This window comes from Microcebus murinus, chromosome 22, assembly GCF_040939455.1.
Source record: "Microcebus murinus isolate Inina chromosome 22, M.murinus_Inina_mat1.0, whole genome shotgun sequence".
NCBI lineage: Eukaryota > Metazoa > Chordata > Mammalia > Primates > Cheirogaleidae > Microcebus > Microcebus murinus.
Window position 1 is genome coordinate 22500161 of NC_134125.1, and position 144179 is coordinate 22644339.

Below are 144179 nucleotides of genomic sequence, written 5' to 3' on the forward strand. Positions count from 1 at the left end.
CTGTGGGCATCTGGCTTTTTAAACTTAGGACCCTCATCTGACAACTGACTGTAAACCCGTGCAGACTCGGGAAGGTGGTGGCGAGGTGCTGCTCTTTTCTTTCAAGCCTGTCTTCCTCACTGGCCTCATCTTACCCATGGCCAGGTGTCTGGCCAGCTTTCTCCTTTCTCTGGGGTTCTGATTAGAAGGCCCCTTTTAGTGACCAGACCCTGGTTTTGATTGGCACCAAGAAAGAGGCCAAAAGGATCTTACCAGGGAGCAGTGGCCCAACAGCTCTGGCCAGCCATGTGTCGGCAGGTGGTGCATCCCACTGTGTCCTCCTTACAGCACCCATTCGGGGAAGATTGAAGAGACCCAGGAGGAAGAGAGATGGTAAAAGGAACTCAGGCAGCCTGAGGACAACCGCGGTAGGGGATTTCTTATGGATGACATGCTTTTTTAAATGTTTATTTGTAGCTCCGGCTGGTCCCTCCCTAAATATTGGAAACCCCTACTCCCATGCCTGCATGTTCCCGGAGTGTCCCTCACTCGCACCTTACTTGGCCCATTCCTCCTTTTCTTTCAGGGCTCTGCTCAAAACGGAGCTTTCCCAGACCCTCCTCTAACCTCCTCCCATCTCCAGGTCAAATTCCTTGCTAGACATTTGGAGCACCGGTACTTCCCCTTCAAATCCCCTATCACCATGGTAATTTTATAGGTGCTTGTCTCGTCTTTGATGCCGATCTGTCTCTGCCACTGGGCAGGAAGCCCTGTGAGGGCAAGAGCCACATGAGTCTCGCTCATAGCTGTACATGCAGGATGAACATATGCAACTCGGCACATAGAAGCTGCTCTGTTGCTGCAAGAATGAATGAATGAATGAATGAATGAATGAATTTTCTGGCTTCTCCCTGGTCACCATCCTTCTCTCTCTTTGCCCATTTATGTTCTGCTTTCCTAAAAAGATCAAAGGGTGGCCCTGTCCCTCCTGTGAGGTCCTTCAGGACTTCTAGTCCTCTCTTCTGCTCACTTTTTGGGTTTGTTCATTTCCATAAACTTCATTTTCTATGCCTTGTACTGTTGGGACTTGGCATGGGCTGGCTGTCTGCAGCTGTGGGTTCGGGGCTGAGTTTTTGTTGTGAATGGGCTCACATCCAGACTAGACCAGAAGCTCCCCAAATGCAGGGACTCTTCCTGGCACATAGCCAAGTGAAAAAGCTCCGCTGCATGCAGGTATGAACGAGCATGGACAAAAGGTCAGTTGCTCCAAGCTGCAACTGACAGCAGAGCTCTAAGTCTTGGGAGGCATCCACAACAGAGAACCCCTGATGCCAGGTTCCCCAGAAAAGGAGCTCCTGCTCCCTCTGGGCAGAACATTAGGCTGGACCCTGGATGTAGCCGTGTACAGTTAACATTCCCGGGGATGCGTGGGGCACATGGGGGAGACCTGCGTGGCTGCTGTCCAAGTGACGATTCTCTGACAGCAGCCTCAGTGGGAAGAACAGGTGCTGATGAGGGAGGAGGGAGGCAGCTCTCTGAGGCAGCGAAGTGCAAATTCTCAGGCCGCTGGAATGTGGGCAGGGGATGGTTGTCTAGCAGTGGGCAAGGAGGGCCTGAGGCAGAACAGAGTCCTGGCAGGGTTTGTGCGGTTCTTCCTCCTCCCTGCACCTCCGCATCAGAGCAGGGCTTTCCTCTTGGCCTCCAGGGCCAGCTGGGGACGGACACAGTGCTCCTGGGGGCAGTAGGCTGTACAGGGGAGTCAGGAACGTGTGTGTGGGTAGCCATCCTGTGGCCGGGAGATTAGAATTGTGCTGATTTTTTTTTTTTCCAGCAACACCCAGCAACTTTCTGTCCTTACAAGAATGTTCTATGCAGAGACCAAGAACTTGGCTGGCTCTTCAGAGAATTGCCACACCTATTTTACACATGGAGAAGCCCAGTCTACAAAGGGCCTGGGACAGGTCCAAGGGCAGGTGGCAGGTGACCTGCAGCCTTTAGGCTCCGGGCCCCAGGTGAACTGTTCCTTCGATGGAGCCACTCCCACTCTGCCCTGTGGCCCCATGGCAGGTAGGCGTGGCGGCCGGGCCACAGCGGGCCTTTGTGCCAGGAGGGCACCACCCCCTGGCCTGCCACTCCCCGCTCCCAGCACAGCCCTTACCTGCCGTCAGCGCTCCTCCAACGCGACAGTTCTGCGAGCTCCTCATTCAGCGCTGCGCGCCCGGAGCTGCTCCCCGACGTGCGGCGCAGCGCAGCGCACGAGCGCCCGCGCTACTGCCCCGAGGCCCCAACGTTGCGGTCCCCTCCCGGGCTGACCATTAACCAGGAGGCCGTATAAGGAACGAGTGGCCCGGGCGTGCAGGAGGGACACGTCGCCGCCATGGACAGCAGCACCTGGAGCCCCGCGGCCACCACGACCGCCGCGCCCCTCGCGCCCCACGAGCGCATCCGCAATGCGGCCGACATCTCTGTCATCGTCATCTACTTCGTGGTGGTGATGGCCGTCGGGCTGTGGGTACGTGGGGGTCCTGGGGGCCGGGGCCACCGGGAGGGCAGAGCCGGGCCACAGAGGAGCCGCGGCACAGCCTCTCCGTGCTGCAAGGGCGCGTAGGCTTTGGAGTCTCCGGGCAGGGGGAGCGGAAAAGACTTGAAGCGCTTGAGAGCAGTTCGGGACACAGTGGGAGGTGAGCCGGGCAGGCGAGGGTGAGCAGAAGTGGGAAGGGAGCCCAGGGGAGCCTGCCGGCAAGGGCAGAGGAGGATGGGGGCCTGCGAGCACAGAAGGAAGGTAGGGGCTGGAGGGCGTGGCGGAGAGTGCGAGAGAGGGGCGGGGAAGGGGCAGCCTGGAGCGCAGGAAGGGCCCCAGGGCTGGGGAGATGAGCCTCAAGGAGGTGCCTAACGTCTTACCTGTCGGTCATCCAGTTCCCATAAGAGAGAGTGTGTAGAGCGGGAAAGCCACAGCCTCTGCCAGCCCCAGAGTCCCCGGGACAATCCATGGGGAAGGTGCTGACTGCTGTCCCCATCCTGGGAAAGGCTAACCCCGAGCCCTTGAGCCTGCAAATCCCAGGGGCTGGAGCAAATTAGAGATGGGGAAGATGAGAGGAAGAGGAGGAGGAGGAGGAAGAGGAGGAAGAGGAAGAGGAGGAGGAGGAGGAGGAGGAGGAGGAGGAGGAGGAGGAGGAGGAGGAGGAGGAGGAGGAGGAGGAGGAGGAGGAGGAGGAGGAGGAGGAGGAGGAGGAAGAAGAAGAGCTGGGTGACCTGGCACTGGAGAGAGGGAAGTGTGTCTTTCTCCTTAGGGACTCTGGGGACACACCAAACCAGAGAAACTTGTTCTCTGCAGCCTGAAACTTGGAAATTTTACTTATGACAGACTCTGGCACGCCCAACAACTAGAGGAAGAGGGCTTTTGTTTTGTTTTTGCCTTGGTCCAGGCTGTGTGTAGTGCAGTGCTATGATCATAGCTGTCTGCAGCCTGGATCTCCCCGGCTCCAGGGATCCCAGGGGGAGGTGTTTTGAAAGTGTACAGATATTCCAGCCACTCTCAGGGATTTTGTCATGGGGCGGGATCGGGTGACAGAACCAGGAGATTGCTGTGCCAGCAGGTGGTTGTGTTGAGCTCTTTTGACTTAGAGGAGGGGAGGATGGGTATTAACCCTTCTGTGGACACAGCTTTTTTTAAAAAAGTAAGAGAAATTTTTTTTAAAGGAATTGTAGAAGCCAGATGTAGCAGAAAGCCTCTTTGAGTGTCACATGGGGTCAGTGTGGCTGACTTTTCCTCAGTGCTCTTGGCTTCCCAGACATAGTGGAGTGTCCAACCAGGAGCCAGGATACTCAAGTTTAGTATTGGCTTTCACATGGTTTCGGCCATGCGATGTTGTTTGAGCCATGTCAACCTCCTTTTACTGAGTGTGAAATAGCTACAGTCTTATCTATTTTCCCAAGGTGGTTGTGAGCATCTACAACTCTAGAATTAGTTTTTAAAATATTATTATCATTTGCCTTCCAGGTTATGATCCAGACCTTGAACGATTTTTGTTCTTTTGAGTAAAATGGGCAAAAATGGGCAGTGTATCTTCACAAAAGCCACAAGACAGGGAGGGCATGAGTGCTAATCACCATTTTACAGAAGTGGCGATTGAAGCCTCATGTGGCTGTCATTTGCCTAAGATTGCAACAGACGTAATTGTTCCTGGAACTCAAGTCTCTTGAATGCTGGATTTTCCACGGTACCAGGCACTGTGCCTCTGTCCCTGCCTTCCTCCCCCACCCACCCCAGCATGTAAGTGCTGGAGCCAAGGTGTGAGGCCATCACTTGCTAGCCATACCTTACTGCCTGTTTCCTGCACGGTCCCTGATAATCTCCATTCTCTGAACCAATCTCATGTTAGCCTTGCCAGTGCTGTCAGTGTTTATACTTTTTTTTTTTTTAATGGTGTTTACACTTTTTAAGTATCTGTGAATCAGTATCATTTGTCTTGTTAAATGCTACTTAATGAGCCTGATAGTATTTGTCTACGTTTAATCTTCCCCCATTAGGCAGTGCCTCTGGACCTGGCTTATTTAACGTGCTGGATTCCGTCCAATTTGTTCTCCCCTTTTTACTATTGAAGGGTCAAGAGTGGCTTGATTCAGGGGTGGAAATTCTGACTCCTGCATGGTCTCTGGCTGCACAGAGAACAGTCCAGGCCCATTGTGCTTCCTTAGCTTAGAAAAGACCCCCACCTCTTCCAGCCAATGTCCCTCTGTCCCATCTCTGTCTCTTCCAACTTTATTTTGGTTCTATTTTACCCTCCTCCAACTTTGCCTCTTCCAATCACATTTGGGCTCTGGGTTGTTACCTCTCCAGTGTTTGTTTTCATTTTTCTTTCACTACCCTCCAACTTGTTCACTGGGAGAGTGATATCCTTTTAAGCTGGATGTCCAGCCATATTCTTGCTGGAAGATTTCATTATCCTGCACCCCCCTTAAGCCAGGGTTTGTTAAACTAGCGCCCACGGGCCAAATCTGATTCGTTGCCTATTTTTATATGGCCCACATGCTATGAATGTTTTTTTCCACTTTGAAAGGGTTGTGGAAACAAAATGTAACAAAGCAAAATTCAAGGAGTTTGCAGCAAAGGCCTAATGTAGCCCATGAAGCCTAAAGTATTTACCACCAGGCTCTTTTTCTTTACAGAAAACACCTGCTGACCCCTGTCTTATGCAGTCATTTGAACTGATAGAAGTCATTTATTACCTGAGTTGGAATGGCCCTTGGGGGAGCCCAGACCTTTCTGTTTCATAGATGAGGGTGGGAGAGAGTGACCTGAAGTCATTCAGATGAGTTGGTACCAGAGCTGGGACTAGAACCTAACTCGTACGATGCCGAAGCCAATGTTCTTTCTGCTAGTCTGCCTCTCCCCTCCCCAAGATACTGTCCTTGCTGGGAATACTCTCTCCATGGTCCTTAACCACTGTATTGCTGTGACAGTGTTCTGGTGGCAATGAATTCCTTCTTTCCTCATGCATTTTCATGAATTGAGAGCCTAAAGTTTATTGACTTCCACCCTTTTCATACTATGCTGAGGTCTCTTCTGTAGATCAGTTGATAAAATCCTCTTGACAAGTTGGCAACAGTCTTCACTTGAATAGTTCCAGCAGACACTCTGTTGAGTGACCCCATTTCCATGTCTGGGCAGCCCTGGTGGAGGAGAAGTTCTTCCTGGTAGCTGGCTCAGACCTGGCATCCTGGAGCTTCTCCCATTTTGTCTGGTCGTGCCTACGAGATCAGGGGACAAACATTCTAGAGAGGGAAAGTCCTGGTGTGGACACGTCTCTCTTCACCTTTTGTCTATTTCCAACATCTTTCTTGAATTATTCCAGCCCCTGCCTCTAGTCCCTTCCCTCATATTCCTCTAAGCTCTTCATTCCTGAGACCAACTGGGAAATGTTTGTGTCTGGGCCCCAAACTCACTTTTCCTGTCCCTCCATCCATGCCTGCGGAGACATCAACCTTCTTCAACTTGAGAATGATCTTCAGAATGGCCTTTCCCTGGGCGACTGGCAGACCCTGAGTTCTTGGGATTTATTTCTATTTCAGCCCTAGCTACCTCCTCTGCTGCTTAGGTCTGTTGATTCCCTTGCTATTCCCGGGAAAACCACTATGGAGTCTTCCAGAATATGTCCTGTGGGAGGGAGTATGACCCTGCTTGGAGTCCAAAAAGACCTGAGCTTGGGCACACAGGGGCGCTCAACAAATTTATGTTGATTGATGCACGAGGGGCCCTGCTTCCTAAAGGACTAAGAGGGCCCGGGGCCAGGGGCAGGAGCACCGTCCCCATTTTGTCCTGGAGGACTGGGCCCGAGCCTCAGCTGGATCAGGAATAAGCTAAAGGCTGAGAGGCAACATTCCAAGGGAGCAGTGAGAGGGGCTGGTGGTCATGAATTGAAGATACGTGTCATTTTTCCTCTCATGAACCTTCGGTGGCTCCCTATTGCCTGTGGAATAATGCCTATGCTTTTTAGCCTGGCATTCGAGAGCCTGAGTTCTGGCCCACTTCTCACCACTGTTGCCATTCACACGTCTCAGCCAGGTTCACCAGAAACCACTGTTTGTCATTCCTGCCTTCCCCACACTGGGCGCGGTTCCTTCTCCGGCTCACGGATTTGCTATTCCTGCACTATGAAATGTCCCTGTCTTTTTTCTCTAATAAAACCCCACTCTTTCTTCAGATTTGCTGAAATGCTACCCCTCTGTGAAGCCTTTCCTGACTCCCCAGTCAGAAGGAACCCCTCCTTCCTCTGCACTTAGCGCTGCAGTCACACTATATTGAAAAGCTATGATTCCAGCAAGCTCCTACCTACATCCGCAGACAGGAAAGATTTGAACAGAGTTGGAACGTCCGGTCTTTTACGTAATATTTAGTACAATCACTTTGCATTCTTAGAGCATTTAAAAATTTTGTTTTGGTAATAGCTTTATTGAGATATAGTTCACATACCGTATGTACCTTTTAAAACTATGATATTTTATTAGGCACCTCTGTATGCTTGTGAAAAAGGCATAAAAAACTCTATTTCCCCCTGTTTAACAGACAAACAAATGGATCCAGGTGCAGTGACTGGCCGGAAGCCACCCTGTAAGCTAATTACAGAGCTAGCCCAGGACAAGGTGTTTAAGCCTTCTGAGTCTCATTTTCCCTGTTTGTCAAATGCAGGTCCCTGCCTCCTTCATCTCAGTATGTTTGAGCCTCTGCGGGAAGAAGGAATGTGAAAAGTATTTCAGGAAGTGGAGTGGGTAGAAGAAGGTGTCCTGTAGGGGGAGGAATGTCCTTTAGGCTGGCAAGACCACTCTTATTTTTCTCTATTAAATTTTTGACCCTTTTGTCCTCAGGCTATGTTTTCTACCAATCGTGGGACCGTTGGAGGCTTCTTCTTGGCCGGCCGAAGTATGGTGTGGTGGCCGGTAAGTTTTCTCTGAAATAGTATTTGATTAAGATAATCTCTTTCAGAACCCATTTTCTTCTTGGCTTTGGGTGGTGGTAATTCTTCCTCTCCACCTAGATCCTTGACAATGAGTCTCATGCTCACCGGTTCTCCTGGGCACCCTTAATCTCTTATGGTCGGGGAAGAGCCTTTAAATAAATAATGCTTGGATTCCTTGAAAGGATAAATAGAAGAAAAGACTGCACAAGGTGGGCAGTGTGGAGAAACAAAAAGAGCGCACAGACCGAGGTAAGCTTGAGCCAATCTGAGCTAACATTTCTGTATCTATGAAATAGGGGTGATAATATTTACCTTCCAGGAGTGTTATTAAAAGTGGTGACCTCTTATGGGGTGGAAACTCAATAAATAGTACCCCTTTTGTTACTTTTTCCTACTTTAGGTACCATAGAAGAGAGATTTTTATCTGTCCTATTTCCAGAGCCTAACACAGTGCCTGGCATATGGGAGGCCCTCAATGAATGCTGAATGGATAGAGGGAGAGCCCCCTACTATTCCAATGACAGTTTTCCTCTGGATGAGGTTTCCTCATCTCTTGGTGAATTTTGTATTTTGTGTATTTAAGAGGCATTTTCCCTGATGCTTGAACATGGGTGGGACTGTCCCAATCAGAGGACATCATGGGTGGAGGAGAAACCAGGAGGTGCCCTCCATCATCTCAGCCTAGGGCTCTCGCTGGTTTATCAGTTCAACTCGATGACCATTTTGATCCAGTGTTTTCACTCAAGGGAGAGTAAGTGAGAACATGGGTTGAACAAACTGGCCAAGTCTTGCAATCCCTTGGTCTTAAGATATGAGTAAGGTTGGCTGGAGAAAAAGGAGAGTAATGCTGAGTATATACAATAAGAAGGGAGTGGCAGCTGTGGGTTGGTTGCAGGAAGAGAAACAAGAAAGTAAAGACTGTCCCTGTCATGATCTGTACAGCACAGAGAGACTTTACCAGGAAATTATGCCACATCTTGCAGTTGGCATTTGATCAGCTATTTTGGGATGGATTTTAATAACTGGCATCGTCACAGTTGCTTGGGTTATCCCTGAAGTCATTTCTATTTTAAAAAAATTAAAAAATTTTTTTGACAACTAAAACTTATATACATTTACAGTGTGCAACAGACGTGTTTTGATATATGTATACATTGTGAAATAATTAAATTAATTAACTTATCCATCACCTCACAGACTTCACTTATTTTTTTGTGGTGAGAATATTTAAGACCTAGTCTCTTTGCAATTCTCAAGTATACATTATTAACCATGGTCACCATGCTGTATAACAGATCTCCAGAACTTATTTGACCTAACTGAAACTTTGTACCTTTAACCAACATCTTCCCATCTGCCCCACTTTTTCTGCCTGAGCCCCTGGAAACCATCCTTCTACTCTCTGCTTCCATTATTTTGCCTTATTTATTTATTTTGTTGAGACTGAGACGTTGCCCCGGCTAGAGTGCCGTGGTGTCAGCCTAGCTCACAGCAACTTCAAACTCCTGGGCTCAAGCGATCCTCCTGCCTCAGCCTCCTGAGTGGCTGGGACTACAGGCATGCGCCAACACATCCAGCTAATTTTTTTTTTTTCTGTATTTAGTTGCCCAGCTAGTTTTTTTCTATTTTTGGTAGAGACTGGGGCTGGCTCTTGCGCAGGCTGGTCTCGAACTCCTGACCTCAAGTGATTCTCCTGCCTCCCAGAATGCTGGGATTACAGACATGAGCCACCATGCCTGGCCTATATTTTGCCTTTTTTAGATTCCACATATAAGTGAGCCCATGAAGTTATTTATATTTTATTCTTAAGGTGGCCGAGAATACCTGGCACAGATGCTGCCTTCTGTGGTGGATCCCTCATGGTGGTTTCTCCTGTCACTTGGGTGGGTACAGGCACATACATTCTGATGTGTCCTTGCAGTTTTTTTTTTTTTTTGAGACAGAGTCTCACTTTGTTGCCCAGGCTAGAGTGAGTGCTATGGCGTCAGCCTAGCTTACAGCAACCTCAAACTCCTGGGCTCAAGCAATCATTCTGCCTCAGCCTCCCGAGTAGCTGGGACTACAGGCATGCGCCACCATGCCCGGCTAATTTTTTGTATATATATTTTTAGTTGGTCAATTAATTTCTTTCTATTTTCAGTAGAGATGGGGTCTTGCTCAGGCTGGTTTCGAACTCCCAACCTCGAGCAATCTGCCCGCCTCGTCTTCCCAGAATGCTAGGATTACAGGCATGAGCCACCTCGCCCGGTCTCCTTTCAGTTTTGTGGCAGGGCTTTTTGTCTTCCCATGCTTTGGACTTTTGTGCCTTCCCAAAAGCTGGTGTCAAAGAGGCAGCTCTGATCCAAAGTTCAACACAAGGCTGGGTGAGTCCCTCTGTGCTGTGCAATATAGTAGCCACTAGCCACACTGGCTGTTTAAACCAAAATTAAAATTAGGTAAAATGAAAAATTTCTTTCCTCGGTCACATAGCCATAGTCCAAGTGCACAGTAGCCGTATGTGGATGGTGGCGCCTGTGTCGGATAGTGCAGACCTAGAACAGTTCCATGTTCCATCTGATAGCGCCACTCTGTAGATTTCTATAGGTTGGCATGAAATCTTAGTGGACTTGAGATTTGCTGAGAGCACTGAACAGGACTTTGAAGTTTATTTGATTATTTTGAAAACAGTGGACACTTACCCCATCTAATGCTTTGGTGCCAGCTAACTTCTCACACAGCCCCATTTTCTTCTCCCTACTCCCCATCATGGGAAACTTACTACATTTAAGACAAACCATTCCATTTTCAGACAGCTATTTTTCCTTTTGCTGACTGTAATCAAGAGGAAAATTTTTAGGGCTGACATATTTATTGGGTGAAAGACCTCAGCTTCCAATTTCTGGGTCTTGGAGAAGCCAAGGAGTAGGTGAGGCATGTGGCAGAACCACCTCTAGGAGATATGCATTTTAAGCTAGGCCTGGGATCACGTCATATCTTTCTTTATTTTTTTTTTTTGAGACAGGGCCTCACTCTGTTGCCTGGGCTAGAGTGCAGTGGCGTCAGCCTAGCTCACTGCAACCTCAGACTCCTGGGCTCAAGCGATCCTCTTGCCTCAGCCTCCTGAGTAGCTGGGACTACAGGCACGCACCACTATGCCTGGGGATAATTTTCCTATTTTTAGTAGAGGTGGGGTCTCGCTCTTGCTGGGAGTGGTCTTGAACTCCTGATCTCAAGCAATCCTCCAACCTCAGCCTCCCAAAGTGCTAGGATTGCAGGGATGAGCCACCGCACCCAGCCGGGAACACATCATATCTTAACCAGAGATGTTGCCTTTCTTCCTGGTAGTGCCCTGGCTTGGTTGATGAAAGGAATTAACCTCGCCCAAAGCAAGTAGGGTTCAGGGGTTTATGTGGGGCTTTCTGCGGGTGTTGTTTTCCTTATGCAGGCAGGTCTCAGTATCAGATTTTCTAATCAACAGAGAAAAATGGCGACATTTTTTCTTTTGTGCAGAAGTCACTGCTTCCTTGACGAGGCTGACATTCAACCCTTCTTCCTCCAACCGTAGTGTCCATCAGGGTTTTAGGAGATTACGTTAATGGCTTCTAAACCTGCTCCTGTGTCAGAATCACAGGAGGTAATGCATGTACAGCACTCAGCGCTGTGCCTGGCGAGTGGTCAATAAATTGGAGTGTTAAGAAATGGGAGGAGGGTCTGGAGTGCCAAAGGCAGCCCCGGGTGGCATCGGTCTGGCACACAGTACTTAGTAGTGCTCGGTGAATGGAAGCATTTACTTAGCTACTGCTGCTCATTCCCTTGCACTTAACTTTCAGGTTGACCCTGTGATCAAATGAACATGCTATATATGTGTATTTATTTATACTTCTGTAAATCATCAATTCCAGCTACATACGGACCACATTTTAACATCTCTGAAGTAGAGCCGTGTCTTATATTCAGTTAGTAGCATGCCACAGGTTCAGTGGAAGTGCTTTTCTTTCTTCGTGCTACGTGATATGGCTTATGACAGTTGGTGCCTTAGATTCACTAAAGTATGGTTATATCCTAAAGCAATGGTTTTTTTTTTTTTATAGAGAAAGGAAATAGACATAAAGCAATGGTTTTTAAACTATGTTTACTGCAGCATTTTAGCTCTGCAGAAATGCTTTTGGGGCTGCTCTACACTCTGCTCCCTTGCCCCCCGGCAATCCAACTTTTCTTTATTTTATATAAGCACGATCTTCTAGAATTTTGTTTGAAAACAAGTTTCTGCTGACTTACAAAGTTTAAAAACTGCTAATTCACAGGGACAATTGGCTTGATGATTTCCATTATAAGATTTAAAATGGTTTTAAAACACCATAGCCATACACACCCGAGAGAAGGAATTAAAGGAAAACCATGGAATGTGAGAAAAATCTAAGTGCTGTCCTCCAAAATTAAAAAATATTTGAAACTGCATCAAACCTAGACTTCTAAATTTCCTTTTGAAGTAAAATGCAAAGTTGACTTAGCCTGTCCTTGGTCCATAAGTCCATAACCAGAATGTCAGTTCTCAAATGTGCCGGCTCAAGGGGGCCGGCATCGCGGGGCCAGAGGTTGTCCAGTGCTGACATCTCTCTCGGCCTGCTGGCTGCAGCAGAAACCCTCCAACGCAGCCCTTTGCCCCTTCTGTCTGCCCAGCTGCTTCGTGCCGTGGGAGGAGTGGGCAGCAGAGAAGCTTTGGGAAGAGAGTCCCGGGGGATTTTAGGAAGGGAGGACTCGTGTTGATCTGGGTTGATATACTCGAGGTAGGGAGGGCTTGGGTTGTCACCCACGAGAAAGCAGGAGGAAATCACAGCTCATAAAGTCGGAGAGGAGGTTGGACAGAGGAGAGCCTGGCTCAGGGCATTCCTGGGGCTCAGGAGTGGTTATGACCTGTAACGGGCGAAGATCCAGGAACTCTGGGAAAAGATCCCATTCTGGAAAAGTTAATGAGGCCCAGAGAGAGAGAAATGGTTTGTGCCTCGGTTTGCAGATCCAAGTGAGGGACAATCAGAGGGAGGGAACAAGGACTCTGGAGCTGAAATTACAGGAGGAATTGGCTTGCAAAGGGAGCCAGGCGGGAAGGTCCCCAGAAGCCTGAGTCATGCTTGAGGCAAGACAAGGCTGAAGACTCAGCTGAGGAACCTGAAACTGTGGAGCTGTGCCTTGCATAATTGTGGGCCGGGTGGTAGCCCGGGATTCCCTTTTTATGAGGCACCATGATTTGGCACCTTTAACTAGCAGCTGCCTGTGCGCTGTGTGGTGATGATTTCTTGGGGATGTGGGTGATGGGAGGGTGGGAAGGCCGTGAAGTTCATGTGCTAAACTTTGAAGGGGAAGTCCCCACTCTGGCTAGTGGCAGCAGAAATTACTCAGAGAAGTGGGGTCCCAGCTACACAGCCCAGTGGAGGACCCTTGTTTTGGAGGAGAGTTTGATCACGCATACCAATGCCGTTGGCAGAACCAGCTCCGTGGGAGCCGCAGGGTACGGCCACGGGCCAAGGCAGGCACGGGCCAACCTTTTGACAGCCGCCTTCGACTCAGAAGTACGCATTCCAGCAGGCAGGGAGTGGGAACCACACAAGGAGCCAGAGGATTGGGCTCTGTCCCGGCTTTGTGACATTGAGCAATTCATTAATCTCTGAGTCTCCGAGAGTCTCCTCTGTAATGTGAGACAGTCAGATCAGGAATCGCAAAGGCTCTTCCACAACTAAAATTCTAAGTTTCCACATCACAGTGGAGGGAGCAAGCACAGGAAATGAGGGTGGGCACTTTAGTCACGCCATTGCTAGTGAGCGCCGTGGAGATGGAATGGCCGTGCACCTCTCAGCAGCTCGAGTTCCTTTCCTTGCCTTACTAGTGGAGACTCATCAGAAAGCGTAATCTCAGTGCTTTAGGACAAAGGTTGACAAACTTTTTCTGTAAAGGGTCAGATAATAAATATTTTTTCTGCTTTGCCACTATGCGAACTCTTGTAACAATTTCTCCAGTAAGCTGGTGTAGCATGAAAGCATCCACAGAAAATACGTATAGGAGTGGATATGTCTGTGTTCCAATAAAACTTTATTTACAAAAACAAGTAGAGGGCCAGATTTGTTGTTTTGAGGACACACACCCCCACAGTCTTGGAACAGTGCTGGGCACACGCTAAACTCTCAGGCTTAGCTCTTGTTCTTCTTTTCAGCTGAAACCATTTGGAGGATTTATATCAGATTGCTTATCTGATTGTATCCTCAGTGATCTAGTACAGCGAGGATGATGATTAACCCCATGGGTTGCCCAAGTTTACACAAGATAAGGACAGCGCTAGGGCTCCCACTGATCTTCTGGTGATTCACGTCTCTTTCTCTTTGTCCTTTGAGATGGAAATTTATGAGGCCAATGGGTATCATCTAAAAGTTAATCTGAAAACCAAGAAATTCTTTCATGCAGGGCTGACCAGAGACCCCATTAGCAATTTCCTTTGAAGAAAGAGGACAGCTTCTCAAACTTTTAAAACCCTCCTGAGTAAAATATATCTGATTTTTTTCTTTAAGTCTCTAGAGCCTAATGATCAGATCAAAGTTCAGACAGTTATGATGTCCCTGGCGCGGCCAGGGGGCGTCCTGGAAAAACCTGCCAGGCTGAAGACATAGGTGGGAGCTCATGGATCAGAGAGGAAGAAAGGGAACCAGGCAAGGGGATGTGGAGAGGCAGAGAGGCACGGAGGGAGGACCCTTGGGAAGAGGTGAGAAGACAAGGACTTGGCTCTTTGTAAGCTGGGGGAAGTGATCCCTGCCTTTGTGACCCCCAAGTCCAAGTCCTGCTCTCTCTGCTCTGGTTGCTTTCTCCCTGCATGTAGCTGTCTGTGTCCTTATGTGTCCCAGTGTCCTGTGAAGAGGACAGAGACTGTATTTTTCTTAATCTTTGTTGTTTTTTTAAATTATCCTTCACAACACCTAGTCCAAGGCCTTACACTGGAAGTAGGCACTTAACAAATACGAACTGAATTAAAGAAAAGCAAAGGAGGAGAGGGACGTGTTGCCAGACCCTCATGCTGGTTCCCCTGGGTGGTATCACTGGAGACACCTAAATCTGCATTCTGCTCTCTGGTGCAGGAGCCATGCAGTGGAGACAATTCCGGAAGTTAGGAGGGTGCTGGCTCTAAGTCAAAGCCTGCTTCCTTTCTTTCCTCTTCCTGGTACTTTTTTTTTTTTGAGACAGCTTTGCTTTTGTTGCCTGGCCTAGAGTACAGTGGTGTCATTGTAGCTCACAGCAACTTCCAACTCCTGGGCTTAAGCAATCCTCCTGCCTCAGCCTCCTGAGTAGCTGGGACTACAGGCTCACACCATCATGTCCGGCTACTTTTTCTATTTTTAGTGGAGACAGGGTCTTGCTCTTGCTAAGGCTGGTCTCGAACTCCTGAGCTCAAGCAATTCTCCAGTCTTGGCCTCCCAGAGTACTGGGATTACAGGCATGAGCCACCATGCCTAGTCCTTCCTGTTACTCTTCTTGTCTTTTTCCTCCACTTTCTCCTCCTCCTTATTCTTCTTCTATTCCTTCCCTTTACCTCCCCTCTTCCTTCTCTCTCTCTTCTTTTGGTGGAGCCACTTATCTCCCATGCTTCATGGCTTAGTCTCTCCTCTGAGGAGCTTCTCTGATTACTGCATGGCCACTCACTGTCCATGTAGTCTCTGTGTTTCTAGACATCAGTGGACTGATGTGTAGCCAAGTTCCTGTCGTCTAGCTAGTACCTGAGCTCCTGGCTTCTCCTTTCCCACTGGCTGCTTTCCCAGCATGTCTAACAGATTAGCATTGCTATAGACAGAGAAAAGAAACAAGTAAATTGTCATCAATATTTCTAGCTGGCTGAATTTCGAAGAGTCAGAAGATTGCCGAAACTATCAGCTAAAATAAAGTCTTTGGGCTATTCCTGTTAGAAAAATATCTGGGATTAAATAAATTAATACATGTAGATTTCCCAGGGCAGTATATGGTTAGTATTAATCAAGGGTTGGCTACTATAACTGTCATTATTATTATTGTATTTCATCTCCAGATCCTCCTCCATAAATTGTGAATTCATTTGTCCATTTATGTATTTGTCCACTTATGCATTACTATTCTTTCAGTCCATGACTATGTGTTTGCTGACGACCTACCATGTGCCAGAGTCTGCGTAAGGTGCTGGCATATCCCTGGGTGTATGTGCGTGTGTCACTCACGTTCTTACAACGAACATGTGAAGTTACAAGTAGTGGTTAAGTGTTCGGTAGCAAATCTATTTGCGTCAAGGAGGGGGTGGGTGAGTGGGAAGGAGCAGGGTCTTCCTTAACCTACACAGGAGGTCAGGGAGGGCCTTCCTGAGGATTGGGTATTTAGGCTGAGACCTAAAGGATCAGAGGGAGCCAGCCGTGTGAAGACTGACTGGGGCATGAGCAATCCAAGCAGAAGGAACAGAATGGTCAAAGGCCCTGGGGTAGGAAGGAACTTGGGGTATTTGAGGGACTGAAAAGGAGTCATTATGGGGGAGAGACAGTACAATTAGATCAGGCCCTTCTGGTGAGGGACCCTGAGTTGTCGGGTCCATCTGGATTGGGGGGTCACCAGCCTTCTTGACCTCTAAATGCCAACGGAAGACCTCATCTGCCTGTTGTACCAAAAACCGGTGGGAGGATGTCAGCGTTGGTAGTGGTGTCCTAGTTTCCTGCCCCTTTGGCTCTCTGGGCGAGGAGAGTTGTTCAGGAAGGTAATGAGTGAAAGACGACCATTGTCTGTGGGGATATGAGCTGACAGAGCAAACAGAGATTATGACAACTCTGGAGCAAGGCCCATGTCTAAATATTTACCAGAGTCTCAGGAATAAAATATTCGGAATATATGAGCCGCACCTTATTTTCTGTCTCAATCCAGGAAGTGTGATTCTTGGGAGATGGCAAGGGTCAAAGGTTAAACCTTTCATAACTTTCCCTTGCGAAAAGAGAGCTCACTGAGGGAGACGCTCATCGCAAGACCAGTTCCTGAGAGGGGAGGGAGAAATCTGAAATAAAACACGCTATAGACCGGCACACGCGGTTCCTGAGTTTACAGTGGGGCGGTGGGAGGGTCTCACCCCACTGTGCCCCTCACTCCGGGAAGTTCAGGAGAGAATGTCTGGGCAGGAAGGAGGAGGCCAGTGCGGGGCCGCGGCCTCTCCCTGTCTTCCTGGGACTTCAGTCGCCTTTGGCTCTGGGACCTTGGGCAAGTCTCTTCTCTCCTCTGATCTTTAATCTTCTCATCTGTAAATGAAGATGACAGTCATACCAACCTCGAGAGGCTGTTGAGGGCAGTAAATAAGACAAAGTGAAAAAGTTATCCTTCCTCTCTCCCTTTTATTTCATTTTATTTTTTTTTTTTGAGACGGAGTCTCACTCTGTTGCCCGGGCTAGAGTGATGAGTGCCGTGGCGTCAGCCTCGCTCACAGCAACCTCAAACTCCTGGGCTCAAGTGATCCTCCTGCTACAGCCTCCTAAGTAGTTGGAACTACAGGCAGAGCTACCATGCCAGCTAATTTTTTTTTGTTGTTTCTATTTTTAGTTGCCCAGCTAATTTTTCCTTTTTTGGTAGAGACGGGGTCTCACTCTTGCTCGGGCTGGTTTCGAACTCCTGATCTTGAGCGATCCTCCTGCCTTGGCCTCCCAGAGTGCTAGGATTACAGGTGTGAGCCACTGGGCCCAGCCTCCCTTTCTTAATTTCCCAGGATTGGGCTCCCAAAGTGTGATGCCCAGATAAGCAGCATCAACAAGACCTGGGATCTTGTTAGGAATAAACATTTTCTTGGTTTATAATTTTATAATTTTGAATTTTCATGAATTCCAATCATTAGTGTGGATTATTCTTCAATAGACGGAATAGGATTTTTTTTTTTTTTGAGACAGAGTGTTGCTCTGTTGCCCAGGCTAGAGTGTAGTGGCATCATCATAGCTCACAGCAACTTTAAACTCCAGGGCTCAAGTGATCCTCCCACCTCAGCCTCCTGAGTAGCTGGGACTACAGATGTGCATCAACATGCCCACCTACTTTTCAAAAATTCTTTGTAGAGTTGGGGTCCCCCTATGTTGCTCAGGTTGGTCTCGAACTCCCAGCCTCTAGTGATACATCTGCCTTGGCTTCCCAAAATGCTGGGATTACAAGTGTGAGCCACCACGCCCAGCCTGCTTTCTTAAAATATCAGAATTACAGAAATGAAGATTAATGGTTGCCAGTGGTTAAGAATGGGGAATGTGGGGTGGGGGTGATGTCAGGGTGGCCATGAAAGGGTAACATGAGAGACCGAGGGGTCCCTGTTGATGGAGACAGAGCAGAGATTGAACTGTTCTATATTCTGACTATGTTAACATCCTGGTTGTGATATTTTATTACAGTTTTGCAAAATGTACCACTGCAAAAAACTGGGTAAAATGTACCTGGATTTCTTCACCTTGTTTTCTTTCCCTTTCTTTCTTTCTTTCTTTCTTTCTTTCTTTCTTTCTTTCTTTCTTTCTTTCTTTCTTTCTTTCTTTCTTTCTCTCTCTCTCTCTCTCTCTCTCTCTCTCTCTCTCTCTCTCTTTCTTTCTTTCCTTTGTTTTTCTTTCTTTCTTTCTTTCTTTCTTTCTTTCTTTCTTTCTTTCTTTCTTTCTTTCTTTCTTTCTTTCTTTCTTTCTCTGTCTCTCTCTCTTTCTTTCTTTCCTTTGTTTTTCTTTCTTTCTTTCTCTCTCTCTCTTTCTCTTTCTTTTTTGAGATAGTCTCACTCTGTTGCTCTGGGTAGAGTGCAGTGGTATCATCACAGCTCACTGCAACCTCAAACTCCCAGGCTCAAATGATCCTCCTGCCTCAGCCTCCTGCGTAGCTGGGACTACAGGTGAGATCCCCAACTAATTTTTTTGTTTTTAGTAGAGACGGGGTCTCTCTCTTGCTTACACTGGTCTCAACTTCCTGGGCTCAAGGGATCCTCTCGTCTTAGCCTCCCAGAGTGAAGGATTTTTTTTTAAATTTCAAAATATTAAGGGGATACAAATGTTTTTGTTACATGAGTAGCTTTTATTAAAAAAAAAATAAATGCAAAATTTCCAGACCCAACCCAGACCTACTGAATCAGAAACTTTAGGGGATAGGGTCCAGTAATTTAAAAAAAAACAACAAAAACAAGTTCTCAAGGTGATTCTCATTAGGGTTACCAGATTTAACAAGTAAAAATACAGGATGCCCAGTTAAGTATGAATTCCAGATAAACAATAAATGCTTTTAAAAAAGTCTGTCCCATGCAATATTTGGGACATACTTAACACAACAAATGCATTCATTATTTATCTGGAATGCAGATTTAACTGTGTATGTTATATTCCGATGTATGTGAAAGAGTAAGGACCACTGTCAAATAATATCCCAATGGAGGCGTGCCTAGCACAGCTTGGAGAATGGATGGAGAAGAGACCCTGGGATCTGCTTATATCCCTTAAAGAGGATGACAGGAGCAGGGAGCATGAGGCCATCTCCAGAGTTCTGGACATTCTGGGTAGTCTATGGTTCATTAACAAAGAGAGAAGTTTCCTGAAATTAGCTGAGTGCAATTTCCATTTGAGCAATGACGATCTTGCACCCTCAAAGAGAAACCACCCCTCTTGTTCCTTTCAAGAGATTCAGGGCACTCCGTGAAAACATGGGCTGTGTAAGAGCGTTATCCATATTTCTTCAGAATAGGATGCAAAACCTTCTTAAATGTCTCTCTCATTTGTAACCTCATTTAAGCCTGAGAATGCCTTTGTAGGGTAGGCTAAAAGGGATTCCTCTCCTCAGTTTATTGTGGAGGAAACTGAGGCTCAGCGCAGTAAGGTGACCGGCTCAGGATCACATGGTTTGTTATGGCAGAGCCAAGAGGAGAGCCAGGTTGGGAGGCTCCCAGGGTGCTCAGAAGGAGGGGAAGGAGGAGATGCTCATGCCATTTAATTGTGTTTTCAAACATGATTATTGATTCAGGGTACTTTTCCCCAAAATCATTGGCTGTGTCTGATGGTGAAGCTCGTTGTCCATTTCCTCTGGCAATGCTTGACTCCCGGGTTAGTGGTCCCGAGTGTGCACTTGCTATTTTACTTTCCTTAGGGTGTGGCAGTAAAGATGAAATTAATGTGTAGACTTTCTTCCTCTGGGCTATAATTTTGTTTTCATTTGAAAATAACGAGGAAATGTAATCATTTCCAAGGTAATTCCAGCTTTAACATCCTATGAACTGGGTTAAGATGTCAATTTCGTATTTCTTGCCACACAAATCATAATTGCAGTTAGCATTTAGTGATTTTTTATGTCTTTTTCTACATCACCCCACACAAACACATAACGTACTGCCTGCCTTGTTCTCAGTGCTCAGGCCCTGCCCGTGAATCTGAGACAGCTCTGGAATTGCTGTCCTTTATTCTTTTTTTTTTTTTTTTTGAGACAGTGTCTCACTCTGTTGCCCGGGCTAGAATGCCATGGCATCAGCCTAGCTCACAGCAACCTCAAACTCCTGGGCTCAAGTGATCCTCCTGCCTCAGCCTCCCAGGTACCTGGGACTATAGGTACGTGCCACCATGCCTGGCTAATTTTTTCTATTTTTAGTTCTTTGGCTAATTTCTTTCTATTTGTAGCAGAGATGGCGTCTCGCTCTTGCTCAGGCTGGTCTCGAACTCCTGAGCTCAAGCAATCCTCCCGCCTTAGCCTCCCAGAGTGCTAGGATTACAGGTGTGAGCCACTGCGCCTGGCCTATTCTTAAAAGTTTTAAGGGATTGTGTTCTGATTATAAAATCATACAAACTCATTGTGAAAAAATTGGAAAAGTATTTAAAAAGTAAAAAAGAAATACTCTCATTGTTTTCTTTTCCAAAGATAACCACTGTTAAATTTGGATTTATTTATGAATACATACACACACACACACACACACACACCTATGCATATATTTAAACATTTTAGAGATCATTTGTATATAGGTTTATATGGTTCTTGTTGTTTTACATTTTATTGTGAGCATCTCCTCACGTCATAACAAGTTTTTCAAAGCTATAATTTTAATGGCTGCATAATATTCTATCATAGGGATGAAGCTTAATTTATGCAATTGTCTTCCTATTGTGGGGCACTTAGGTTGTTTCCAACTTTATTGTAAATAACGTGGCAATGAACATATTGATCAAATTCTTATGTCTAAGTCTTTGTTTGCATCTCTGATAATTTGCTTAAAACAGAGTCCCCCAAATAGAGTCATAAAGTGGAAGGAGATGAACTTTTAAATGATTTTGATGTATATTGACAGACTTGCTTGCCAGAAAGATTGTACCAATTTACATTTCTACCAGAAATATATGGGAGAGCCTATTTACTTGCCCAAACCAAGTATTTAAAATTAAAAAAAGTAATGTCTATTTGATGGACTAACTCACAAGGTCAGATCTTCCTTGTGGCCTTGTTCTTATGAACGCAAAGCTTATAGGTTGCCAGGTCGGCATCTAAGAGAGACACTTCATAGTCTCTAGGCACACTGGGCACACTAGAGACTATGAAGTGTCTCTCTTAGATGTGACCTGGTGTCCTTATGGGCCCTGCTGTCCTTATGGGCCTGTGTGGGGCCGGCAGCCAGGTTTATTGCCTCTTCCTCCGGGGAGATGGTGCTTGGCATGTCCCGGTGAAAAGTCCCCACTCCAAGCATCTAGTAGGATCAAATGAGACTCTGAGGCATTTGGTCACCATGGCTCCTGTGGTTTTCCTAAGAGAAGCATTCAAGGGTTTGATATCACTTACTCAGCAGACCTCTACTGAACCCTTGCCATGTACAAGAAAGGTCTTGTGCTAAGTGGAAGCAGAAATGCTCTTTGAGGCTGGAAGATATTTGGGGCACCACACTTGTACAGAAGCAGCCACCAACACAGGACCTGGCATGCACCAGGAGAGTGGAACAGATAGCACGCGGAGGAAGAGATTGGAGGAGGAAGATATTCAGAGACCCCATCTCTTAAAAAAAGTGTTTGCAGGGAGACATGATTTGCCAGATGTTTTCCATTGTGGTTGAGGTAGTTTTCTCTTTAGAGAAGACTCATGGGAAAACATCAAATTTTTGCCAAACCCTGGAGGGATTGAAGTGAAAGAAAACTTAAGTGGTAGAACCACTGTCTTGTGAAAGTAAACCAAATTGGTCCTATCAGCAATCTAAATTGCAATGGGAGGAAATCCATTCTTGTTAAATGTTACAATTATGTAGAAGCAAATTCTCAAACAGTGATGGGAATTAGCACTGGTCTAGATCCTCTCTACTGCCAAGGACCCATGGCTGAATGTCAGGTTTAAAAGAGGGGACGAGGGTAGATGATGTCAAGAAGGGAGCCCGCTTCACTCTGGACAGCTCCTGTCTCGAATAGCCTCTGCAGGCCTGAGCCTGCTTGGGGGACAGACATGGGACTGAGGGCAACAGAGAGCAACAAGGATGATGAGATTCAAGTCCAGGGTGAGTGAGGAGCAGACACATGAGAAGAGGAGGCTTAGCCTGGAGAATATTTAAGGGTGGGGGTACCACCCTTGTCCTCAGATATTGGAAGGGCTAGCTTTGACTTGTTTGGTATCCAGGCAGAAGTGGGACTGATGGGTAGATTTCAGGTCAAGGAAAAAAATGACTTTTTAGCAATTAGAGGTTTTCTACCATGGTTTCAGCTCTCCTGTAAGGTGAAAAGTTCTCTATCACCAGAGGTCTGCATTCAGGTGACTCTTGCTTGGGAGGGATTGCAGAGAGAACTTAAGCTGTCACATCTATGGACCCAGCCAGCTCTGGACGATTCTATGATTCTTTAATTTCTCTGTCTCCCCTCTTGCCAACCTTCTAGGATAGGAAATCTAGGCAGTCAAATGTGGTCATGAATTCCCTAAAGTCAAAAACATAGTATGTTTGTCTTCTGTGATGTGACATTATGCTCTCAAACCTGTTGGGTTTGGTCATACCTGGTTCATCTTGCACGTTGGCGGGAAAACTATCTCAATACTTTTGAGCACCATCATGGCATGAGGACGGCTTGGAAAGAAGTTAGTGAAAAGCAAGGCCACGCTGGAGAAATGTTAGATAAAGTTTAAAATCCTGAATTCAGAAGGAATGTGGGAGGAAACTACAGAGAAGGGCATGATGACTCATGTTACTGGGTCACTCCCGAGATGGGCCATGATTCCCAAATGGGCATGAGCGTGGGTGAGGAGTGGACAGAGAGAGTGTTTGGGAAATCAGTGTGCCGAAAGTTTTTTTTTTTTTTTTTAAGACAGGGTCTCACTCTGTCTCCCAGGCTGGAGTGCAGTGGCATCATCATAGCTCACAGCAACCTCAAACTCCTGGGCTCAAGTGATCCTCCTGCCTCAGCCTCCCAAGTAGTTTGGACTACACCTGGCTAATTTTTCTATTTTTGTGTAGAGACGGGGTCTTGCTCTTGCTCAGACTGTGTAAGCATTGTTGATGAGCTCCAGGAAGAGGAGGGCGGCGTGAGAACTGGCAGGGGACCATAGGTGTTAAAGTGATGGTGTCCGGCTTAGTCTACTCAAGCCACAATAATAAGATACCACAGACTGGATGTCTTACACATCAGAAATTAACTTTCTCACTGTTCTAGAAGTTAGAAGTCCAAGATCAAAGTGCTGTCAGGGTTGGTGTCTGGTGACGCCTCTCTTCCTGGCTTGTAGGCAGCTCCCTTCTCTAGGTGTCCTTGTATGGCATCTTCCCTGTGTGCGTTGGGGCACACAGAGAGATCTCTGGTGTCTCTTCTCATAAGGACAGCCATTCTATCAGATTGGAGCCCCCTCCTTAAGACCTCATTTAACCTCGTTATGTCCCTAAAGGCTCCATCTCCAAATATAGTCACATTGGGGTCTTGGGGGTACAACATATGAATTTTTTGGGGAGAACGCAGTTTAGTCTATAACAGTGTCCATTGTAGCTCTTGTGAATTGTCTTTGAAGACTAAGTAATTGTCCTGTTGGCAGGAGATGGGAAGGAAGGGACATTGATTGAAGGTCCACTGAGTGTCATTCCTTGCTGATCCGTAATCTCATCTGACTCCTCCGCAACACTATATGAGGGGACGTGGAGGCTCACAGATGTTGTGAGCACCCAGATAGTAAGAGGTCAAGAAAGCATTTGAACTTGAGCTTTTTTTTTAATGTAACAGTTTAAGTATCTTTATTGTTTATCATGTCAGATTTGCCCCTAATTTATTATATATTTCATATTCAGCCCTCAATATTACACTTTAGTTATATAGCCAGTAAAAAATAAGATAGTTGCAGCAAATAATGGAAGTAAAAAAAATTTCCTTTGTTCCTAAGTAAAAATGATTTAGTTCCAAAGCAGGTGGATAATGTAAAGGGAAGAGACCAGGTGCAGTGGCTCATGCCTGTAATCCTAACTCTTGGGAGGCCGAAGCAGGAGGATACCTTGAGGTTGGGAGTTCAAGACCAGACTGAGCAAGAGTGAGACCCTATCTGTACAAAAAATAGAAAAAATTAGCTAGGCATGGTGGCGCATGCCTGTAGTCCCAGCTACTTGGAAGCAGGAGGATTACTTAAGCCCAGGAGTTTGAGGTTGCTGTGAGCTGTGATGATGCCACTGCCCTCTAGCCGTTGTGACAGAGTGAGGCCAGTCTCAAAAAAAAAAAAAAAAAAAAAAAAAAAAAAAAAGGAACAATCAGGGAAGAAATTGATTATATCAAATCAAGAGACCATCCTTGGCAAATCTAGTTCCTTATTAACCAATCTTGATTTGCTCAGAGGAAGCTCAGTCTTTGTTACCAACATTGCTTGTTCCTAGATTAACTGAGTTTTTATATTGAGTTTTTACTTTTTTGCAGTTAGGTATATGGCATTATTTTCTTGCATACTACAATTCCACTGGGGGAAAATGATTAGAAAGTCCTTCGTCAAACTTGAGTTTTTAAGCTCACGCATGCTGTCTTTGCGCTGGAGGGAACTTCTCCTTGAAACCTTGCTGATTCCCATGACTATGTCTTTAAGTCTGGAGCTGTCAGGGAGACGGCTTGGCAGGCCTTTAGGGTGTCTGGGAGGGTCTCTGAATTCAGCAATGATTTGATCAGAGTTGTGCTTTGGGGAGGTAATTGACCGTGTGTGTTTGTGTGTGTGTGTGTGTGTATAACTGACAGGAGGGAGAGACCAGAGATCCTCTAGAAGCCTGTTGCATAGTCCTGTTGAGAGATAGTGACAGGCAGCACAAAGGTGATATAGAAAGTGCTAGAAGCCCATGACCCTGTGAAGGCAGAGTCAGAGTTTTGGTAAATGATTCAGTGGAGGTCGTGGGGTAAAGAGAGTGAGTCTAGAATGAGGCCCAGGTGGTACCCCTGAAAGAGAGGAACCAAACCTGAGCCCAGGACATTGTGGTACCCCAAGCTCTCCTGGCCCCATTCTAACCCCTTCTCAGATGGTGAGGGGGCGGAACCTCAGGACAGCCCGAGGTGGCTTTAGGTACGATGCCCCCTTTGAGGGGTGGGTACCTGAGAGGACTTATTGAATTTATGATTAAGCTAATGTAGTTAATCATTTCTGGTAATTATGTCCTTAACAGTACAGCATTAGGCTTAATAATTGATCAAGCAAGAGGTGATAAATGAAAAGATAATGGCTCAGGACAGGTAGGTCACTTGCAGAAGGAACATTTTGATTAAAAGTGGACTGTCACCTCACCAAGCTTTCAGCAGAAAGAGGTGGATGTCTCTAAACAACCTGCTTCCCCCTGGCTTCCCCTTCTTAATGAGTGGCATCCACCCAGTTACTCAAGTCCTAAATCTAGGAGTCTACCCTTGATTACCCTGTCCTTCATTTGCTACATCCAACCCATCAACTTTGTTTCTAAAACATTCTTCCAATCCCTACACTTGTCTTTGTTTCAACTGCTACCACCGAGTCCAAGCTGCTGTCCTTGTTCACCTAGATGCAGCCAACATGCCTTTCCTACTCCAAGAAGTTTTTTTTTTGAGACGGGGTCTCACTCTTGTCACCCAGGCTGGAGTACAGTGGCATCATCGTAGCTCACTGTAACCTCAAACTCCTGGGCTCAAGCAATCCTCCTGCCTCAGCTTCCTGAGTGGCTGGGACTACAGCCATGCACTACCGTTCCTGTCTAATTTTTCTATTTTTTTGTAGAGATGGGATCTTGCTCTTGCTCAGGCTGGTCTTGAACTCTTTGCCTCAAGCGATCCTCCGCAAGGCCTCCCAGAGTGCTAGGATTACAGGCATGAGCAGGAAGTCTTTGCTTTGTTGGAATGCTCTCCCTCTGATCCATTCCCCTTCCAGTCTTCCAGTCATGGGTATATCTGTCTTCTGTATGTTTAGACATACGAGTATCCTTGAAAAATTCCGTGTTTTGTGCATGTGTCTGTGTGGAATAGAAAAATAGAAATGCTATATGGATTTAGAGAATTATTAGTAGTATTATCTCTACTTGGGTATCCATGGAATCACATAATTTAACAGCTAGAAATCACTTGGAAATGACTGGCCCCACAACCCTCCTTATTTGACAAGGTGACTGAGGCCCAGAGTCTTCCTTTTAAATAATTCCTTTCAAGGACATTGTCAGTGTTTCCTGGGAACCTGTACTGGGCAGGACCCTAAGCCTGCAGATGGAGGATGGGGGGAGAAGGGTGGACTTCTGGACAGGGCCCCACAGGCTGTGGGATCTCCCATGTCTTCTTCACTATTGGGCACTGGGCTCCCCAAAGACTCGCAGATTATCCCATTTGGGGGTACAGCCCACTGCTCCTTCCCCAATCCTCTCCTTTTCACCTTTACTGTTTTCCCAGGTCCACTGTCCGCTTCTGAACCAGTGGTGCTCACGACCCCCAGCACAGTCGAGTGCCCACCCCCCTGCTCTTTCTTGTCCTTGTCTTGGCGGCTGCCTCTTCTCTCTGCGGCCCACCCCGCGTGTCCTGCTCGAGCACAGAGTCCTCACCTGACCTTGTCTTTGTGTTTCCAGATTGGAGCCTCTCTCTTCGCTAGTAACATCGGCAGTGGCCACTTTGTCGGGCTGGCCGGGACCGGAGCAGCTTCAGGCATCGCCATGGGGGGCTTTGAATGGAACGTGAGTCAGACTGGAGCCACGCACAGTGCCCTGCAGCGGGAAGGACCCTTAGCCCCAGCCAGTCTAGTCTGTGCTCTGCGAGTTCCAGGTGTTAGGGAACCTTGCAGGCCTCCCGGGGTGCAGATAGAGGAGGGGCGTGGCTTCAGGCTCCCAAGAGTCCTGCTCCCCTTCCTCCAGAGTAGCATGAGAACACTGCTGGTGGGATACCAATAAATATTTCTTCTTTTTCCTCTTGATGTTAAAGAGCCAAAGCCCCAGCACCCTTCCAGCCGTGTTAGAGGATTACCACCAGATTTCCATTATTATATTATCATCATCATCATCATTATGGCTCTTCAAATGGTATTTTACTCCTAGTAAACCAGGGAAGAGGCCAGGGTGAACTTGGCGTTCTGGCTGGGGCGCAGGCTGTGATGTTGGTGGGCAGCCCGGGCTCCCCTCCCACCGTCGCCCGACTGCCGCCTCCCCAGGCCGGGTGGGCAGCAAAGGGCTGCTCCAGTCTCTAAGGGCTCCCTAGCGAGTGTCCTCAGAGCCAAAGAAAGAAAATGCTGAGTGATTTTCCTGCAGCAGCCGAGGGACCCTTCAGAGGTAGGCAGAGATGGGTTAAGGTTCCTCCTGGTTTAAATCCACCTCTCGTTTTGGTTTCAGGCCCTGGTTTTGGTGGTTGTGCTGGGCTGGTTGTTTGTCCCCATCTACATTAAAGCCGGGGTGAGTATCTGCTCTGCTATTGCATTTCCCGAGAGCAAATATACCTGTGAGTTTGGTCCTCCTGGAGGCCAGAAGAGACTTTATGGGATAAATGGCAGAGAAAACCTGTGGATTGGCTTTTGCTCCCGGGTTATAAAATTCTTGGCTGCACACAGGGGCATTAAACAGATCCACTGGGCCTGGGTCTGATGGATCTCTTCAGTCCAGGCTCATGACTCTTTCCTCTAGGAAGTTCCCCAACCAACCTTGCTCTGTCCAGACCCCTCTGAAGCATCATGTCCCCTCACCCTGGGTGTGCACTTAATGCTGCACTGCCATGCATTTGCTCTTATGTATAACCAACTTTCTGTAGCCTCTGCCCCTAGAAAGGAAGCAGCTTGAGAAATAGAAGAACTGTATTTTCCCATCATTTACACACATCAGCAGCTCTTATTTGCTAAGCACACAGCTACTACTCAACTATTCAATGCATGCTTGGTCTCCTGACTGTGCCTCTCTGAAAATGTACACAGGGCAGTTTCAGTATCATCTGTTCTATGAGATCTAATGGACACCCACTCCATGTGAGTCCATACATTAGGAGCTAGTAGCAATATGGGGGAAAAAAACCCACAGAGCAGACTCTTCATTTTCTAGAGGCTCACAGATGGCTGGTAACACATATCTGGTCCCAAGAGACAACAGGCTCTGGGTTGAGGGAGCAAGATAGAAAGTGTGGTTGGAATTTGCAGAACGGAACTGGGAGAGCAGCTAGGCAGGCCTGCAGCCACAGTCCTTGGCACTGCCCGTGTGCAAAGCACGGTGAAGCCATATCTATCCTGGCCAACTTGTTGCATGCACTGGGAAGATGCCACTGTTATGATGTCTTGTTTGCAGTAGGTCTTCTGTATAGAAATATATATATGTATAGAGAGAGAGTCATCCCTCAGCATCCATGGAAATTGGTCCCAGGATCCCCCAAGGATACCAAAATCCAAGGATGCTCAAGTCCCTTACATAAAATGTTGTAGTATTTGCATATCACCTATGCACATCCTTCCATATACTTTAAATAATCTCTTGATTACTTGTAATACCTAATACTATGCAATTGCTATGTAATTAGTTTTTGTACTATATTCTTTTTAAATTTGTATTTTTAAAATTGTGGTATTGTTAATTTTTTTCTCCAAATATTTTCAATCTGTGAATGTGAAACCCACAGATAGGGGGTTGATTTTATATCTATATCTATATCTATATCTATATCTATATCTATATCTATCCCCTCCTCCTCCATGGCAAGGATCTGCCTCCTTAGTTATGCCCAGTCATGTGTTCATACAACAACTGGTGTTTCTTGGGCACGCTATGTGTGCTGAGATAACATCTAACTACCCCTACAGTGGTGGGGCATTCGGGATGGAAATGAGCAAATGGCTGGAGGTCAAGGGCCCTCTCCTACCTCGCAGACTTCTTTGGCCAACGAGGGCTCGGAATCCTTGACCACACTTCTGTGGCTCTGACACCAGGGTGGGTCCTACTGCTCTGCCTGCTCTGGGCTCTCTGAGCACTCTGGCTGGCCGGTGACCTCCCTCGCATCCCATGCAGGTGGTGACGATGCCACAGTACCTACGGAAGCGGTTTGGAGGCAAGCGGATCCAGGTCTACCTTTCCATTCTGTCCCTGCTGCTGTACATTTTTACCAAGATCTCGGTGAGTCTGCTGCCCCGGGGGCTGGGCCCCGGCTGTGTCAGAGGCTGCCCACTGTCACTCCCCAGCTGGTCATCAAGAGGCAGCTCTCTTGACTTGGTCCTTTAAATCTTCCTGCTCTTTGAGGTAAAGTCCTGTTTCACGCATTAAGGAGCCAATGGAGTTTAATGAAACTCCTTGTTCACGGTGGTGCAGGTTGAAAATAAACAGGTTTAAGAAGATTCAGGGAAAGCAGTTCTTAATGGAAGATTTAAAAAGAGTTAGGTTTGAAGCTTCCATATGATCTAGCAGTCCCACTTCTGGGTATATATCCAAAGGAATTGAAATTATCCAAAGGAATGGAAATCGGTATGTCAAAGAGATCTAAGCAACCCCCTGTTCATTGCAGCACTATTCACGATAGCCAAGACATGGACTCAATGGAAGTGTCCATCAATGGATGAATGCATAAAGAAAATGTGGTATATAGACACAATGGGATGCCATTCAACCTAAAAAAAAAAAAGGAAATTCTGTCATTTGTGACAACACAGATAAACCCGGAGAACATTAGGTTAAGTGATGTAAGCCAGGCACAGGAAGACCAATACTGCATGATCTCATTTGTATGTGGAATCTAAAAATGTTGAACTCATAGAAGCAGAGAGTGGAATGGTGGTCATGGGGGCTGGGGACAGGTGGGGAGTTGGGGAGACGTTGGTCGAAGGATACAAAGTTTCAGTTAGATAAGAGGAATAAGTTCAAAGGATCTATTGTGTGTCATGGTGACTACAGTTGATAACAATGTTAATAACAATGCAGTAATAACAATAATCATATTTTGGCAATTGCTAAAAAAGATTTTAAGTGTTTTCATCACAAAATGATAAGTATATGAGTTAATGCATGTGTTAATTAGCTCGATTAAGCCATCCCACAACGTGTACATATTGAACACATTGACTGCCACACTACAAAAAAATTTTTCCTTGGGGCCACGGTGTTTTATATATATATTATCTATATATAATATATATATTTTTATAGAATAAAAACTTTGAAAACAAAACAATCCTTTCTAATTGAATGAAAAATTTGTTATTTTTTTATTGTTTTCTGTGCATGAGTTATACAGAACTTGAAAAATAGTTCTTGCAGCTCCCAAGGTGAAGAGACATGTGAATTACATATACTTCATGAGGCCACAGCTCAAAACTAGTGTGAATTAAATGCAACTCATAGGGCAGTTAATGTGTTAAAAATATCATGTCATATATGATAAATATATACACTTTTTGTCAGTTATAAAGAAAGGAGAGTCAGCCATATCTAGGACTGAATCCAACCTTAGAGGCAGCCAGGAGCCTTGGTGCCTTGTGAGGGTCAAAATCTAACCCCAGGTGACATTTTGGATGCACTTAAACATGGGCAGTCAGTGCCAGCTCTGGAAGGGACCCCTGAGATTCTGTCTTAGGGACAGAGAAATGAAAACTCTGAGACGGAAAGTACTTCCCAGGCCTCTGATTCATAGTTCATTATCCTTTTCCATGCAGGAGGCTCCTGTATTTGCTTGAAATTGGCTCCTTGCGAACCCTCTGGGGGGTTTTTACTGTCTCTGAGCCCAACCACTGTGGCTGTCCCCTTACCATTTAGCCAGTTTGGAGCTGTAGGCCCCAGGGTTTTCTCCAGGATTGGCTGGCCACTGGGGTACCTTTGAAAGCTGGGCAGAGCTCTTGGCTGACCTCCTGGAACAGGTTTTACATTTCTTCTTTCTTCGCTTTTTCTTCCTTGAAAGCATTCAAGTCAATTCTTCTTGATGGTAAAAACAAAACAAAGCACCCCCCCATCCCCCCCAGAAAACCACTGAAGTTCTGAGATATGCTTCTGACAGCCCAAAAGATGGTGGGAAGAGAAAAGTTTGCTTAATGAGTTTTGGTTGGCATTTTTTCATTTTATTTTGTCCACAAGGTGATTGTTGGTCTAATAAAAGTTAAAGCAACAGCGAAGAGTGGAGAAAAAAAAAAAGAGAGAAAAATACATGAATAATAAGGAATAAGAGGAAGAAAATAGGGTTGTGATAAGAAAACCACCAAGGAGAATAATTACAGCAAGCTGGGCTCCTGGTCTGTTCCACGGCTCATTAGCAGGTGACCTGGGACAAATGGCATAAACTTTCTGGAACTTAGCTGTTTCTTCGTGATTCCTGCCTTGCCTAGCTCACTGGGTGTTGGTGAGGATCAAGTAAATTGGTTTATTATTAACATAGAGAATTATTGGGATGTGAGATATACTGATGATGAACATGACTAATTGAGAGCCCTTAACACTCTCTGTGAGGAGCTCTGGGTTTCGGCAGGGCAGAGAGAGAAGTGGCATTTTCTGAGATCTCAGAGGGAGTGGCTCCAGCCTTCCCGCTTAGCCAGCAGTTACAATGGGCTCATTGTTCTATCAAAAGGGTTATCTCATCGGCTATAGTCAGTTTTCCTCCCTTTTCTTGTCCTGTCTTATCCAGTACCAAAGACGAGATTAGACCAATCTCAGCATCTTACAAAAGATCTTCCCTGGGTGAGATCTGAGTTGGGTTGGATCTGAATTGAGCCTTCTACTCAGGCTAGGTAGGGTGCTGAAAACGCAGTCGTTAGTGCTTTTATTTTCTTGATTACTTAAAGCTGAGACAATAGCAATATAATATAATAACAATATAATAACACTTGTAGGGTTTTTTACTATGGAAAATTTCAAACATACATAAGCAGAGATAGAACAGTATAACAAGTACTTATGGACCTAATCCTGGTCACTTGGCTTTAACAATTACCAGCGTTTTGCCATTTTTGGTTCATCTATCCTCTTCTACTTTTTCTCAGCAGTATTTTAAATCAAATCCCAGATATCGTGTAATTATTTCACTTTAAATTCTTCAGAATGCACCTTTGACTTAAAAAAAAACAACCATTGTGCTATTATCAAATCTAACAAAATTCATGGTCATTTCTTAATTTAGGTAATTTAATACCTGGTCCATATGCAAATTTTCATGATTATCTCAAAAATGTTTTCTTACAGTTTGTTTGCATCAGGATCCAAATGAAATTTATACATTGCATTTGGTTGTTCTTTCTTGAAAGGAAATACATTAATATATGTATAGGTCTTCAAACTATCACAAATTTTTTTTTTCCCTCTTAATACCTTCTTGTCCTGGCTCACATGAACAAACTTTTTTTTTTGATTGGGTCATTTGTCTTTCTGTTGTTCAGTTGTAAAAATTCTTTATATATTCTGGATGCTAGACCCTTATCAGATATGTCTTGCAAATATTTTCTTACATTCTGTAGGTTGTCTTTTCACTTTCTTATTTATTATTATTATTTTTAGAGATGGGATCTTGCTCTTGCTCAGGCTGGTCTCTAACTCCTGAGCTCAAGTGATCCTTCCGCCTCAGCCTCACAGAGTGCTAGGATTACAGGCATGAGCCACCACACCCAGCCTGTCTTTTCATTTTCTTGATAGTGTCCCTTGATGAGTAAAGGTTTTAAATCTTGGTGAAGTTCAATTTATCTATTTTATCTTTTGTTGCTCATGGTTTTGGTATCATTTGTAAGAGTTCATTGCCAAGTCCAAGGTTATGAAAATGTATCCCCTGTTTTCTCTTTAGAGTGTTGTAGTTTTAGTTCTTACATTTGGGGCTTTGATCCATTTTGAGTTAATTTTTTTTTTTTTTTTTTTTTTTTTTGAGACAGAGTCTCGCTTTGTTGCCCAGGCTAGAATGAGTGCCATGGCATCAGCCTAGCTCACAGCAACCTCAAACTCCTGGGCTCAAGCGATCCTTCTGCCTCAGCCTCCCAAGTGGCTGGGACTACAGGCATGCGCCACCATGCCCGGCTAATTTTTTCTATATATATTATTTGGCCAATTAATTTCTTTCTATTTATAGTAGAGACGGGGTCTCACTCTTGCTCAGGCTGGTTTCGAACTCCTGACCTCGAGCAATCCGCCCGCCTCGGCCTCCCAGAGAGCTAGGATTACAGGCGTGAGCCACCGCGCCCGGCCCATTTTGAGTTAATTTTTGTGTATGGTGTGAGGTAGGGGTTCAACTTCATTCTTTTGCATGTGGATATCCAGTTCTTCCAACACCATTTATTGAAGAGACTATTGTTTGTTTCCTCATTGAATGGTATAGCTCATAAGTTTTTACAGAACTCAATGAAAGCATGCTATTATTGATAAGACTGATAGAGTTTTGCCTTGGAGTTGGGACTAACATTGAGCAACAGTGCTTCCTGTCTATGCAGATTCCTGATTCGTATGCTCCTGCCCTTGCTGGGTGCCTTTGTGCCTTTTCTACTAATGTCACAATTCTGCCTCCTTCACTTTCTCCTCTTCTCTTCAGGGTTCATTTTTAGTTACAAATGAAAAGCCTCAGCTTTTCCATCTTATTTTGTTAGACTGGTGTGCAGAGCCTGGACTGGGAAATGCTGGGAGGGCTGAAGGAATCAGACCTTGGTTTCCTGAGGGAGGGCAGGGCAGCAGTCTACTAAGACAGCAAAGAATGCAAGCAGGGTGGTGGGGAGGTCACCCTGCAAGGAGGGGGAGATTGGGGAGGGAGTCACTCCTTGATTCAGCTCCTCAGGTGGTACCTGTCTCATGTGCATGTAGAGAAGGGAACTGGGCTTCCCCTTCTCCTAGGCAAGCATTTTCCAAGTCCACAGTTCAAGCTGGTGAAAGTCTGTTGACTGTGGTTGCCATGGAAAGGGCACTCTTTGCCCTTGGAGCTGGTGTAGGGATGGTCATATAAATAAATTAAGTGCCCAACCTCTCTCCCTGCCTTCCCTGCCACCCCACCTATTTTTCAGGTTACTGATTAAACCTCCTTGTACTTGGGCGCCCCTAGCGAGCCGAGGGACAGCCTCCTTCAGCTCGGATACTGATGGGGCACACCCCCCAACAGTCAGCTTCTCCTAAATTTTGCTTCTGAACTGTACATGGCTGTAGGCTACTCCCTACCTGTGTGGTTTGGGGACTCCATACTGGAGGCTCTGACCTATGTCATACTTGTTCCAGCTGCTGACCGAGGTCAGTGAGCCCCTGACGAATGCACAAGAAGGGTGGTAGCTGCTCTTTATGTAGTGCCTGTCTCTTCATTAAGTCTCCAACAGGGGCTTTACATACACCCTCTCCAGTTCTCATCCCAGTACTGTGAGGGCAGAGATTTTTATTTTATTTTCTACTTCATGGAGGAGAAAACTGAGTCTCAGAGAAGTTAGGTAATTTGCCCCATATCACAGCTAATGCATGGCAAAGCCAGGATTGGAACCCGGCTCCCTCTAGTCCCAAAGTCTGCGTTCTTCTCTCAGTTCTGTACTGTGCTTGGATGAGAAGAAGGCATAGAATGACAGAATGAGATCGGTCCTCTAGTTCTGTGTCCTAAGCTCTCATTTTACAGCTGGGGAAACTGGGGTCCAGAGAGGGAAAGGGACTTTGTGGGGTTCAACAGGAGCCAGAACCATGACGAGAAGCAAGTTTTTTGACATTGAATCCAAACCTCCTAACATTATGTCTCTTCTGCCTTCTACGTCTTTCATTCCTCCAGTACAAGGTAGGTTAAAATTCAAGATTCTATGAGAAATTAAGAGCGCCAGTTTAAATGAACCTCACAATATAAATGAGTTGCTCAGAGTAGGATTTGAGAGGACTGTATGGAGAGGACATCATCTGCAGCACATCATGTGCACGAGGGATCTGAAGGAGGGACATCTAGGCGGAGGGTGGGCAGGGATGCAGACAGGCACGGCTTTGTTTTTGTAAATCCGTCTGGCTTCGGGTTCACTGTGGGTCATAGAGCATGAAATTTTCAAGAGAATTACAGTGATGTGAACTATACCTGCTAGGAGCTCACATCAAGATACACAGGAGTGCAGGGCTCATGGACAAAATAACTGGTAGTGAACAAAGTGCAGTAGTAAGGGATTTGCACTGCACACAAACCAAGACCAGTCAATTTTGTTCTGTCTGTGTGTGTGTGTGTAAAGGCATGGATGGGTTGCAATGGTGAGAAGAGAGGAAGGATGGCTTATGAGATCCATATCCAGACAGGGAACAGCCAGGAACCTGCCATGAAAGCTTGGGAAGGGTGTAGGGATCTGGGGGTGTGTATTTGATGGGAGAAGGCAACCACAGGCCATTGCAGGTGCAGGGCTTGGATGTGGCCCTGGCCATTGGGTGGCAGTGGTTCAGAGTCTTGGTTATGGCTATCACCTTGTGGTCACACCCTTTTGGGCTCTGAGACCCAGAATTTATGTTTCTCCACGAGCTCCTGGATTTATTGGTTTCCTTGGGCACCCTGCCTTATCAAGCTCCAAGAAGCATTCTGTTCTGTAAAATTTTCTGGTGTCGTGTGTCTTATTCAAATGTGCGCAATCACTTGAGATAAAGCCTCAGATTTTCTGAATGACACGCGATGGCTGAATGTCCGTGTCCCCATTCGTATTTCCTGGGGCTATTATCACAGATCACATTGGCAATAAACTTTTACAGCAACTCCACTGTCCATATTGGATCCTTGGGTGAACATAAGAGCTCTGGCTTTTCTTAAGGTTCGAAGGGCATTACTTTCGCAAATGGATCGAGAAATTTGAGTAATGGGACTTCTCCATCTGAAACCTCATTGCTAGGCAGGATTCACTGAGTGTTCAGATACATCTTGGGTAGGACCAGCATGGGTGGCAAACACAAAATCACAGGATCTCAAAACATCACTATCAGAGACTCAGTTACTCCCAGAGGTCTTCCAACTGGGGTCTGTATTTTTATTTTTCCTCCATGAGTCCCATGGACATTATTTAGCCAGACTTTCAAAGTGGTGAGAAAAAAGCCCCTGGGCTAAATCTAACCCATGATCTGTTTTTATAAATAAAGTTTTATTAGAACACAGCCAAACCCATTTGTTTATGTTGTCTGTAGTTGCTTTCATGCTTTAATTGCAGAGTTTGACCAACATGATAAATGCAAAGCATATTTACAACCTGCCCCTTTACAGAAAACATTTGCCAATCATTGGTCTAGAGGACCATCATTTTCTATTTCTCTTCAAGTTTGTTTTGCTTAGTAGTACTGGGGAAGTTTCCTTCCCTTCCTCCTTCTGTCCTTCCTTCCTTTTCCCCCTCCTCCTCCTTTACTCCTTCTTATTCTCTCTCTCATGCTCTCTCTCTCTCTCCCTTCCTTCCTCTCTGTCTGTCTCTCTCTTTCTCCCTCTCTCTTCCTTTCCCAAGGACCAGAGATGGCCTTATAGGATTTATAGTAGAGAGGACACTTTCCTCGCTATTCCCCTATTTTTATAAATGAAAAACTTAATGAAATCCTTTAAGCACAAAGAATAATATAGCAAACACCTTTACATCTACCACTCAAATTTTATAGATCAATTTATTATTTTTGAAAGAAATGAAGCATAACAGATATAAGTGAAGGCTCAGCTGTACTCCCTCCTGATTCTAGTTTCCCTCTTCCTAAAAGGTAAATGCTGTCTTGAGCTTGCCGTGTATTCTTCTAGTTTGTGCTTTTATATTTTTACTACATATATATGTATACCCTTATATCCATAAAGAATATATTGTGTTTTAAGATTTCTGTTCCCTCCACCTTTGAAACTGTAAGCAAAATGTAACAATGACATTAAAAAACCCCAAAAACTTGGTGTGTGTGGGAAGCCCCCATAATCCTATAACCCTAATACAAATATTTTCATATCTTGGTTTTGTCCTAATTGTGTGTATTCTTTTATAGAATTGCAATCAGAATATGCATACCATTTTATTGTCTTTCTTCCCACACTTGGCATCAAACTGCAAACATTTGTTCAGTTTCCATTTTTATAATTATTTTTAATAGTTTTTCTTTAAAAAGTAAATTAAAAATATTATTTTTGGTTAAAAGTGACCTTGTTCTATGCAGAAAATGTTCCAGAAAGGAGATTCTGTCCTTTCTTTTTTTTTTTTTGAGACAGAGTCTCACTTTGTTGCCCAGGCTAGAGTGAGTGCCGTGGCGTCAGCCTGGCTCACAGCAACCTCAATCTCCGGGGCTCAGCGATCCTACTGCCTCAGCCTCCCGAGTAGCTGGGACTACAGGCATGCACCACCATGCCCGGCTAATTTTTTGTATATATATTTTTGGTTGGTCAATTAATTTCTTTCTATTTTTGGTAGAGACGGGGTCTCGCTCAGGCTGGTTTCGAACTCCTGACCTTGAGCAATCCGCCCGCCTCAGCCTCCCAAAGTGCTAGGATTACAGGCGTGAGCCACCACGCCCGGCTTGTCCTTTCTTTTTCAATGTTGTTTTGGAGATCAAAATGGTGCATCATATGAAAGCCCTTGATAAATGGTAAAAGTTTGTGGATATGAAGGCAAAACCCCCTAGTAAGGCAGGAAACAGTTTGGGCAGCATAAGAGAACCAGAGATTATGTCAGAGCACCTGGGCTAACGTGGGTTTGCTGAGCTGGAGTCACCTGCCTGAGCTTAGCTAAGGTATCCCCAGGCACTCCTGCTGGCTTTTGGGGTTCCAAGGACAGAATTCATCTCTGAAGTCAGGAATGATTCATGGGAAGAAGAATGTGTCCTAGGTTTCTTCAATTCACTAGGGAGCTATTCTTAGAATTCCTTATCTGTGCTGTTAGAGGGAAAAAGAATATCATAAAAAGATTTCTAAGAGCTCAACACTTCTCAGAAGTCTTTATAGACTTCATTTATAGCATTATTGCAGGAGTTGCGTGTTACTTGTGACTAATGACAGTGAGAGAAATATTAATGAGGATATCGCAGTCTACCATGGCATGTTGTCATAAAGCATTAAAAATTAACTACTCTGGAAAATAAACCAACGCAGGGCATTTTAAAGGCAGTAGCAGCCTTGGAATCCTTTTATAGCTCATTTGTGCCTATTAGCTTATCCACCAAATCAAAAGTGTATGCATGTGGCAGAATTCCACTGTAATCAACAAATGGGGCCCCTTTAATTTAGGTAACGTTATGTGATTATCTAGAGGCATGGGAAGAGGGTGACTGGCATCATGAATATTCATCACACTTGCAAGCGGCCCAGTGTGCAGTGGCTGTTTTACGGTCAGCAGGCTGAATGTTAGCAGAGGCTCTTTTCTCTTCTTGGGCCATTGCAGAGGGCACAGTGCAGGGCCTGGGATGGGGAGGCTTTCTTCGCTGCAGGACTTTCCTGCTTCCAAGCATTGAGAATCACAAGCCCCTGGAGTCAGGACTTCCTGTTTAAAGATAAGGACACTGAGAAGTGGAGAGGTGAAATGTTTTGTCCAAGGCACTCAGGCCTCGAGTGGCAATAGTGGGACTCAAACTCAGGTGCTCTGACCACAGCCCTGGGGGGAGCGGGGATGTCTCTTTCTAAGCCACCTTCTCTCCTCTCACCTATTGGCCCTTAGGTCCCCTGGGATGGGGAATCTGCAGGGGAGGTCTGGGAGGACCAGAGCTAAGGCCCTGGGTCCTCAGAAGGCCCACCCTGGGGCAGGGGGCCAACTCACTCACCAGGGCTCATGTATTGGTACATAAGCATGGAGTTGATATTAGAAGAGCTCTCTGCTAACGGAGGGAGGGAATAGGAGGTTCTGTTGTGAGGGACAGGCAGGTGTGGTGGGGGACCTTAGCCACTGGAGGGCCCTGGGGAGCTACAATGGGGTGGGGAAGGGGAGATGAGATTACAGAGGAGATGCAAGAAATCCCAGGCCAACAGGGTTGGCCCATTCCCCACGGCTCTTTGCATGCTCAGAACTATATTAGGCTTTGTGCAATAAAACAGCTTGTGCATTCTATCTAGGGGAAGTCTAGCTTCTTCAGCACCTGGAGATTTGAAAACAAAAGATTCACAATGTTCATTCCTTAAAACTACCCTTTCTGGTAGTAGTATTATTTAATATATTGGAGATGACATGAAAGTTTATTTTAAAGTTTTAAACCAGTGCCCTCTGCTGGTTTTTGTTAGCAATTGCACCATCCATCCATCCAGGTAGAAAGTTCATTACTGGGTGGTTCAATGGGACAGGAAGGAGGAGAAAGAGGGGTGGTGGAAAAACTGTGTCAAGAACATAACTGGTGAATTTTCAAGAGTGAAGAGAGAACAATTCTGATAATTACATGAGATAATCTGGTACCAAGCCTGCCACGTAAGAGGTGCTTGGTGATGTTCTGGTTGTGTGTGAGTCAAGATGGACTCCATCCAGGCTGGGAGATAAAATTATGATTTTGCTGAAGTTTCTCTCCACTCCAGGGTGGAGGTATGGTTTGCCACTCATGGGGTCTCCAGCCCTCAGACTTGATTTTGGGAGTAGATGTGGTAAACCTGTGTACGATAGGTGTAAGTGATGGATTTTTATATCACCAGTCTATGGCTGGGTTGGGAGCAACCTCAAGGTGTTAATAGTTGTTCCTTGGCAAAAAGAGTTCTGTAGTCCATTCGCAGTACATGGTGTGTATTAAAGGCTCAGAGAAGTTGCATTGCAAAGAAACTGCCTTAACTTTGCTCAGTCTAGCATTTCACAGACCTTTTGGACTATGGAATACCTATTACCATCTTGAATAAAGCTTGCTTGGAAACTCAAGAATAGAGAGACCATGGACCCCGTGGCCAGCCGGCCACTCTCACTCCTAACTCTGCCTCTCTTCTCCTTCTAGGCAGACATCTTCTCCGGGGCCATATTCATCAATATGGCCTTGGGCCTGAATCTGTACCTGGCCATCTTTCTCTTACTAGTGATCACTGGCCTTTATACAATCACAGGTGAGTTCCTTCATATGAGCCAGCAGCTCAAGCTCAGCTCAGGGTTAGGTGTTTAGAGGAGAAAAGGAAGTAGGAGGCTCTGGAGGAGGAGAGCTTCACCCAGGGAGTGGCATTTTTGCTTGGTCCCCACTCACAGGCCCTGCAAGCTATGCGAGTGGTCTCAGAAAGCTCCAGCAGTGGCTTGACCAGCCAGGGCAACTTCTTACGGGAGCTCAGCGGAGCTTGGCCCTGCAGGTTGTGGAGATGACGTAACTAAGTTGGGAGGATCAGGGGAGAGCCGAGTGTGGGAATTAAGTGAGAGCTGGGGAATGGAGGCAGGATGGACACTGCATGGGGCGGAGGCAGTGTGCTTGGCTGGGGTTGGGCCCTAGGGCTTGATGGTTCAAATGAGGTCAAGTACATGGGCCGGACAGAGGCCTTGGCTTTGGTGTGTCAGGGACTGGGAACCACCGTAGGGAGGGAGAGAGGAAGTGACACATATGAAGAGGTTTTAGAGGAAGACTCAAAAGGTGACCAAAGAAGCTGGTGCGTGAATAACAATTGGGGACTCCTTTGCAGAGGTGTTACTCTGCCTAGCTGGGGGTGGGGGGATGGGATCAGCTGCTTAACTGGAGCCGCATAGCTTTGGGGACAAGAAATCACTTAGATGGTCTGAGAAAAGAGAGTGGACATAGAAGTAGCCCTTTGGGATGTGCCGATTTGGTAATGTCACCTGACACCTCTACGGTCAGCTCTTTGCTCTTCCCTCCTCCCATTTGTAGAAGATGCTTCCTCTTTATCACACGGGAGCCATCCCCTTGGAGCTGTCTCCTGCATAAAAGGGTCACATCAGGCTCTTCTCCTTCAAGTAGGGAGGAACATTCTCCTTTCCTCAGGGTCTTGCAAGCACTTCTCTAAAAAGTAGAGATGTACACTGAGTAGCAGAATACTTGAACAGGGTGAGCAAGGGAAGGAGGAAAAGGCAAGTGGGTGACTGAGGGGGTTCTCAGGAGGTGTGCAAGAGGGAGAGGGCAGACGGTGGGAAAGGAAGCAGGCAGACCGGTGGCTTTCTACGTGAAGTCAGATGTGTTGTCCTCTTGTCTACCTAGGGGGCCTGGCAGCTGTGATTTACACGGACACCTTGCAGACGGCGATCATGCTGGTGGGATCTTTTATTCTGACTGGATTTGGTAAGTGGGGCCAGGGCAGGCTGAGGTGGTGGGAGCAGAGGTAGAGGGCCTGTGCCTCTACCTCCAATTTTTGAAATTGGAGGAGCCCTCCCAATTTTTGGAATTTTGCTTGTCTGTGAAGTCCTTGATAGGAACCCTAGATCTGGGGGTACTTGTTATGGGAGGATGTAAAGTGCATTTTTGGTTTTTGGGTGCGCAAGGCCCTCTGCATGTCCTGCAAAGACTCTTTCCTGCTCTCTGCTCTTCTGTTTCCCAAGAACTTTTGTCTGATTTGTCCCAGCAGGCCCTGGGGGTCAGCAAGGCAGGGACTAGAGTGACTTACTCAAGGACACACAGTTGGGAGGTGGCAGAGTTCCAGATTTCTCACCCATTTTGTGTCTGTCTGACCACACTCCTGGAACCAGGGTGGTAGGTCTGTGTCCAGGGTCTCAAAGGCTAGGTCTGGGTCTGGGGTTCCAAAGGCCATGGTTGACTGCAAGGGGTGAGGGAAAAACAGTCTTTGCATATGGCGCAAAACCGAGGTCTTCCTTTTAATAATTAAAATACTTTCCCTTTTGTGAAGAAGTTTATGGTTAGAGCACTTTTACAAGCTATTGCTTTGGGTCCTCATATTAGCGCCTGCGAGGTTGATGATCCCATTCTATGGATGAGACAGCTGAGGCCCAGAATGGGAAAGTGGGGAGGGCTCCGTCTGTTGGTTGGGCCCTCTCTGTTTCTCAGGCATCCACAGAAAGAAACTTCTATTAATATAAAGTGTTGAGAGTTTCAGAATGTTTGTTTTTGTACCAATGTTTTCCAGCTTTTCACGAAGTGGGCGGGTATGAGGCCTTCATGGACAAGTACATGAAAGCCATTCCGAGCGTGGTTTCTGACGGCAATGTCACCGCCAAGCCAGAATGCTACACCCCGAGGGCCGACTCCTTCCACATCTTCCGAGACCCCATCACAGGAGACATCCCGTGGCCTGGGCTCATCTTTGGGCTGGCCATCCTGGCCCTGTGGTACTGGTGCACGGATCAGGTACCCACGCTGGATGTGCACGGTGGGCAGGGTCTTCCCCAGGGCGTGACGGGAACTCCCGTCTCTCTGTGGCTTGTGGGGTTAGGAAAAAGAGGGGAAGGCTCACGTGTGCTCTGTGGGTTGCTGCGCCCTAGCGACACGGCAGTGCCAGGCCAGGGACCCAGGATGGAGAAGCTGGGGTAGCAGGAGGTGTCATGGGTTCTCTGGCCCGCACCCCTTCCTCACTGGGCTTTTCCCAACAGGTCATTGTGCAGCGCTGCCTCTCAGCCAAGAACATGTCCCACGTGAAGGCCGGCTGCACCCTGTGTGGGTACCTGAAGCTGCTGCCCATGTTCCTCATGGTGATGCCGGGAATGATCAGCCGCATCCTGTACACAGGTAGTGGCTTCTGCTGGCCTCGCAGGCCACTCTCCCTTTCTCTGGCTTCGGTTACTTCTAAAGTTCTGGATTCTTGCTTTGCTTACCAAGCCTTACTGCTCCCTTATGAGACAGCGAGCAAATTGAAGGCACAGAACTCTTGGAGTTATCTTAAACTGGAAATTGTTTTGCCCTTTTCCCCCTAAATCTTCTAAAGTGATGACATGCCTCCAGGTCACTTCTTCCTACTAATTTTTGCTTGACTGTTGCTGAATCTCATGCCCCCTCCCTTTTCACCCTGAGAATTTCTTTGTTTTCTTTCCTCCCCTGCCCAGGAACTGTCTTTCCCGCTTCTCAGAGCTTGGGGGGATAACAGGCCCAGCAGGGCAGGGGCAGGGGTGGGAGGTCTCAGTGGAGAGCTGCACTCTTTGGGGAGCCATTTCAGGACATTGTGCAGCAATGTTCTATTTGAAGGCTTGTTTTCAGAAGGTGAATTTTGGAAATATTTTCCTAATGTTGTTGCCATGGTTGTTGACGTGGTTCTTCATCTCTCCCCAGAAAAAATTGCCTGCGTCCTTCCCTCGGAATGCGAGAAATACTGCGGCACCAGAGTTGGCTGCACCAACATTGCCTACCCAACTTTGGTGGTGGAGCTCATGCCTGATGGTGGGAGTCTTTCTTGGGAAGCTGGGGAGGTCTTTCTTGGGATGCGGGGGGGGGGTCTTTCTTGGGAGACTGGGGGGGTCTTTCTTGGGAGGTGGGGGGGGAGTGTCTTTCTTGGGAGGCCGAGGATGGTCTTTCTTGGGAGGCTGGGGGGTCTTTCTTGGGAGGCTGGGGGGGTCTTTCTTGGGAGGCTGAGGGGGGGGTCTTTCTTGGGAGGCTGGGGGGGTCTTTCTTGGGAGGCTGGGGGGTCTTTCTTGGGAGGCTGGGGTGGTCTTTCTTGGGAGACTGGGGGGGTCTTTCTTGGGAGGCTGGGGGGTCTTTCTTGGGAGACTGGGGGGTCTTTCTTGGGAGACTGGGGGGGTCTTTCTTGGGAGGCTGGGGGGTCTTTCTTGGGAGACTGGGGGAGTCTTTCTTGGGAGACTGGGGGGTCTTTCTTGGGAGGCTGTGGGGGTCTTTCTTGGGAGACTGGGGGGTCTTTCTTGGGAGACTGGGGGGGTCTTTCTTGGGAGGCTGGAGGGGTCTTTCTTGGGAGGCTGGGGGGGTCTTTCTTGGGAGGCTGGGGGGTCTTTCTTGGGAGGCTGGGGGAGTCTTTCTTGGGAGGCTGGGGGGGTCTTTCTTGGGAGGCTGGGGGGTCTTTCTTGGGAGGCTGGGGGGTCTTTCTTGGGAGGCTGGGGGGGTCTTTCTTGGGAGGCTGGGGGGTCTTTCTTGGGAGGCTGGGGGGGTCTTTCTTGGGAGGCCAGTTGGGTTTAGGCACCACCTAGATTTCTGTGGGCTTCTGGGGCAAAGCCATTCCTGAGCCTGAGGGCTGTGGGGGGGTCAGCAGGGAAAACTTCATTGCAGGTGTCCTCAGTTTTTGAACACACCTTCCCTCAGTGGCAAGGAGACATATGGCTTAGTTAGGCTCTATGGGTTCCGCCATTTGCCTCTCAGTCAGGCTTGGAAAGGAGATGATCTTGTTAGGGAAAAACATGACTTCATCTAGAAGGTCTTTCAAAGCTTTTCAGCAGAGGGAATGTAGATTAGTACAGCCATTATGGAAAACAATGTGGAGGTTCCTCAACAAATTGAAAATAGAGCTATCATATGATCCAGCAATCCACTACTGGGTGTCTATCCAAAGGGAAGGAAATCGATACGTCGAAGAGATAAATTATCTGCACTTCCATGTTCATCGCAGCACTATTCACAACAGCCAAGATACGGAGTCAGCCTAGTGCCTATGAATGGATGGATGAAGAAAATGCAGCATACAGTATATACACCATGGAATTCGATTCTACCTCCCAAAGAGGGACATCCTGCCATTTGTGACAACATGAATGTGTTGAGAGAACATTATGTGAAGTGAAATGATTTAGACTCAGACAAATGCTGCATGTTCTTGCTTACATGTAGGATCTAAAAATGTCATAGAACTCATAGAAGCAGAGACTAGGATGGTGATTACTAGGGCCTGGGGTGCTGGATGGTTTAGGGAGATCTTGGGCAAGGGATACAAAACTTCAGTTAGATAGGAGGAATAAATTCAAGAGATCCATTGTATAATATGGTGACTATAGTTAATAACAATGTACTGTAGACTTGAAAATTGCTAGAGGAGTAGATTTTAAGTGTTCTCACCATAAAAAATGATAAGCATGTGAAGCAATGCATTTGTTAATTAGCTAAGTTTAGCTATTCCACAATGGAGACATATTTCAAAACATCATGTTGTAAGTGACAGACATATACAATTTTTGTTTGTCATTTGAAAATATATTTTAAAAAAGCTCTCCAACAGATGCTAACATGAAGTCTTGAACTAAGCAACCTAGGTCCAAGGGAGTTTTACTTGGAGAATGAATGGACTTCTAGGCTGTTCCAAGAAAATACATGGAGAAAAAGGCAAGATTTTAGCTCTAGAATGAGGGAGTTTGAGGCAGTAGATAGATGGGATTCAAGGGGAGCTCTCACTATAAAGAATATGGTATCCAGCCAGGCATGGTGATGTGCTTGTAATCCCAGCTGCTCGGAAGGCGGAGGCAGGAGGATTGCTTGAGCCCAGGAGTTCGAATCCATTTCAATAGCGAGAGATTTGGTATTGACCATGTTGTTCTTGTTTCGCGTTGAAAAAAAATCTCCTAATTCTGACTCAAGGCGTGCAAATCTTGTTAGATTAGGGGATCTCAGGAGACTCAAAGTTATTAGCCAGGAAGACTTAGAAAGTCTCCTCTGATGGAAACATATACACACCCTCCTCCTCCTCATTATCCATCATCATTATCATTATCTACTTGCAAAATATTCATCTCATAAATAATTGTGTCTTTAGATCCTTGTTGGCTGCTGTGGGTTTATAATATAATTGAAAGCCATAGTCCACTTCTTTAAACTTCCGGTCTTTCTGGGGAGATAAACTGGAGAACATGGCATGGTCTCAGAAGGCAAACAAACCTTGAGTCCTCGTATTTTCCGAGCACGACAGAGCTGAGGGTGCTGGATGTGCCACTCAGAACCTCCTTCTCTTCCAGGGCTGCGGGGCCTGATGCTGTCGGTCATGCTGGCCTCCCTCATGAGCTCCCTGACCTCCATCTTCAACAGCGCCAGCACCCTCTTCACCATGGACATCTACACCAAGGTGCGGAAGGGAGCATCGGAGAAAGAGCTCATGCTCGCAGGAAGGTAAATGCGACTTCCCTCTGCCGTGTGCCACGAGCACGTGCATGATCGGAGCGGTTCCACCTGTGCTACCGCTCGAGCTGGGGAAGACTGGGAAGTGCCCGGGTGGACTGGGAGCAACGTCTGTGGCTGGTTATATTTGCCCTTCAGTGGCATTTAACTTTAAATGGGAGATCACTGAACAATGCCCCCCTGAAGTTGCAAGGGACAGAAGAGATCACCTAATCAAACCCTCAGGCTATTGATGAGCAAATTGAGGCTCATCCTGCTTAAACCCAAGAAGCCTGGACAGTGCAGAACCAGGACTGGAATCTGCAGTGAGCTGAGTCCTTGTCCAGGGCTCTTTATTCTGCCCCTTGCTGTCCTTCCCAGCCCTCCACACTGCAGCTCTCCACTCTGGTCTGTCTTTGAGACCCAAATGCCTTTGATGTCTCAACCAGATGATGCAACATTTTGCAGGATCATTGTGAAGATCAAAGGAGACTGTGCTTGTGAATCTGCTCTGTAAAGTCTAAAATATCAAGCTATGTGCACATTTACAGTTGTGAAATGGGCTAACAGACACAGCAGTATACATAAAACTGGGCCGACTGTGCTATCATGATCGCCCGTGGAGCGAGCAGATACTCCAGATAGAGCATTGACAGGAGCTCTGCTGTGTCTGTCCGTGGGGCTGTGGCAGGTCAACCTCCTCAGGGTAGAGGGAACAAGTCCCTGGGATGTCAGCCAGGGGTGAAGTTCCAGTGAGTTCAGGAAGAGTGTGGGCTGCTACCTCATTGCTCTCATCAGCGAGATTAGAGAGAAGGAAGGAAAGGAAAAACGACAGACCATGTTCAGGGGACAAGACCCTTGGTACCCAGGGGAGACCTGACCAGGCCAGAGTCTACTCCTCTGCGCCACAGGCAGCCACACTATTGCTTTGGCTGGTCTTTTCTTAGAAATGCACTTACTTTTCCTGTTATTTATATGGCTCGAATGCAAACTGGGAAAGAAAACCATTTTGTTGCTTTGCTTGTATCTGGATCCTATGGCCCTGAGATGATGTTGGGGTTTGGATTTTTGTGCACCCCATGACTGTGACCCTAGGGCTTGTCCCCGCCATGGATAAGCTCACAGCCATGTGAAACCATTCCAGACTCTGCCATGGGGACTGCAGGAGCAGTCAGGGCTGTGCTGTGTGGGGCTGGGGAAGGCTTCTGGGGGAGGGAACCTGAACTGAGTCCAAAGTGGTGGGCAGGATTTGGGCAAGTGGGGGGCAGTGGGAAGGGCATTCCAGGCGGAGAAATATGTGAGTGAAAACACTGCTTTGGGAAGGTCAGATGAGGACTCTTTTGCCATAAAATCAGGTAAGTGAGGTAAGGGACTCACAGTCTTCTTCTAATTAAATCATGAGCACAAGTACTAAGTGCTAGTAAAGGAGTCCCCGGTCTTTTCAGGACTCAAAGTGAGACTCACGTGGCAAAGAGCTGGCAAAACCTGGTCGTGTACCTTCCTACCTAGACTGTTCCTTTGTAAGCTCTTCTTGGCCAGTGTTTTTAACTTCATTATGAAGAAGAAGGAGGGAAAGAAGAAATTAATAATCGTTTTTACTATTTCTATAGTGCCTACTATTTGCAAGGTGATTCAGATTCACGACCATTAATCCCTTTTCCAACTGTGCGAGGTTGGTCACATTCCCAGTTTGCAGATGGAGAACTTGAGACTCAGAGAGGTCAAGACGTGTGTCCTGTGTCACACAGAGACAATAAGGATTTGAATCCAGGACTGTCTGGCTCCAAAATTCATACCTTGTTCCCATAATTTATTGCCTCTTTTGGCAATAAGTGGGATTCTTTTATGCCTGGGTGCCTGGGCCTAGGTAGCTGTTGAAAGTCAAGTGAGTTACTCATAGGCACAGATGGCTTTCCTGTGGGCAGAATAGGGAAGGAAAAAGCCTCAAGAATAAATGCCTCAAAATAAAAGCCTCAAAAACAAATTTCTTCTTTCTTTCTTTCTTTCTTTCTTTCTTTCTTTCTTTCTTTCTTTCTTTCTTTCTTTCTTTCCTTTTCTTTCTTCTTTCCCTTTCTGTCTTTCTTTCTTTCCTTTTCTTTCTTCTTTCACTCCCTCCCTTCTTTCCTTCCTTCCTTCCTTCCTTCCTTCCTTCCTTCCTTCCTTCCTTCCTTCCTTCCTTCCTTCCTTCCTTCCTTCCTTCCTTCCTTCCTTCCTTTCTCCTTGCTGTGGTCATATTTGCATAATATATGAGATACATGGTGGTAGGTATTTATTCATGTAGAGTTGTTTATTGACCCTCTGTTGTGGGGGCTTTGATTTCAGGCTGTTCATCCTGGTGCTGATTGGCATCAGCATCGCCTGGGTGCCCATTGTGCAGTCGGCACAAAGTGGGCAGCTCTTCGATTATATCCAGTCTATCACCAGTTACTTGGGACCACCCATCGCGGCTGTCTTCCTGCTTGCCATTTTCTGGAAGAGAGTCAATGAGCCAGTAGGTATCATACCGGCATGTCCAGAAAAGCCACCATGGCACAGAAATCCCCATGTGGGTTTGTATTTTCTGGGTGGGAAAGATCCTATTTCCCAGAGACCTTGAACAGGAATGGATGTGCTGCTGAGGGGTTCGTGGGGGAAGCCCACAGGGACCATGGGGCGCGCCATTGGGAACTGGTATAGGGTCCACATTCTCTCTGACTCCTCTTCCTCCTTGCTGTAGGTTGTCAACTAATGTTGTACATCTTCCGTCCAATCTTGGTGATTTTGACCTGACTTCCTTCCTTCCTTCCTTCCTTCCTTCCTTCCTTCCTTCCTTCCTTCCTTCCTTCCTTCCTTCCTTCCTTCCTTCTTTCTTTCTTTCCCTCCCTCCCTCCCCCTCTCTCTTTCTTTCTTTCTTTCTTTCTTTCTTTCTTTCTTTCTTTCTTTCTTTCTTTCTTTCTTTCTTTCTTTCTTTCTTTCTTTCTTTCTTTCTTTCTTTCTTTCCTTTTCTTCCTTCCCTCCCTTCCTCCCTTCCTTCCTTCCTTCCTTCCTTCCTTCCTTCCTTCCTTCCTTCCTTCCTTCCTTCCTTCCTTCCTTCCTTCCTTCTTCTTTCTTTCTTTCTTTCTTTCTTTCTTTCTTTCTTTCTTTCTTTCTTTCTTTCTTTCTTTCTTTCTTTCTTTCCTTTCTTCTTTCTTTCCCTCCCTCCCCCTCTCTCTTTCTTCTTTCTTTCTTTCTTTCTTTCTTTCTTTCTTTCTTTCTTTCTTTCTTTCTTTCTTTCTTTCTTTCTTTCTTTCTCTCTCCTTCCTTCCTTCCTTCCTTCCTTCCTTCCTTCCTTCCTTCCTTCCTTCCTTCCTTCCTTCCTTCCTTCCTTCCTTCCTTCCTTCCTTCCTTCCTTCCTTTTTCTTTTTCTTTTTCTTTTTTTTTTGAGACAGAGTCCCACTCTGTCACCTGGGCTAGAGTGCCATGGCATCAGCCTAGCTCACAGCAACCTCACACTCCTAGGCTGAAGTGATTCTCCTGCCTCAGCCTCCCAAGTAGCTGGGACTACAGGCATGTGCCACCATGCCCAGCTAATTTTTTCTATTTTTAGTAGAGATGGGGTCTTGCTCTTGCTCAGGCTGGTCTTGAATCCCTGACCTCAAGGCATCCTCCCGCCTTGGCCTCCCAGAGTGCTAGGATTACAGGCGTGAGCCACCACTCCTGGCCTGACTGCCTTCTTTCTGCCTTCTCCCTGGGAAGTGTGTTCTCTGGGTGAGCAGCTTCAGAGGAAGTCCTAGCACAAGATACCTCCAGTGCTCTGCCTGGAACTTGGCCTTCCAGCCAGCAGTTTTCAGGGCCCAGTGAAGACAAAGTCCTAGTGCTCTAGAATTTTATACATAAAACAATGTAAGGTACATTAACAACTGAGGGACAAATTATGACATATAAAAAGGAAGGGATTCAAGAAAGGATATATGGACATGGGCTGCAACTGTCAGGGAAGGCTTCTCTGCTCGAGAGGTAGTTAATGTGAATAATGGAAGACACAGCTGGAAAGGGAGGTTGAGGTTTGGTGAAGAATGGCCCCTTTGGTGTGGAGTCTTTAGGTTTTTCTGAATATAATATGTCATCTGCAAACAAGGACAATGTGAATTCTTTTCCAATTTGGATGTCGTTTATTTCTTTCTCTTGCCTAATTTCTCTGGCTCAGACTTCCAGTACTATGTTGAATAAAAGCAGTAAAAGTGGGCATCCTTGTCTTCTTCCTGATCTTAGAGGTTGGTAGTAACAGTAGCTGCAGGTGGAGAGGCCAAATTATTTTTCAAGTTAAAGCTAATTTTTGGAATTAAAACTTTGGGTTGACTTCCTATACCAGTTATTAGACATTTTACCCTATGATATTATGAGACCTTGATTTGTGTTCCTGGTGAAATCATGTTACTGAAACGTGGCAGATAGACACCCCGAAGGCCTCATGTAACTAACACCCTTGGTCATATTCTGAAGTCCAGTATTCTGGGTTCAGATGGCCTGGAGCTACCATTTCTGTCACCTCTATTTTCTTTGCTTCTGTCCTCGCCAAGAAGGGTAGAATTCCCAGCTGTTTTGCATGTTCAGCATTAGCTAACTCAGGCTTTTCTTTCCACAGGGGGCCTTTTGGGGACTGATTTTAGGATTTCTGATCGGGATTTCCCGTATGATTGCTGAGTTTGCCTATGGAACCGGGAGCTGCATGGAGCCCAGTAACTGTCCCACGATTATCTGTGGGGTGCACTACTTGTACTTTGCCATCCTCCTGTTTGCCATCTCTGTCATCACCATTGTGGTTGTCTCCCTCCTGACCAAGCCCATTCCAGATGTGCATGTGAGTACCCATGCAGGACACCTGCTGTGCCCTTGTTTCACGTTCATGCCACAACACTCTTGGTTGGCCTCAGCTCAATTAAACATGTCACACCCATGTAATTAAAATAGTCTGCATTTGCCACTGGTTTCATGTAGAAGGATATGGGGGATGGTGTGCCACCAGGGCAGTATCAAGCACGTGTCTTCAGGGGGGGTGTCCTCAGAGCAGTCCACACCTCAGTCTAGGGGCTGGTCTCTGGGTCTTGCTTCCAAGTGACAGCTCAGGTGCAAGGGAATGAGGTCACATGAGCGGGCACAGAGATACATTGACTTAGAAGCCCATGTTCCTAAACAGAAACTGATATTAATATTTCTTGTAACAGTCCCATGGTCAATGCTTTTAGGTATCCCAGCAAGGGATGTGCCTTGTTATAAAAGTCTCTACACTCAGGGAAACACGAAGTATGATTTACCTCTTGATTTTTTTTTTTCCTGTTAAGCCACCAAACAGTTGCCTGTAGAACTCAAGACTTTTCTAACAATATCAAAGTCCAATTGATTCAGGACTTAAAAAAAATTATAATTACTCTTCTTTAGCTCTAGATAGCACCATTGGTTTAGGGTTCATTACTAGCTCTCTCAATCCAGATTAAGATGACCAATTATGGGCCATTTCTACCATGAGCAATATAGTCAGGTGACCCAACATGGATGACATTCCACTTTTTTCAGATTTGCAAGGGAATAGAGCTAGAAAGTTAACCTAATGTCAGATTTATCCATAAGGAAAGATAAACACTTTATTCATGCATGCCCAAATATGAGGGCCTATGAAATCCCTAAGAGACCTTCAATATTATTGCCAAATTTTCAATAGCTGTGACAAAACTTAATGTCTAACAAAGACTGTTTTTATAACAGTAGAACCACCGTCACTTCTATTGGCTGGATCTGCCAGAAGCCTTCTCTGTGATGTATTAATGGCCTCTCCATGTTTTAGTCTTTGAAAGCATCACAGCCCCAAACACACATGGCTCTGTGCTTCCTTTTGAAGTAGGGAAAGCAAGGTAGACACCTAAGGGCGTGGTTAGGCTGGACACGTTACACAGATTTTCAGACTTTGTCAGTTTCTGGTTCATGCTGTAGACTATGTCAATAGAAACTGTGCCTCCAGTTCTACCCCATGGCTCATGGTACTATAGATTTTTAAAAGAGAATTAGGTATGTTTTTACACTCTACTTTTAAAATTTTTCATAGATTTAGGGGGTACAAGTTGAATTCTGTTCCATGTATTAATGTATATTGTATAGTGGTGGAGTACGGGTTTCTGGTGTACCCATCACCTGAGTAGTGTACATTGTCACCATAGGTAATTTTTCATCCCTTGCTTGTCAACTCCCCCTCCTTGTGAGTCTCTCGTGTCCATCATCCCATCCTTCTACAGATTCTTATCCCCATCATATGATATAATATAAAATTCTGAACTTCCACTGCTGGTCTAGACAAATGGCTGTCTAGTCCTGTTTCCTAGTACCGGTGCTAAAAGAAACAAATTCATTTATCACATGTCGAAAAGAGTTTATTCATTCAACAAACATTTCTGTGTTGGAGGCAGTCTCTCAGCCTCTGAATATACATATATCCTAAGGGCCAGTGTGTACATCTGTACAAATTACATCTAAGTTCTCAACACATTTGGAGATAATGCTGTGGCTGGGAACAGTTATCTACATTGTTGTTGGTACCAAGAGGCCACATTCATTTTCCTTTCTTGACGCATATCTCTTCATTCCCTCAACTTCTTGTCCCAAGATGCCATTTGGCTCTTTCTGTTTAACCTGTTCTTCCTTCTCTGCAGCTCTACCGTCTGTGCTGGAGCCTGCGCAACAGCAAAGAGGAGCGAATTGACCTGGATGCAGGAGACGAGGACTTCCAAGAAGCCTCAAAGGACCAAGAAGCCTCAAAGGAGGACATTGAAATAGGTGATTGATGATTTGAAACCAATACCCAAAGCATAACAAGTTAATCCTACAGCAGTTAATCCATCAGCAGCATGACAACTTTGCTGAAGCCTTCACTAAATGCCTTCATCAAAACTCAGATCTGTCCCCTATGGGGGAGTGAGGAGTGGAGGGGCGGGAGGGATGACTAACTGGGTTCTAGGAAGTTCACTTTGAGGCCTGGCCGGGGGGAGGAGGGAGGCGCAGAATCATTTCAGCTCCTTCATCTCTGGGTGTGGGTGAGGAATTTGCCACCTTGCCTTGATTTAGGGCATGGCCAGCACTGAGAGAAGAGTCAGAGCTCTTCTGACATAGCCTGTGAGCTGAGGGCAGATGGCACCAAAGCTATGGTCAGTTCTAGCGACATCACAGGGATAGGATAGAGGCCCTTGGGATCTTGTATCTTACTGGCTTGCTATATCAGATTTCAAAAATCATATTTCTCTGGAATCCTGATAAGATAGTGATTAGTCAGTTCCCAGAGATTTATCCTTAAAGGTAATGCTTTCTTCAACTTCAGTGTTGCAACTTTTCCTCCCTACATGGGAGAGGTGCACACATGGGGTTTGGTTGTGGAGGTGTGTGGTGTGCAGCACTGTGGGAGCTCAAGGTCACATGCACTTTACCTGATGCTGGGTTGGAGGTCTCGTCACTCTGATTTGAAGGAGAGCACAGTGCAGCAGAACAAGTTCTGAATCTGGCATCAGGAGCATCATAGAATCCCAGCTCTGGAAAGAGCCCTCAAGATCTCTTGGTCTTATCACCTCAATTTACAGACATGTGAGTTGAGGCTCAGGGGGAGAGGCTTTGCCTGTGGTCCCAGCTCTGATACAGTCTGATACAGTCCTTGCAGTCTCGATCTGCAAGGACCTTTCTGTTCCAAAACCTGCGACTCTGCAAGTGCTGGAGGGAGCATGGACCACAGGCAGCTGACCATGGTGCTGAAAATGGGCAGCCCCTTTCGGCTTCCCCAGAGCAGGCAGGCGTGAATATGCCTGCTACTTCTACCTTCAAATATGTACCCACATTGAGTGAGCATAATGTAGATTTTAAAGGGACATGGATGAGGAGTATTTTGAATGTCTAGAGGTTTTAATGTGGAAGAAGAGATTATTTTTTCACTAGAGGGCATACTTAAGACCGGTGGGTGGAAAGATCCATCCAATTTTAATTCAGAAAAAGAAGGCAGTATAATGCTGCGATAGGTTTTGAGATTTGGAATCAGGGAGAACTGGGATTGAATCTTGACTTTTCTTTTTACTACTTTGGGAATGTGATTTCATTTTTCTAAAATTCAGGTTCCTCAGGTAGAAGTATTCCACACCTCATAGTAGAGTTGGAAACATTGAATGAGATAATACTCCACTATAGGAATTGGCTGTAATTATCCCCATCATGGTGCCTTTGAAGGAAGAGTTTTCTCATTGAGCTTGTCTGAAAAGGGATGAGGAGCAAGTGTGCATCTATCGGGGACGCTGCAGAGGGGACTTCCACACTGGCTACAGAACTGGCTTGGTGACCTCTGTGGTTCTCGTGGTAGCACTTGAATTCTTTTGTTTCTTGATAAACTCACAGTCAAATCAGACTGAACACCCTTCCAATCAGACTTTCCCAATGTCATTCAACTGCCCCAGATAACCAAGTATTTCTTACTTGAGCTGGTCAGTGAGCCCAACTTCTTTCTCCTTCTTCCCCATTCTACTATTTTGGTGGAATGAGTCAAAGGGGAGGGGTACCAGGGAGCTTGTCTTTCTTATGTGTGTGAGAAAAAAGAGACAATGGAAGAAGACTATGAATTGGGTGCTCTCTCATTAAATCAATAAGTTAAATCTTTATTAATACAGTGAAGAAGGTTTGATTTATCCAATTTTACAGATACCTGGAGATAAGAGTGGTGAATTAACAAGGCCATAAAGCTGGGTTTAGGTCCCACTTCTGATATGTGTGTGCACTTGATCACTAAGGTTCCCTCCAGCTCTAAAATTCCATGACTCTTTTAAAGAAAAATTCTGTGACTTGTACAAATGAAAATGTGCAGAGCAGTGGTCTCTGATCATGTACTGAAACCCTAGTGGGATTGATATCATATCTACTGAGTGGCAGAGCTGGTATTTCAAACTGGGCCCCTCTACCTCTAGTGCCACACCTGGGCTAGAGGAGGGAGTCAGTTGCCTTTGTGGGCATCCACTTTGAGTGTCAGGACAGTTGGATGGTTTGATTCAGCAGTGTTGATATGCAGCATAAGATCTTAAGCCCCGGAGGTGTTGATCACCACTGCCCTGTATCAGGAGCTGTTCAGACCAATTTTTACATGCAACTGAGTCTGTTGAGAAGCCTTAGAATTGACAGATGTAGCCAATGTGCTCTCGGGTCACACCAGCCTCATTGCTTTGTAGTGATGTAGCCAACAGATATAAGTTTATGTGGGTTTTTTTCTGAAATTTTTTGGTTGGTTTTTAAAAAATTTCAGAGTATTATGGGGGTACCAATGCTTTGGTTACATAAATTGCCCCTGCACCACCCAAGTCAGGGCTACAAGTGTGCCCATCCTCAAGACAGTGCACACCGCGCCTGTTAGGTGTGAATTTACCTCTCTCCTCCTCCCCACTCCACTGGCCATCAACACCCTATGAATGTTACTTCTCATATGTGCACATAAGTGTTGATCGATTAGTACCAATGTAATGGTGAATACATGTGGTGTTTGTTTTTCCATTCTTGTGATACTTTACTCAGAAAAATGGTCTCCAGCTCCATCCAGGATAATACAAGAGGTAATCACCATTTTTTAATGGCTGAGTAGTACTCCATGGTATACATATACAACATTTTATTTACTCACTCATATATTGATGGGCACTTGGCTTGTTTCCATATCTTTGCAATTGCGAAAATTGCTGCTATAAACATTTGAGTGCAGGAGTGATGCTTTTCAAAGGTGGGTTCCCATGTCCTTCATATGTCACAAGTCCCCAGCCCATCGCTGACTTTTCTGTCTCATAAAATACTACTTGACCTGACTGTTTTGAATCAAAATGCATTTGCATTGGGTCTGACAGAGATAAAGCTAAGGCTAGCTGGTCACAAGAATGTAGAATCCATCCAGTAACACTGTCATGTCATTAAGTTCATTTGAACACTTTGCACCGTTTCCATTCTGGAAAACAAGGAAGTTAGGACATTTCTGCGGAATGGTAGATGCTCTGTGGTATGGCATCTCCCCTGGAAATATTTTCTAGTCCCCCTGGCTTCTGTATCCAATAATACTTTTTTTGGGGGGGAGGGACAGAGTCTCACTCTGTTGCCTGGGCTAGAGTGCTGTGGCATCAGCCTAGCTCACAGCAACCTCACACTACTGGGCTCAGGCAATCCTCCTGCCTCAGCCTCCTGAGTAGCTGGGACTACAGGATAACTACATGTCTGGCTAATTTTTTCTATATATTTTTAGTTGTCCAGCTAATTTCTTTCTATTTTTTTTTCTTTTTTAGCAGAGATGGGTCTTGCTCTTGCTCAGGCTAGTCTCGAACTCCTGAGCTCAAATGATTCGCCTACCTTGGCCTCCCGGAGTGCCAAGGCATGAGCCACTGTGCCTGGACTGTGTCCAATAATCCTTTTATGTCCTTTCCCCTGACACAGAACTTCCTGAGGAGAAGAAAGGATGCTTCAGGCGGGCCTACGACCTGTTTTGTGGGCTGGACCAGCAGACCGGACCCAAGTTGACCAAGGAGGAGGAGGCAGCCATGAAGATGAAGCTGACAGACACCTCTGAGAAGCCTTTGTGGAGGACAGTGGTGAACATCAATGGCATCATCCTGCTGGCGGTGGCCGTCTTTTGCCACGCGTATTTTGCCTGAATCCAGCCTGTGCCGCACACGCACCACAGCTGGAACCCTACCGCACCTCCCTTTGATCTCATTCTGTGACATTGAAGGGAAACCGGCCAGTTGTAAATTTTGCCCAGTTGGATGAATGTGTACATGTGTAATTATAGGCTAGCTGGTGGAAAATCATTAGTTTGCTGTTAACTTATGTATTCAAAGCCAGTGTGATACAATCATCTGTATATACTAGAGCTAAGGAAGGAAAGTCCACTAGAGCTAAGGAAGCTATACCCAGAAAAAGGCAGACTAAGAGACAGAGTCTGGTGATGTCCAAGGGCAGGTCTGTCTCAGGTACATTCAGCATGTCAACATTATTTGTAATCCTTGAATATTATTTTAAGAGTTTTGGTCCCCCTGGTTCCTGCCACTTTGCCCTATCTGAATTCTTCTCTCTCTATTTTTTTAATTTTTAATTTTTTTGCTCTTATCATGTTCCTTTCAAGATTTTCCTGGCACAGCAAAAATTGATCCGATAAACTGATGAATGCATTGAAGCTGAGGACGGGAGCTCGGTGGGGTCCCTGTGCAGGGTGTTTGATCTTGGAAGTGGAGACATGAAGAAGGCAGTACTTGTCCCAAAAGGAGCGACCCAGGCACTAGCCTCAGGCCAGTGGGGGAAGCAGATAATCTTCAGTCCAGGGGATTTTCTGATCTTCTTAAAAATGTCCATTGTGAGTTCCACCTCTTTGGGACTCCTCTCATTTTGACATTCACTGTGCCTGGAATGTCGTAGCCACTCAGTCATGTTTGCTGACTAAATGAATGATACAGGCAGAAATACTTGCTTTATTTTTACATGAGCCTGGCTCTTGGTTAACCTCTTCTGGTGGCTGCACAAAGCACGCCCTCTGGTGACTATAAAGAGTTGGAATGCATTTACCAGAGGCCGTTGTGCCCCGTGGTGCTGAAGTTGACATAGGGGCTTAGCAGCTGACACTGTGTCACTGGAGAGAGACGGGGCTCAGGCTGGGGGCATGTATCATCTCAGCAGCCACACCCTCCCGAAACATAGAACTAATTAGCCTGAGATCATCCTCCCTGTGAACTCACATGACCACAGCTCTTCCTTGTTTTGGTGTCTTGATCAGTGACCATCGACTGATGGCGGTTAGAGCAGGTTATCTGTGTTCCGGGTGGTAGTGCCCAACACTTCTAGCTGAGAGGGATGTGTTTCTTGTTGAACCAATTTCCCAGGGGGAAATTCCTTTCATTTAATTTAAGTAATTCTTTTTAATGTCATCTGTGAAATCTCAATTACATTGTAATATAATCCTATTTGAGTGATTAAAAAAAAATCACGAGGTTAGTATTGACTGATTTCAGGCTAGCTTAGAAAAGAGCTGGGAGTGGTTCTTGGGTACAAAAATGGTTCAACAGGTGAAAGGATGGCCTTGTCCTTGGGGAGGGAAGGAAACCCAGGGAGCACTTCTGAGACGCTTCTGCCTCCCCTGCAGCTGGGCAGAGCAGTGGGAAAGGTGGGGCATTTCACACAGCTAGCATCGCTCAGAGGACTCGGTCTCATGTGGAGTGTGTGGTATGTTTTGAGCTTTGAGAGGCTAAAGGGAGAGCACCAAAAGCTGGTGGGTGGGGCAGACAGTGTAAAATTTCTAGATTGTCCTGGATTCATTCAGTTCTAGCTTGGCCAATGACTTAATGTGTATATTGTGGTAAATTATTTTGTCTCAACTCTGCATTTTGTTTTTTTTTTTTTTCTTTTTGGAAATTTGGGGACCTTGGTGCTTATAGCCTCTACCTACCTCCTGCAGTTGTGACAAAGACACTTGGAAAAGCGGATGGGAGACACGCACGAGAGGAATGCTATACAGATGCTATATTAAACTGCCTTATAGTCCCATCAATTAAAATGCATTACTTTGATAAAAATGAAAACGTTAAAACCGCTTAACATCCTGATTCCGTGTTCTCTAGAGATTCTAGACAAATGCTAAATACATCTGTGGTGAGCTTTAGTTAGCACAAAATCTGGATTAGGAAGCAGGAGGCCAGGATAGTTAAGAATAGAATCTAGCAATCTGAACAATTAAAAAAAAGTAGTTAAATTTGGAGATGATTTCAAACATGCAGTGAGTAACTGGACCTGCATAATGTCCCGTTAGAATAGACTGAGCTACTTGGGGCCAGTAAATGATAGATTATACTAGAATAATTTCAGGGTGCAGGGAAGAACTATTCTTTTCCTTATGTTGAAGATGGTATTATACCATCTTCAGAGTGCAGAGGGGCAGAGTGATTGCTCATTAATACTCAGTTTATAGAACTGAAAAATCATACCCTATCAGGCAAAAAAAAAAAAAAGACAGAAAGAAAGAAAAAAATGAAAAGTTTCTTTAAGTATGGATGACTATTTTAAAAGGAATCTCTTAAGATGAAAAAAAACAGGCCTACAGAGCGATGTTGCTTTGGGGGCTTTGACCTCCCTGGGAGCATTGCTGGCTTCTGTGTAGCTGAGTCAGGCGTTGACATTCACTTAGAGAAATTTCTACTTTTGGAACTTGCTGGAATGCACTCTTTCCCAGTGCCAAAACCCTCATCTCCTAAAAGATGCACTGCAGCACCTGTTTTCTTGTCCTGCTTCACAAAAGCAAACCTTGTGAGAAAAACATAAGCGTGCTTGGTTAGAGGAGAGGGGTTTCTTAAGATTTCTTCCCCTCCTACTCTGAGAAAATCTCACCTCATCTCCAAATTGTGTTTTGGCGAATGAAGTTGTCCGAGTGAGGTGCCATTGTCCTGGAAGGTTGATGGGGACGGGACCAGGGAGGTGTGGTGAAGCTGCACCCCTAGGTCATGCTTCAGTGGGGCTGGTGTTGTGTGATTGGCTTTGAGGGATTCAGGGGTGCCGTTCAGTCCCAGAGCTTCACGCTGCATGCCTGACCCAGCCAGCTTTTGTGGTTCTAAGAGCCACTCAGTGAAGGAACAGGAAACGTGATGCCATTGATCCCATGCCTGGAAAACTGGCAACCAATGCCCGACTGATAAAGGGACCTTCTTTACACACAAATGCTAGTGGCACATACACATGGGTTTCAGAATCAGACGAAGGGCTTCTTGGAGTCGTGGTTCTCAAACTCTAGCTAAGATCAGAATCCCTTGGAGAGCTTGTTTATACACAGATTGCTGGGATGCACCTCCAGAGTTTCTGATTCGGTAGGTCTGGAATGGGACCTGAAAATGTGCATTTCTAACAAGTTCCCAGATGATTTCGATGCTGCTGGTCTGGAGACCACACTTTGAAAACCACTATTTAGAGTCAACTTCCAAAGGGGTTTCCTTTCATCACCAAGTAAGGGTGGCACAACTGGAGAACTCTTTCCCCTCCGGCCCTCCTTTGAGATTTTTAGTGATAACTCAGGGGCAAAAGGATTAAACCAAATGTGTGTAGGTATGGGTGAGGCATATTGTAATGCCAGGGGACTGAAAAATCCAACCCCATGGATTTTAGGGCCCATTTGCTTAATTCTGACCTCCCCCTAGATGCCTAAGGCCCGACACTTAAATTTTTTTTTTAATTAACAAAAATTGTGGTGTGCAACATGTTTTGATACATGTATACATTGTGGAATGACTAAATTGAGCTAATTAACATATCTATTACCTCACATACTTATTTTTTTTTGTGTGGTAGGAACACTTAAATCTACTCTCAGCAATTTTTAAGTATGTGATATATATTGTACAATAGGTTTCCTGAACTTATTCCACCTGTCTAACTGAAATTTTGTAGTCTTTGACTAGCATCTTCTTAATCTTCCCTCCCTTTATCCTTGGTAATTACCATTCTACTCTCTGCCTCCGTGAGTTTGACTTTTTAGATCCTACATATAAGTGAGATCATGTCGCATTTGTCTTTCTGGGGCAAGACTTTTATTTATTTTTTTTGAGACAGAGTCTCACTCTGTTGTCTGGGCTAGAGTGCTGTGGCGTTAGCCTAGCTTACAGCAACCTCAAACTCCTGGGCTCTAGCAATCCTGCTGCCTCAGCCTCCCGAGTAGCTGGGACTACAGGCATGTGCCACCGTGCCCTGCTAATTTTTTCTATATATTTTTAGTTGTCCAATTAATTTCTTTCTATTTTTAGTAGAGACGGGGTCTCACTCTTGCTCAGGCTGGTTTCGAACTCCCGATCTTGAGAGATTTGCCTGCCTCGGCCTCCCAGAATGCTAGGATTACAGGCGTCAGCCACCACACCTGGCCAACCAAAGTTATATTAATAAATGCTATCAACTTATAACATTTAAATATGAGCCAGGCATTCCTATCTCTGTTTTCAGTTGAAAAATTACGGTTCAGGGAAGTTGACTGCTTTGCTCCAAGTGGGTCTGTATCCAGAGCCTGTTCTAGTTTTGGTCTAGGTGGGTATCTTCTCCTGTCCAAATAGTGATACGAATCTATCTTCTCTGTAAAGTAGCTTCGACTTCTATGAAGGTTCTTCCAAGACTTGCAGGACATGGAGAATGATGTTTTCTGGTTCTGCCTCATTCTGAGCACAAGGAAAGATGGTCTTTGAATGAACCTGTGCTCCTAGATCGCAAAGACCAAATCATCAAACTACACACCAGATATTTCAGACTGGCAAACACGCAAGTCAGAATGCTGGGCTTTGCTTGTGTTTTCCGATGTGCTGCAGTACAGGCGTCAAGGTGCCTGAGCCCTGAGAGCAACTAGTACTTTCCCATTGCTGAAAGACCCTGCGGCAGAGCCCACCCAAAGGCCCCGCCCAGCCCTGCCTTGCCCCGCTCGCAGGCTGTATATATTCGGCTTGTGAGTCTATTTCCTTTTGCCCAGTAGCACCCACTTCAGATTAGCTTTGCCACAGGAGCTCCCGGCTTGGGAATCCGCAAGATGTGTACTTAGCTCTATCTGCGTTGTGGCTTAATTATATCTCCTCAAAATCCATTTGTTGAAGTACTAACCCTCAGTACCTCAGAATGGGACTGTATTGGGAGACAGGGTCTTTAAAGAGGTGATTGGATTAAAGCGAGGTTATTAGGGTGAGCCCTCCTCCAATATGACTGGTGTCCTTACAAGAAGAGGACAGACAGACAGAAGGGAGACCATGTGAAGATGCAGGAAGAGATGGCCACCTACAAGCCAAGGAGGGAAGTCTCAGAAGACACCTTGATCTCGGACTTCCAGCCTCCAAAACTTTGAGCAAATAAATTTCTGCTATTGAAACAGCCCAGTCTGTGATACTTTGTTACAGCCGCCCTAACAAATAGATCCAATCTGAAATAGAGTTAGGTCCTGTTCCGTGTTTTCTTTCTTTTATTTTTTGAGACGGAGTCTCACTCTCTTGCCTGGGCTAGAGTGCTGTGGCATCAGCCTAGCTCACAGCAACCTCAAACTCCTGGGCTCAAGTGATTTTCCTGCCTCTGTTCCATGTTTTCTTAGATTCTGTGTTTGTCTGGTTGGAATCCATTCATCACAGATCCAACTATATTGACTATGTATTCTGTATGATTATGTATTCTTGATGACTATGTATGATTCTGTATTCTTGATGCTTTCATGTTTGGGGGGTTTTATAGACTCGGGGAAAGACTGCTCCTCCCAGGGGTAACCCTTTCTTAGATAGCAAAGGGCTTGGTGGGAGCGTGTCTTTCACACACAAACTAACCCATCCCCTAGTCACCTCCTTATCCAATTTTCACATACCAAGCCAATATTTCCCCTGCCCTGAATAATCCCAGGCAGGGCCAGGAATCAGGGAACTAGAGACCAATCTGATAGCCCACAGCCCACTGGAATTATTCAGATGAGCCTAAATTGTCTACTCTGCCTCGCTTTCCCCATGGAAACCAAATAGAGGCTCCGACCTATGCCTTCCCTTCACTGCTTTCTTCCTCCTGACTGACCAGTGCTGCTTCTATGATCCTGCATGACATGCAGTGACCCCTGCTCTAGAACCCGTGAGTATAATAAACTTCTTCCTTCCAAGCCTTGTTCTCTCCTCCTGTGGCCACACTGACTTGACCATATCTCACGCAATGTCTACATACATAGAACAAATCCCTTTTATTTCTCATAGCTAGCTCAAAGGGCTACAGGACGCCATCAGACAGCCTGTTGATCAGGAATTGTGTTATCACTTCCTTAAAAGACCATCTGTCTTGGCTGGACATGGTGGCTCATGCCTGTAATCCTAGCACTCTGGTAGGCTGAGGTGGGCAGATCATTTGAGCTCAGGAGTTTGAGACCTGCCTGAACAAGAGTGAGACCCCATATCTACTAAAAAAATAGAAAGAAATTAGCTGGACAACTAAAAACATATAGAAAAAATTACAGGCATGATGGTGCATGCCTGTAGTCCCAGCTACTCAGGAGGCTGAGGCAGGAGGATCGCTTGAGCCCAGGAATCTGAGGTTGCTGTGAGCTAGGCTGAGGCCACGGCACTCTAGCCCGGGCAACAGAGTGAGACTCTGTCTCAAAAAGCAACAACAACAACAAAAACCATCTGTCTCTTTCTCAGCCCTTCTTATGGCTTCTTCACCCTCTCTTCTTCTCTTTTTGTGCCCATTCTTCTCTCAGTCTTCATTCGCCTGGTCCAGTTATCTCATGGACCTCAGTGAACCCACATCACCCATCTCTATCTTCACTTTTCATCCTTTTCCAACCTGTCTTCCAACCTGTCTTCCATCATAGGGTGGACCCCTCCAGGAACACACCTGTAGTCACACGAAGCTAGGTCGATTCAACTTGCCACAGCAAGGGAGACATTCAAAGAGAATTTCAGCTTCTTACCAAACAGAGGAAGAGATGGAGTTATTTTGGGATTTTGAAGAAGGGTGGAATTTGGGGAAATTTTTTCTTGAAGCCACATTTCGTTAGGCTCAAAGTAAAGCAGAGTGTGTAAAGGGATTAACATCGAGCATGGGCTGAGAAGCGAACTCAGGGATCCTGTTATCTTGGAAATTCAAAGTTGAGATAAATATGGGAATGTCACGATGAAGACCCCTTATCTGAAGCTCTGTGCCGAAGTTGGAAATTGAGGCTGCTTCCCTGCCAGTGATCCACATGAGTCACAGCCTTTTAGTACCAGTGAGACATTTCATTCTTGCTGATATACAGTTGGCATTCCTGTCCACAGATTCAACCAATGGTGGATTGAAAATATTTGAAAAAAAAAATAGAACGATACAACAGTAGAAAATAATACAAATGAAAACAGGGTGTAACAACTATTTACATAGCATTTACATTGCATTAGATATTCTAAGCAATCTATAGATGATTTAAAGTACAGGGAGGATGTACATAGGATATATGTAAATATGATGCCATTTTATGTAGTGGACTTGTGCATCTGTAGATTTTGATGTCCTTGGGTGGGTGGGAGGGGGTCCCAGAACCAACCCTCTGCAGATATGGAGGGACCACTATGATTTCAAGTAGCAAAATTTCTCAGTCCATAATTTTAGAAAACACATTTTTAGTACCATGGTCTAGATGTAAATTAACACGAGCTGTTCTTATAGGTTCATACTCCTTGCTTCTCATTCTCACTCCCCATTTCTGACTCGTTTAGGGCCAGGGTCTCAGAGCCCAGCCCTGGAGGGGAGGCCCAGCCCTGGAGGGGAGGCCCAGCCTTGGCCGACCTGATGCTCCCCATGCTCAGGCACCAGCTTCGATGTCGTGCCCCACCTGCCTGAACTTATATAAAGAGGGGGCCATGTCTGGGTGTAGGAAAAGTAAACTGTTTTTCCTCTGCTCTCACTGCAACAATCACCTCAGGTCTGTCACCAAGAAGTGTGTGGGATCTCCCCACCAACAGCCATTCGATTCAATTCCAACACTATCTACCCGGAGACAGCGTTGGATTCCACAGATTGAGGGCTCAGCCCCACTAGATGGCTCCATGCTTTCGATGCCAATTGCAAGCTCCAAGTTGTTTTATCTGTGTTTCTGACCAACTGGCTATAAATTGGGGTTCCCACAACCCTCTACTTGTTTTCGATTAATTTCCTAGAGTAGCTCACAGAACTAAGGGAAATACTTTATTTACATTTGCTGGTTTATTATAAAGGATATTACAAAGGATATAGATGAAGAGAGATGCATAGGGCAAGGTGTGTGAGAAGGGGTATGGCTCATCCATGGCTCTGGGTGTCCCACCTTCCAGGAGCCTCCACATGTTTTTGCTGTCCAGGAACTCTCTGAGCCCTATCCTTTTGGGTTTTATGAAGGCTTGATTGCATATGCATGATGATAATTAAATCAATGGCCTTTGGGGACCAAGTTAACCTTCAGCCCCTCTCCCCTCCCCAGAGGTTGGAAGGTGGGGATGGAAGTCCCAACCCAATAATTCCACCTTGGTCTTTCCTGTGAGGTCCCCCAATCTACTAGTCAATTCATTAGCATACAAGAAGACATTTATTACTTTGCAGATGCCAAGGATTTTCGGGGTTGTATGCCAGAAATTGGAATGAAGACCAAATATATATTTCATGATATCACATTGGACCAGAAAATCAGCACCTGTAGCTATGGACAGCACTTGAAGTCCAAGCACCATGATGAGGTCCCTGGAGTAAGGAGTTTTTTCCTGGAAGGTTGAGAAATGACCCAGTTGACAGTGGGTCAGTTTCTCTCTCTCTCTCTGAATAAAAAAGTCTTGTTTAAGGCTGGGTCCTCTTTAAGGCTATTCTTTGGGCCATAGGCCATCCCAGGTAGATAGGGTCCTGCCTAGCCTACATGGTTTGAGTTGAGAGAAGAAAGTCTACTGGCACAGAAAAAATTCTTCAACTGCCTGTTGCTTATGAAAATCTCATTGCAGTTCTTTGGCTGTTAGAATCTTTGTGTGTTCTAACTCATTCTGCCTTATCTCTTGCCTATTATGAACATCTATCTATTTGGAGCTCCGGAAACAGAGTGGGGTATGTTAGGTAGATAGTGAGGGATTGCAGGTCTCTTAGGGACAAAAGTGGGTGCTGTTGCCCCCATCTTGGGTCCTGCCCTACCCTAATCTCCCAAGCAGCTGCCATACCTGGAGAGGAGGGAATACCCTATGAATCTGCCAATCATAACTTAGTGCGCTGGCTGAAAAAGAATGCAGAGGACTGTCTAGCTCATGGGACAAGCAGCATAGGTACCATAGAATCTGGAAATTGAACTAGAACAACCTGTATGTGTAGTTTAGGCTCAGGTCATGTGACTCCTAACGGTCCAATTAAAGTGTTTCTATGGTGACCTCTGAACCATGAGGAAGGTCCCAATCCCTGCACTGAAAAATAAGATGCAGACCACAACCAAGTCCCTTCCTTTGGCTTTCCCTTGGCTGAGACCAGGGATGGTCATCATCCCTGGTATATGTTTCATGCTCTGTAAACCTACATCTTCCTCTTGCCCTATAATCCTATCTTTCTTTCCTCAATAAACCTCATTTTCATGCCTGCCTAACTTTGGCATGTCTGGTCATTCATTGGCCATTGGCAATTTCAGACGAAAGCCTGGCAGGTAGAAGGTGAAGGGAGGAAGTGATACAGAGGACAGCAAGAAATTGATAGCAAGATTATTCAAGGAATTCCTGTGAATCAACAAGAAAAAGACAGGAGGAAACTATTCAAAAAAAATGGGCTGTGTGCAGTGGGTTACACTGGTAATCCCAGCACTTTAGAGGGCTAAGGCGGGAGGATCCCTTGAGGCTGGCAGTTCACAACCAGCCTGGGCACCACAACGAGACCCCATCTGTACAAAACAGTAATTTAAAAAATTAACAAGGCATGGTGGCACATGCCTGCAGTCACAGCTACTTGGGAGGCTGAGGCAGGAGGATCATGTGAGCCCAGGAGTTTGAGGTGGCAGTGTGCTGTGATTGTGCCACTGACTCCAGCTTGGGTGACACAGTGCGACTTTGCTTCTTAGAAAAGAAAGAAAGAAAGAACATGGACGAAGTATTTGGAAAGACAATTAGAAGAAAAAGAAATCAGAAGAAGGAGAAATGACATCAGCAAAGTGGTGGAGTAGGTAGCTCCAGCCTCTCATCCCCACACAGAAACAATGAGAAACACACAAAAACTGTCAGGACAAATTTTGTGGTACCCTGGAAAAAAGATAAAAGTTCATAGCAACCAAGCAAGTGCTGAATTAAGAAAAAGGTGCCCCAGAACAGGAGGAAGTTTTTGTGACGCTCTTACACTTCTCCCACCCCCCTCTGATATGGTGGCAGGTGCAAAGCATCAACAGTTGTAAAGTGGAAGCGTCGTGTTAAAGAGGGGCAGCCTGTGTTCCCGGGGCGGGGGGGGGCACTTTCCCTGGTTCCAGAGGGAGCAGAGCAGGCATTATTAGGAAATTATTGTGTATGTCTGTTCTAACCTGTCTTTGGATCTAAAGAGAATGTCTTATCAATAACATATAGTTGAGTCATATTTTTTAAAACTCCTTCTGATGATCTCTGCCCTTTTGATCAGAGAATTTAATTCATTTATATTCAAAATAATTATAATTAAGGACTTATTTGTGCCATTTTTCCATTTTATGTGTGTCTTAAACCTTTTTGGGTCTCTTATTTCCTTTAGCACTGCCTTTTTTTGTGTTTGGTAGATTTTTTTCTAGTGAATTGTTTTGATTCTCATTTCTTTTTGTGTATATTTTTAGATACATTCTTTGTGATTACCATGGGGATGACATTTAGCATCCTAAGGTTATCACAATATATTTTGAATTGATAGGAAACTTCAAAAGCATACAGAACACTACTTTTTTTTTTAATGTATATTTTACTTTTACTAGTATGGTGAGACCAACGAATCAGGAGACAACTGTCACTGAAAAGATAGTTTGTTACTCACAGTTCCCAATAGAAGGGGGCACAGGGAAGCACCAGGGTTGCTCAGGAGGCAGAGTGTGGAGGAAAATGTGGGTAAAGTATTTAGTGTGGTTTTTGCAGGAAAGTTGGGTAAAACAAGGTAAGTGGGCTAAGTAAGATTGGTACTACTTGAAATAATTTCAGTGGGCTCCAGGGTGTAGAGGATGCACCTAGTTGTCTGATACCTGGCTCTGGATAAACTAGAGCAGAGCAATAGTGGCCCAATAAAGATAGTGATTGAGGGGAATGGGCTCTGGAATGGTTAGTTTGCATATGAAAGGTGAGCTCTGAATTGGAGTCATTTACTATCTGTAGGAATTGGCTAGCCTTGGGATGGGCAGTCTCTCCAGGGTCTGCAAAGTACCAGGTGGCAAAACAACAGAAACACATAGTTAATACATTCCTGTGGTTAATACAGCCCCATCCTCCACCCTTTATGTGGCTGTTGTCACAAATTATATCTTTATACATTTTATAATTCTACAAATTATAGCAATTTTATAATTAACAATGATATAATTAACCATTTTTGACAGTATTATACATGATTTAATAGCAATTATTTTCAGTTACATTAAACATCTTTCAGCATCTGAACATATTTCTGTTCTAAGTACTCATCTTGAGGGATTAATTTAACCTCTCTCTAACTTAATTTTGTCAACCTCATTCATTGTTTGTGCAAAATTTACTGAGCACCTACTGTGCTCCAGGTAATAAGTAACATAGACTAGGTCTCTATTTCATAAAGCTTACATTGTAGACAGACAGCAAGCAAGTAAAAAACCATTTCCAATAAGAACAAGATTATATCAACTCAGAGATTTTGCTAAGAAGGAAATAAAAGAAGGTAATGTGGTAAAAAGTCACTAGTATAATATGGGTGTTGAAATAATATTTATTAATATCTAGAGCTGTGTGTCTCCTGTCACTGTCAAAACTACAGAATCTCTACTGCTGCTGCCTGCTGATGACTCTACACTGGCTATAAAAAGGGAAAGAATCCATTGGCATATAGCTAACTGGAGCAGGGACAGCAAGTTGCTGAAGCATGAGTGTAGGGGACTGACATATATTTTCCTAGTTTAAGAATTTAAGTTAGTGAGTAATGTACGTGTTCTGCCCAGAGTGTTTGAAAGTAATCTGTTCTGGACAGGCTCTCTGTGATAAACAAAGGTGTTGCCTAGAGGCATAACAAAGGACCTGAGCTGCGAGTAGTAAGAGCGGCCCCACCCCATGGCATGGGGGTCTGGAGGCTACATGATAAACATATGGTTCCTGTGATTGCTGCGTACGCCCCATAAGATGGCTGCTTAGTCAATGATGGGTGAGACCCCTCAAGCGAGGGGCGACCTAAGCCAGGCACGGTTGCTGGGGTTCAGCTGAAGATCTTAGGGGGTCACCCTAAGAGAAGCTGGGGATGCGAAATGCCCCCTGTGTCTCACCTTGCCCATCCTTGCTAACCTTGATCCTTTATCTATGCCTAGTGCCTAGAGCAACCACCTTGAAATTCTGAGTCAGGGGATATCTGCTTCCCTAAGGCTATTCCGGAATTTATGGCTATCGCTGCCATGCCTGGGTGGTTATGTACAAGGAACTAACTTTATCTTTTAGAGTATAAAAATAAAACGGATCCAGTGTATTATTACTCGAGTCAACCGTCTGTCTGTGTGTCCATGTTTTTCTTTGTGTTCTGCGTGTTTGTGTTTTATGTTCTGTGTTCATCCTCCATCCTGTAAACGGGCCATGACACATGAGTACAATAACTACATAATATTTCATTGTAGGTGCTACCACAGTGTATCACTCTTATTATCACTATCATTATTTTAAATATTATTGAGTACTTGCCATATACCAAGCATCCTACTAATTATTTCACACACACAATTAACTATTTTATAATTATACAAATTATATAAAGTACAATGTATAATTATATGTACTTTATACATTATACAAAATAAATCTATAGAGATTTAAAATAGTTTTTTTTTTTTTTTTTTGAGACAGAGTCTCACTTTGTTGCCCAGGCTAGAGTGAGTGCCGTGGCATCAGCCTGGCTCACAGCAACCTCAAACTCCTGGGTTCAAGCAATCCTGCTGCCTCAGCCACCCAAGTAGCTGGGACTACAGGCATGCGCCACCATGCCCGGCTAATTTTTTTTTTTTCTATATATATTAGTTGGCCAATTAATTTTCTTTCTATTTATAGTAGAGACGGGGTCTCACTCTTGCTCAGGCTGGTTTCGAACTCCTGACCATGAGCAATCCGCCCGCCTCGGCCTCCCAGAGTGCTAGGATTACAGGCGTGAGCCACCGCGCCCGGCCTAAAATAGTTTTTTAATATATTTTTTAAAGTTCTGTAGAAAATAAAGGGGAGAGTTACAAACCAAAAACACAATAATACTTGCCTATTTACTACTTTTACTGGTACAATGGTGTGCAAATGACTGTGTCACCTTAAAATCCATATGTTGAAATTCTAACCCACAAAGTAATGATATTAGTAGGTGATTAGGACATGACTGCAGAAACCCCATGAATGGGATTGATGTCCTTATAAATAGGCCCTAGGGAGTATCTGGCCCTTCTACTACATGAGGGCACAATGAAAAGCTACCATCTGTGAGAAAATGGGCCACCACCAGATGCTGAATCTACCAGCCCTTTGGTCTTGGATTTCCCAATCTCCAGAACTGTGAGAAATACATTTCTCTTGTTTGTAAGCTGTCTAGTTTGTGGTATTTTGTTGTAGCAGCCCAAATAGACTAAGATAACTTGTGATCTTTATTTTCTAATATAGCTTTGAGCTACTGTCTAGTGTTCTTTCATTTCAACCTGAAGGATTCCATTCAGCACTGCAGATCTACTGATAATAAACTCTGTTCGTTTTGTTTATCTGGGAATGTCTTAACGTCTTAATTTTTGAAGGACAGTTTTGCCAGATGTTGAATTCCTGTGCAAGAGTTTTTTCTTTCAGCACTTTAAATATATCATTCCAGGGAGGTCTTCTGGCCTCCCTGATTTCTGATAGGAAATTGGCTGTTAATATTTTTGGGGACCCCTTTTAAATGACAAGTCACATATTTGTTTCTTTCTTCAAGATTCTCTCCCTTTGTCTTTGGTTCTGAACAGCTTGATTATATAATAAGAGGTCTTGGTGTGGGTCTCTGTAAGGCTATACTACTTGAAGTTTGTTGAGCTTCTTGGATTTGTAGGTTCATGTCCTTCATCAAATTTAGGAAGTTTCAGCTATTATTTCTTAAAATATTATTTCTTTTTATTTATTTATTTTTTTTGTATTAGAAAGAAAAAGAAGACAGTTGCCTTTTTATTTTACTATTTGCAAACATCATCTTTATATGTTCAAGGAAAGAAAGAAATGGGAGTGTGACATAATTTAAATGCAAAGGAAATAACATATTAATCACTGTATAGGATAGCACACATACCATTAAAAAAACTTGTTTGGCTTTAGTGTCAAAAATCTTCCAAGCCCAAATAGAGTTCCACAAAGCAGTATTATTTTTTTATACATATGCATAATCTCATTTAAATTCACAATTGAAATAATTCCATCTTTAAAATGGAAAAAGTAAGATCCAAGCCCTATTTTACTTTCTTCTAACATTTATCTCCTCCCATGGGACTTTTGAATTTGTACAAACACCACCTCAGCAAATAATTTTACAGAGTTACATTTGGGCTTCTTATTGCTCCACCTGTGATGACTGTCTTGACTTTTTCTATGGTAACTACCAAAAATGAAGTCACTAAATTCTTACTCTCCTAGATCTGATAGTATAAATCAATCCTGAATGGATTTACTTAAGATCTGAAACCATGATCCTTTAACTTAGGTGTCCTCAAACTACGGCTCATGGGCCACATGTGGGTGTTTTTGCCCATTTGTTTTTTTACTTCAAAATAAGATATGTGCAGTGTGCATAGGAATTTGTTCATAGTTTTTTTAAACTATAGTCCAGCCTTCCAACTGTCTGAGGGACAGTGAACCGGCCCTGTTTAAAAAGTTTGAGGACCCCTGCTTTAACTCCTTCACTTCTATAGAATCTCCTATGCCCTTTAGTTCTTTTTCCACATATGGCTTTAGAGTTGATTTTTTTAAAAATAAGGAATTGGCCAGGCGTGGTAGCTCACGCCTGTAATCCTAGCACTCTGGGAGGCCGAGGCGGGAGGATTGCTCGAGGTTGGGAGTTCGAAACCATCCTGAGCGAGACCCTGTCTCTACTAAAAATAGAAAGAAATTAATTGACCAACTAAAAATATATATACAAAAAATTAGCCGGGCATGGTGGTGCATGCCTGTAGTCCCAGCTACTTGGGACGCTGAGGCAGGAGGATCACTTGAGCCCAGGAGTTTGAGGTTGCTGTGAGCTAGGCTGACGCCACAGCACTCACTCTAGCCAGGGCAACAAAAGTGAGACTCTGTATCAAAAAAAACAAAAAAAAAAAAAAAAGGAATGATTTCTCAAACTCTGTTCTTATTTTCTAGGTTTTTTTTTAAAAACCCTTAATGCTTGGCCGGGCGCGGTGGCTCACACCTGTAATCCTAGCTCTCTGGGAGGCCGAGGCGGGCGGATTGCTCGAGGTCAGGAGTTCGAAACCAGCCTGAGCAAGAGTGAGACCCCGTCTCTACTATAAATAGAAAGAAATTAATTGGCCAACTAATATATATATATACAAAAAAAAATTAGCCGGGCATGGTGGCGAATGCCTGTAGTCCCAGCTACTTGGGAGGCTGAGGCAGGAGGATTGCTTGAGCCAGGAGTTTGAGGTTGCTGTGAGCTAGGCTGATGCCACGGCACTCACTCTAGCCTGGGCAATAAAGTGAGACTCTGTCTCAAAAAAAAACCCAAAAAACCCTTAATGCTAACACCAATCAAGGCACATTGAAATAAGGTAAGAAATTGAAAAAAAATAACTTTGGTTTGTACTTATATATTTACGTAGAGGATATTTACATCACAATTAAAGAACAAAGTAATCACATTTTAAGAAAACTCAGGGCATTATGAAGTGTTTGTTGGATAGATCCCAAAAAGCAGTAACAGTAATTCAAAATCCAGAAGACCTGGATTATAGACAGTTGACTATTTTGAATAAATTTTAAATTATTTTGTACCACTATTTACCCATCTCTAAATGGGGATATTTTCTGGTTTCCTCTCTTCTGGGATGTAAAAGCTATTATTATGTGCTTCCTTACTCTTCAATATACTACAAGGTCACCACTTTTTTTGAATGCTATTTTACTTTCTAAACCTGGAACTCTTTCATCAAAGTCTTATTTCTGTGGTCTACTGCCTACAGAGCTTCTATAGCACTTTTACAGCATCAGCTTATATTTATATATTAGTAATGTTTCTAATTGTCCTATGTGTTAGTTATATTTAAACTATGAGCTTAAGGATAGAAACCGTATTTGTGTATCTGGAATCTTGAACATAGGTAGGAACAAACTAATTACTGGTTGGTAGGTAGAACTTTGGATCTCTTAAACATGGCAGAATTATAAATGTGGGATAACACTGCAGTAATGAAAATTATTATTGAGGCAGAATGTCTGACTTCATTTGCTTTGGGTTTATTTTTACTGTTACAAAAGATAATATGTTATTTGCTTTTTTGAATAAATATAAGTAATATTTTGAGGGTTGCTTATTAACTTTGCCTGGAGAACAAAGCCTAATACTGCAAGTGTCTAATTCATTGTACTGTTCTTTTTCAAAGCAAATGAGTTATTCATTACTCATCTGAATTCTCATAAAGAGCTTCACACTGAGTGTCTTATTTTCTAAAAATTTAAAAATATTAATTTCAATCATTTAAGGATTGGAAAAATTGATTTAAGTGACAGGCATGATGCTAGCTCGAAGTTTATTTTTAATTTTTATGGATATCTAATAGTTACCACTTCAAAGATTCTATCCTATAGAAATAAAACCATCAGTGGGAATCTATGCATAAATATGATTGCGGCAACATTATTTGTGGTCACAAAAGATATTTCACCTGAATTTCCAACTGAAGAAGAATTGTTAAGGAGATCAAATATATCTAATATTATAAATTATTATGCACAAATTAAAATGAATACATTTGATCTACATTAGTTAAGCTCAATGATATTCACCATGCACTATAAAAAGAGAAAAGTAAATTGCAAAATAATGTAGCGTTTGTGCACTCTTTAAAACAAAGCAAAGGTAACAAAAACCCAAAAGGACATGCAGTTGAAAGTAAGTCACAAAAGCCAGAAGCCATAAGAAAAAAGGAAACAATTTGACTGAATAAAAATTAAAGCTTCTGTACAACAAAAGACAGCATAAACAAGGGTAAAAGGCAAGTGACAGACTTTAAGAAAAAATGTTTCATGTAAGGTATATGTGATCCATCAAATAATATGATATAGAATATCTAAAAAATCTATAAATGTGGCTCACGCCTGTAATCCTAGCTCTCTGGGAGGCCGAGGCGGGCGGATTGCTCAAGGTCAGGAGTTCAAAACCAGCCTGAGCAAGAGCGAGACCCCGTCTCTACTATAAACAGAAAGGAATTAATTGGCCAACTAATATATATAGAAAAAATTAGCCGGGCATGGTGACGCATGCCTGTAGTCCCAGCTACTTGGGAGGCTGAGGCAGCAGAATCGCTTGAGCCCAGGAGTTTGAGGTTGCTGTGAGCGAGGCTGACGCCACGGCACTCACTCTAGCCTGGGTAACAAAGTGAGACTCTGTCTCAAAAAAAAAAAAAAAAATCTATAAATGAATTAGAATATATATGAAAGATCAAGATATTCACAGAAAAATATGATTAGCTAGTAAATATATGCAAATATATACAATCTCACTAATAAGTAGAGAAACACAATGTTAGAAATGAAATTATTTTTCAATCCTCAAGTTGACAAAAATTCATTAAGATTGACAATATACTCTATAATTATGTGAGTAAATAGGAACTCTCATATGCTGATGATCAGAATATAAATTGGTGATTCCTTTTGGAACGCAAATTTTAATTTTATCAAAATATTAATGCTCATATCCTTTGCCCCAGTATTCTATTTCTAGAAATTAATCATTAAAGAAAGTAAAACTAGCTAATGTATCAAAAGATGAATATACAGGTATGTCCAGTTACATCTTTTTTTTTTCTTTTTTGTTCTTATGGTATGCTGAGGCACAGCGACCACTCGAAGTCGCGAGTGCTGACATCTCCAGTTATGTCTTATTGATAATAGAAAATAATTGAAACTGACATGAATGTTCCTCAGTAGAAAAGTGGCCAAATTATGGTAAGCCATCCTATGGAACAATAGTGCAACTATTAAAAAGAATGAGTGATACCTATGTGTACAGATAGACAGAGACCTCCAAGATATGTTTTATGTGGAAAAGCCAGTCACAGAGTAACATATAAAACTATAAGAATATGTGTATGTTTATAAATGGACAGAAAAATTACTGGAACATATGTGCTTTAAACTGTTAAGAATTATTTCTCTGGGAAGTTAGTGCAAGTAGATGAGAGGAGTGGTTTGTCAGTGGGGAGTATTATATTTATTTTTATAAACCAAATAGCATTGTTTGAATTCTCATGATAATAAAATGGGTATTTATTTCTTATGCAACTTATTAAGAACATTTTAATTTGTTGACTTATTTACACACATATGTATTTTAAATGTATTTTAAATCTATGTAAATCCTACATAGAGATAATTGTCATTCAGAATGTTGAAACAGACATAAAGAGAGAGAAATATGTATATTCAGGTAAAGAATGCCAATGATGAATTAATGTTAATATCTAAAATTAGATTATAATAATTCTTGTACAACTCTATGACTGTATTAAGATACACTGAATTAGATACTTTATAAGAGTTTTATGGCATGTGAATTATATTTTCATAAAGTAGTAGTTAAAAAATCAATGGTTTGATGTTCTAACCTTTACTGGGGGATGAGTGTATTTGAGACATAAGCTAATAATTTCCAGTACATTAAAAAAATATTTACAACAGATATTTCTAGCTGCCCTCCCCAACTATTAGGAAATATTTATATTTCCCAAAGCCTCGAGATCGCTGAGGTGAAAGCTGCTTGGGAGGGGAAGTCACTGTTGTACAGATACGCAGGTTACGAGGTGAGGCAGGGTTGGAGAGGCATTCCTTTTCAAGGGAAACCTCTGGAAACTGCAGAAAGCAAGTGTGAGGTACCGCAATCTGCCTGGTTGGCTATTTAAAAAAAGGTTCCACATATAAGTAAGATTCTACAGTATTTGTCTTTCTCTGTCTGGCTTATTTCACTTCCCATAATGCCCTCCAGGTTCATTCATGTCATTGCAAGTGGCAGGATTTCCTTCTTTTTAAATGGCTGAATAATATCCCGTCCTATGTATATATCAGATTTTCCTTATCATTCATCCATTGCAGGGTGTTTAGGTTGTTTTCCTATCTTGGCTGTTGTGAATAATGGTGCAACAAAAAGACGAACTTGTAGAAGCAGAAGTGGATGGTGGTTGCCAGGGGCTGAGGGGTGGAGATGTTAGAGGTGGGGAGATGTTAGTCACAGAATACAAACTTTCAGTTATAAGAGGAATGAGTTCTAAGGATCTAATGTACAGCATGGCGACTATAGGAAACGATGCTGCGTTATGTACTTGAAATTTGCTAAGAGAGTAGATCTTAATCGTTCTCATCACACACACGCACACACACATACACAAGTTAACCATGTGGGGTGATAGATATATTAATTAATTTGATTGTGGTAATCGTTTCACAATGTATGCATATATCAAGTCATCACGTTGTACACCTTAAATATATACAATTTTTATTTATTAGTTACACCTCAATAAAACTGAGAAAAAAAGAATTTAGAACTGCGGGATTTAGTTTACACTCACATCAGGCCACTTCACTGGTTTTATAAATGATTAGCTCTTTCTCTTTCTTTATTGACACAAAGGAAGGGCAAAAGCAAAAACTCGAGTCTGTAGTCATCTCATGACATAATATCACCAACTGCTCATTCCCCTTTTGCAACACAACAAACCATAAAATGAAAATCAATAATATTATTCTTTGCTTAATTATTAATATTTGCTGATTATTCTAGTGGTTCAGGCAGAGTTCAGGCAAAATAGGCATAAACAAAGACCACCACGGCCAGGAGGAGGATGGCATTGGCGTCCACTATAGCCTTCCACAAGGGCCTCTCAGACGTGTCAGTGAGCTTCTGCCTCAGGGCTTCCTCCTCCTCCTCGGTCAGCTTGGGTCCTGTCTTCTGCAAGCCACAGAATAAGTCCCAAGCCTTCCTGAGACATCCACGAGATTGCTCAGGATAATCTGAAACGAAGAAATCCTTGTCAATGTAGTGCAGGTGACTATAAAGAATAAATACAACCACTTCTGAGTGTTAGACAAAATGTAGAAAATATTCCTGAGGAAACGTAGATAAATTTGAATATATAAAAGTAGAACACTTTTGCGTGACATAAAGCTCCATAAACAAAGTAAAAATAAGTGACCCAATGAGGGAAACACTTGTTTATTATATCAGAAAGGATTTAATATCTTTAATATATAATTGTATTAAATATATATAAATAACTATAGGAAAAGACCTTCAACAGCCCCATGTAAATATACAGAAATGAATAAACAGTTAAAAAAAGGACAAATGACTCATAGGCTCACTCGAAAAGAGAAATTTAAACTAAAACTCTACTGAGATACCATTTCTCATCTATCAGTGGCAAAAATTCAAAACATTCACAATATACTATGTGAGTGAGTCTGTGTGGAAACAGGCACTCTCATACCTTGTTGCTAGGAAAGCATGATTCAGCTCCTATGGGAGGGAATTTGGTAGTATGTACCAAAATTGCATAGGCATTTTGCCTCTGACTCAACAATCATATTTCTCAAAATCTATCACAAAGGTTTACTGGCAAAAATATAAAAAGATTTATGCATAAGGCTATTTGTTGCAGCATTGGAAAAGTTAAAGAATACTTCTAACTCAAATGAAATATCATACTGGAGACTATGCTAAGAAGTAAATGATAATGAAAATCATATACATTAAAATCTGTGAGATACAACAAAAGATTATGTTGAAGGAAATGTATATGGCCTTAGTTATTGATGTTAGAAAAGAAGAAATCAGGCCCAGCGCGGTGGCTCACGCCTGTAATCCTAGCACTCTGGGAGGCCGAGGCGGGCGGATCGTTTGAGCTCAGGAGTTCGAGACCAGCCTGAGCAAGAGCAAGACCCTGTCTCTACTAAAAATAGAAACGAAATAATTGGCCAACTAAAATATATATAGAAAAAATTAGCCGGGCATGGTGGCGCATGCCTGTAGTCCCAGCTACTTCGGAGGCTGAGGCAGAAGGATTGCTTGAGCCCCAGGAATTTGAGCTTGCTATGAGCTAGGCTATTGCCACGGCACTCTAGCCCAGGCAACACAATGAGACTCTGTCTCAAAAAAAAAAAAAAAAGAAAAAAGAAGAAATCAAATTTCCACATTTACTGGAAATCAATGAAGCAATACCCACCTTATGTTAGAGGAGAAAAAAAAAACCACAACAGAATAAACCCAAATAATGAAAATGGAAGGAAATACAAATGAAAATAGAAAGTAATAAAGCCAAAAGTTGGTTCTTTGAGAAAAGTAAACTAGATGAGTCTTAGTGAGATTTATCAAGAAAAAAGAGAAATTGCAAAAAATTATATAAGGAATTTGAAGGAAAATATAACTATAGAGGCAGTCGAGTGGCTAAGTAGATATTATGAATAACTTTATGACAATATATTTAAACTGTGTACTAAATCGACAAAAACACCAGAAATATATAATTTAAAAAGCTGCTTAATGAAGAAATGGAAACTCCAAATAGTTAGTTCTGTAGCCATTATGTAAATTTGATAATTAGTTAAGAAATGCCACCCCTACCTCACAACCCTAATGGTATTATTATTGGCAAAATATCAACATTCAATGGAGATACCATTTCAGTCTTACTGAAATATTTCCATAAGGTGGACAAATGGGCTAAGTTCTGATTTATTCCATAACACTATGATCTTAACATGAAAACCAGACAAAGATTAAGTACAAAAAAAAGAAAGTTCTAGGCCAGTTGTGCTTAGGAGCATTGATATAAAAAAATCAAAAGGAGTAGAAAGCATTGGGTCTTCCTTCAATCTGAAAAACCAAAACCAAAACCAAAACCAACAAAGTAATTAGTGCACAGTTCAAAACAACATATCGTGAAGTGCTGAATCTTGTCAGTGGTTTAAAAATGTTAGGTAAACAAAGAGCCCTGGGGATGGATGCAGGAGAAATTTTCATAAAGGGAGTGAGATTAGAACTTAGTTTTAAAGAATAGACAATATTTTTCTCTTGGAGAGGAGGTATAAATATTCTATGGAGCTTGCAGTGTGTAAGGAAGTGAAAGAACCTGCCTGCCTGGAATGGAGGGTATATTGGAGAGAATAGTGAGAAATAAGACTAGAGAGAAGGTGGGGCTGGATGTTTAATCACAGTTAATCAAGACCAAACACTTAATACGTAACTAGGAACAGTAATTGACTGACATCTCAGTAACTAGGGATGGATGCTGGATGGACAGGCAGATGATTAGATGGATTTCATATGTTGTCTTGGTTGTTGGAAAGGTAGCATTTTAAAATTTCAGTTTGCCATAAATCTAACAGTTTTATTAGAAGCTGAATTTAGTGGCAATAAAAGAAAACCACTAAACCAAGTCAGGCACACGGAATTCCTACATGAAAAGCAAAAGTAAACAGATATTACCTTCTTCAGCACTATCATAGGTTTCTTCCTGCCACTTCTCGTCTGCATCTAAATCGATTCGTTCCTCTGTACTGTCCCGAAGAGCCCAGCACAGGCGATACAGCTGGCCAGAGACCATACACAAGTACATTAGTGATGGGAAAATGTTTGCAATATTATAATGGTACCTTTTGTTATCATATGGTTAAAAAAAAATCAAACTTCGCAGGAGAACACAGATCACCAGGAAAATGTCTCCTACCTTGTTCACTCACCAAAACACACTACCCATCTTAAATTATTTCTGTTTTTAATTCTTCTGGTAGTTATTCAAAACTCTGAATAATTTGCTTAAAACTCCTACTTCTGGATTGTTGATATAATTTCTGAAAAGTTGGAAAGATTTAGCTAACCTATATTGTACCCCTGCTTCACTCATTTTCCTTATCATCCAACTGTTACTAGCTACATCATTACTTATTTCAGTTTGTCTGGTGGTTACTTTTATAACTTTTAAAATATCTTAATCTCTATTTCTGGACACATCATGTTTTCATAGTATCTATGTGTTGTTATTGAGTTCCAATTGCAATGAATACCCTTATACATCCCCTTCCTAATCCACCTCTAAACTTCTGTCAGTGATACCATCATTTTAAACTGTCAAACTTTACAGAATTTTAACTGTTTTCTGTAAATATAATTAAGACTTCTATGCTTAGTCTCTATGTTGATTAAAAAAGTTGAAAATAAATAGAATTTATGCTATAAGGTATCTTATTTTTTAATTTTTTTTGGCCATGGATCCAAGAAAGACATGTGATTGGATACAATGAATAAATACCAGCTCTGAGTCATCCTAAGGAGATTGTTTCAAGTATCAATGGATTTTAAAATTTTTAATCCACCATATTCTCAAAGTCATGCCTCATTTTAGTTTGTCCCATGGCAAATTTCTTGTACAGATTTGCTAGAATTTGTAATTGGCTTTCTTATTTGTGATTGACATAGCAAACATGCTTTTATCTTATCCCTGAGAATCCTAATCATAGGTTCATAAGCTATTGTTCATAGAATTTCTTATATTAAATCCACTTTCTTTGTTAAAACTTTCTTCTTGGGACTCCTTGAATTCCTGTTTAACTTGGATCAAGTATTAATACTTTCTAGTCTTGCTGAAAAGCTATCGTCCTGTGAAATCTCATTTCTGTCCTTCTGGGCTAGGTCCACAACACTTTTCATGACTTACTCTGAAATAACTATTAATCGTATCAGTCCACTTCGAAAGTTCAAAACTCACACTATATTAATAAACAAATATAAACATAAATTAGAGAAATGTTCTCACCGGTCCTTAAGATAAAATTTTTTCTAAAAATTAGTAATAAATTATGGTTATTTCTATTGGCAAAAATGAGTTCAATATTTTATTTCTTTGAAAACTATGATATGTTTTCTAGTGCTCTTTCATTTGACTCTCAATATTCAGTGCAAATATTTAGTTATGAATACTGGTGACATGTCCTTTTTGTCTCTGTGTCAGTGTTCATGTTGTGTATGAAATCCTACTGGCCCCAGGCAGGCACAGCCTAGGTGATAGCTTTTCTGTGAAGTGTTTCCCAGTCTCTTAGGCAACAGTAATTATTCTCTTCCTGGAATCCTGTAACAATGGTGCAGATTTATGCCCCAACTGCATTGTGAAGCTTTTAAAGCAAGATGCCCATTTCCCAATCTCTTACTTTTTTTTTTTTTTTACATTGTGCAAAGAGTGCTTTATTTTTCAGAAAACATTATTGTTAGTGGGGAGAGGATATTTTATGCACCTTATAGTGAACACCTCTCCAATTCCTTACTTGTTAATTCACTGGTGCTTTGCACGTGCTAGGTGCAAATTTTTATGTATTTGAATGACTGGATGATACTCTCCTCGGTTTACTGTAGCTCTAGAGGTGCAATGAAGACATTGCCTGGGACTCCTACAGTTGCTGCAGCTTTAGAAGGCCAACAGCACTTATTTTAAAATGAGCATATATTATCATTCATCTACTCACGTGTACATCAGGAATGGGTTTTGTTAAGAGGGAAATTCCCAGGACGACTAGTATGGTCCCAAAGAAGAGAATGATGGCGAAGTACAGGTAGTGCACGCCACAGAAAATCGTGGGACAGTCACTGGCATACAAGCAACTCCCTGTTCCGTAGACAAAGTCTGCGATCATGCGAACAAGGCCCATCACAAATCCAATGATTAGACCCCAGAAGGCTCCCTGCACAGAAACAAAAACACAATCAGAGTGTCTAGAAAAGTTGAGAAGCTCATTCAAGTAAGTCATAATTATAATCTTGCCTGCTTTCTCAGTGAAGGACCAACAAATGGCTAACCTTGAGCACAAAGTTACCAAAAGAGAAAGTTGCTGTGTGTCTGAATGGTGTGTTGCTCTCCGTGGTCCTGAAATACCATTGCACTGTTGCTCCTCCAATTTCAGGACACTACTGTCTACATTGACCCAAGCTGAAGTTTCCCTTGACTTTTATTTGATAGATAGATTAAAAAACTTATGGTTTATTTTGTAGAATAAACAGAACTATGAGTTATGTTACACAGTCTTCAGAGCAGATATTAGGTAGTTTTGAGAGTTCTATTGAGCTCTTGACAATTAAAAGGGTGTATTTTCTCTGAGACATTGATGGGGGTGGACAGATTTGTCAATGTTCCCCTGAGAAAGATGTTATGCTTTAGGAAAACAGTATTTCATGTAGATTAAGAGTATGAAATTTGGATGGATGAAGCCCCAAGTCTGAATCCACAGACCCCACTTAATGATATTAAGTAACACATTAAAAGTACATAGGTATTAACCTCTCTGCACATGTTCCTTATCTGAAAATTATAATAATAAGGCTAGTACCTAGGAACAATTAAGGGATTCAATGTACATGGTCCACTATAATCAATCAATTATATGTATCACAATAGCAGTAAACATATTTTGAATGCTTATTAGTGTGGTAGATTTTCTTCTAAGAATTTCACATATTAAAAAAATTTTTTTTGGAGACAAGGTTTTACTCTGTCACCCAGCCTGGAGTGCAGTGGTGTGATTATAGCTCACTATAACCTTGAACATCTGGGCTCAAGGGATCCTTCTGCCTCAGCCTCCTGGGACACACCACCACACCTGGTTAATTTTTATTTTTTTTATTTTTCATAGAGACAGGGTCTCACTGTGCCTAGGCTGGTCATGAACTCCTGGCCTCAAGCAATCCTCCTGCCTTGACCTCCCAAAGTGCTGTGAATCACTGCACCCAGCCCTATTTCACACATCTCATATATTTTATCTTGTTTAATCCTCACAGCAATCCCATAGGGTAGGTGCTATCATTATCTTCATTTCACAGAGTCAAGTGATTTGCTGAAGGTCACAACACTGTTAGGTGGTATAGCCATGACTGGGCTCTGGCAACCTGTCTCCCAAACCTGTGTTCCTCAGCACTGTGCCATATATACACAGAGTATTTTGTAAGAAATATAAATACTCTACTATGAATGTACACTATTATTTTTGTACTTTAGGAAGGATCAAGAATTGTGACTGACCTCAACTGAAATTGACATGGGCTGTGATTTGTAAAATAGAGTAAGTACAAAAACACATTTTGATACCTCTATGAAAAAAATTGTTCTTACTCCAGCAGGGAAAGTATTTTCCAGTGTTCACTTACCTGCTCATTGACTCTTTTACAGAAGATGGCCAGCAGGAAGACAGCCGCAATTGGAGGCCCAAGGTAGCTAGAAATTGATTCTGTGTAATGGATCAGTTGTCCATTTCGAAATACCTGTACTAGTGGAACCCACATGATGCTGAGGACAGTTATTACGAGGAAAAATATCCTGGGAAGAAACAAAATGATTTAAGTTTTAAGCAAAAGTATCACAGGCACTTCCATTGTGCTTTAGTACTTGGATTCATTTTTGTTGCTATTTCTTGGTTTTCCAAAGAAAGCCAAGCTCCTTGACCTTGCAAGAATCCACACCATGCTTAATGATTTTCTGTTAGTAAAGTGCCAATAAAGTGATTGCTGGTCTATAATTAGTCCTAACACTTTCTTCTATGAGATGAAATATCTAAACACAGTTTAGGTGTCGCCAGTTGATTAATGATTCTCTAATGCGATGTATATCAATTTGAAATCAACACGACAGTATTTCTATTAACCAGTGATTCTTTGTATGATAAAGAAAGCAGACTTCTACTTTTGCCTTTTTCCTAGCTTTCAGGGAACTAAGCCAGTTTGCGTAGAGTAGAAATAACACAGCCTCTATCCCAGAATGTGGAGTGAATTGGCAAGAAATGGTAGTTTGTGTATTTTATTACTTGAATACTCTGGCAGGTAGAAAGAATTGGTTAAAGCATTGCTACATCATAAAAGCCTGTTAGAAGCTACAGGGAGCAGGACTTATTCACTTTTCTAAACCCCAGTGTTCTCTGTGTTTATTGTGTAATATTCATTGAATAAAATAAACAAACATAATTTACTAGACTGTGCAAAAAAGGCCATCATCTCTCTGGCTTGCATGAAACAGAGAAGCTGTGGTGGGGTGGAGGGAGGAACAAGTATTTGGGCAGGAGACTGAATAACAAATATCTCATTTAAACTTTACAAAATCTCTGCGTTGTTGCAACAACTAAATATGATAAACCACGAAAACTCTTAGCATGATGCATCAACCATAATAAGGATTCAATAAATTATACCCACTATTGTCATTTTATCATCATTGGAAAGCAAATCCTGTCCCTCCCCAGCTCATGCAGCTTGTTATTCTCTGTCACCTGGAGAATAGACTTCAGAGTCTTGTCCTGGCTTAAATGTCCCTGCATGACTTTGCCTCGGGCCACCTTCCTGACCTTGGTTCTTGTCACTCTCCCACTTGCTCCTCACGGGCCAACCACACTCCTCATTGTCCTCAAACACACCACACACGTGACTGTGGGAGGAACGCAGCACTCACTGCTCCCTCCCCAGAGAGCCGTGGGACCCACTCCACACTCCCGAGGGCTCTGCTCAAATGCCACCTCCTCAGGGGGACTCCCTGAGCACCTGCATGAGGGACCCACCACTCCATCTTCCTCCTATAATACTCATCATAGCTTTTCTTGCCATCCAATGCAGCACACATATGTTAATTGTGTATCCTCCCTTCAAAGGTATAAATTCCACGAAGCAGGGATTTAAAAAATGTATGTGTTTCTTTCCATATTTGTGTTCTGGGAGATTAGTAGGCATTTGATAAGAGAGAGGAAAAGAAAAAGTCAATAATTTATCATTCAAAAGGATTTCACAATCACATGCCTGCTAGTGGGACTACTGCATCTTGGGTCCCCTGAATACCCGTTAGCACTTTCTCTGCCACAGATACACACGTCTTACTGTTTCCCTCCTCCTACAGAATTTGTCCAGAGTCAAGATCTGGGCCAAGTGGGGCCTTTGGGTTCTTTCCCCAAGTGTTTGATTTTCTAAAGCTATTATTACTGTCACCAGCAAAACACAATCTTTTTAATGGGTGGTCGGTTTTTCTTGACACCAACTTCACTAAAAAGTTGGCAGGGTCCCTCCAGGATTGGTCCTTGCAGACGCTGTATCTGTAGACTGTACTGAGAGTGTCCCTACCCTGGATCCACTGAGGCCAGCGTGCCCACTCAATGAGTGGGGAAGGAAGAGAATGGAGATTAACGTGAGAATAGCAGGGCTCCAGCTTCTATTCCACCTACTGGTGAGGCTCCAATAAACTTCAAGTGCTAAACCACAAGTATGTAATTACACATTTTCATGACAGAAAATACACATAAGTACATTACCCCAAAATGGGAGAAATGACGCACTCAGGAGTCCCCCTGAGGAGGTGGCATTTGAGCAGAGCCCTCGGGAGTGTGGAGTGGGTCCCACGGCTCTCTGGGGAGGGAGCAGTGAGTGCTGCGTTCCTCCCACAGTCACGTGTGTGGTGTGTTTGAGGACAATGAGGAGTGTGGTTGGCCCGTGAGGAGCAAGTGGGAGAGTGACAAGAACCAAGGTCAGGAAGGTGGCCCGAGGCAAAGTCATGCAGGGACATTTAAGCCAGGACAAGACTCTGAAGTCTATTCTCCAGGTGACAGAGAATAACAGAAGCTGCATGAGCTGGGGAGGGATAGGATTTGCTTTCCAATGACAATAAAATGACAATAGTGGGTATAATTTATTGAATCCTTATTATGGTTGATGCATCATACTAAAAGTTTTTGTGGTTTATCATTTAGTTGTTGCAACAATGCAGAGATTTTGTAAAGTTTAAATGAGACATTTGTGCTTCAGTCTCCTGCCCAAATGCTTGTTCCTCCCTCCACCCCACCACGGCTTCTCTGTTTCATGCAAGCCAGAGAGATGATGACCTTTTTTGCACAGTCTAGTAAATTATGTTTGTTTATTTTATTCAATGAATATTACACAATAAACACAGAGAACACTGGGGTTAAGAAAGGTGAAAGAGTTCTGCTCCCTGTACCTTGGGAGCTTTTATGATGTAGGCTTTTATGATTAAGGCTTTTATGATGTAGCAATGTTTTGTTTTTTCTTTTTTTTTTTGAGACAGAGTCTCGCTTTGTTGCTCAGGCTAGAGTGGGTGCCGTGGTGTCAGCCTAGCTCACAGCAACCTCAAACTTCTGGGCTCAAGCAATCCTGCTGCCTCAGCCTCCCGAGTAGCTGGGACTACAGGCATGTGCCACCATGCCCGGCTAATTTTTTTGATATATATTAGTTGGCCAATTAATTTCTTTCTATTTGTAGTAGAGACAGGGTTTCGCTCTTGCTCAGGCTGGTTTCCAACTCCTGACCTCTAGCAATCTGCCCTCCTCGGCCTCCCAGAGTGCTAGGATTACAGGACTGAGCCACCACGCCTGGCCGATGTAGCAATGTTCTAACCAATTCTTTCTACGTGCCAGAGTATTCAAGTAATAAAATGCACAAACTAGCATTTCTTGCCAATTCACTCCACATTCTGGGATAGAGACTGTGTTATTTCTAATCTACACAAACTGGCTTAGTTCCCTGGAAGCTAGGAAAAAGGCAAAAATAGAAGTCTGCTTTCTTTATCATACAAAGAATTACTGGTTAATAGAAATACTGTGGTGTTGATTTCAAATTGATACACATCGCATTAGAGAATCATTAATCAACTGGTGACACCTGAACTGTTTTTGGATATTTCATTCTCTTGCCACTTTTGGAATTATTTTTACCGTCAATTTGATCATTTTTGCAGGAGTCATAATCAATTTCTTTTCTTTTAAGATCTCTTCCCACATTCCTTTCTAATCCGAACCACTAAATTTTAAATGACTGAGAGTGAAAGACACTTGCAGCAATCCACTTGACAGAAATACACATCCATGTGCATCAAGGGACATAGACAAAAGTGCTCAAGCCACGAACAGGAGAGTAGATGAATTCTAATATATTACTAGGATGGAATACCATACTGAAAATAAATAAACTATACCTATGCATAGCAACATGGATGGATGTCACAAACATAACACGAGCAGAAGAAGCCATATATTAAGCAATACATATTGAGTTATTCTATTTGTAATAGCCCCAAACTGGAAAGGGCTAATCTACAGCACTTGAAGTCACAATGGTCAGCTTTGGGGATATGGGTTCCAACGGGGGATTCTGGGTGCTGGGGATTTCCATTTCTTGACTGGACTGGTAGTTACGCTGGATGCTCATTTTGTGATATGTCACTGAACCATACATTTGTGCTTTACATGTTTTCTGTATGTGTGCTACTTTAATTTTTAAAATATGTTATGAAATGCTACAAAATACTTTTCAAGTAGACAATACAGGATCTATTTGAAGAGTATGAAGCGAAGAAAGGAGACTAGCCATTCTTTCTGTTTGTTTCCCTCCATGTCACCGTCTTCAAGGCCGCCAGGCTGTCCAGGGACTCCTGGGTTGACTGAACTCTCCCAGCAGTGTCTTGGAATTAGTCCCTCCCATGAGTTTGTCCCTTTCTGACGTGGTCCAATCCTTAACGAATGCAGTTAAGATAAACTCGTCTGTGTTAGTGTGTGGGTGTCTTAATCTATTACTTCCAAGTGATATACCTGGAAACTACTGGAGACTGCATTATCCAATCAGTGTGGGATGGAATTTTATACCCCATTAAAGCACTGATCCCGCTATGTGAAGATGTGGGTGGAGAGCAGTATGAGGAGGAAAAGAAATAAGAGATAATCGGAGGCATCTGAGAGTCTGAAAGAGCAATTATTTCACTTAAAGATATGTCTCCAATTTTGGCATTTGGAAAGACATAAGCTGAAATAAACTTCCTTTAATGTTCCCTCCTCCACTCTAGGACTCTATGTTTACTTTCAACAAAGCCAAAGACAAGGGAGATCTAGTTCACACCTACATCTGCATGTCTATAGAGGAATTCTAGGGGGAAACTAGGGTTTCCTCACCGTCCTGCTATCAGAAGCTCTTTCTCTGATGCCTGCTTCCGCACCTTGGTGTAGATGTCCATGGTGAAGAGGGTGCTGGCGCTGTTGAAGATGGAGGTCAGGGAGCTCATGAGGGAGGCCAGCATGACCGACAGCATCAGGCCCCGCAGCCCTGGAGGCAGGAGAGGGTGCAAGCACTGGTTAGTGGCTGGACACCATGATCTATGAGGACCTTGCTCAACCAGAGAGCCGTTCAAAGATAAAAGTGTCAACTTCAACACTGATTAAGTGATGTACTTATCAACACACACCAGCATGTGCAGTTTTCTGCATATTTCTTGGTGATCTGAGAATAATCCAGTATAGAATTTTAGTCCTACACATAAACTTAGAGATCTTCTGTTGGATCCTCATTTTAGAAGAGAGGAAATAGTGTCATACTGCCTTTCTTTGGAGAGGAACTCTTGGCTTTTCGAAGACTTAGAGGGCTGAAGGGGAAGAAGCTTAGTAGGGGTTGCTGCTAAAGAAGTCTTTGGTGGGGCAAAGCTAAGGGTTTTGAACCATCATGAGAGCTTCAATCTCCATTTATCTCTGCCATTTAGTAGTGGCCCTAAACCTCCTAGGACAGAGTGTGGTTGAGTTGTATGTGGTGTCATGCTTGTGGGTCATACTCCCCTCCTCCTGAAAATGCTCTATGTGTTGGGTGGACAAAAGTCACAGAAGCATTAACCAACATTTGATGGGCCTCAGGTATAAGATTACCTGGTCAGTCCCAAGCTCTGTACCTGGCTCTGTACCTGTTCACCACAGCAATGATCACCTTCTGGCTTCCTAATAATTTACTTATTTCATATGTATGGTTTGTTTTCCATCTCACAATACTAGAATGTGAGTTCTAAGGGCTAGGGGATTTTTTACGTACTTCACTGATGTTTTCTAAGCACCAAAGCAGTGCCTGGCACATAATAGGCACTCAATAAACACTCATAAATTAAATAGATTGAGATCTATTATTTTGGTATCACTGAGTGAAAGAAGGCAGGATAGTTAACCTCCTCCCCTGTGTTTGTAAGTTTATGGCTACACAACTCTTTTACTGACAAAGAGATCATTTAAATATTCTTGATTCTCTTGGAAGAGTCTTGAATGTGAAGGAGTAAGGATTCTTCCAACAGAAACTGTATCGGATTTGTCTATGAAATCTCCAGGCCTTGCACAGGGCCAGTGGCCTGTGGAAGGTGCACAAGAAATGTCCGATGAATAGAACTGACTTAATGGAAGTGAGAATTACCAAGGATTATGTCATCACCCTTCCTCAAGGCCCTTCCATAGACAGACCTCTGCGGCTGTTCCAGCCAGGACATTCTCCTACCTGCAGGCATCAGTTCCAGCACCAGTGTTGGGTAGGCATAGTTACTGCAGCCGACTTCAACGCCGCACTGTTTCACACACTCAGAAGGCACAATGCAGGCCACCTTATCTGAGGAAGGATTCAGAGGTGAGCTCAGAGAGGCTGAGGTAGGCACAGCCCGCAACTGCTGGACAAAGAGATAAGTTGTACAATCATGGGTTGGGGAAGGGAAAACCTTTGCCTGGACATTGGAGAGTCAACTTTGACTCCATACCATGGATCTGGTCCCTCTTTGTCCAGAACACGACCCATAAATGTCTCATCTCTGTGGCTCTCTCCTTGCATTGACCCACGGGGCAAAGCTCCCACCTTGGGATGTGGCCCAGTAAGAGCATCATAGCAAACCAGGGAGGTGATCCTATCCTCCAGAAAAATGGCAAGAGAAGAAATTCTTCCAGGAGCACTACGTTCCAGAAATAAACAACAACAGGAGGTTAGGTCCTGTGTGCAGTCACATCTAGCCTACTGTTGTTCACCTACATCTAAGAAGAGGCGTTACTTGTGATGGATGTGCCCTGTGTGTGATGATGACTCAACTCTGCAGCTGTTGCACAATACCTTGATGGGGTTTTTTTCTTAAACAATATTATGACAATAGACAGGGAAAATTGATAAAGAATCACCCAGAATAATAACACCTTGGCACGTTAACTTTTTTCACTTTTTATTTCCTTTTTAATCCTTTCCCATAGAGAAATGTCTTTTCTTGCATAGCTATCATGATTGTTGAGCTATTATTGTGTGGCTTCCTTTTTTTTTTTTTAACATTTGACATAGTAACCTCAGCATTTCCCCACATTTTGAGATCATCTTTTGTCTCTTGTGTGCAATTTTCCACAAAGGAGGTATGCAATGATTTCTTTGGCCATTCCCCATTTGTTGGATATCTACACATTCTTTACTGTTGTAAACAACACTGCAGTGCAGTGATAAGAAGTGATGTCACCCACTTGATGTTCATCTTAACAAGATTTCAGTGAAATAAACTGATACCCAGTTGAGAAAATATGAAGTGTTATCTGATGGATTGGCTCAATAAAAATGAGTCTTTAATTAGCCAAGTAAGATTCAGTTATATTTCCTTTAATTTTCATAATAAAGACAGAAATTTTATTTTTAAGGAGAAATTTCAACACTAGCAGTTATTCTCAGCTGACTGAGAAATTAATGCGCCCCAAACAACCTGGTTCCAAAGCAGTGAAAATCCATTCAGTTCTCCAGCTGTCTCAGAGGGACCAAGACGGGACAGGGCATCTTGAAATACCTTCTCAGTCAGATATGTCACCAAACTCAGCTACTACTGCACACCCAGCTCAAATTAGGCCAATTCTACTCCATCCTCCAAGTGCCCCTCTGCCACATTCTCTAGACTTCCTTAATTCCAAGCCGCTGGTGAAAACAGGACTCGCAGACTCAAACGTCTACAATGAGACAGGCATGTAGTACTAAAAGGGTAAGGGAACAGAATGTCAAACATGCCAAATTTTCTTGCCTCTGATCCTCTGTGCAAGCTGTTCCCTCTGCTTGGAATTCTGCTTTGACTTCCATCCAGAATGGATTTTCTAGTTTGTTAAGATTTTACAACATCATAAAAATACTTTCCAGAATTCAAGCATAAAAAGGACAGGGCATTCGGATCCGGGGCTCACCTGTGTACAGGATGCGGCTGATCATTCCTGGCATCACCATGAGGAACATGGGCAGCAGCTTCAGGTACCCACACATGATGCAGGCGGCCTTCACGTGGGACATGTCCTTGCCGCAGAGGCAGCGCTGCACGATGACCTGTGGGGAAAACAAGACGCACCTGTGAAACAGCCTGGGGTGATTTCAAAAACTGTCTCTTCTCAGGGTTTAATGTTGCAATAAGAAATGATGTTGATCCATATATATATAACAGAAGAGATTTCTGCACATCCATGTTTATTGCAGCGCTGTCATAACAGCCAAAGTACGGAATCAACCTAAGTGTCCCTCAAGGAATGCACGGATAAAGAAAACATGGCATGTGTACACAATGGAAAATCATTCAGCCAGAAAGAAGAATAAAATTCTGTCATTTGCGGTAACATGGATGAAACTGGAGGTTGTCATGCTAAGTGTGACAAGCCAGGCACAGAAGGACAAATATTGCATGCTCTCACTCATTTGTGGGACCCTAAAAAAGGTGGATCTCATGGAAGTGGAGAGTAGAATGGTGGTTACCAGAGGCTCGGAAGGGAATAGGAGGGAGGGGTTGAAGATAAGTTGGTCAGGGGGTGCAAAACTACAGTTAGGTAGAAGGAATACATTCTAGGATTCAATAGGACAGTAGGGAAATTATTGTTAATAATTTATTGTATATTTCAAAATAGCTAGAAGAATTGTAATATTCTCAACACAAAGAAAAGATAAATGGTTGTGATGATGGATATTCTAATTACTCTGATTTGATCATTACACATTGTATACATGTATCAAAATATCACAGGTACCCCCAAAATAGGTACAACTTTTTTATATATACATAAAGAAATGATGTCATGGTTGGTGGAAAATAATGATTTGAATTCCTATTTCTTTTACACAGTATTTGACCTCTGTGAATCTCAGGTTTCTCATTTTTGAAGTAGGGTTATTTGTTGCAAGGCTTTCTGAGTATTTGGTGTAATGTATGGAAGACCTTTGGTACACAGAAGTCAATACACATTAGCTACTATTAAAATATGTTCACAGCTCCCAGGCTGCAATGCAACGATGGTAGTGTGCCCTGCCAGGTACAAAGTTGTCACTAATGATGCTACCACAGTTGTGGGTTTCAATTATGTCTTTAATATTGTAGACATCATCAGTATCTCCCTGTGGTTATGGAGAAATTGCCTCCTTGAGCAGTCAAGCCAGTTGCCATGGAAATGCCATGGTCAGGCAGCCATCAGAATAGACATTAATTTCTATATTTCTTCAGAATATTCTAAAAACCTCATCTGGTTATAAATCAAATATGATAGTCCTTGGAAAAAGAATGCACGTAATTTCATATTTCCTACTTAAATTATGCCATCTCTTAACTAACAATTTTGCAGCAATGTAGGACTTTTGCCCATAATGCCATGACTTCCTGCTATTTTTCTTCTCAAGGAATGTTAGAAAATAGAGATGCCTTTTCCTGCTTAATCCTCTTTGGAGAAGCAATCCATTAGGGATGGCAGTGGTATCATTCAGAGCTGAGGGAGCAGACGGCATTTGTAGACTGAAGGTTTGGAAGCAGACAGGTGGAAGTACAACACCTATCACAGGTGAGGAGGGGAGCCCTGTCAATGCTGAGCAGGGCCAGGCATCAGATTTAAGGTGAACGTGAGGCCACTTACAGGAGGCAAGTCAGGTGGCCACGGATGAAATATAATAATAAAGATGGTTCCACAGATCAATGGTGAAATGATGCATCCTTTGGTGGATGTTTTGGGGAAAACCAATTTGTTACATAGAGAAAAGTGAAACTGTGACCATTGATTCAAGACAGGCTAAAAATTGTGAAATTACACGTCTGAAGTTGATAGAGACACTTCAGAGAAAAAACATCTTCAAAAGACAAAAATGAAAAGAAACCTAGATGCTTATAAAAAGGAATATTCAGAATTTAAAAAAAAGTTCCTTGACATTATAAAAACAAAGGCAGAAAAGCTGGAGGATAAAGCTGAGGAAGTCTCCTAGAAAGCAGAGCAAAAAAGACGAAGAGATAGAAGATGGGGAGAAAAGAAACGGACACCAGAGCACAGCTGGGGAAGACCAGCACCAAGTAGAAGGTCCCAACAGGGAAACAAAACGGGAGAAATCAAGGAAAGAACCCCCCCAAATTACCCAAGACATCAATTTCCAGGTTAAACAGGCTCACAGTGGCCCATTGCAAGGGGCAAAAACAGATCCACACAGGAGTACCTGGTAATGAAATTTCAGAATTCTGAGGACAAAAGAAAGACAAACTTCCAGAGAAAAAGGTAGTCATCTCTAAAGGATCAAGAATGTCTTCCATCTCCTCAACAGTAGTGGTAGAATTCAGAGGACAATGAATCTATGACTTTGGGGAAATTCTTTCCAACCTAGAAGTGTGCACATGACCAAACTACCAATAAGGAAAGGTCAGAGTGAAGACATTTTCAAATATGCAAATTCACAATAGATTTACCTCCTATCGGGGCCTATCTCAGGAAGTTACTATAGGGGTTTTTTTTTGAGACAGAATCTCACTTTGTTGCTTGGGCTAGAGTGCCATGGCTTCAGCCTAGCTCACAGCAACCTCAAACTCCTGGGATCCAGCAATCCTCCTGCCTCAGCCTCCAGAGTAGCTGGGACTACAGGCATGCACCACCGTGCCCAACTAATTTTTTCTATACATGTTTTTAGTTGGCCAATTAATTTATTTCTATTTTTAGTAGAGACAGGGTCTCACTCTTGCTAGGGCTGATCTCGAACTTATTAACTCAAATAATCTGCCCGCCTCGGCCTCCCATAGTGCTAGGATTATAGGCGTGAGCCACTGCACCAGGCCTACTATAGCTTTTGATTGCCCTGGAATAAGGAATAATGTAAGAAAAAACCTGACATGGGATACTCGAAAAAGGAGATAAAAAACCCGAGTGAGGCAAAAGGAATCCCAAAGAAGGGGGCCTTGGATAAGGTTGGGCACCAAACATAGAGGGAACCTGGCCAGACTGTGAAAACTTGATGTGCTTGCAAGCATCGAGAGGAGATTTTGGCAATCAGCAGAGGGTTTGGTGCTTCACAAGTGATAATTACCAAGAAAATTTAAAACAAAAATTAAGAATTATAAATTCCATGGAAAATAAAAAGCTAAAGAAAAGTCATTCAGAAGATGCCATGTGGCTCAGCTGTGAATTACATTCAGGAAGTCTCAAAAAATGGTAGAACTGAATGCTGATCTCTAAAAATTGTCACGTAGAGCTATTGGGAAGATGGGGGGAACAGGAGGTGTGCTCGTGTGGGACTGGGAATGGAAGGTTGAAAGTGAAGCCAACAGAGAAATCCTAAAACTGGAAATCCAAGAAGGAGCAACACTAGCATTTATTTGAATCACTTGGGGATCAAGTTAATGAGCAAATTGTGATTCCATGGGTCTGGACAGGGTCGTAGGTTCTGAGAGTGTTCATTCCTAGTGATCTCCAAGGTGACGCCCTTGCTGATGGGTCACAGACCACACACTCAACACAGAAATTTAGAGAATAGAAACAAATACCAAATACTTAATTGAAAGAGTTGAAAGTGTTTGCCTCCGAGGGACGAGAAATAGGGTAGAGTGTGGCGCCAGGCAGCTATTTTTATAACAAGACTCACAGAAGTGTTTGACCCTTTAACTGATGTGTGTGTACAAAATAGAAACTAAATTATTTTCTGTGAGACAAGAAAGAACATACATAAACGCGTGCGCACATGCACACACACACACACACACACACACACACACACACACACACACACACACACACACTCTTCACCTGATCCGTGCACCAGTACCACAGAGACGTAATGAATATTCCCACTATCATTCCTGGCCATGGAATGTCCCCAGAGACAGGATCTTGGAAAATGTGGAAGGAGTCCGCCTGAGGAGTGTAGCACCTGGCGTCGATTGTCAGGTTGTCCCCTTCAACTATGGATGGGATGGCGTTCATGTACTTCTCCATAAAACTCTTGTAACCTCCAACTTCGGCAAATGCTGAAAAGGCATCAGATAAAATGAAATGTCTAACTGAAGCCGAACACACCCGATGCTTATATGCTTACTCCTTTGTGGTGGAGGTACACAAGCGCCTCCTGTCAGCCTGGTCACATCCCCAGTCACCTTCTCCCGGGATCCATGTCTTCCTAGTACTGCCGCTGGCGTCAGGCATGGTACCAGATCGACTTTCACAAAGCACATAAAGCAAACGACTCTAACTTGTCTTCTTAGAGTGCTCTTTAAAGTTTTAAGTTAATGTCTTGCTTTAAGGTAAAAACAAAACTGTAACCCAATGGATGGTATTGATGTCTCACAACCATCCAGAGCAGAAACATGCCTGAAGGTGAGATAACAGAGTGAGCCCAGTGGTTATGGCCATCAGTCAACCGCAAGACCCAACTCCTCAGAAAGCAACAAGAAGTAACAGCGTCTCTCCCTGACTCAGAGCCTGTCTATTCTGACCTCATTCACAATCTGGTTTCCTGGCACAACACCATTCTGTCTACATTTCAACAAAAAATTGGAAAGATAAGGAGCGGAAATTGGAGGCAGCAGGTTAGCTGTGATGAGAAAAATGTTGAGACTCAACCCACTATGGGTCTGGACAGGTTAGTCAGGTGCAGGAAAAATTTATAGTCAGTCTTAGAAAGATGAGCCCAGGCATCTGTGGTCACTTAGTATAGGTTTAAATGATGCAAAATTCATCTCAGTATCTTACAGTTGTCGAGTTGAGTTGACATTAATTTACTTCTTTGTTATTTAATTTGGGACCAGTATATACCAACCATTGTGCTGGGATCATGTGAAAAATGAATGTGCAAGGCAGGAACTCGGCCTAGTGGTGGATACAGATAATACAAGGAAATTGCTTTGATTAGATAAAAATGGTTTGCAAAGAAAATACACAGGGGACCCTAAGAGATAAGAGAGTCCTCCTTCCTCATCCTAAGGATGGGAGAAGTGAGGCTTGGAGACACCGAGGCCAGAAACTAATGAACCATGAAGAAGAACAGTGTGGACAGTCTAGATAAATAGAAGGTAGATGGCTGACTAGTCACACATAGTATGTGCCTCCTCTACAAAGAAGAACCAGAATAGTAAGTGCATACTCACATTTTGAACAGATTGTTTAGGAGAGAAAGCTAGGATTCACCAGAAGAATGGCAAGCACCAAAAGCATGCAAGGAGAGAGTTTAAGGAAACTGGCCTGGCTGCGCACTGGCTGGGAGCTGGGAGAAGCTCCTAGGTGCGGGAAAGCAGTAAGAGAGAAATCCCCAGGTCTTCACCCCATGAAACAGGCTCTTACAATCTTGGCTATGGGAGAACCGCTCAACTCCTGTGGGCACTGGGCCTAACACAGGGAGCTGCCTAGAGATTGCATGTAGACGATGCTCCAGAAAGGGAACCCATGTGGCGTGCCACAGCATCCATGCCCAGAGCACCTGCAGCTGGGCACCATTCTGGGAGTCCAGATACTGGGGATCTATAGACACAGCCACTGCTGTTGTGCTGTTCCAAGGAGGGAGAGTGGAGACTGGGGGCTCCCATGCAACTCTAGAAAGATCCCCACCACTGTGCTGTGGGCTGCTTTTGAGACTCAGATGTGAGTGGATTGCACTCCTCACAGCTTCTTGTCCACACTGCTTGCCTGTAAGGGGTCCTACCCCTTCTAGTCTTGGGCTCAAGGGACCATTTTGAGAGTTTAATGCTGAGCTACACCTTGCCTTTGGGCCAAATTTGGGTTGACACCACTGCAGTCATCACCTGGTTGAGGAGGCCCAGGGAAACTGGGCTCTCCTAGGACAATACTCCCAACCCTGCAAGAGGCTGCTGTGGGACTGGAGACTATCCTGTCCACCCATCACAGCTATCAGCGACACCAACAGGGACCCTTTGGGTCTCAGTGGGTTGCTCTACCACTGCTACTGCTATCACCATCACATCAGCTGCCCAGGGGCCTGATAACCTGCCCACATACCAGGGCCACTTCTCCCACTATTAGCTTCTGAATAAGCCACCTAGAGGTCCAAGAATTGGCCTCCCAGGGCCCACTAACACTGGTGCCACTGTGAGCTGCAGCGGGCCCCGAAAACACACATACACAGCCCACCATTGCCACCTCCAGGGCCTGAAGACTGGCTCAAGTGGCATCCAAGTCCCCAGCAAAACTTTACCACAGCCTCAACTAACAGTGTAACCCTAAGTCACTGAGGAAGTCACAGATACCTCTGATGCTGTGTACTGCTGAAGAAATCATATAAAGATCACACTACTAGGCCGGGCATGGTAGGATTATGGGCTCACGCCTGTAATCCTAGCACTCTGGGAGGCTGAGGCGGGAGGATTGCTCGAGGTCAGGAGTTTGAAACCAGCCTGAGCAAGAGCGAGACCCCGTCTCTACTATAAATAGAAAGAAATTAATTGGCCAACTAATATATATAGAAAAAATTAGCCGGGCATGGTGGCGCATGCCTGTAGTCCCAGCTACTCGGGAGGCTGAGGCAGTAGGATTGCTTGAGCCCAGGAGTTTGAGGTTGCTGTGAGCTAGGCTGATGCCACGGCACTCATTCTAGCCTGGGTAACAAAGCGAGACTGTCTCAAAAACAAAACAAAACAAAACAAAGCAAAACAAACAAACAAAAAAAGATCACACTACTGAGGGGCCCCAAATCAAAGCCCAAGTGTCCTACTCAACCAATGACATATATCTATCTTCAGGAAAATAGTGTCCCTTACGAGGGCAATTGTAAGAAATTGAAAGAAGTGACTGCTATAGCAGATGTACAGATATTAACAGAGGGACACAGAAAACATGAAAAAGCAAGGAAATATGACACTACCAAAGGACCACCACAATTGTCCAGCACGAGATCCAAAGAACTCTTTTTCTGAATTCAGTAAAGTTTCAGGATACAAAATCAATGTTTAGAAATAAGTAGCATTTCTATACCAATAATGATATTGCTGAGAACAAATTCAAGAGGGCAATCCCATTTACAATAGTTGCAAAAACAAAACAAACAAACAACCAAAACCAAAAACAAAAACAAAAAAACTTAGGACTGTATTTAACCAAGGAAGTAAAAGAGCTCTACAAGGAAAACTATAAAACAATGATGAAAGAAATTCTAGATGACACAAACAAATGGAAAAACATCCCTTTAACAATAATTAATATTGTTTAAATTACCATACTGCCTAAAGCAATTTACAGGTTTAATGCAATCCTTATCAAAATAGCAACATCATTTTTTAACAAAATTAGAAAAAACAATTGTAAACAATTGTAAAGTTCACATGGAACCAAAAACAGCTTGAATAGCCATAGCAATCTTGAGCAAAAAGAACAAACCTGGAGGTGCCACATTGCCTGACTTCAAATTATATAATACTACAAGGCTATAGTAACCAAAACAGCATGGCACAGGCATAAAAATAGACACATAGATCAATGGAACAGGCTAGAGAACCCAGAAATGAAGCCACATACTTATAGGCCACTGATCTTTGATAAAGTCAACAAGAATATACACTGGGGAAAGGACAGCCCTTTCAATAAATGGTGCTGGGGAAATTGAATTGCCATATGCAGAAAAATGAAACTGGGACCCCTATTTCTCACCGTTTTAAATAATCAACTCAAGATGGTTTGAAGACTTGAATATAAAACCTGAAACTATAAAACAACTAGAAGAAGAAGAAAAACCAGGCAAAATTCTTCTGGACATTTACATCAGGGAGGGAAACCTGTAGCCTTGAGGCCACATGTGGCCTTCTGGATCCTTGAGTGCAGCTTCTTGACTAAATCCACATTTTACGGAACAAATCCTTTTAATAAAGGGATTTGAAGTTTGAATTCGGTCAAGGGGCTGCACTTGGGGATCTGGAGGGCCATATGTGGCCATGAGGCATGAAGTAAAGTTGTTCTGGCATTTACTCATGCTGAAATAATATAGCAAGAAAGAAGTCAGGTAGACATTTCAAGGACAGGAATTATAGAAATGTTTGGACAATGTGGCCAGGTAGACCTGGGAGGCAGCAGTAAAGAGTTGACAGACTGCCATAAACATTCGGGTGTAGATGTCTTTCAGTCAGTACCAATTTGATGGCGAGTACATGTGTGCCATCAAATTATACTGACTAATTAACACTATGGTGCTCACATGGTAGTAATATTCTCCAGGGATGGGGGAGTTGGGGGGTATCTCACAACTATAGGACACGGTATACATTGTGTGTATGTGTGGGAAGGGCATGCCTCTAACCCCTGCTAGGGAGAGGCAATGATATAAAATGTAACCAAAATGTTTGTACCTTCATAATATCCTGAAAAAAGAAAAAAGAGTAGACAGACTGAACAGGAACAATCTCATGATTTCTGACCTTTGGACACTGTACATGCTGTCCTCACTTACCATAACCCATGAGAATAAAAGACCCAATCAACATGATGATGGTCTGGAGGGTGTCTGTGTAAATCACTGAGGCCAAGCCCCCTGTTGAGAGAGAGAGAAAAAGAACCAGGGCATTTTATCCATGAGTACTCATGCATTTGCCTTCATCTTTGGTTCTCCTCCACCCAAACCCTGGAAATGACTCAACAGAAAACATATCAAAAACTCTGGGCTGAGCCACAAAGTGATTTTGGCACCATAATCTCCTTAGTATTTGTGTCTTTCATTGGTTCCCCTATTTCTCTTGCCTTTTCCTGGTTCAAAATTTCTATGAATGATAGAAGAATTCCATCATTACGTGAGTTTTTGAATATTAACTAGGGAAAAGGCAAAAATTTAATACCATTAAAGTTTTCTTAACAATCTCTCAAGTCACTCCCATTTAGAACAGTATCCCTGCTCTAAAAAAACCAGAAAAACCATTTCTGCTTTAGTGTTGGAACATATCATTATTTCATTAATTAAATATGAGGCATAGTAATTGATTTGTGTTTTGCTGCAATATTGTACAAAGAAACCCCCAGCTTCTCTTTCAATACTAGACTTGCTAGACTCTCAGTTGACAAGATATTTCCTTTATGAGAGGGTCATGAGGAAATAAGGCTGATCCTGAAAACAGTCATGCACCTATCTATCCCTGTTACAAAGAAGTATTCCAACTGGAACTTTCCAGTTAAGCCATTTCTTTTTTTCTTTTTTTTTTTTTTTTTTGAGACAGAGTCTCACTTTGTTGCCCAGGCTAGAGTGAGTGCCGTGGTGTCAGCCTAGCTCACAGCAACCTCAAACTCCTGGGCTCAAACGATCCTCCTGCCTCAGCCTCCCAAGTAGCTGGGACTACAGGCATGCGCCACCATGCTCGGCTAATTTTTTGCATATATTTTTAGTTGGCCAATTAATTTCTTTCTATTTTTGAGATGGGGTCTTGCTCAGGCTGGTTTCGAACTCCTGACCTTGAGCAATCCGCCCGCCTCGGCCTGCCAAAGTGCTAGGATTACAGGCGTGAGCCACCGCGCCCGGCCCCAGTTAAGCCATTTCTATGAAGACCTTCTCCTAGCAACAGCCAGTGCCACCAATGAACAAGTGCCACCACCTGTAATAAGCCCCTGTAACCTATGGTCTTTGTTTCAAAACTGCTTATGTGGACTCTCCCTCTTTGTCTTTAAAAGTTTCTTCTTGCTCTAACCCCCTTGGATATGCCTATACCCCTAGATTGCACCCCCTTGCTATTCCTGTATAAACTCTTAGTTTTAGAGAGTCAGTCTCTCTGTCATTTATTTTAGGTTTACTGTTCAATGTATGAAAATGGTTCCAGAACTGTCTAGATTTTTCTAGCTATTATTCTTTGTGTTTCCCAACTCAGCTGGTGTAGTTTAATTTTCATAAGTTAGTATGCATGAGACACTGCATGGACACACCTAGTTCATGAGAGTCTCCTCGGACTGTTGCCACACACTTTCTCCCCACCACTAACCCACTGCTCCAGTTCTCCTCCCCCGACTGCACCATTCTCAACCCAAGGCCACTCCATGGCACCCTGTGTTCATTTGAACTTTAACTTGCATTTGCCAGTCTCATGTCTGAGATGCTATTTCATCCAGCCTTCCACGTAGATGATATGCTGAATTCTAAATGCCCATTGGGCACCACACAGAGAGCTGAACCAAGTCACCAGTTCCCCATCCCATCCACCACATTATTTTCCTCCATTAAAATGCTCATATCCAACAAGGAGGATTCTCTTTTATTCGCTCTTGCTGTGTATCTCGTGCTGTGCCTGACTCTCACAGTGAGAATGAAACAGTGTCCTTACCTCGGCAGTGACAAGGCTAGCACTGAGGTTGCTAATTTCAGGTGGGGATAAGATTAGCAGAAGGCAGCAATGACTAAGCAAAATGTGCAAAAGACTCACCAGTGATGGAATAAATAGCAGTAATAGCCAAGAGGATGAAAATTGCCAGGTAAAGATCCAATCCTAAGGCCACCTTGATGAATATGGCTCCAGAAAATATGTCTGCCTAAAAAGGGAATAGTCCAGGTGGGAAAAATGATGGATTTCAGGCTTCTGGTTTCTCTTCTACAATGTCCATTCTCCCCTCTCCTCCCACCCCTTCTTTTCCTGGTAGACTCCTACTTGTCCTTAAAGACACCACTTGGATGTCCCTACCACAATATCTTATATAAAGCCTCAGCAGTGATTTTCATTCTCTCTTTTATATTCTATAGACAATAAAATACCCTATAAAGATGGAGTATAATTGGAAGTGTTAGTGTGAACTCGTAATTTCTAAAATATGTGTATGTAGGTATATAGCTGCACCAGAATGTATATGTATGGTTATTACATGAAATTATTTTGATGCTCATATCATACTAGATTTTGGCCAGTGGGAACTCCTCAAAGTGGCTCCTGTGTAAAGAATGTGAAATGCCCTCATTCTTTTGTTGAGCAATTCCTTAAATTATTCTGGCATAATAAAATGTTCCAGACTCATCTTGTGCCAACCCTGTTCTGGGCCAGAAATCACCCATTTTTCTAGAAGCACCCTGGCTCTTTTAAGTGGAGAAAGGTATTAGGGACCAAAATCTGGAGGCTAAGTGTGCTCATTGGTTTGTCTTTGTTTTTTGGCTCTTTCAACAGAGAGAATTAGGAAATATATACACACATATTTTATATATATATATATATATATATTACTTTTCAGTAGGACACAACATTGCTTACGTAGTATTCCAGCCAAGAATGCATAATCTGAGTCCAACCATGAGGAAATATCAGACAAATCCAAAATGAAGATTGTAATGTTAAGAAGAGTTGGCTGGGGTGCTTTTCTCAAAAAATGTCATCAAAAACAACAACATTACCACAACAAAAGGGTGTGGAAATGTTCTAGATGAAAAGAAGCTAAAGACATGTGATAACTAAATGTAATACCTGACACTAGCCTGCATCCCGTACTGGACAAGAATAGATATTAAAAGGATATTAATGGGTCAATTGTCAAAAATGGCATTTAAATGGTAGCTTAGATAAAATTATTACATCAGTATTACTTTTACCAAAGTTGATAATGCTATTGTGGTTTTGCAAGGAGTCATCCCTATTCCTAGGAACAGGATTATAAAGGGATGCTTGATTCAGAAAACCATGCTTTTGCAACTGCCACAGTAAAGATTGGATCAGGTAAAAGTCATTGGATCAGGTAGAATCATTAATGAATGTTAAATATAGGTGGAAATTTACGTTGAATTGTTTGGGGTTAAAGAGGAATGATATATGTAAGAATTTCAGATGCTTAAAAACCTGAGAGACAGAGAGAGAGAGAGAGAGAGAGAGAGAGAGAGAGAGAGAGAGAGAGAACAATGAGGAGGAGGAGGAGAAAGAGAAAGGGAGGGGAAGGGAGAAGAGAGAAGAGTTGAGGAGAGAAGGGAAGAAGGGAAAGAAAGAAGAAAGAAGGAAGAACAGAGGTTACAATAGTAGAATTTTCTATTGCCCTTGGGATAGGTAAAGATTTCTTCCATGAAAAGAACCAACCATTAAAGAAAAGATTGCTATATTTGACAGCATCAAAATTAGGGACTTCTGTTGATCCAAAGAGAAACCATGTAGTGGGAGAAGATATTTGTAACACATATGACCTACAAAAGGCCAATATCCAAAATATATAAAGAAGGCCTACAAAAGAATAATAAAGAGATGACTCAATAAGTAAACAAACAAACAAACAAACATGAAACGAAACAAACAACTTGAAAGACACCTCTCCAGAATACAGCCAATGATATCAGGGTTATGTTCGCTTCATAAAAGGTGTTGGGGAGGTTTCCATTCTTCTCAATGTTGTGGAATAATTTCTGCAAGATAGGCACCAGTTTTTCTTTGTAAGTTTGGTAAAATTCAGGTGTGAAACCATCTGGTCCGGGACTTTTCTTTTTAGGAAAGTTTTTAATTGCTGTTTCTATTTTGGCTCTTGATATTGGTCTGTTCAGGAATTCTATTTCTTCCTGGTTGAGCCTAGGGAGGCTGTGTGTTCCAGAAATTTGTCCATTTCCTCCTCATTTTCCAGTTTGTGTGCATAAAGGTTTTTGCATAAACTATATCTTGTATCTCCTTGGGATCGGTTGTGATATCTCCTTTTTTGTTCCTGATGGAGCTTATGAGATTTCTCTTTTCTGCTTTTTGTTAGTTTAGCCAAAGGCGTGTCAATTTTGTTTAATTTTTTGAAGAACCAACTTTTTGTTTTATTAATCTTCTGTATAGTTTCCCTGTTGTAAATTTTGTTTACTTCTGATTTGATCTTGTTAATTTTGCTTCTTCTGCTGGGTTTGGGGTTGGTCTGTTCTTCTTTTCCCAGCTCTTTGAGTTGATTCATTAGCTTGTCTATTTGTGATCTTTTTGACTTTTGGTTATAGGCATTTATGGAAATAAACTTCCCTCTCAGTACTGCTTTAGCTGTGTCCCAGAGGATTCGATAACTTTTCTCTCCATTGTCATTAAGTTCAAAGAATTTTTTTATTTCCATCTTGATTTCCTCATTTTGACATAATTGTTTAGTAGAAGGCTGTTTAATTTCCACATTTTTGTGTAGAAATGTGTTTCTGTTAGGGTCGATTTCTACTTTTATTCCATAGTTATCTGTGAAGATACATGGTATGATTTCTATTTTTTTAAATTTTTTGAGACTTGCTTTGTGTCCCAGCATGACCAGTGGAACAGAACTGAGAACCCTGATATAAAACTATCCTCATATAACCATCTAATTAATCTTTGACAAAGCAGACAAAAACATCCACTGAAGAAAAGAATCCTCATTCAATAAATGGTGCTGGGAAAACTGGATAGCCACTTGTAGAAGGCTGAAGCAGGATCCACACCTTTCACCTCTCACAAAAATTAACCCACGCTGGGTAACAGACTTAAACCTAAGGTATGAAACTATTAGAATTCTAGAGGAAAATGTTGGAAACACTCTCCTAGACATTGGCCTAGGCAAAGAATTTATGAAGAAGATCCCAAAGGCAATCACAGCAGTAACAAAAATAAACGGGACCTGATCAAACTAAAAATCTTCCGCACAGCCAAAGAAACGGTCATGTAAGCAAACAAGACAACCTACAGAATGGGAGAAAATTTTCGCATGCTACACATCTGATAAGGGGCTGATAACTAGAATCTACGTAGAACTCATGAAAATCAGCAAGAAAAAAATCAAACAACCCTATCAAAAAGTGGGAAAAGGACATGAACAGAAACATTTCTAAAGAAGACAGAATAATGGCTAATAAACTTATGAAAAAATGCTCAACATCTTTAATCATGAGGGAAATGCAAATCAAAACCACAATGAGATATCACTTAACTCCAGTGAGAATGGCCTTTATCAAAAAATCCCAAACAATAGATGTTGGCATGGATGTGGAGAGATAGAAACACTCTTATGCTGCTAGTGGGATTGCAAACTAGTTCAACCTCTGTGGAAAGCAATATGGAGATACCTTAAAGCGATACAAGTGAATCTACCATTTGATCCAGCAGTCCCATTACTGGGCATCTACCCAAAAGATCAAATGACACTCTACAAAAAAGACACCTGCACTCGAATGTTTATAGCAGCACAATTCACAATTGCAAAACTGTGGAAACAACCCAAGTACCCATCAATTCATGAGTGGATCAATAAAATGTGGTATATATATACCATGGAGTACTATTCAGCTCTAGGAAACAATGGTGATATAGCACATCTTATATTTTCCTGGATAGAGCTGGAACTCATTCTACTAAGTGAAGTATCCCAAGAATGGAAAAACAAGCACCACATATACTCACCAGCAAATTGGTATTAACTGATCAGCACCTAAGTGGACACATAGGAATCACACTAATTGAGTATTGGGCAGGTGGGAGGGGGAGGAGTGGGCGGGTATATACATACATAATGAGTGAGATGTGCACTGTCTGGGGGATGGTCACACTTGAAGCTCAGACTTGTGGGGGGAGGGGAGGCAAGGGCATTATTGGAAACCTTAAAATTTGTACCCCCATAATATGCTGAAATAAAAATAAAGAATATAGCCAATGGTCACCTGTAAAGGTGCTCAACCTCACTAGAAACAAAGGAAATGCAAATTAAAGCCACAATGGGATGTCATCACACACTCATATGAATGGCTAAAATTTAAAAGAATTCAGACAACACCAAGTGTTGACAGGTCTGTAAAGCAGTATGATCTTTACTATGCTGCTGGTAAGAGTGTGTCTTGTCAATGAAGAAATTAAGAGGAAAATAAAAATTTTTAAAACAAATGAAAATGGAAACACAACATATCAAAACCTGTGTGATAAACAAAAGCAGTGCTACAAGGGAAATTTATAGCATTAAATGCTTACATCAAAAAATAGAAAGATTAGAAATTAACAACCTAATGACACACCTGAAGAAACTAGAAACCAAAAATAGAAAAATAAAAAAAAACAAAGATCAGAAGTGAATGAAATAGAGACCAAAAAAGAAATGCAGAATATCAATGAAATGAAAAGTTGGTTCTCAAAAAGATAAACGAAATTGATAAACTGCTAGCTAGAGTAACCAAGAAAAGACCCAAATAAACACTATCTCAAAGTGAAAAAGGAGACGTTACAACTGATACCTCAGAAATGCAAACAATCATTAGAGATTATGAACAACTAAATGCTCACAAACTATAAAACCTACAAGAAATGGAAAAATTCCTGGAAACCAACAACTTCCCAAGACTGAACTAGGAAAAAATAAAAAACTTGAACAGACCAATAATAAGTAGTGAGATTGAATAGGTAATAAAGAATCTCCCAAAAAAGAAAATCCCAGGACCAGATGAATTCACAGCCAAATTCTATCAAATTTATAAAGAAGAACTAATACCAATTCTTCTGAAACTGTTTCAAAAAAGTCTGGAAGTAGGGAATTTCCCAAACTCATTCTATGAGGCCAATGTCACCCTGATACCAAAATCAGACAAGGACAGAACAAAGAAAGAAAACTACAGACCGTTATCCTTTATTAACATATACACAAAAATCTTCAACCAAATACTAGCAGATGGAATCCAATAACACATCAAAATACACCTTGATCAAGTGGGTTTTATGTCAGAGATGCAAGGATAGTTAAACATATATAAGTTGATAAATGTTATAAATCATATCAACAGAATTAAGGACAAAAACCATATGATCATCTCAATATATGCTGAAAAAGCATTTGATAAAGTTTAGCATCCCTTCATGATAAAAGCCACCAACAAGCTACCTCAAAATAATAAAGGCCATATATGACAAACCCACAGCCCACATCATACTGAATGGGTAAAAGTTGAACGCATTTCCTTAAGAACTGTAACAAGACAAGGATGCTCACTTTCACTATACCTATTCAACATAGTACTAGCAGTGCTAACCAGAAAAATTAGACAAGAGAAAGAAATAAAAGACATACAAATTTCAAAAACGAGGAAGTAAAATTATGCTTTTTTGCTGATGATATGATCTTATAGCTAGAAAAAAATGAAAGTCCACCAAAAAACTCTTAGCTTTGATAAATGAATTCATAAAATTGTAGATACAAAATCAACATACAAAAATCAGTAGCATTTCTATACATCAACAATGATCTAGCTGAGAACAAAATCAAGGAGACAATCTAATTTACGAGAGCTACAAAAAATAAAATATGTAGCATTATCTTAACCAAGGAGGTGAAAGTTCTTTATAAGAAAACTACAAAACAATGATGAAGAAAATTGTAGATGACAGAGACAAATGGAAAATATCCCACGGTCGTGTATCAGAAGAATTAATATAATTAAAATGACCATACTTCCCAAATAAATTTATAAATTCAACATATTTCCTATCAAAATACCAACATAATTTTTCATAGAATTATTATAAACAACCCCAAAATTCATACAGAACAGAAAAATAGTATGAATTCTAAGCAAAAAGAAGAAAGCTGGAGGCATCACATTACCTGGCTTTAAATTATATTATAAGACTTCCTGGGAGAGTCATCATAAACAGGAAGACAACATGACACACAGTCATCAGACTGACCAAAGTAACTACCAAAGAGGCCCTCCTATGAGCTGTAAGGCTAAAGAAGAAGGTAACCTACAAAGAAAAACCCATCTGAATAATGGCAGACTTCTCAACCTTACAAGCAAGAAGAGACTGGGGCCCCATTCTCACTCTTCTCAAACAGACTAATGCCCAGCCTAGAATCTTGTACCCTGAAAAACTAAGTTTTGTATACAAAGGAGAAATAAATGCCTTCTCAGATAAACAAAGACTAAGGGAATGCATCAAGACAAGACCTGCCCTCCAGGAAGTATTCAAAACAGTATTACACATGGATCAGCACAATAGACACTCATGAATGTAAAATCATCCAAAATCTAAAGGTCAAAGGCCAGATACCAGAATGGCTCAAGAGAGAACACGAAAGTGACAAAGTTCAACTCAACAGGATGAACAGAAATCTGCCCCACTTATCAATTCTCTCAATAAATGTGAATAGCTTGAACTGCCCACTAAAGATACATAGGCTGGCCGAATGGATAAATATACACAAGCCAAGTATCTGCTGTCTTCAGGAAACACATCTAACCCACAAGGATGCATTCAGACTCAAGATAAAGAGATGGAAAACAGTATTTCAAGCAAATGGAAGCCAAAAAAAAAAAAAAAGCTGGTGTGGCAGTTCTGATTTCAGATAACTTAGTCTTCAAATCAACAAAAGTAATGAAAGACAAAGAGGGTCCCTATATAATGGTGAAGGGTACAATTAAACAAGAAGACATAACAATTCTAAATATTTATGCACCTAACTCAGGTGCACCCAGATTTATAAAGCGAATCCTACTTGATCTAAACAAAATGATAAACAGCAACATCATAATGGCCAGAGACTTCAACACCCCTCTGACAGAGCAGGACAGATTCTCCAAACAGAAAATTAACAAAGAAACAATGGACTTAAACCGAACTCTAGAACAAATGGGCCTGACCGACATTTACAGAGCATTCACCCCAAACCACTGAATATACATTTTTCTCATCAACTGATGGGACATTCTCTAAGATTGCCCATATCCTAGGCCACAAAGCATGTCTCAAAAACCTTAAAAAATAGAAATTATACCATACATCTTCTCAGACCACAGTGGAATAAAATTAGAAATCAACTCCAACAGAAATTCACCACATAAAAAGAAACAAAAACAAAGACCATATGATTCTCTCAATAGATGCAGAAAAAGCATTTGACAAAATTCAACACCCTTTTATGATAAGAACACTTAACAAATTAGGGATGGAAGGGACTTACCAAAAAATGATACAAGCCATATATGACAGACCCATAGCCAACATCATACTGAATGGGGAAAAATTGAAAGCATTTCCACTTAGAGCTGGAACCAGGCAAGGTTGTCCACTATTTACTTTTATTCAACATAGTGCTGGAAGTCCTTGCTATAGGAATTAGACAAGAGAATAGAATTAAGTGCATCCAAATGGGGGCAGAAGAGATCAAACTCTCACTCTTTGCTGACGATATGATATTATATCTAGAAAACCCCAAGGATTCAATCAAGAGAATCCTGGAATTGATAAATGAATTCAGTGAAGTCTCAGGACACAAAATTAATACACACAAATCAGAGGCATTCATATATGCCAATAACCATCAAACTGAGAACCAAATCAAAGACTCAATTCCCTTCAAAATAGCAACAAAGAAAATAACATACCTAGGAATATATTTAACTAAAGAGGTAAAAGACCTCTACAGGGAGAACTACAAAACACTGAAGAAGGACATAGCAGAGGATGTAAACAGGTGGAAAACCATACAATGTGCATGGGTTGGCAGAATCAACATTGTTAAACTGTCTATACTACCCAAAGTAATCTACAGATTCAATGCAATCCCTATTAAAATACCAACATCATTTTTCACAGACGAAGAAAAAATAATTTTATGCTTTGTATGAAACCTGAGAAGACCCCGTATGGCAAAATCAATCTTAGGCAATAAAAACAAAATAAGAGGTATCAATTTTCCAGACTTAAAACTATACTACGAGGCTATAGTCATTAAAACAGCTTGGAATTGGCACAAGAACAGGCACATTGACCAGTGGAAAAGAAAAGAGAACCCAGATACAAAACCATCCTCATATAGCCATCTAACCTTTGACAAAGCAGACAAAAACATCCACTGGAGAAAAGCATCCTTATTCAATAAATGGTGCTGGGAAAACTGGATAGCCACTTGTAGAAGACTGAAACATGATCCACACCTTTCACTTCTCACAAAAATCAACTCATGCTGGGTAACAGACTTAAACCTAAGGTATGAAACTATTAGAATTCTAGAGGAAAACATTGGAAATACTCTTCTAGACATTGGGCTAGGCAAAGAATTTATGAAGAAGACCCCAAGGGCAATCACAGCAACAACAAAAATAAATGAGACCTGATCAAACTAAAAAGCTTCTGCACAGCCAAAGAAACTGTCACGAGAGCAAACAGACAGCCTACAGAATGGGAGGAAATTTTTGCATGCTACATATCCAATAAAGTGCTGATAACTAGAATCTATTTAGAACTCAGGAAAATCAGCAAGAAAAAAAATCAAACAACCCTATCAAAGTGTGGGCAAAGGACATGAGCAGAAACGTTTCAAAAGAAGACAGAATAACAAACATATGAAAAAATGGTCAACATTTCTAATCATCAGGGAAATGCAAATCAAAACCACAATGAGATATCACTTAACTCCAGCAAGAATGGCCTTTATCAAAAAGTCCCCAAACAATAATTGTTGGCATGGATGTGGAGAGATAGACAGTGCTGGTGGGACTGCAAACTAGTGACCTCTGTGGAAAGCAATATGGGGATACCTTAAAGAGATACAAGTAGATTTACCATTTGATGCAGCAATCCCATTACTAGGCATCTACCCAAGAGAAAAAGGGACATTCTATAAAAAAGACATATGCACTCAAATGTGTATAGCAGCACAATTCACAATTGCAAAGATGTGGAAACAACCCAAGTGCTCATCAATTCATGAGTGGATCAATAAATTGTGGTATATGTATACTATGGAGTCCTATTCAGCTTTAAGAAACCCTCCAAACAATAAATGCTGGCGTGGTTGCGGAGAGAGAGGAACACTCCTACACTGCTGGTGGGACTGCAAACTAGTTCAACCTTTGTGGAAAGCAATATGGAGATACCTTAAAGCGATACAAGTGAATCTACCATTTGATCCAGCAATCCCATTGCTGGGCATCTACCCAAATGATCCAGTGACACTCTACAAAAAAGACACCTGCACTCGAATGTTTATAGCAGCACAATTCATAATTGCAAGGCTGTGGAAACAGCCCAAATGCCCATCAATCCAAGAATGGATTAATAAAATGTGGTATATGTATACCATGGAGTACTATTCAGCTCTAAGAAACAATGGTGATATAGCACATCTTATATTTTCCTGGTTAGAGCTGGAACCCATACTACTAAGTGAAGTATCCCAAGAATGGAAAAACAAGCACCAGATATATTCTCCAGCAAACTGGTATTAACTGAGTAGCACCTAAGTGGACACATAGGTGCTACAGTAATAGGGTATTGGGGAGGTGGGAGGGGGGAGGGGGGCGGGTATATACAAACATAACGAGTGAGATGTGCACCATCTGGGGGATGGTCATGATGGAGACTCAGACTTTTGGGGGGAGGGGGGGAAATGGGCATTTATTGAAACCTTAAAATCTGTACCCCCATAATATGCCAAAATAAAAAAAAAAAAAAAAAGAACAGAGTAGAAAATCAAAAAAAAAAAAAAAAAAAAAAAAAGAAACAATGGTGATGTAGCACCTCTTGTATTTTCCTGGATAGAGCTGGAACCCATTCTACAAAGTGAAGTATCCCAAGAATGGAAAAACAAGCACCACATGTACTCACCAGCAAATTGGTATTAACGGATCAACACCTAAGTGCACATATAGGAATAAAATTTATCAGGTGTCGGGCAGATGGGAGGGGGGTGGAGGGGATGGGCATATACATACATAATGAGTGTGAGGCGCACCATCTGGGTGATGGACATGCTTAAAACTCTCACCTGTGGGGCTGATGAGGGGGCAAGGCAACATACGTAACCTAAACATTTGTACCCCCATAATATGCTGAAATAAACCCCCCCAAAACAACAAAAGATGGATATTTACAAAAAAATGTTTATCATTTCAGAAAGAGAGCATCTCTTGTGGGGGTGCCACTCATGTATATCTGCTTCATCTGCATTTATAGCCATCTCATTTATACTGATCTACATAGAGGGGCAATTATTGAACCACAGTATATTGACGTGTGTAGTCCTACCTGGTCATTTACATATTAAAACACACTTTTATCTTATTATGAATTTGGTGACCTTTGTTTCTATTATATAGTACCATTAAGGCATTATATTGTACCATTAAGGCATTATGTTGATGGCTTGGAGATTGTATGGAAGTAGCTTACATGCTATCAATGATTTTTTTTATTGTTGTTAAACATATGTGACATAAAATTTGCCATTCTAAACCATTTTAAGTGTACAATTCAGTGGCATTATTTATATTCACAATGATTATAAAATATTTCTCATAATAAAGAGGAATTATAATGATCCAAGATTTTCTTCTGCTATAAAGGACTGTATTGGAACCATTGTCAATATCTGGGTAAGAACTCTAGATTAGATAATAGTTCATAGCAAAGTTAATTTCTTGATTTTACAATTTGCAAGGTGGTTCTCTAAAAGGATATCAGTGTTTTTAGGAAATACAAACTAAAATATTAGGGGGCAAAAGGGTATAGTGACTACAACTCTCTATATGTTATCAGAAGTGGAGAACCAGTGAGCAAGATCTTTTTCAAATCTGGGCAGAGGACTATGAGAACTGTCCTGCCCTAGCCCTTCATAAGGATCTGTTTAATAAGTAACCAGGACAGAATCTGTTATCAGAGTCTGAAAGTACACAAAAGGTCATGTCTAGGATTAACTATTATTAATATTTAAAATGGAACCTTGCACATGAGAATGGACTCCTGCTGGGGAATCTTCCCAGGCGACCACAGACCTGCACGGTCACAGTCCTGGCCTCCCTGTGCCCCCACCCAGCTCACTGACATCCCATCCCTAGTCCAATGCCAGAAACCCTTCACTTCAGGAGGCTGCAACCCTCTGGGGCCCCTTTGGCACCTGTCACTCTGCCTCACTACCTGTGCATGCTCTTTAGAACCATAAAGCTGTAATAACTGGGAGATTAGCAAGTCCAACCCACTTGAGGAACATTCGGGCACAAAGCCCCCGACACCCATGGGCTCCTCTGCTTCCCTCTGCCTCTCCTGACCTTGCCATGGAGACTGTTTGGGTGCCCCCTCCATGGGGACAACCTCCAATTCCTTCCAGAAAGGACCATCTCCTTTCCTGGGTGTGCACTGCACATCTCCTGCACTTGCCCATACATGGTAGTTCAGCGCACATTATAGTATATTCTTGTGTGTTTTTGTAAGAGGCTAATTATTTTGTCAGTAGAATTGTTATCTCCTTAGCCATATAGTGAACTCCTGTTGTTCAGGAATCTTTGCTATCCTAACACGGAGCTCCATAGTACAAAGTAAGTGCTGGGAAATGCTCACGTTGTATTAGAAGGCTCGTGCTGTCTAATCTAAGCAGCTGGATCACTTTCAACAACAGCTCAGCTCAACAGAAGAGCAGCAGTAAAGGTCAGCTTTTCTCTCACGGACGTTGAGACACCTGCGTGGACTGTAAACGTGAGATTATTTCATTAGTCACTGGTACACGAGGAGCAAAGGAGGTACTCTTTCTTCGTTTTATACACATGCTGATGAATCTTCAATTTCCTTTCTTCTTTCCTCAGTGATTGTCTCCGAAGAATGCAACTTTTTAAAAACTTTTAAGTTCTTTTAACACTTAATTTGTGACATCTGTTTTACAGGGGTGGTCTTAGACAAAATAGGTTAAGTTTAAGAAAAGTCAGAATAATATATTATGGCAAGTAATATGGAGATACCTCAAAGAACTAAAAGTAGAACTACCATTTGATCCAGCAATCCCACTGCTGAGTATTTACCCAGAGGAAAAAAAAGACATTTTATAAAAAAGATATCTGTGGCCGGGCGCTGTGGCTCACGCCTGTAATCCTAGCTCTTGGGAGGCCGAGGCGGGCGGATTGCTCAAGGTCAGGAGTTCAAAAACCAGCCTGAGCAAGAGCGAGACCCCGTCTCTACTATAAATAGAAAGAAATTAATTGGCCAACTGATATATATATATAAAATTAGCCGGGCATGGTGGCGCATGCCTGTAGTCCCAGCTACTCGGGTGGCTGAGGCAGAAGGATCACTCAAGCCCAGGAGTTTGAGGTTGCTGTGAGCTAGGCTGACGCCACGGCACTCACTCTAGCCTGGACAACAAAGTGAGACTCTGTCTCAAAAAAAAAAAAAAAAAAAAAAAAAAAAAAGATATCTGTACTCAAGTGTTTATAGCAGCACAATTCACATTTGTGAAGAAGATGTGGAAACAACCCAAGCTCTGATCAGTACATGAGTGGATTAATAAAATGTGGTATATGTATACCATGGAGTACTATTCAGCTATAAAAAAGGTGAAATAATACCTCTTGTATTACCCTGGATGGAGCTGGAGCCCATTCTTCTAAGTGAAGTATCATAAGAATGGAAAAGCAAACACCACATGCACTCACCATTAAATTGGTAATTGATCAACACTTATGTGCACATATGGAAGTAACATTCACTGAGGATTGGGTAGGGGGGAGGGAGAGGAGGAGATGGGTGAATTCACACCTAATCGGTGTGCGATGTCTGGGGGATGGGCATGCTTGCAGCTTTTACAAAGGCAACTTAAGTGACCAAAACATTTATACTTCTGTAATATTCTGATATGATAAAAAAAAATATATAAAAAATCCAAATTACTTTTGGTTCGTGTGCCAGATAATCAAATTAAAAATGAAAGTATAAGCCTGGATTGGCTCTGAGAAAGAATGAAAAGGTAATTGTGCAGTGGGAAAGGCAGGAGACCAGAGAAGCCTTCCTCTTCACTACTAAGTAGTTGTGTTACCTGAATGAGACATTTTGTTCTTTCTGTACCTCCATGTTTTCGTAGCCTTGATGAGAGGGTAGATTTACACTCCCCAGCCTCTTGTGACTTGAAAGTCTTCAAGCTCCTTCCCACCGCCCCCCGTTAAGACTTGCTAGAGAGACCCCAGAGGCTTCAAGATATCCGTATGGCTCCACCCCTTAAGCAGGGGTCCTCAACCTTTTTAAACAGGGGGCCAGTTCACTCAGACCATTGGAGGGCTGGACTATAGTTTACAAAAAACTATGAACAAATTCCTATGCACACTGCACATATCTTATTTTGAGGTAAAAAAACAAACAGGCAAACACACCCGCATGTGGCCCGCGGGCCGTAGCTTGAGGACGCCTGCGTAAAGGCTGTTGATGGTGTGCACACCCACACACTCTCTCGTCTTAGCACACTGGCCCCATCAGGCAACCTCTTGAAGCTAAAATGCCAGGAGACACTGAACTCACTGAGATTCTCAAAGCCACACAGATGAAGAGGGAGAGGACGGAAAGGTAGATCTGGAGTCGCTTCCCGCCAAACCTCTTCTTGAGATACTCCGGCATGGTCATCACCTGCAGGGGCAGACATCGACAGGGATTCACCTTCAGAGCCCCGCGCATCCAGATTGCTCAACATTCGCTGAGCACCTGTGAGCAGGTGAGCACTATGTGTGGCACATGGAATGCAGAGGTGGGGGAGGCATCGTCCCTGGGAGGGTGGCAATGCGGGAATGAATGCAGGCGTAGGAGTCAGGCGAACTTGGGGTCTCTTCCCAGTTCCAGTGTTTACTAGATGTGTGACCTCTAGCAAATGACAATGTCTCCAGGTCTCTGTTTTCTCATCTGTAAAATGGGGGTTCAATATGAAGGTACAGGTGAAGTACCTACAACATCAAATATCTAGTAGACACCAAAATTGTAATGGCACAATAAGCTGATAATTGAACAAGTTGATAATATACATTTGGGTGTGTATTTATTTAATTATCTTTATTGAAAGGAAGAGAATCGCATTAACCCTTTACTTAGAGAAAAACCCGTGAAGTTTGAGATCAACTTTGCGATGTATGGCATAAAAGGTGCAGCTTTCTGGTTTCTTCATAGCAGATTAAGCCATGATTTAGTCTCCCCCAGTATAAAAGGAGGTCAAATAAATATTTATATTATATTATCAAAAACAAGAAGGGGAACTCTTGGTGGACCAGAAACTGGGAGGAAACTCTGAAAGAAGGTAAGCCACATTTACGAACACACGCATGATTTCTGTGTCATGAGTTCTTGTACCAAAGACAGCATTTTTCAGCAGAGCTTATTCAAGTCTGGAACTAGAAGGGGCCCTGGATGAGCAAAGGGTGAATATATGGGGGCCTGCAAGGCACTAGCCAGGATTGCCCCCTCCGCGCCCTCATCCCAGGAATTGCCCCAGGATCTAGCACCCCATGTTCTAAGCACCAGCAGGAGAAGGAATGAACCAGGCTTAGAGAGACAGGGCAGTGCCTCCGTTGGTTGGCAACACCTGGGTTGAGGGACGCTGCCACGGTTATAGTATATCTTGTCCCTAATTAAGCAAAGAAGTGACAACTGTCAGAATGGCAAAAATTGGAATGAAGGAAAATGCCATGGGTGAGAACTCTCGCACTAATAGTGATCAGTCGACAGCTGTCTGCAGCCACTCTGAAGAGCAATCTGGCAGCACTTGGTGGATTCTTGTAGATGCAAGCCCAGACATCTAGGGGCAAGTGGTATTAGGGCAATGTTTTCTAAAAGGTGGCAATTGTAAGACTTTAACTCCCAACAGGGGACATTTGAAAATGGCGGGTGCTCCTGGTATCGAGTGGGTTGAGCCCAGGGTCCCGCCTAATGTCCTGTCCCGTGATGCCCAGACCAGCATCCACAACAAAGCACTCTCCGGCCCAAGGTGTCAGTAGTGCCAAGATTGAGGGACCCTGGACACTCTTGATTTTAACTGTAATTTTACCTGACCCCCAAATACCCCAAGTCCTTTCATGATTTTTCAGGTTCCTTATATTGTTTTCCCTAACCCTCCGTGATGCAGCTTTTCTACCTACGGAGATGACTCTTATCACTCAAGGCTCAAGTCAGGTCACCTCTGAGAAGCTTTTCGTGAAGCACAGGGGTGGCTCAGCGTCCGTGTTCCTGCACTGGCTGACTCTATCACAGTGGTCATTGTGCAGGGCCACCACTGATTCCTCGCCTGGCCGCAGCCACGTTCTACACTGGGAGCCCCTCTAGGCAGGGAACTTGATTTTTGTCTCCTGTGTATTTCTAGTAATAGGCCAGGTGAAGCCCAGGCACCCAGATTTCATGACTGAACAGAGAGAATGAGTGAATAAATGAAGGCCCGACACATTCCTCTGGAACACCTGAGGATACTCACCCCTGACTTGATGTAGATGGGGACAAAGATCCACCCTAGAACCAGTAGCAGCACTGAAGACTGCAAGAAAGAAAAAAAAAAAAAGTGAGTGTGACGTTAAAGAGGCTTGGCTTGTGGACCTTGTCATTGTATGACCTCTGAGTCTAAAAAAAAAAAAAAGTTTGCTTAGATACTGTCCCACTCAAACACCTGTAATTCCCGGACAACTGTGTGCTCCTTTTTCCTGTTTCTATGAATTGGAGGCAAAAGATGTCTGGTGAGAAATGGGCAGAAGATAAGAGATCTGAGCTCAGCTGGACCACCGGAACATCATACAATCTTTGTCAAAAGGAATTTTTCTTGAATGTTGGGAATACTAAACTTAGTGACAAAGCAATGAAAAAAAAATTTGGTGGTAGAAGAATATCCCCAGTGGCCCCCAAATCTTGCACATATATGAATAATAATAATAACAACATAATGTAACATGAATATGCAATGCCTAGAGAGTCTGCACAAACATCATTTGTGTTGCTCTCACGACAACCAGTAGAGGCAGATAAGATAAGCATGGTTACTCTTACCTCACCAAGGGGGAACCCGAGCTTCACAGAGATTAAGGAAGCCCAAGGTCACAGGCTAAAAGAGCAGTAGCTGCATTCTCTGTAGTCTGATAACCTCCCCCACGTGGGCCATAGGTCATTGTGTCCATGCCTCTGAAGGCTGGCTTCATTCTGGAGCGCATGGCACTTTCAGAACTCAACTCTGGCCATAGGACATAGCTGGAGGCTGGGTAATAGGCCAGGTGAAGCCCAGGCACCATTCTGCAGTCCCTGATACTACTAAAGTCAAAGCAGGGGCAAAATGTTCAGCAAGGGAGGGGCGCAGGCATTCGTGATGACTCGAGGTCACTTTCTGAGCCCATCCAGGGTTGGTCTGTTTAACCTTCTGCTACGATTCAACTTCCTTCCACACAAGCATCCTCTTCTGACCCATATGCACACACAGGCGCATGAAAGCACTACAAGGAGTAAGACGAAAGAACAGAACAAACTCAGGCAGCACAAGAAGTATCGACGGCACATTCACCAAGTGCTAGATGATGGGGTACGAGTGGAAGCATGACGTGGTCCCTGTCCTTAAGGAACAGAGGGTCCAATTAGGGGGGCATAGATTCTACTGCTGAAATGATAGTAGAGCAGTTAGGAACTCGATTGCAAACTCCGGCAGAGTCTACCTCCTATCGCCCCCATCACTCACCCCTTACCTCACTGTCACTGCCACGGTCAGGCCCCATTGGACAATTTCTCCTCCTCCTCCGGCATCAGCACCAGGGAGCTCCCTGACACGTGCCGAGCCCACACACCACCTATGGTGTCCGTCCCTCCAGTGAGCTTGGTCAGTCCTCCTGTGTGCTGCCCCCCTGTGCTTTCTACGCTGCAGTGAATGCAGGTCTGTCTCTCCCGCTGGAATGGAAGGTCCCCCCAAAAAGGAACCATTGCTTTAACATTTTAAAATTTCTTGGATCTACTTCAGGGCTGGACACACTGTGTAATAGCTCAGGGAGGAGAGGTAAAAGTGAGAATTAAGATGGTCAAGAAGATCAAATGACAGTAGGGATTGAATCATACAGAAATGACATTCCTGGGAGGAAATCTGCTTGAGACAACGCTTAGAGGTGAGTAGTGATGTGACTGGAATGGCCCAGGCAGAATGGGGGCCACGGAGGTGCTGAGCGCAGACAGGAATGGGCTAGGAGGGGGAAAACTGCAAATCAAACTGAAAGGAGCATCCTGCGTGGACTCCCAGAAAAACCTGGGATATGGGTTTGATTAAAATACATGCATGCTAGGTTTTGAATGTGGCCCCCAAAGTTCACGTGTTGGTAGCTTAATCCTCAGTGTTGAGAGGTGGCACGTTTAAGAGGTGATAAGGTCATGATGGCTCTGACTTCATGAATGGACTAAAGCCATTATCAAGGGAGTGGGTTTCTGATAAAAGAGTGAGTTCCACCTTCTTCTCCCTCTCTCCCCTCTTTCTTTCTCTACCTCTCTCACTGTCTATTCCTCTTCCCCCCCTCCACCATGGGATGACACAGTAAGAAGGGAAGGTCCTCACCAGATGCAGGCCCCTCAACCTTGGACTTCCCCGCCTCTAGAGCTATAAGAAATAAACCTCTGTTCTTTGTAAAATACCCAGTCTGTGGTATTTGGGTATAGCAGCATAAAACATAGTAAAGACTATGGGTTTGGTTGAAAGGATATGGTTTGATTTAAAGGGAAAAGCCTGGGATGTCACTTACGTGCCATTCAAATGTTACAGTGGCGATTCCCGAAGATGCTCCGGTCCCAGCCAGCCCCACGAAGTGGCCACTGCCGATGTTACTGGCGAAGAGAGAGGCACCCATCTGGAATGCAAGAGGATGTTCCAGGGTTGGAGTTAAAAGATCCAAATGAAACTTCTTGAAAGCAGATAGATGTTGAGATGTTTCAATCTCTACTCTTGAGAACAGGAGTCAGCAAGCTATGGCCCATGGGCTAAATCCAGCCTGTCACCAATTTTTGGTAAGGCCCATAAGCCAAGAATGTTTTTTTTTTAAACATTTCTGAGGGATTAAAAACATGGTTAAAAGTCTAAAGGATAATATTTTGTGAAATGTGAAATTGTGAACATGTGAAATCATATGAATCAAATTTCAGTGTCTGCATATTGTCTATGGCTGCTTTTGTCTTACAATGGCAGGATTGTGTGGTTGCAATAGACTATATGAGCCATAGTCCCCAAAATAATGACAACCTTGTCTTTTAAAGAAAAGCTCATTGACCTCTGCCTTAGGGAAACATTGTTCTATCTATCTAAATGTTTTGGTTTGAGCCTGTCCTTGGCCACATACTGCTAGACCTCCCATCAGTTCTTGCCCTTTTATCAGCTTCAGAGACCCGGAGGCTGAGTAGGAGGGAGTTCCTCTCTGTCCTCCCAGCCATGGGACCCTATTCTCATTCATCTCCCTTTCCAGCACATTGCCTGCTTTTTTTTTTTTTTTCCAGAGACAGAATCCTGCTCTGTTACCCAGGCTAGAATGCAGTGGCATCATTGTAGCGCACAGCAACCTCAAATTCCTGGGCTCAAGTGATCCTCCTGCCTCAGCCTCTTGAGTAGCTGGGACTACAGGCACAAGCCACCATCCCTGGCTAATTTTTCTATTTTTTGTAGACTATTTTTTCCAGACCAGCTCTGGCTGGTCTGGAACTCCTGGCCTCAAGAGATCCTCCTGCCCTGGCCTTCCAGAATGCTAGGATTATAGACATGAGCTGCCACGCCAGGCCTGCCTGCTATTCTTATGACTCAAAGGTCAAGAGAGATCTCTTGAGTGGCTGTGGATGAACACCAGTCCTGGCAGAACAGAACTGGGTGTAGAACCTGCAGTGCTGCTTCTGTTCCTACCTTTTTGACCTTTCTGTAAAATCAGCTTTTTCTATTCAGATATTTGGGGACAGAGGATGGGATCAAGCTGGTTTGTGGCTTTAGGATTGGTTGAGCCTTGAATGTTTCAAGAAAACAGACCTACGAGGGCAATGTCTGGTTGGGTGCCCCCAATGAAGCTTCATTTTGAGCTTGCAGTTGGTCTGCTTCAACCATCCCTGACCATCTCCACTTCCCTTTATATTATTTAGAACACGAGGCAACAGATCTGTGAAGGAAGCATTTACTGAGCACCCACTGTATATCCAACCTACTGCTGACACATTCCAGGTTCAGAGAGGAAGAGGCAGTCTCTGCTGCAGTGAGACTTTGGCTGAGGGGCAGGGAGAACACCCGGCAGGGAGAACACCCACTAGGCAAGAGTCAGAGACATCATCACCACTAGCACGATAACAGGGAACACCACCCACTACCGCTAATTGCATAGGACAGAAGGACTAGACACCCAGGGGGGCCTGGAGTGAGCTGGGAGACTCCGAAATGAGGAAGGGCTTGAGCCAGGCATTTAAGGAAGAGAGTGGTGACAGGAGACAATCCAGACCAGAGGGACAGACTGAACTCAGGACTGGGAACCACGGAGGAATGTGTGGGGATAGGGAGAAGCCAGGGAGACAGTTCTTGATGAGGAGCTGGGGAAAAGAACGTGAGATGGAGTTGAACTGAGGGTGTTCTTAATTGCCAGACTAATCCTGCTCTCATAACTAATGCAGGACAGAGCCTTGAGGTCAGGGATTTAGAAATAAAGAGCCACCGGAAAGGGGCAAGCAAGGTACATCAGAAATGATCACATCCCTAAGTGTTTTATCTTCACTCTTAAACACACACCCAGGAAATTTATCTCCAGGAAACTCTGGTCCACTTACCGGCCACCAAGCCACATCTCGGCCAGCCAGGAAGAAGCCTCCCACGGAGCCCCGGTTGGTCTTCAGCATTGCCTGAGCAGAAGGGAAAACAGGTGGGGGTCAAATCACAGCAGACCCACCCAAGACAGCCATGATGCTCTGGCCAAGGTGCTGACGGTGCAGGATGCTGAGGGTGCTGACTTTTCCTGCACTCCTACAGAGAGAAACGTTTTCCTGTATTCTGTAATATGGCATCCTTGTGGGACTGCAAATTAGTACAACCTCTATGGAAAACAGTATGGAGATTCTTCAAAGAACTAAAAGTAGACCTGCCATTCAACCCAGCAATCCCACTATTGGGTTTTTACCCAAAGGGAAAAAAACCCCAAAACTTTTCACCAAAAAGACACTTGCATGCCAACGTTTATTGCAGCACAATTCACAATTGCAAAGCTGTGGAATCAACCCAAGTGCTCATCAATTCATGAGTGGATTAGTAAAATGTGGCATATGTATACCATGGAGTACTACTCAGCCACAAAAAAGATGAATCAATACCTTTTGCAACAATCTGGATGGAACTGGAGACCATTCTCCTAAGTGAAGTGTCTCAAGAATGGAAACAAACACCACATGTACTCACTATTAAATTGTACCCACTATTAACCAGTGAGCACACATGTGCATAGAGGGAAGCAAAACTCTGTGGAAATCAACCAAGGGGGAGGAGAGAGGAGGAGAGGGGAAAAAACCCTACCTAAAAGTTACTATGAACACCATTTGGGTGATGGGCACACCTTTAGCTGGGACCCAAGCATTACAAAAGTCATACATGTAACCTAAGACATTTGTACCCCCTTAATATTTTGAAATTAAAAAAGGAGTTTAAAAATCACAGTTTCATAAAATCTGAATTGGAAAGAACTTGAGAAATCACATTCCTCAACTTCTGTCCTAATTGCCTTGTTTATTTTCATCTACTCAGTGCCAGAGGTGGCTAAACCCATGCTTGGAAGAAAATCTGTAGACTCAAACTCATCCCCAGAACTAAAGAATGGATTAAATGTCCTACTCACTAAGTTAGATAGTGAGCAAACGGCAAAAGAAAGTAAAAGAAATGAGCTAATAAAGTCTTTATTCATTATGCCAGGATGCTGGGGACACCAAACAGAGTTCAGCCTGAAAGTCCCAGTCCTGGCTGTGCTCACACAACGGGGTTGTTAGAATAACTTAGTGTGAGCACTATTTATGTCACCCACAAGAAAATGATTCTGATAGACAATGACATCTGTGAAAGCTCTTAATCTTGTCTCAGCTTTGTCACACCACACCTTTCCCTCCCTAATACGCCCTTCCCCCCAATCTTGTGCCCGCCCACCCTGCAAGCCCTCTGGTTTCCCACATACCCACAGCCCGACAACCATCACTGCCACAAAATAGATGACAATGACAGAGATGTCTGCAGGGTTTTGGAGGCGCTCTGACAGTGCAGGCGGCTCTGGGGTCCCAGCCACGGTGCTGGGGCTTAGCGTGCTGGCCATGGCTGCAGGTGGCGCTTTCCCCATCCTGGAGATGACCCCGTCTTTATATAAGCTCTGGGTTAATCATCAGCCTCAAGCAGGTGGGGCGAGATATCAGTGCCAGCTCCTTTGCTGGAGGACTTTAAACCTCTCCTCTGAAGCTCTGCCACCCCAGCCCTCCAGTGGTCAGTGTTGGCCTAGGTAGAGTGTGAGAATGAGGGGCGGGGGGCCAGGAAGGGGGTGTGTAGTGGAGGTGGGATGGGGATGGAGGGTGGGATGCTCACTGAGTGCAAAGACAGGGTCTTTAAGGAGATTTGACCAGGTGGAGAGAGGTGTAGGGAGAGACGTGTTTAACTTTTTGAGGAACTGTCAAACTGTTTTCCATGGCAGCTGCACCATTTTATGTTCCCTCCACGATGCGTAACAGTGCCAATTTCTCCACATCCTCCTCAAGACTTGTTATTTTTTGAATTATAGACATACTAGTAGGTGTCAAGTGGATATTACATTGAGGTTTTGATTTGCATTTCTAATATAGTGGCTAATAATGTTGAGCATTTTGCATGTGCTTGTGGCCGTTTGTGTATCTTCTTGAAGAGATGCATATTCAAGGCCTTTGCCCATTTTAAAATAATGTGGTGTTTTTGTTGTTGAAATGTAGGATTTCTTTATATATGCTGGATATTAATCCCTTATCAATATTTGATTTGAAAATGTTTGTCCCATTCTGTGGTTTGCCTTTTCACTCCCTGGATAGAGTCCTTTGATGCACAAAAGTTTTTAAGTTTGATAAAGTCCAATTTATTTTTTCTTTTGTTGACTGTGCTTTTAATGTCATAGTTAAGAAATGAGTGCCAAGCCCAATGTCATAAAGCTTGTCCCCTATATTTTCTTCTAAGAGTTTTATAGTTTTAGCTCTTATATTTAAATCTTTAAATTTTTTTTATTTCAGAATATTATGGGGTTACAAAATGTTTTGGCTACATAAATTGCTTTGGTACTGTTGAGTCAAAGTTATAAGTGTGTCTATCACCTAGATGGTGTGCATTGTACCTGTTAGGTATTAATTTACCCATTCCCTCCTCTTCCCTCCCATCTGCTGGATTTCTGATTAATGTTATTTCCATATGTGCACATAAGTGTTGATCGATTAATTCTAACTTAATGTTGAGTACATGTGGTATTTGTTTTTCCATTCTTCTGATACTTTGCTTAGAAGAATGGTCTCCAATTCCTTCCGGTTAGTACAAGAGGTATTAGTTCACTATTTTTTTGTGGCTGAGTAGTACTCCATGACATACATATACCACATTTTCTTAACCCACTCATGTATTGATGGGCACTTGGGTTGTTTCCACATCTTTGCAATTGTGAATTGTGCTGCTATAAACATTCAGGTGCAGATGTCTTTCTGATAGAAAGTCTTTTTTTTCCCTTTGGATAAATACCCAATAGTGGGCTTCTGGATCAAATGGTAGTTCTACTTTTAGTTCTTTGAGATTTCTCCATACTACTTTCCATAATGGTTGTATTAGTTTGTAGTCCCATCAGCAGTGTATGAGTGTTTCTATCTCTCTACATCCATGCCAGCATTTGTTGTTTTGGGACTTTTTGATAAAAGCCATTCTCACCAGAGTTAAATGATGTCTCATTGTGGTTCTGATTTGCATTTTCCTGATGATTAGAGACATTGGGCATTTTTTCATGTTTATTGGACATTATCTTCTTTGGAAAACTTTCTGTTCATGTCTTTTGCCCACTTTTTAATGGGATTGTTTGATTTTTTCTTGCTGATTTGCTTGAGTTCTCTATAGATTCTGGTTATCAGCCCTTTTTTTGGATGTGTAGCATATGAATATTTTCTCCCATTCTGTAGGCTGTCTATTCACTGTATTGATTGTTTCCTTGGCTGTGCAGAAGCTTTTTAATTTGGTCAATTTCCATTTATTTATTTTTGTTGTTACTGTGATTGCTTTAGGGGTCTTCTTCATAAATTATTTGCCCAGGCGGATGTCTATAAGAGTTTTTCCAACATTTTCTTCTAGAATTACATTTAGATCTTTGATCCATTTTGAGTTAATTTTTGTATATAGTGTTAGGTAATGTTTCAACTTCATTCTTTTGCATGTGGATATCCAGTTTTCCCAGTGTTGAAATAATACACAAACAACTTAGTGTCCATCAGCAGATGCATGGATAAAGAAAATGTGATGTATACATGCAATAGGATATTATTCCTTAAAAAAAGCAGGAAATTCTGAAACATGTGGCAATGTGGATGAACTTTGAGGACAGTATGCCAAGTTCTTTCCTCCTTGAATGGTCTGGCATCCTACAGAAAACCATATGACCATATATGCAAGGGTTTATTTCTGGACTCTTTATTCTATTCCATTTGTCTACATTTTTGTCCTTAAAAATTATCATACTGATTTGATTACTGTAGCTTTGAAGAAATCAAGAAGTGTGAGTCTTCCAACTTTGGTCTTCTTTTTCAAGATTGTTTTGGCTATTCAGAGTCCCTTCAGATTCTGTATGAATTTTAGGATGGGTTTTTCTATTTCTGCAAAAAAACAAAAACAAAAACAAAAACAAATCACTGTTGGGATTTTGATAGGTATTGCATTAAATGTATAGATCACTTTGGGTAGTACAGTATTGTCTTCTTAACAATATTAAGTCTTCCAATCCATAAACATGTGGTGTCTTTCCATTTATTTATGTCTTCCTTAATTTCCTTTAGCAATGTTTTGTAGTTTTCAGTTTACAAATACTTCCTATCCTTAGTTAGCTAGTTCCTGTATTTTATCTTCTTTGATGCTAATGTTATATGAATTTTTTTTACTTTTTCTTATGAATTGTTCATTACTTGTGTATAGAAATACAACTGAGTTTTGCATATTGAATTTGTATACGGCAACTTTGATGAATTCCTTTATTAGAGCTAACTTTTTGGCAGGTGTAGAAATTTAAAATTTATGCATATAAGATCATGTCATCTGTGAATAGAGATAATTTTACTTCTTCTTTTCCAATCAGGATGCAATTTAATTATTTCTATTTCTTACCTAATTATTCTGGCTAGGACTTCCAATACTGTTGAATAGAGGCAGTGGGTTAATTTCCAAAAATATATAAGAAACTCCTACTACTCATTAGCAACCACACTCCCCAATAACCCAATTAAATATGAGCTAAAGACTTGAGCAGACATTTCTCCAAAGGACATACAAATGGCCAACAGGTATATGAAAAAATGTTCAACACCACTATTCATCAGGGAAAATGCAAATCAAAACCACTATGAAATATTGCCTCATACCTGGCAGAATGGCTAATAACAAAAAAACAAAAGACTACAAGAATTAGCAAAGATGTGGAGAAACTGGAATCCTTATATACTGTTGATGAGAATGAAAAATGTTGCAGCTGCTATGTAGAACAGTATGGAGCTTACTCAAAAAGTTAAAAATAAAACAATACTATATGATCAAATAGCAATTTCATTTCTGGGTATTTATCCAAAAGAATTGAAATTAGCATCTCAAAGAAGTGTATGCACTCCCATGTTCATAAGTAATATTCACAGTAGCTAAGACACAGAAACAACTTAATGTCAATCAGCAGATGCACGGATAAAGAAAATGTGGTATGTACCTACAATGAAGTATTATTATTCTGTTAACAAGCAGGAAATTCTGCCATATGTGACAACATGGATGAATCTTGGGGACATTGTGCTAAGTGAAATAAGCCAGTCACAGAAGGACAAATATTGCATAATTCCACTTACATGAGGTATCTAAAATGGTCAAATACATAGAATCAATGAATGAAATGGCAGTTGCCAGGGACAGTGGGGGGGGGAGGGGGAAACGGGGAGTTGCTAAACAACAGGCATAAAGTTTCAGTTAAGCAAGATGAATAAGTTCTATGATCTGTTGTACAATATTGCACCCATAATTGACAGTACCATAATGTACCCTTAAAAATTTAAATGCAGGCCAGGCGCGGTGGCTCACGCCTGTGGTCCTAGCACTCTGGGAGGCCGAGGCGGGCGGATTGCTCAAGGTCAGGAGTTCGAAACCACCCTGAGCAGGAGCGAGACCTCATCTCTACTATAAATAGAAACAAATTAATTGGCCAACTAATATATATAGAAAAAATTAGCCGGGCATAGTGGCGTATGCCTGTAGTCCCAGCTACTCGGGAGGCTGAGGCAGGAGGATTGCTTGAACCCAGGAGTTTGAGGTTGCTGTGAGCTAGGCTGACGCCATGGCACTCACTCTAGCCTGGGCAACAAAGCGAGACTCTGTCTCAAAAAAAAAAAAAAATTTAAATGCAGTATATAAGAAACCAAAAGAAATACTGCATGCTCATTTTATGTTGCTGATATCACAAATTGCATCTTTGTCTATTGTGTACCCACTCTCATAGATTTATGATTAGATTATAGCTATTTTTAATGCATTTGTCTTTTAAAGTGGAGTTACAAATCAACGCCCCTGATTTTTATATCTGCATGATCTTTATATATGCATGATATATTTATAAAAAAAATTAAGCTGCCCAGCATGGAGAGAGGGCTTACCAAATGCCCTCGTTTACTCTAGGGATTGGGCCAGGACTGGTTCCTTTCCCTTGGAGTCAGCTGTGAAGACTAAGAAAAAAGCATCCTGAATTGGAGGGGGACTGAGTGGAGAAGGAGAAGAGGAGGGAGAAGCTCCCAGCCCAACTCCACAGGGCCAAGGACTCCCTCTCTTGCCCTCCCCGCTCCATCTCTCTGCCTCCCTGCACCTGCACCACCTCCTTTTCTCCCTGAAGACCCTGCACAGGACACAGCTGCCCAGTCCTTCCCCTGCCCCTCGGCACCACCAGTGTGCTCTCACCTGCGGTAACTTCAGCCTCTGCGCGTTTGCATGTCACAGCAGGATGGTGTCTTCTTGAGATGGGATCCACCCCTTCAACATCTCCATATATATCTAAGGATCGTCCTTACATGGGGTTTGTGTCCCTGAAATGAAGTTGCACCTGGTAAGCCTAGAGATCTTTTGAAAACTCAGATTGGGGGCTGGGCATGGTGGCTCGTGCATGGAATCCCAGCACTTTGGGAAGACCAGGTGGGAGGATCACTTGAGGCCAGGAGTTCCAGATCAGCCTGGGTGACATAGCAAGACATTGTCTCTAAAAAAATTAAAAAATTAGCTGGCGTAGTGGCACACACCTGCAGTCCTACCTAATTGGGAGGCTAAGGCAGGATGATACCCTGATCCTGGGAGTTTGAAGCTGCAGTGGGCTATGATTGTGCCACTGCACTCCAGCCTGAGGGACAGAGAGAAAGCCTGTGTCAAAGAAAAACAAAAAACCAAAACCAACAAACAAAACAAACTCAGATTGAGTCTTGGCACTCCCCTGCTTAAAATACTATATTGACTGACTCTCTTTTTGCCTATAATCCTGCACAGACATCTAAATGGTCAAAAGTGGCTTGAAAAATGTTATGTTTATTCTTAGAATTCTTAACATTTCATTGTTATTAAAAGTGTTATTTTTCCAAATAAAATTTCTGATTATTGAGGATAAAAAACATGTAACTATTATATGATGTTCTAATTGCTGCCACCTTGTCAAACATCTATTAATTCTAACAATTATTTCTTCGATCTTTTTGTGCTTGGGACTTGCAGGAATCTTTATTCCTTTCTTCCCAGTCCTCATATATATATTTTTTCTCACTGGCTGTAACCTGCACACCACTGTTGTATATTGGAATTTGGAAAGAGTTTTTCAGCTTTTTAAGAAGTTAACATAAACCTAGCAATTGACCTAGCAATTTCGCCCCTAGGCATTTGCCCAGAAGAAATGAAAATGTATGTTCTCAAAAAGTTTTGAACATGAACGTTGTCAGTGGTATTATTCATTATAGACAAAGGTGGAAACATCACAGGCATTTGTCAACTGGTGAATAGATAAATGAATATGGTATGTCCATGCAACGGAGACCTACTCAGTAATAAAAAGGAAAAAAAAAACCCAGAGATACATGGTACAATATGGATGAAGGTCAAAAACATTACAGTTAGTTAAAGAAGTAAGATTCCATGAAGGAAGTTGTTGGGCGATGGAAATGTTTTTAAACTGGATTGCAATTATGGTCTCTGTTTATTAAAATTATTGAATTTTACACACAATTGATTAATCTTATGGCATGATCATACCTCAATATAGATATTAGAAATAAGTTGGTGTTATGCATATTCTTGTCTTGATTTTGACCAGAAGTACAATTATCCCTAAAGCAAAATTAACTACAGTGTCTATTCTAAATTGTTTAAAAATTGCTATGAATAGTTGTCTTATAAATTTATATCTAGTGTTATTATTTTTAAAATTATATTTATTGATTTATTGGGATAATATTGCTTTCTTTTTGAATCTCCAAAACAGGTGAATTATATTATTAAATACATATACATAAGAAATATCTATTGAATTCACAATGTTAATCCATCACTGCATTTTAGAGGGAAAACCTTATTGGTCAGAATCTATGGTATTTATATGTCACAGAATTCCATTTTCTGTTTTTTAAAAACTGTGTGGTCAATAAACCTTACATGTTATTTATATTTCTGTCTTATCTCATTTTTTATCAACACTCTTATATTCAGTAGAAAATGTTGTGTCTGTTTAGAATTATGTGTTCATTGCATATATGTTAGAATTTATCTCTATGGATATGTGTGTGAGTTGTATTCCTCGGGAAATTGTTCTAATCACTCATTCCAGGTCTTCAGTGGATATAGGATTAGTCATGCATTTTGGCCTGAATTTGGAGAAGGAACTTGGCCCCTCTGCAGATTTACAAGTTTGGACAAACTGAACAAATGTCAGTAAGTGCTTGGGACATGTGCAGGAACCTGGGTGAGGTTATAACTGGGTCCCTTGAGATTTTAGTACCCTGGCATTTTTAATGACCTAAATAATGTAAAATTGAAGTAGGCCTTTGGTTGTTTATGCATGTTAATCACTTGCTTCCTGCCCAGAACCCTTTGTTCTCTCAGTAATCATTACCTGCTTGGGTACTAGGGTACTGCTTTTTGTTTTTGATTTTTTGTCAAGAAGTATGAGATAACTCCAGAGTCACAAGAGAATTTTATGAGATTGTTTTGCAGAAGGAATGATGCCTTGGGGAGATTAGCTGCCGACGCTTGGAAGTCTGGCTGCTCAGGATGCTACCGGAGACTGAAGAAACACAGATGTCACCTTCAGTCACCTGGGACCCCTTCTCCTTACTCACAAGTGACCCCCTCCTCCTTAGTCACCACATAAAGCCTCCCCACCTCATGCCTGTGACAAGCCAGATCTGAGAGATTGTCTGTCCTCTCACTTTGGCCAAATTGAATAAAACTTTCTCAGTCTCCAAGCACTGGTGTTACAGTGTTTTGTTTTGGCTGCACGTTGGGTACACGAGCCTGAATAGGGTCTTTGGGAGAACCCTGAGAGATGGTACAGTCACTCTGGGAAGGAGGGTAGTGCCTCCGCAGAGCTGCTCAATAGCAGCTCCCCTAGACTTCAGTAGAAACCTCCAGCTTTAGGCACCCATGTTTTATGAAATAACTTCAGGCCCACCACAGAGAACTGGAAAAATCGTGCCCATGAAAGAGGTCCTGACTGTGACCACGGGGAAAGACAGCTGTGATGACACCGTCCCCAAGGAGCAGCTCAGAGCTGTGCAGAGGTCTTGCCTGCTGAGTGACCACAGCTTGCCCAGAAGACGTGACTCAGTGATGTGGGTCCAGGCCACCAAAAACATTTAATGAAGGGCAGTGACAACTAAGTGGCCGAGGCCAAAATCTCAATCAATGAAGGCTTATTAAGCCAAAGTTGAGGACATGCCCATGAAAAATACAAACCACACACAGACAAATCTCTGACTGTTTTTTCTCAAGGGGAATTTGGAAATTTCAGTATTTAATTTAACCAGGGGAATAGGGCATACAGAAAGGGAAAAAAAAGAGTGTGGAGTGGATGCGTAGTGAGACAAATGGTTCCATTCTTGTGAGACTCAGGAAAGTCTGCATTTCACATAAGACAGGGTGAATGGTAGAAGAGGAAAAAGGGAGTGAAGGAAGCATCAATTATGTAGATGTCCTTGGGTAGGTGGAAGGATGTTTGATCCTGTCTTGTCTCTGTGCTGCACCTGGGAAGATAAATTTAGAATTCAATATTAGTGTGGAATTGCACAGACTTTCGTTTTGGGAGCTGGAATAGCCTGCAGAGATCTAAAGGTACAATTGCACGTCCTTGCTTATGGGAGGCCAGCAAGGAATTTCCTTGATGAATGACCTGTGGGGCCAAGTCCTTCACAGGTGCCTCCTTCCCCTTTGCACAGGAGTTGGGGGGAGGTGGTACTGAGATTTCTATTTTATTTTACAGTAGCATGACAGGCATGTCCCAAGTACCTTACATGAATGGCACTATTTATCCTCAAAAATCTCCCCTTGAGGATGGTGGTCTAATACGGTCACTCATCTTTCCAAGATGAAGACACTGACTCAGAGGCCCTGATCCTGCCTTGGGTCGCATGGCTTCGCTGGCAGAGCTGGGCATTGAGCAGGCCATGTAGACTCAGATTCTGCACCCTCCCCTCTGTAAGCAGTTGTCCTCAGTTCTCTGTATCTTGAGAGCCTCAGTCCTGTCTGCTTAACAGGTACGTGGAGGAACGTGCAGGCTACACAGGAAAGTAAGAACTTTACATCCTCTGCCTCCACGGGTCTTAGTTGTTATTTGAGAGATACACTTAAAATAGCCTCACAAGACAAACATCGAAACATTTTGTGTATAGCCCTCAGCAGGGGGGTCTCAGAGGCTTTCTGGAGGAGGTGCTGACTTGAGCTCCCATCTGCAGAACCGGTTCAGAGTGAGTGGGCTGGAGCCCGGGTGATGGCTGGGGTGGATGGAATATTTCCTGCAGGGAGAGCAGCATATGGTTGGAATCAGGACGTGATAAGGAAAGTTTAAGGAGGAGGGCTTGGGAGGCCAGTGCGATTGGAGCTTTTTCTAAATCAGTGAACAACTTGTAATTAATTAACCAAGCAAACAGCAGGATTTGCACAGTACTGAGACTCCACTGACTCAGAGAATTGTGACTATTACATAAGATTAGCCATAGACTATGGCCTGAGGGTATGCAAAAGACTATCATGTAGTGAATGACTGTAGCAGCAATGGCAGGTTAAAACCTCCAGAAATTCTCTCCTCCAATAAAGCAATGAAAAAACTGGAAAAAAATGGTCACCATCAATATTTTCAGAGCTCTGGAGATTAACCCAAACCTGCAACAATAGAGAAAAACGTCAATTCCGGGGGGAAAATAGCTGAATTTCTGTAATAATTATGAGTTTTGTGCTGTTTTCACTTTTCCTAGCATTATCCCTTGGGCTGTAGCCCCAAAGCAGGTCAGAAAACTAACAGCTGCACTCACGGTGAAGACCAGCAACTTGGCAGCCCCTGCAGGGAGGAGGCTGGGGCTGGAGCTCCCTCAATGCCCCGTTCGCCCCATTCCTAGAGACCTGTCGCTCACAGACCTGTCTGGGGGGGATCCCTGCAGACTCCACTTGCTGGACTATCTCTTTGCCCAGAACAAAAAGCCTTTTCCCTGATGCAACTGTCACGAATCAATGACCTGCATTTGTTTAACTTTGTGACAGCTTGAAGTGCTCATTGACAGTCGGGGCAAACAGTCAACTAACAACAAGCTTACTCTGGAATCAACTTAAGTGATTGAATTCCCACGATGACTTCAATACAGCAGGTTGTATGGGATCATAGTTGAGGCTCAACCCTGTTATTTGGCCCTTTGCTCATTTTGCTGGTGCTGACTGACTCCCGGGGACAGGAGGCACATTTTCTTCACCGAGGATTAATCCTTATGTGCAAGTTTGTTTGAATCCATTCGTTATTATCTTTTTCATTTCTTTTTTGTATTCCTGCAACAAGGTACTGAAAATACATTCAGAGGAGCTACCTGAATCAAAGTAGAGCTTACAAAGATCTTGCTGTTTGGGGTCCACTTAAAATATCCCATAAGACTGATTGTGTGGAAATAATCTATTTAGAAGAGACAATGCAGAGAGTCAGCACAACACAGCGACTGAGTGTGTGGGTGCTGGTGCCTGAGGACCTGAAATAAAAGCCACGTGTCCCTGGGAATGTCCCTTAGCCCCTCTGTTCTCAGTCCCCTGTTCTGGGACGTGGAAATGTGAATAGGGTTTGCTTATTACTCTTATGTTAGAAGGTTCAAAATCAGTAAATACAGACAAAGCCTGGAGAAAAACGACTGGTACTCCATAAGCATTACCTGTAAGTGTTCAATTTTTATATTTCTAGAAGAGTAAGCAAGACATGTAGCACTGGTGACCTCCAGAGAGGGAACATGGGAGGTGACAGGTCAGGGGAGGACGGAGCCTTACTCTTCCATATGGGCAGGGGTCTGACTTTTTATAGCAACGCTGCAGCCACTGGGCAGAGCAGAATGGGGCTGGAGTGCCCCCAAAGCCTCACTTTTTAAGAGACTCATCACTCATCAACTTGTTTGGTGGACCCTGTAACACCCTACTTGTTAGACTGTCTGTATTTACCCTGATTTGGAACTTTCCCAGAGCAAAAATCCTCTCCCCTGGCACAAATGTAAAAAACAATTACAGGCAAATGCGTCACTTTGTTACTGTTGAGGTGGTGGATAACAGCTGGGGCAAACAAGTGGCTAACAGAAAGCCTGCTCTCCATCGGTTTAGTGAAAGAATCCCATAGGGCGTCAGTGGAGCAGGGTGTATGGGATGGCATCTGAGGCTCAGCCCTGTCATTTGGCCACATGCTCCTCGTGATGCTGCTGAAAGACTCCTGGGACAGGCAGCGTGTTCTCTTCACCGAGGATCGATGTTCAACCTTTGTTTGAATCCATTACTAACGTTTGCTTTTCTTTCTTGCATTCTTGCAGCAAGGTAGTGGAAACACATCTGAGGAGTCACCTGAACTCAAGCAGGGCTTGGGAAGGTCTTGCAGTTCAGTGTGTGTTAAAAATACCCCCAGGCTGATTGTGTGGGACTAATCACTTCATTTAGATGACACAATGTAGGAAGTGTTGGAATAATCATTTTATTTAGATGAGACAATGTAGAAAGTCAGCACAACGCAGTGACTGAGAGTGTGGGTGCTGGTGCCAGATGACCTGAGATCAAACCCATGTGTCTCTGGGAATGTCCCTTAGCCCCTCTGTCCTCCCTCCCCTGCTCTGGGGTGTGGAAATGTGCATGGGGGCGGGGCCTGCTTGTTACCATTGTGTGAAGGGGCTAAAAATAAGTAAATACAAAGCCTGAACAAAATGACTTGTACCATAAGTACTACCTACGTAAGTGTTCAATTTTCGGAAGAATAACCAAGGCACCTAGCACTGGTGACCTCCAGGGAGGGAACACGGGAGGAGACAGGTCAGGGGAGGACCGAGCCTCATTCTTCCCCATGGGCAGGGGTCTGACTCTTCATAGCTCGTGGAAAACATCTATCTTGTGATGTAGGGTGGGCAGAGTAGGAGCTGTGACTCCTGTTTTATGGTTCAGGGCACTGAAATTGACAAAGGTTAAGTGACTTTCTCAGAGTCACCACACTGAGGACTGATGAGTCTAAGGCAGAGAATATAGTTGGTTCCCTGGGGGCAGAGATCCCTGAACACCGGGGACCACTAGGTCACTCCTGGACACAGAACCTAGAGCCCTCCTCACTTCCTTTCCCAAATCCTCCTTCCCCCAAGGATGCTGCAGGGAGACAGGTGAGGCCCTGGGGGAGGTGTTGGCCCAAGAGAGTGGTCCACATCTTGTCTCAACTCCTGGCTTGACATTTCAATCCCTGACCCCAAATGCACTGCTTCCCCCAAATGCAGCCCTCCGGAGGGACCAGGAGCGTCCCATTTTGTGTTCATCTTCCCAGCATTTGACACTAAAGCTGCCTCTTGGTGAGACTTCCCTGTGATGAGGCAACCTCCCTGAATGACTAGTGTCTCCTCCACTCCCAACTGACGCAGAACCCAGGACATTCCGAGCCAACTGCCCCCATGACAGTTGCACAAAACATAAGCTGTGCCTCCAACTGGCCAGACTGGAAGCTGAGCAGTTACGACTATTTAACTGAAAAACTGGCCTGTTGGGCTGGTGCTTAGGTGGGTCAGTGAATACAGCCCACAAGCTTCCAGTGTCCCTCTGACTCAAGTTCTGCCAACTGTCAGAGCAGCACAGACTCAGGCCTGGCTGGGAAGGGGCAGTGGCTGCAGCAGCTCTGAGTGTCACTTTCCTGCTCACGTCTTTGCTCACCAAAACTCAGTCCTGCTGTGTGAACTACCGTCCCCACTCCGCCGTCTGCTTAAGGGCTTCATGTCCACAGTCCCTTCCATGAAGCAGTTGGCAGGGGGTGGTGTTTGTGGCTCTACCCTGTAGTGGGGCCACAAGAGGATGTCAGTTGTTAATGAACCCACAAGGGGGTTCCATGTGGCCAGCTGCACAGAATGCCAGTTACTGAGACAGCGAGGATGTCAAGACAGGATTTATTTCAGTGGACATTTCAGCTGGGAGGGGGAGGAATGAACTACCTCAAATCCGCCTCCCCTGACAACAGGGTCGAGGGGATTTTTTGGAGGTGAAAAGAATAACACAGGAGGCCAGTCAGCACCATTGGTCAGCTTTTAGAATATTATATTTTTTAGTTAATATTAGCCATTTTTTAAAGAACTTTTACAAAGTTCTGGTCAACAGATCACACTGGCCTAAAAACTTAAAATATAAAAAAAAAACCTATAAAAAGTGTTTTTTGCTTATAGAGCTGGTTACGCGATGCTGCTGACCCCTCGTAGGGAGGGGCAGTAGTTTTCCTTGAATGCAGACACCTTTCTGGTGTATCCTCTCTTTGGACCCTTTCTGATATTTTCTTGAGGTGTGATCCTGCAAGATACATTTGAAATGGGAGCTCCCTATTGGCATGTTGTTGGCAGAAGTCCTTGGAAAAGTGTTAATGATGTTCCCCAGGTCACACTTCTGGTCACCAGCTGCCTAGAGGAGCCAACTGAGTGGAAGTTGGGCGTAGGACAAGGGACCCTGCAGAGTGGTGTGGACACACCCGATGGCTGACTGTGGGGACGTTATTGAGGGAGACGATGCAGAAAGGCAGCAGAGCACAGGGACTGGGAGCACAGGGCAGGTGCCTGGTGGCCTGGGGCTGGATCTCACTTAGAAGCCACATGAACGTGGAAAAGTGACTTAACTCCTCTGCCCTCAGTTCCCCATCGTGTGTTTTTGAAACGCTAATGGGGCCTATAGAGCAGTAGTATGTTAACGAAGCTTATCAAGACCCCATACCAGTGAAGATGGGATAACAAGACTGGTACTTCCTAAGTGTTACAAAACTCTTCAATTATTAAAAGTCTGGAAGCATAAGCCAGACATGTAGTCATGGTGGCCTCCAGGGAGGAAGCTGGGATGGCTCCAAGTCATGGAAGGTGGGAGGTCACTTTCCAGCTTTTACGTGGGCAGGGGCTTTGTAGCTCGTGGGAGTATCTGTTGTCATCTCCTGTGGTCCCCACTTGTGGGGCGTGATGAGCAGGGTGTGACCCACACTCTACAGTTGAGGGCACTGAAACTTAGAGGGGTTAAGTGACTTGCCCAGAGCCCCAACACAGGAGGGACGGACTGGAAGCAGGAGTATAGTTGGTTCCCGGGGAACAGAGACCCCTGAACCCCTGAGCCCCCCATACCCTGAACCACTGGTCCAAGAGCTGTCCTCACGCCTTTTCCCACGTCTTCCTGGCAAAGGTGGCTTTGGGGGAGCTGATGGCCTGCGGGAGGTGTCTGAGCCAAGAGAAGGGCAGGTCCCTGCCCCAGCTCCTGTCTGTCTTGTAATCCCTGACCCGGATACGATGCCGTTGGCCCCAAGGAAGGCCCGCTGCAGGGTCAGGGTGTGCAGTCTGTGCTGCTCCTCTGCCAGCACCGTCACCGTCAGGTGCCTGCAGGGCAGGTGTGCTGGTGTGCCAGTGACCACCTGAGCGACTAGTGGTTGCACAGACTCCCAGCGGGCTCAGAACCAGGACTGCAAACCAACCTCACCCACAGGACAGATCCTCATAGAATTAGCTTCTCCCTAAGTGAAAAGCTCCGGATGAGCAGTGAAGGGTAATGAGCTGGGAGAGGCCTGCAGGCTGGTGCTTATGTGGGTCAGAGAATGAAGTCTCCAAGCTCACAGCGTCCCCTGCACTACTGATCTGAGCAGCTGTCCGAGCAGCCTGGACTCAGGCCTGGCTGAGAAGGGGCAGTGGCTGCGCCAGCTATAAGTGTCACCTTCCTACTCACACCCTTCCTCACCAAAACTCAGTCCCTGGCGTACAAAATACAGTCCTTACTCAGGACCCTACTTAAAGGCTTTGTTTCCATAGCACCTTCCATGGCGTAGCTGGCAGGGGATGATGTTTGTGGCTGTACCCTGCTGTGTGGCCGGAAGGGGATGTCAAGGCTGCTGATGCACTTCTGGGGAAGGGCAGGAGATTTCCTGGAATGCAGACACTTTTCTGTATTTGAATCCTTCCTGGTCCTCTCTTATTGCATCCCTGAGGCATGTTCCTGCAGAACACATTCAACACAGAGACACCTGTTGACATCTTGTTTGGCAGAAGACCATGGGAAAATGCTGATGGTCTTTCCCCAGGTCATCCTTCTGTTCTCCAATGGCCTAGGGGAGAGCCACCTGAGTCCAACGAGGGGCACTGCAGCGTGTGTGCACTTAACTGACCCCAGGCGCTGACTGTGCGGGGACATAACTCTATAGACAGGAGGCCATACAGAAAGGCAGCGGAGCACCGTGACCGAGAGCAAGGGCAGGTGTCTGATGGCCTGGGAACAGACCTTGTCACTGAGTCAGCTCATATGGGGAAGACAGCACACTCCTGTCTGATTTAATCTTCCCCAAACGTGTCAAGCTCCAGGTCCTCTCTGGGCCAAGGTGAGATCTGCACATCACAGCCTTCCCAGGTGTCATTGTAGGAATGTGCAACGCAGACACAGGAGCAGGGACTGCCAGGGAGGCCGAGGGAGGGAGGAGAAGCTCACAGGGGGTGGTGGTGGTGGTGGTGGTGTTCAGGACCCGGGAGGCTCCTGGGGCCCAGAAGGTGACCTTGGCCCCTGACATCCCCAGAGGCAGGTCCACGGGGTCCTGAGGCCTGTTTTCTGCTCTCTGATGAGGCTGTGTTGTGTCCATACGGAGCATCTATGCTTGTCCTACAGAAGTGGATTAACGTGAGCGTTCACCTGGGCAGACTTCAGGTGACGGGTCCCTGGATGGTGAAACAGGTGCAGAAGATAGGGGAGGTCTCTAGGACCCCAGGGTGAAAAGGCACCGTGCACCTGGGCATTGTGAGGAGCAGGAGGTCGGATGACACAGGGGTGGGAGAGGTGACCCCGCCCTCCACCCGGACCCCCGACACAATCTAGCGGGAGACCTGCACAGGGAGCACGCACAGCTTCCTGGAGCTCTTTTCTTTCTCTGCTAATCATCATTCCTGTCTCTAACGCCACCACCAAACCTTGCCTATGCCTTTCAACTAAAAGAAAATGTTGTGGTACTAAAAAATACGTTTTATGGCTTAAAGAGTTTTAGTGTGAGAAGGATACAGAAAACATTGCTATTTAAAAATGCAATAAAGGCCTTTATATTTATTGAGAAATAGGAATAATAAAACATGCACACACAAGTAACTTGTAATTCTTCCCCCTTAACATAGTCCAAGAAAGCACTGCATGGAATTTCCTTCTTTTCCTTCCTTTGTGTGTGTTTTTTCTCTGATTATTATACATACATGAAAAATCCATATAACCTCATCTTGAAACACGGTGCTCCACTGAGACTGTGGGGTCCAGGGCTTGGGCAAAATCCCCGACAGTCTGGGACCCCATAGTGTCCCTTACTTGGTGCCGGGACCCACTAAGTGCCCACAGGCAGGCACTACTGGGCTGGGTGGGCTGCTTGTTTGCAGGACAAGGACCCTGAGGTTCCTGTGTCCTCATACTTTCTTCAGGAGGCCTAAAACAGGGGAGGTCAGGTTGGGCCAGCCCTGGTGTCCCCTCATGATTAACTGGGGATGTTCCTGCTGCCGTTAGGGGGTGGGGTGGGCAGGGCTGGGTCCTGAGAGGGAGATGCTGATCAACTCTATTGCATGTCCACAAGGAGCACAGTGGTCCCCGGGGAAGTCACGCACATGGTGGCCCTGCCAGCACCCACAGCCTCTCCCCCAATTAAAGCAGCTCGCGGGAGGCTCAGCTGAGCAGGCTTAGGGCCTTCCATGCAAGAAGCCTCCACTCCCTGGTAGGATGTTCTCAGGTCAATCTTCCCGTGCCCGCGTGGATTTTAGCACCATTTTATAAGCACATGCGCAGTCACAGCCAAGACCAGCCACTGCAGTGCTCTCCCCAGTTACGCTGGTTTCCTGCTGGGTCAAGAAGATAGTCCTGGGATCAGTGGGGAACGACTGCACTTGTTTTCCTTCCCCTCTTCACACTGTCTGCTCCACATGTTTCCTTTTCCTGATCTGCTCCGTCTTTTATAGCCTCCATTTCTTCCCCGGTAGCAGGACTAAAGAATCTCTTGACCCCTGGAGGGGGAGGAGGACTGTGCACCCCCAGAGCCTCCAGTGCAGCAAGAGCTCGGTCAGGGGAGGGCCCAGAGCAGACCCACACTCACCGGGGGGCCCCTCCAGCAGGGCGGGCCCAGCTCCCCTGACCCCAGCCCAGCCCCTTGCCTGGAACATTCCTTGCTGCTCAGCTTGGGTCCCAGCTGCAGCCTGCGGGGCAGAAACCAGGGCGATGGGAGAAAGAGGGGAGGAGGCTGGAGAGAGACTGACAGACAGTGAAGGCCCAAAGACCCACTGCCTGGACGTGACCAGGCCCCTCAGGATGACAATCATGGGCGGAGGGGAAGAGGGACTGGGGAAGGGGTACCCAGAGGAGGCTGTGACCAAGGATCAGGACGTACACAGAATACACGAAAGACGTGAAACATTCCAGGCAGATTGTTGTTTCTCTGTCCCAGTCCTCAAAATCTGCAGAGTAAAGTTCCGCACCTGCAACTGCAGGACGTGATGCGGTGGCCTCGGGCGAGGAGAGGGGGTGTGGGAGTGGGGTGAGAACTTGGGGCCTGAGCTCGTGGCAGCAGAAAGCCTGAGGGTGGAGCACATTCCATCCCCATCCCCACGGTCCTCTCCCAGGGCCTCAGCCTTGCAGTGCTGTGACTGCGTGGAGGCAGGAATGGCTGTGTCATCCTGTCCCCGAAGGCAGCCACTGTCTCCATGTCTCCCTGTGCACGACACGGACTCCCTGCCTCTTCCCCCTCACTCTCGCTACTCTTGTCTTTTTCATCTCTCCTAATGACTACTCATTTCCTTTCTCCTTATCGACCTCCACCAACCCTGTTGTCCAATATGGGAACATTGGAGGGACGATTCTGGGCATGAGGCCACCCTCTCTACTCAAGTCGATTGGTGAATTATCCACGCCATGCAACCAGGGAGCACCTGTCTCGGTACCAGGCTCATGCTGAGCTCTGAGAAGGACAACCATCTGCACATGTGTAGTGACTGTCGTGTCCCTGGGATGTTCTTAGGTACCTGGGAAATATATAATCCTCACAACCACCCCATTACATTTCCTAGCTCAGTAGAGAGGGTGGCTATGAAAGAAGAGGTCAAGCAACTTGTCCAAACGCACCGCAAGTGAGGTGACAGGGGCTCTACAGCAGGTGGCTTTGGGGCACATAAATAAAGGGGCCTTCCAGGGTTTGCACAGAGCCAGGGGAGGGCTGGGAGGGCGGGGACTGGGCAGGCCAGAGGACAGGGAACAGGCGGAGACCAGGGCAGTGCTGTCTGGCTGGAGCACTGGGTCTTTGAGAAGCAGTGACAGCTGTTGCTGACCAAGGGACCTGTCCTGGGTTCTTTGCTGGAGATGAGGCCAGTGGGACTGTGAGAGCCGCTGGTGCAGCAAGCCCGGCAGCCCCTTCACACATGTCCCCTGGGATCCTGCTGGCCTTGGAAGGTCACCAGGGGCAGCTGGACATGGGGCTCTCAGAAGGAGCAAGCAAAGGTTTTATTCCTACTCCCAAGATTTTGGATTTGGGTGAGGGGTGGGTCTCTTCCAGAGAGATAAAGAAACTTCAGACAACAAAGTGCCTAGAATGACAATGAAGTGGGCCCTAAATTTGTGGTTACCTGTACAACTAAAAGTAAATGAGGGTGCCATGAGAAGGTGTGACGAGGGTGACGGTCTCTAGGGTGATCCTGTCATAATAACTTATATAGTCCTACCTGTGTCGTGGTGCTAGTCTGCATAGGCATTTTATTTTCTTTATAAAAAAGATTTTAAGGACAACTATAATAGATATTGTTTAATGTAACAAAGTCCAGCATTAAATGTCAGATATCTCTAAAAATAATTCTAAATACCTACATTCACACATGAAATGCTGGAGCCACCTGGGCTGACGTGGGGAGGACAACAGTGAGCCGGCCCCTGTTCTGTGGCCTCGTGTCTGATTCGAGCTTCCCAACCCTGTGCCAGCTGCAGCTCCCCTTGGGCCCAGGCTGACACCTGCACGTCTCGGCCTCCCCGATGTCGGCACAGGAATGCGAAACACAGAGGCCGGTGCAGGGCCCTAGGGAGGCACAGAGATGGGGGCAGGGGTCTCCTGGGTGGGTGTGCAGGACCCAGCAAGAGGGAGACTTTATATTATTCAAGAGGCAATTATATCAACTGCCTGCTGAGACCGGATCCTTCAGGGGGAGTCAGGGAAAGAGGGAAAGAGGGCATGGGCAAGAGCCACAATGAGGAGTTCCTGGGTAGGAAATAGAATAAAAAGAGATGCAACTGAGAAATACATTGCATGCCGATTAATGTCCTCCTACTCATCTGAAAAGCCTGCCTCCGCATGGACCAGAGCAGTGACGATGACCAGGTGGCCTTGGGAAAAGGAAGGACAGGGTTAGATTTGAGGGGAAAACTTGGGCCCTGCTGTTCCTGATACTTTAAGGTCCCTCTACAGAACCTGGTTCTTCCTCATCTCTGTAGTCCTGTCTCAGAACCTCATTCCTCCATCTCTGCAATGGGGCATGGGTCTAGGATTTCCAGGTCAAATCTGATAACTATAACCAGGAAGGGATACCTGTGTCAGCCTGTCCCTCCCAGAGGCAGCCACTGTCCCCAAGGCCTCCTGTGTGTGGTGCTGCCTTCCCTCTCCTGTGTCCCTCCCTCATGATACCTCTCTCACACGGGAACGTTGGTGGAAAGATCCAGGCTATCCTGCCACCCACCCTAACCAATGGATTGATGAATTACCAATCAAAGCAAACCCAGGGAGCACCTGTCATGGGCGTAGGATGACGTTGGTCCTGTGGGAGAGAAGCACAACCAACTTGGCATGTGAAGGAAATTCCCCTGACCTGAGGAGACCTCAGGAACTTGGGAAGTATTTGATCCTCACAACAAACCCACAACTTCTCTCAGCTATAAAAGAGGGTGAACACAGGGTCAGACAAAGTAAGGTGTCTAAATCCCCTTAGTCTGCGAGTCAGGCAAGCAGTTGTTGCTACACAAATAAAGGGGACCCGCCAGGGTTTGCACCGAGCCAGGGGAGGGCTGTGAGGGACCCGGCAGGCCTGAGGACCAGGACCAGGCTGGAGCCTCCCCAGAGGGTGGGGACCAGGGCAGCGCTGTCTGGCCAGAGCATGGGTCTGAGAGGAGCAGTGGCCTCTGTCCCTGCTGCCCAGGGGACCTGTCCTGCACCTGGTGGATTCCAGGAGATGAGGCCGGTGGGACTGTGAGAGCCGCCGGTGCAGCAAGCCCGGCAGCCCCTTCACACACGTCCCCTGGGATCCTGCCGGCCTTGGAGCGTCCCCAGGGGCAGCTGGACACGGGGCTCTCAGATGGAATCCAATTAGGGTTCTGCCATTTAGAACTCAAGCTCTGTCGTGGTTTTATTTTGTGGGACATTCAAATTCTATGAAAATACAATGTCTTTCTACAGAACGCACGCTCTAAAAGGAAACTCAAGCCATCACTTGGCTCATTTTATCTTCATATTGACTAAAAACAGCTACCTTGACTGGTTTTTTTTTCTCACAGAGGTCTTCAGAAGCAAACGAGAACCTAGTCTAGCTGGCAGGTTCCCCAGGGACATTGTGGAGATCGTCCTGCCCCACAGCCGGGCTTGCCTTTCCCACTTTGCCACGCACGACCTGCCTTCTGCCTCCTAGGAAGGAAGCCACGTGCTCTCTCTGCTGCTCAGAGCCTCAAGCGAACTTCTTGTTTCTCTCCCCATTTTGTCGGGTATCCTGGGAGGAGCACACAGACCGCACGACTCGGCTCATGCTGGGAGACGGAGTTTGCACATGAACGTGGTGTTGCCTATTCTGGGCACCAAGATCTGAAGATTCATATTAGATCTCAGTGGAGAAAGTTGGAGTGATTTCCCCCCAGCTCTGCCTGCAGGCTCCATCTTTGCAGTTTCCCAAAAACCTGGGTGTAGAATGTGGCTGTACCAGGGCCTAACTGCAAAGGAAGGAGACTGCCCCAATCGCCATGCTGAAGATGGTTCTGGAAGATTAATCCTGACGCCTCTCCTAGGAAAGTCTTGCGAAGAAGGGAAGTGTCAAGACTGGCATTTCATGACTGCTCAAACGCCACGAGGAAAATCAAAGTGAGACGTATCAATAAATGAAGTTGTCGCTGACACATTATCAGGGATTCTGAAACACAGTATTGTCTTTTTAGAACCCTGTGAACATTTTCCTAGGGGCAGATTCGAATTTGTTCCCAGAGGTTAATTGCAGTATATGTGGTATGTAGGGAACTGTAAATGTGTAAAACTCCCAATTTGTGGAATTTTTACAAATGCCTGTCATTATACTACAGTCATGACTGGAACTTTTAACTTAGAATATGGACACTTCCTGGAGGCTGAATCTCTCAGGCCCATTTTGGTTGGCAATTACAAAAACCTTTTCCAAAAACAGAAAAAATCAGAATCTGCTGAGGAAAAGAACCTCGCTGTCATACAGTCTATAACTGATGCTGCCGTTTTTAAAAATGATGTCTGGAATCAAGTCTTATTTAGAAACACACTCCCAGTGGAAATTTCTCCCACCAAGGAGAACGTAGAAGACATCTATAATACCCACGTTCAGATTCTCACATATAATTTCACTTGGAAAAGAAAGAAATCAAGAAAGCAATGTGTTCATTTCAGACAAAGACAAGTGGTCTGACCTTGGTCGTTGATGGAATCACGTCTGTTCTGGTGCCAGTCAGTGCGTCCTGCGGGTCCTCAGATGGAACTAGGAGACAGAGTGACAGTCAGTCCCCTGCAGGGGTCGGTCATGAGTTGGTCAGGGGCATGGCTCCATGTGGACAGGGGACAAGGGAAAAGCAAATGAGAGGAGCAGGAAAGACACGAGAAACAGAGCCTTCGGCTGTCTCACTGAAGGCCCCCTACACCATGGGCAATAATCTCTCTAAAGGAAGCAAACACTAGCATGCATCCTGTGACTCAGTGACACAGTCTCAGGACTCCCCCTGGCCATTGGGAAGCCAAGGTAAATGCCACTACCTTATTGACACCTTCCAAGGTTATTTCTTTCTCTGTGATCCATACCTGCTGCTACCATATAGCCCATCCCTTCTAGAAGACTTTTACTTTATACGAGAAACATTTAT

At 43.7% G+C, this 144179-nt stretch overlaps 2 protein-coding genes across 3 annotated transcripts; one reads left to right on the forward strand and one right to left on the reverse strand.

Moving 5' to 3' along the window:
- Positions 1–2097: 2097 nt before the first annotated feature.
- SLC5A1 (solute carrier family 5 member 1) lies at positions 2098–61349 on the forward strand. The gene is made up of 15 exons (XM_012764027.2): positions 2098–2491; positions 7345–7416; positions 26419–26523; positions 27172–27231; positions 28822–28926; positions 39592–39697; positions 40786–40866; positions 41666–41886; positions 42129–42264; positions 42802–42909; positions 45417–45567; positions 47878–48046; positions 50159–50374; positions 52215–52338; positions 55993–61349. The coding sequence occupies exons 1-15, from the start codon at positions 2357–2359 to the stop codon at positions 56208–56210; spliced, it is 2007 nt and encodes a 668-aa protein (XP_012619481.1). The 5' UTR covers positions 2098–2356; the 3' UTR covers positions 56211–61349.
- A 14825-nt stretch (positions 61350–76174) lies between these two features.
- Positions 76175–122425, reverse strand: SLC5A4 (solute carrier family 5 member 4). Of its 2 annotated transcripts, none has more exons than XM_012764039.3 (15): positions 122275–122425; positions 120890–120961; positions 118846–118950; positions 116565–116624; positions 114635–114739; positions 100862–100967; positions 98914–98994; positions 94275–94495; positions 90435–90570; positions 88747–88854; positions 87396–87546; positions 82615–82783; positions 80943–81158; positions 78913–79015; positions 76175–76439 (listed from the first exon to the last, which is right to left on the reverse strand). In XM_012764039.3, the coding sequence occupies exons 1-15, from the start codon at positions 122407–122409 to the stop codon at positions 76225–76227; spliced, it is 1983 nt and encodes a 660-aa protein (XP_012619493.2). In that variant the 5' UTR covers positions 122410–122425; the 3' UTR covers positions 76175–76224. The 2 variants fall into 2 exon arrangements, with proteins under 2 accessions (XP_012619493.2, XP_075852958.1); XM_075996843.1 differs by having other exon boundaries at positions 76225–76439; positions 78904–79015; positions 122275–122307.
- Between the last annotated feature and the right edge of the window lie 21754 nt (positions 122426–144179).

Excerpts from the sequence above, each read along its gene's own strand:
- SLC5A4 (XM_012764039.3), bottom strand. The coding sequence starts at position 122,409 with ATGGCCAGCACGCTAAGCCCCAGCACCGTGGCTGGGACCCCAGAGCCG. Across the intron at positions 118,951-120,889 it reads GAGATGTGGCTTGGTGGCCG|ATGGGTGCCTCTCTCTTCGC; the intron begins GTAAGTGGACCA and ends CTTGCATTCCAG. Across the intron at positions 100,968-114,634 it reads GTGTGGCTTTGAGAATCTCA|GCAGACATATTTTCTGGAGC; the intron begins GTGAGTTCAGTG and ends TTCCCTTTTTAG.
- SLC5A1 (XM_012764027.2), top strand. The coding sequence starts at position 2,357 with ATGGACAGCAGCACCTGGAGCCCCGCGGCCACCACGACCGCCGCGCCC. Across the intron at positions 40,867-41,665 it reads TTTTATTCTGACTGGATTTG|CTTTTCACGAAGTGGGCGGG; the intron begins GTAAGTGGGGCC and ends AATGTTTTCCAG. Across the intron at positions 42,910-45,416 it reads GGTGGAGCTCATGCCTGATG|GGCTGCGGGGCCTGATGCTG; the intron begins GTGGGAGTCTTT and ends CTTCTCTTCCAG.